Source organism: Rhinoderma darwinii, chromosome 1 (assembly GCF_050947455.1).
Source record: "Rhinoderma darwinii isolate aRhiDar2 chromosome 1, aRhiDar2.hap1, whole genome shotgun sequence".
Lineage (NCBI taxonomy): Eukaryota > Metazoa > Chordata > Amphibia > Anura > Rhinodermatidae > Rhinoderma > Rhinoderma darwinii.
The window spans coordinates 533,354,950-533,499,128 of NC_134687.1; the positions used below are offsets into that span (position 1 = coordinate 533,354,950).

At 42.5% G+C, this 144,179-nt stretch overlaps 1 protein-coding gene across 1 annotated transcript; it reads left to right on the forward strand.

Moving 5' to 3' along the window:
* Nucleotides 1-27,577: 27,577 nt before the first annotated feature.
* Nucleotides 27,578-96,717, forward strand: ELL2 (elongation factor for RNA polymerase II 2). The gene is made up of 12 exons (XM_075837124.1): nucleotides 27,578-27,824; nucleotides 69,105-69,152; nucleotides 76,179-76,300; nucleotides 77,000-77,163; nucleotides 77,937-78,196; nucleotides 81,331-81,455; nucleotides 82,970-83,054; nucleotides 84,229-84,787; nucleotides 86,793-86,856; nucleotides 89,018-89,189; nucleotides 89,336-89,380; nucleotides 92,173-96,717. The coding sequence occupies exons 1-12, from the start codon at nucleotides 27,693-27,695 to the stop codon at nucleotides 92,287-92,289; spliced, it is 1,893 nt and encodes a 630-aa protein (XP_075693239.1). The 5' UTR covers nucleotides 27,578-27,692; the 3' UTR covers nucleotides 92,290-96,717.
* The last annotated feature ends 47,462 nt before the right edge of the window (nucleotides 96,718-144,179 follow it).

Consider the following 144,179-nt stretch of genomic DNA (forward strand, 5'->3'; position numbering starts at 1 on the left):
TGGGGTCAAAATGCTCACTATACCCCTAGATAATTTCCTCAAGGGGTATAGTTTCCAAAATGGGGTCACTTGTTGGGGGTTTCCACTGTTTTGTCACCTCAGGGGCTTTGCAAATGTGACATGGCCTCCGCAAACCATTCCTGCTAAATGTGAGCTCCAAGAGCCAAATGGCGCTCTTTCCATTCTAAGCCCCGCCGTGTGTCCAAACAACTGTTTATTACCACATGTGGGGTATTGTTTTACTCAGGAGAAATTGCTCTACAAATGTTGTGGTGCTTTTTCTACTTTAGTTCTTTTGGAAATGAAAAAAAATTAGCTAAACCTACATTTTATTTGAAAGAAATGTAGATTTTCATTTTCATGGCCTAGTTCCAAAAATTTTTGCAAAAAAACTGGCCGGTCAAAATGCTTGCTACACCCCTAGATAAATTCCTCGAGGGGTGTAGTTTCCCAAATGGGGTCACTTTTGGGGGGTTTCCACTGTTTTAGTTCCACTAGACCTGTTCAAAATCCACCAGGTGCACCTTTGCTTCTGAGGCCGGTGCTTCAGTCCAGTAGCGCACTAAAGCCACATGTGGGATATTTCCTAAAACTGCAGAACCTGGGCAATAAATATTGAGTTGCATTTCTTTGGTAAAACATTCTGTGGTACAAAAAAAATGGATTCAAAATGAATTTCTGGAAAAAAATAATGAACTTTGTAAATTTCACCTCTACTTTGCCTTAATTCCTGCGCAATGTCTAAAGGGTTAAGAAACTTTCTAAATGCTGTCTTGAATACTTTGAGGGGTGCAGTTTTTAAAATGGGGTGACTTATTGGGGGTTTCTAATATGTAAGGACCTCAAAGCCACTTCACAACTGAACTGGCCCCTGTAAAAATAGCATTTTGAAATTTTCTTGAAAATGTGAGAAATTGCTGCTAAAGTTCTAAGCCTTGTAACGCCCTAGAAAAATAAAATGATGTTCAAAAAACGATGCCAATCTAAAGTAGACATATGGGGGATGTTAGTTAGCAACATTTTTGTGTGGTATAACTGCCTGTCTTACAAGCAGATACATTTAAATTGAGAAAAATGCTCATTTTTGCAATTTTTCGCTACATTTTGGTGTTTTTCACAATTAAATACTAAATGTATCGGGCAAATTTTGCCAGTAACATAAAGTCCAATGTGTCACGAGAAAACAATCTCAGAATCGCTTGGATAGGTAAAAGTATTCCGGAGTTATTACCACATAAAGTGAAACATGTCAGATTTGAAAAATGAGGCTCTGTCAGGAAGGTCAAAAGTGGCCAAAGAGGGAAGGGGTTAAAATAACCTAAAACATAGTTTTATTTATAAAAAAAAAAGTGAGTTCAAAGGTTTACATATAGACTTGTTCATAGATAGGCAAACTGGTATAATGCAATATTTATGTCTGCATAGAACTCAGGAAATTGAATGAGTCCGTGCTGAAGAAATACAAAGGACGAAGTGATTCGCCATACCTTAATGATAAGTAGCTTTGAAGTAAAAGGCGGCATTTTCCATTATAAATATTAATTGAGCAGTCTTTCAAACTCCCTAAGGCATCATTTACACGAGCGTAATATACGCGCGTGCGACGCGCGTGCTTTTCACGAGTGTCGTACGCACCTATATTAGTCTATGGGGCAGTGCAGACAGTGCGTGAATTTTGCGCAGCGCGAATGTGTTGCGTAAAACTCACGACATGTCCTTTCTTTGTGCGCTGTTCGCGCATCACGCACCCATTGAAGTCAATGGGTGCGTGAAAACCATGCATGCCGCACGGAAGCACTTCCGTGCGAACTGCGTGATTCGCGCAACAGCTGTCAAACTCTGAATGTAAACAGAAAAGCACCACGTGCTTTTCTGTTTACAAACATCCAAACGGAGTGTCATAATGATGGCGGCTGAGCGAAAATCATGCAGCCGCGCATCATATGGTGATGACACACGGAGCTGTTAAGTGCCTTTTGCGCACGCAAAACGCCGTGTTTTTTGCGTGCGCAAAACGCACACGCTCGTGTTAATCAAGCCTCAGAGCCAGTTCACACAGAGTTTTTTTTTACACATTTTGCTGCGTGCTCCCCCCTTCACATGGGATACTTTTTCTCTGTCTTGATGTTGGTTGTGCTGCTGAGTATCCATTTTCTGATTAAGCGTTTTAATGATGTGTCACTAAAGCAGGACATAAACTGGAGATTTTGGATGACTACTCGGTTTGTGAAGGTTGTTGTTCTGTCCAACAATGCCATAAGTTAAAATGGTAAGTCGCCGACAATGGGCAGATCGATCACTTCCTTGCTCTGGGACCTGGTTGGGCTGCTCATGGGGCAGTCGATATAAGCAAGCCCGTGGGAGTAGGAGGATTAGCAGGGGACTACTAGTCTCTCAGTTAAAGCTTTAAAGAATAGCCAAATGTATGAAAAATAAAATAAAATATGGAAACAGGACTCTACTATATATGTATTTGTCGAAATATATATGGATTTTGATATTTTAAATAGTACTATTTTATTTTGCAGTCTTGCAAGTACATTTCTTTCAGAGTACAGTAGTATGCTCCCACGTGTCTGAAATTACCAGATGTACAAGGGATTTAAAAAAAAAAAAAAATGCAAGGTGTAAATTGGACTTTACACATGGGCCAGTTTGACAATTGTACAATTTGACAAGTCCACTCCTATAGAGCTGTGTGGGATAATCTACTCAACAATTTTCGGTGAGACCGGTTTCACTGAGGCCTGGTTTACACGAGCGTGTGCGTTTTGCGCACGCAAAAAACACAGCGTTTTGAGTGCGTAAAAGGCACTTAACAGCTCGGTGTGTCATCACCATATGATGCGCGGCTGCGTGATTTTCACGCAGCCGCCATCATTATGACACTCCGTTTGGAAATTTGTTTACATTCAGAGTTTGACAGCTGTTGCGCGAATCACGCTCGTCCCACGGAAGCGCTTCCGTGAGGCATGCGTGATTTTCACGCACCCATTGACTTCAATGGGTGCGTGATGCGCGAACAACGCACAAATATAGGACATGTCGTGAGTTTTTCGCAGCGGACTCACGCTGCGCAAAAATCACGGACTGTCTGCACTGCCCCATAGACTAACATAGGTCCGTACAACGCGCGTAAAAATCACGCGCGTTGCACGGACGTATATGACGCTCGTGTAAACAAGCTGTAAAAGAGACTCTGTTACCACATTATGAGTGCCCTATCTCCTACATAAGGGGATGGGTGCTGTAATGTAGGTGACAGCAGTGTTTTTTACTTAGAAACACGATCTATTTTTACCACGTTCATAATTATCATAATTTTCATATGTAGGTTGAAACACTATCATTAACTGGAACATAAACAGCTGTGTAGGAGGCTTAAAACTGGGTGAGAGACAGCCAGACTCTGTTTCAAAGGTGAGGTTGTGGAAGACAGTTTCATGTCACAGGTCCACCATAGCAAGACTGATCACAGCAACAAGACACAAGGTAGTTATACTGCATCAGCAAGGTCTCTCCCAGGAAAACATTTCAAAGCAGACTGGGGTTTCAAGATGTGCTGGTCAAGCTGTTTTGAAGAAGAACAAAGAAACGGGCAACATTGAGGACTGTAGATGCAGTGGTCTGCCAAGGAAAATTAGTGCAGCAGATCAAAGACACATCATGCTTACTTCTCTTCAAAATCTGAAGAAGTCCAGCAGTGCCATCAGCTCCGAACTGGCAGAAACCAATAGGACCCAGGTACACCCATCTACCGTTTGGAGAAGACTGGCCAGAAGTGTTCTTCATGGAAGAATTGCGGCCAGAAAACCATACCTTTGACGTGGAAACAAGGCCAATGTACTCAACTATGCACGGATAAAAGAGGAACTGGGGTGCAAAAAAAAATAAAATGCAGCAGGTGCTATGGACTTACGAGTCAAAATTTGAAATATTTAGCTGTAACAGAAGGCAGTCGGTTCACTGAAGGGCTGGAGAGCGGTACAACAGTGAATGTCTGTAGGCAACAGTGAAGCATGGTGGAGGTTCCTTGCTAGTTTGGGGCTTCATTTCAACAAATGGAGTTGGGGATTTGGACAGGATTAATGGTGTCCGCAACGCTGAGAAATATAGGTAGATACTTATCCATCACGCAATACCATCAGGGAGGCTTCTGATTGGCTTAAAGCTAAGGGTCAGTTCACAGAGCATTTTTGGCTCTGATTTTGACATGGAAACCGCATTTGAAGTAGCGCAAAAAAAACGTCCGAAATCACCCCCATTGAAATGGGAGCCAGAGGCGTTTTTTCTTTTTCCTGTGTGGTTTTTGGCCGCTCACAGGAAGGAAAAGCGGCATGTTCTTTCGATTTGTGGAAAAATATGTGGAGGCATTTCAAAATCTGCCTCAAACTTCCTGAAAGAATTCTAAAAGGCATATATTTTCTGCCTGCAAAAAAAAACTCTGTGTGAACAGAGCCTAATTCTGCAGCAGGACAACAATCTTAAACATACAGTCAATGTCATTAAAGGGAAGGGGTCACAAAAATTTTTTTTTTTATATATATATAATATTGCTTTTAGTATGGTATTAAAATACATTTTATTTATTTGTGTTTTTGTGTTGTACTTTTTTCTTACTTTTACTTCTCTATGGGGGCTGACATATTTTTTTTCATCTCTGTATGTGTCGATTAACGACACATACAGAGATGGAATACAGAACATACATCCCCATAGAGAATGCGAACGGGAGACGTTCCATTCACTATAGCGTACGCCGTCTGTGTGGGAACGGCGCATGCGCCACTCCCACACAGACCAAAAGGAAGGTCTTTGGTAGAGCAACATCCGGCGCCATTTTCATGTGGACCGGAAGCCGCGCCCGAACAGTAAGATGACGACTTCCAGTCGTGGGTTCAGGCCATATGTTCAATGCAGAAAAGACGCAAGGTGTAGGAGCGGAGGCGGCAAGAGCAGGTAAGTTATGTTTGTGTATGTGCTGTGTGTATTATGTTTGTGTTATACTGTCTGATTACCACTGTATCTAATCCTCCTACACTGTGCATTCGCTCAGAAAATGGCGACACAGTGTAGGAGGTTTGAAGATTCAACCCCCTCCTTCTCCTGGCACTAGCCAGGATAAGGGAGGGGGATTGTGTGAGGACACTAGAGCGAGTGTGTCTACCCCAAATTTGCAGCATTGCTCCCTCTAGTGATCAGCACATGGAAATGTTATAAATTATAATCTAATTTATAATATTTCCTGACTTGTGAAAAAATTAAAACAATGTGTAATCACTTATATACTAACTGTTTAACAGAAAAAAAATAATTTAGCGACACATTCCCTTTAAAGAGGCTCTGTCACCAGATTATAAGTGCCCTATCTCCTACATAATGTGATTGCCGCTGTAATGTAGACAACAGTGGTTTTTATTTTGAAAAACAATTTTGACCAATCAGCGTCATACACTTCTCATTCTTCCAGCCCAGCTTTTTTCACTGCACAATCAAGCTGTGCAGTGAAAGAAGCTGGGCTGGAACAATGAGAAGTGTATGACACTGATTGGTCAGCGTCATACACTTCTCTGTGCAACGCCCAGTTGGCAAAAAGTAAAAACATGCCCAGTTGTCTATTAAGAAACTAATTAGAATAAATCTAAAATTGCTCATAACTTGCTCAAAAATGATAATTTTTCAAATTAAAAACCACTGTTGTTATCTACATTACAGCACCGATCACATTATGTATGAGATAGGGCACTTATAATCTGGTGACAGAGCCTCTTTAAGTACTATCTTCAGAGTAAAGAAGAACAAGGAGCCCTGGATGTGATGATATGGATATGGACCCCACAGAGCCCTGATCTCAACATCATTCAGTCGGTCTTGGATTACATGAAGACAGAAGGATTTGAGGAAGCCTAGTTGTCCAAGATGTTTGGAACAACCTCCCTGCCGTGTTCCTTCTAAAACTGTGTGCAAATGTTGATGCTGTTTTGAAGGCAAAGGGTGGTCACACCAAATATTGATTTTATTTAGATTTCTCTTCTGTTCATTCACTTTGTATTTTGTTAATTGCTAGATAGATAGATAGATATGAGGTAGATAGATTCTCAAGCAGAGAAAGCAGCAGCACTCAATCTCGGTAAGAGAAAGCTTACGTATGTGAACGGGTGCCAGAAAGCAGTCCAGATCCAAGGGCTGTATCGATATTCAAAATAAATAAATCTTGCAGCACTCCAACAGGATGAATGAAAAAACTGTGATTTATTCAAGCCAACATATAGTGGTGCAACATTTCAGTCCAACATTAGGACTTTTTTCAAGCATAATGGTGTGTACAACAATCATGGTTTATATAGTGTGCATCAAATACAAGCAATCAAGCTCATTAGAATAGTATAAAAAAATTCAAACAACTTTTAGCTACGTGTAATACAAGACTTACGGTATCAAAATAAAGCATTGATACAAAAAGTGACAAGTGACATATTAACTCCTTAATGACCGGGCATGTTTGTACCTTAATGACCAAGCCAGATTTGTCAAATCTGGTATGTCTGACTTTATCAGAGAATAACTCTGTGAAAGTTTTGAATATCCAAGTAATTCTGACATTGTTTTTTCGTCACATGTTGTACTTTATTTTAGTGGTAAAAGTAGACTGATACGATTTGCGGAAATTAATTAAAAAATAGAAAAATGGAAGACATTTTGTAAAAATTACCATTTTCTCCTATTTTTAACTGCAATACGTCACATATGTACATACATACTGTACCATTTTTTTAATTAAATATATATTTCTATCTCTTTACTCTATTTTGGCAGCACTTTTGAAAAAATAAAATACATTTTCAGCAATTTAGAGGACTTACAAATTGAATAATCATTTTATACATTTTGAAGTACATTTTGTTTTCCTGCACCAAGCCAGGTTTTCAGAGGCTCATAGGTCTCAGAGTGATGGAAACCCCCACAAATGACCCCATTTAGAAAACTAGACCCCTTAAGGTATTTATTTAGGGGTATAGTAAGTATTTTGACCCCACAGTTTTTTGCTAAATTGAATACATAGCAGGTGGAAAAAATAATAATTTCACTTTTTTTCATAAAAGTATCAGTTTGAAGACCAATTTCTTTGTAAAGCGACCATGAAAATGAAGAAACACACCCCAAAATCTATCACCCTGTTTCTCTTGTTTTCAAAAATACCCACATTGTGGCCCTAATGCGCTGCCTGGACACACGGCAGGGCCCAAAAGGAAGGGAGCAACCGGAGGCTTTCAGGACTCATATTTTGCTTGAAAATGTTTTAGGCCCCACTGTACATTTGGAGAGGCTTTGAGCTGCCAGAACGATAGAAACTCCCCATAAACTACCCCATTTCGAAAACTAGACCCCAGAACGTAAGTATTTAGGTGTGTAGTAATTATTTTGACCCGACAGTTCTTTGCTAAATTTAATGCATATCAGGTGAAAAAAAAATAATTTCACTTTTTTCATAAAAGTATTTGTTTGAAGACCGATTTCTTTGTAAAGCGAACATGAAAATGAAGAAACACACCCCAAAATCTATCACCCTCTTTCTCCTGTTTTCAAAAATACCCACATTGTGGCCCTAATGTGTTGTTTGGACACACGGCAGGGCACCAAAGGAAGGGAGCACCCGGAGGCTTTCAGGACTCATATTTTGCTTGAAAATGTTTTAGGCCCCACTGTACATTTGGAGAAGCTTTGAGCTGCCAGAACGATAGAAACTGCCCATAAACGACCCCATTTCGAAAACTAGACCCCTTAAGGTATTTATCTAGGGGTATAGTTAGCATTTTGACCACACAGGTTTTTCGCTAAATATATTGGAATTAGTCTGTAAAAATTAAAATGTACTTTTTTTCTGAAACAACATAGAAATTTTTATTATTTACAAGGAATAACGAAGAAAATGCACCCCAACATTTGTAAAGCAATGTCTCCCGATTACGACAATACCCCATATGTGGTAATAAACTGCTGTTTGGACCCACAGCAGGGCTCAGAAGGGAAGGAGCGCCATTTGGATTTTTGATTTTGCTGGAATGGTTTTCGGTGCCATGTCGCATTTGCACTGGAGGGACCAAAACAGTGGAAAACCCCCAAAAGTGACCCCATTTTGGAAAAACCTTCAAGGAATTTTCTAGGGGTATAGTGAGCATTTACACCCCACGGGTCTTTTGCAGAGTTTATTAGAATTAGGGCGCGAAAATTAATATCAAAATTTTTTCCACTAAAATGTTTAATTTTCTCATTTTCACAAGGGATAAAGAAGGAAAAAAACAACCATTTTTTATAAAGCAATTTCTCCCGAGTACGGAAATACCCCACATGGGGTCATACGTTTTTTCATTAGAAATGAATTAACCCTTTCAGGACTGATCCATGTTTTGCTTTCTTATTTTAGATTTTCACTCCCCGCCTTCCAAGAGCCATAACTTTTTTATTTTTCCATGACTAGAGTGGTCTGAGGGCTTATTTCTTGCGGGAGGAGCTGCAGTTTTTATAGGTATCATTTTTTAGTACATAAAAAGTGATTAAAAAGTTGTATTAAATTTTTTTTTTAGAACGAAGGTGACAAAAAAAAAAAACCTGCGATTTTGGAGGTTTCAATTATTAATTTTTTTTAAGGTGTGCACTGTGCAAATTAAATAATGGTATATTGTAATAGTTCGGACTTTTACGGACGTAGCGATACCAATTTTGTTAATTTTTTTACATTACTTTAGAAGAAAAATGCGAAAAGGTGTTTTGTTTTTTTAACTTTAAAAAAAAAATTCTCACTACTAATAACTATAATTCTTCTACACATTTTATTAATCAATCCCCTTAGGGGACTTGATCCAGCGATCATTGGATCACTGGTACAATATACTGCAATACTAATGTATTGCAGTATATTGTTATTCTTACAGGCTTCTGTAACAGAGCGATCGCTGTACCTGTCCGTTAGTACCGAGGGGGCCTGCTGTAATACACAGCCGACACCAGCAGCTTATGGAGCGGGCTCAGCACGTGAGACAGCTCCATACATCAACCGCCGCACCATGACGGGCAATTAAGTCATAGTGCGCAAAGGGGTTAATGCGCAGCGGATGGTTCAAAGTGAAAATTGCAATTTTCCACCGATATGCCATTTTAGTGCATAATATGTTGTGCCCAGTTTGTGCCACAGAAGACAAATACCTCATAAAACGTTAAGCGGGTTCTCTCGGGTATGGCGACGCCATATGTGTGGGCGCAAACTGCTGCTTGGGCACGCTGCAGGGCTCAGAAGGGAGGGAACGCCATTTCGCTTTTGGAGCGCAGATTTTGCTTGGTAGTTTTTCTGTTTTGGGTTTCGCTGGTATTTCAGTTTATAATGTGGGGGGCATGTGTAATCTGTGGGGAGAACATCAGGGCATAGAGGGTATAATAATTGGGTAAATAAATAATAATTCATAGATGTGTGGCCGGTGTCGCACTGATAAATGGCGCCCGATCTTATCCACTTTTGGACACTCTGCACATTTTGCATCGCCATATTCTGAGAGCCAGAACTTTTTCTATTTTTTCACCACCGGAGCCCTGTGAGGGCTTATTTGTTGCGGGACAATCTGTAGTTTTCATTGGTACCATTTTGGGGTACGTGCGATTTTTTTTTTATCACTTTTTGTTCCATTTTTTTGCAATCCTGAGCAAAAAACAGGAATTCTGACACCGTTTTTTAGGTTTTCTTTTTGCGGCGCTCACCGTACGCTATAAATTACATTTTTACTTTATTCTGCGGGTCGGTACGATTACGGCGATACCATATGTATATAGGTTTGGTCCTTTTCTTTAGCGTTTGCACAATAAAATGACTTATTTATAAAAAAATAAAATTTCTGTCACCATATTCTGAGAGCCATCATTTTTTTATTTTTTATTCAAAAAAGCGGTGTAAGGACTTGTTTTTTGCGGGACGGATAGAAGTTTTTATTGGTACTATTTTTGGGAACATGCGACTTTTTGATCACTTTTTATTCTTTATTTAGGGAGCGGTGGTGACCAAAACAATTGTGATTCTGTCGTCGTTTTTTATTGATTTTTTTTGGGGTGTTCATCGTGCGGGGAAAATAACATTACAGTTTTATAGTTGGGGTCGTTACGAACGCGGTGATACAAAATATGTGTACTTTTTTAACGTGTTCATTTTTTTCTATAATAAAAGTCTTATTATAGGAAAAAAAGCATTTTGTGTTTATAGAACTTATAACTTTTATTTTTACACTTTTTTTAAAACATTTTTATTACTTTTTTTTACTTTTTTTACTTGTCCCACTAGGGGACACTTAGACTTGCAGCTTTGATCGCTGCTAGAGTACATTACACTACACACGTAGTGTGATGTACTCCTAACTGTCACTGTGACGTGACTGTCACACTGACAGGAAGCAGAGGAGGAATGGCCGGAGGCTATTCCTCCGAGGCTTCCGTACATGGCAACCCGGAGGTCATTATATGACCTCCGATTGCCGTGACAAGCATCGGTAGCCCCCACGATCACTTCGTGGGGGCTGCCGATGTGCTTCAAACCACTTAAATGCGGCGACGGCAATCCGTCGCCGCACTTAAGGGGTTAACTGCCGAAAGCAGCGGCGATGGTCCGCTGTCCGGCGAGACTGATGTCTCAGCTGTCTAGGACAGCTGTCAGCGCGCGTCTGTCACTCTGTGTTTACACAGAGTGACAGTTTGAAATGCGGACGAAAATGCACGTTCTGGAGCGGGAACTAGCAGCCGACCAGGACGTGCATTTTCGTCCTTGGTCGTGAAAGGGTTAAAAACAACTAAAATCGTCTACATAACAGAACGACATAATATAGACCTAATTATGATTTAATCAAATATTCAAAAAGATGTGTCCCAAATTAAGGCCGTCAGACCACTCACCAATCAGAAGACTGATGTTTAATTCATGTAAAGTGCTATAACGTGTTTGACTCACGTCCTCCATATCCGGCATTCATTGTCAACAAGTGCGCATGCGTCAAATTGACAGCAACCGGAAGTCACGTATGTAGTAGGCTGCCAAGTTACAGGCAATCAACAAACTCCTGTAGCCAATGCGCACGCATTAGACTAGCGAGAACCAAAAAAGAAGCTCCGGAGCCCGTTGCCAAGTGACAGGTAACAATCAATGTTATTGTAAATATTTTATCAAACTAAATGTCATGAATACATATAGACACAAAATACATAGAACGATGGAATAACAGAATTTATAAATATTCAAGACATGTATATGTCCGAAGATGTCCAGGATCAGTATCAAGAGAAAGGTAAAAAAAAAACTGTATATACAAATGTATATGTGTGAGAGGGAAGCAGCAATAGAAACACGATGTACAGCAGATAGCTTAAAGCATATATATCGGTCCTCCCGTGTGACAAGTAGAACCACTATAACCAGCAATCCTGTATCGAACCCATGGGCACAACTCCACAGTAATTTATTAGACCAAAGTCAGTACCATACACTAATAATTAACTTATTACTGCGCCCCTGTCACATACATTAAAGAAATATTTTTCAAAACGGTAATACATGAAAACTAGTCACAGGACATCAAGGTTTGAATATCCAATTTCCATCTTCCATTTAATCCTGGACAATTTTGTATCATGTAGTCTGGAGTGGTCTACATTCACCTTATGATTTAAAATAGAAAAATAAAGTGTCAGAGATCTAAGCATATGTATATATATATCTCAAATAAATAAATAAATAAATAAGAGAAGAACATTGCTAGAGGATGAATACAGATGTTGGAGAACAAACTCAGAGAGTAGCCCTAGCGTCATTAAATTCAACATTGAGACCTTTGGGTCTCAATGTTTCCAAGAGGAAAATCCACTTTAATTCACATTTATGTAATAATAAATTTCTATCACCCCCACTCTGGGGTAGTGGGATATGTTCCAAAATCATAAATTTCAAATCTGTTTCGGTATGTCCTAGTTAAAAAAAATGTTTCACTACAGGCAAATCACGTTTACGTTTCCTAATGGAATACCGATGATTAAGCTCAACAATGTGTTCATAACTGTTACTAATAATTCTCCAATGTTTATTCAGAACTTTCTAAATATCCCGGCTCAAGTCATTATAGGTGGAAATAAATGGTATCTGATGTTTGTCTACTCTTTTAGTAGTTTTTAGCAATTTATCCCTAGGGATACTATCAACCCTTGTTTTATGAGCATATAGTAACGGTTTAGGATATCCTCTTTTTAAAAAATTATATATCAGACGATCTAAGGATGAATCTAATTCAGTAGGGTCATCCACAATGCATTTAAGTCTAACCATCTAGCTATATGGTAATGATCGTATCATATTTTTAAGATGGCTACTCTCAAATCTTAGGAGTGTGTTTCGATCCGTATACTTGGTATATAACCCAGTGACTAACGAATTACCAACAAATTTTACACAAACATCCAAAAATTGTATTTTCTCAACTGAACGAGTCATTGTGAACTGTATATTGTCATCAATCTGATTAAGGAATTGATGAAAGGACTGAAGAGAAGCTTCACCATCTGTCCAGATGAGGAAGATGTCATCTATGTATCTATACCGCCCCAAAACATGCAATTTAGCTTGATAAAATATTTACAATAACATTGATTGTTACCTGTCACTTGGCAACGGGCTCCGGAGCTTCTTTTCGGCTCTCGCTAGTCTAATGCGTGCGCATTGGCTACAGGAGTTTGTTGATTGCCTGTAACTTGGCAACCTACTACATACGTGACTTCCGGTTGCTGTCAATTTGACGCATGCGCACTTGTTGACAATGAATGCCGGATATGGAGGACGTGAGTCAAACACGTTATAGCACTTTACATGAATTAAACATCAGTCTTCTGATTGGTGAGTGGTCTGACAGCCTTAATTTGGGACACATCTTTTTGAATATTTGATTAAATCATAATTAGGTCTATATTATGTCGTTCTGTTATGTAGACAATTTTAGCTGTTTTTAATATGTCACTTGTCACTTTTTGTATCAATGCTTTATTTTTTTATACCGTAACTCAATGCTGTTTGTATTTTTTTATACTATTCTAATGAGCTTGATTGCTTGTATTTGATGCATACTATATAAACCATGATTGTTGTACACACCATTATGCTTGAAAAATGTCCTAATGTTGGACTGAAACGTTGCACCGCTATATGTTGGCTTGAATAAATCACCGTTTTTTCATTCATCCTGTTGGAGTGCTGCAATATTTATTTCTTTTGAAGATAGATAGATAGATAGATAGATAGATAGATAGATAGATAGATAGATAGATAGATAGATAGATAGATAGATAGATAGATAGATAGATAGATAGAACCAACAAACTGGCTTTGGGTGGTAGAGGCTCCATAGGATCCCAAGATGGTGGAGTTCTAGCGCACATGTCTCTGATTGGAACTAGCTGTAATAAGAAATTTCCTTATAGTAAAAAGTATAGCTCCAAAGGCAAATTCATTGCTTGAAAAGAAACTCCCTTAAATATATGTATATGAGAATTGATATCCTTTTATTAGTGTAAACAATATGATAATATGTTGGGACACCAGTAAAATATCTCCAATTCCCTGTCAGTGCCATAGCATCTACAGGCTGCAATACACAACCTGTATTTGCTTATGAGCGTCAGTTAATTCCTTTAGGCTCAATGCACACGACCATAAAATTTGTCCGTAATCGAGGACTTTAATTACGGTCCGCGATTACGGACCCATACACTTCTATTTTCCATGGACACCTTCCCGTTTATTTATGGTAATGTACCCGGGCCATAGAAATGTACCGCAAAAGATGGGACATGTCCGTTCTTTTGTTTTTTACAGACCGTGCTCCCATACTTTGTAAGGGAGCATGGGCCAAAAATGCGAGTGGCTCTCCGCGGCCGCCAGTGGCTGTGATTACAGGCACGGCCATGTGCATGAGGCCTAAGTTTGTGAAAGTTTCACATACATTTTACTGAATGATATTAGTAGCAGTTTTATATGAGGTATATAGTATTTTATTCGACCTTAACAGAGCAAGCTACCAGATAATAATGGGTCATGGAGCCAGTGGTGTCATGCAGATTCATGGGTATTATCTGTCTTTGAACTCTAGCATGATCCTGTGATGTTAATCAGAATAAGAGGTCACTGCGGGAGGAAGTCTCTGAGCAACTGGGTGTTCACATGTCATGGAGCACGAGGTCACAGAGGGAGCAATGAGTTACTGCACAAATTCACTGGCTCAAGCAAAGAGGTTTTACAAAAAAAGGCTAGAGAGACAAAAAGAGTAGTCAATGGCAGACAATGTGAAGCTGACTATGTGTGGATCTGGGTGCCTCTTTTATGGCCACATGTATATGTATTATTTTAGATGCAACATATGTTGGTAAGATGGAGAACAAATCCCTAACTACACTGAGCTTTATCTGAGAATGAAGAGTGGTGTGACTCACTGCTACACTTATATGTATTTCTACAAGCAAACACATATTTATTACCCAACTGATAATAATAATAATAAGGCAGCAACAGATACATTTACTGATCTGACCGCTATTTAATGGTCAGAGAGGTAATCTTTGCATTGATAATGATGATCTAGATCCAGATCTAAAAAAAATTATTGGACCTGCGCAAAAATAATCTCTGTTGCTAATCTTTAGTATGTGGGGGCATTGCAAAAGGTAATTGTAAGGCCTTGTTCACATCTGCGTCGTAGGCTTCGTAGGGGCCTCTGTCGTAGATACGGCTGAAAATACAGCTGTGCTATTTTTTACGGTAAAACCATGGACACCCTGACGGGACCCATAAAAGTCAATTGATGGAGCAGAACATCTGAAAGCCGAACGCTGGTGTGAACCCAGCCTTACAGTACTTGGTACAACTGATGTGATTTTTCTTTGCAAAAAATCCTTCTGTTTGTAGCAAAATATCTTTGTATGCATGGGGTTATTACATAAACAATGCAATACTGTATAACTGGTCCATACTTCATCTGGCTGTAGAAAATTCTTAGACCTAAAAAGACCAGTAACATTTGCAAAAGTTTATGTTATAATTAAAAAAATAAAAATATTCTGGGTATATAGTGCGTGAGATTTTAACTGAAATGTACTTACAACAGTACTAATAAGTCTGCCTAATTTTTTTGGACTCCCGGTCAGATGAAGAGCACAGGCAAAGTCTTGCCTGCCTAAATGGGCTGCCTACAAGGACAAAAGGTTGCATTCAACTGCACAGCACGACAATAAAATAGACTTGTCTATTATAGTTATCCAGTAAAATGTATTTACATAGATTACATGGTAAGTAGTGATGTCACTAGTGTTCATATCTGGAACATTTCATTACAGTCTTTATTTGGAGACTGGTGATCTCACACATCACTTTTTATGTAGTAAACAAACTAATCCTGTGCATGTATTCCATTTGAATGAGACACCGTGGTCAATAGATTTCTCCTTGCTAGCTCTGTCTGGTTTTGTAGACAGGATTGTCCAGACCTCGATATAAATTAGCATGGTTCTTGTAAACGTATGGTAAAAGGTTTAAACTAAACTAAACTATGAATGACAAACACTATTTCTTATGTATAAAATACATACAACTTTAAATGCCCTATTCTCAGATTTAAGGCTTGTTTAGACTTACCATTATGAATGTGTTCATTTCCAAATGATCATAAAGAAATTTACGCAATGTAAATGCTCAAAAAAATTGTTTTTGTTGATCTTTGTTTAGAGTGCAAACAATTAAATCACAGCTATTGGTGGATCTGTAAATGTCGCTCATAGCCAAAACCCCTTAGTCGGCCAACACATGTCATTTTAATAGAGATGGGAAGATAAAAGGAAATTCTTCCAGTGTCACTTATGTCTGCCAGAACCAAATCGATAATACATTTTGAAGGGATCTATCTACAAAAATTTAATTTCTATGGGCAACATTAGAGTTTATCAAAAGTCGCCCAAGAATTTCTTATGGGAGCGTCCAACAAAATGGTATAAGTTTTATTATGATCAGAATGATTGTCCATGATTGTTCCAATTGTACCAAAATATCTTGTATGTATGAGGTTATTGGATCAACATTTCAACATCAAATAATCATGAGACTGTGGCCTTTTTTACACTACACAATTGGTGGGTTGAAAAATCTGTGGCGAGGATCTAATGGATATTTCCATTGAGATGATTCTTGCAAATGACCCAGAGGAGTTTCCTCCCAACCAGGTGAGAAGCGTTATTGTTATCTAGCAACAACTCTCACCAGAGGTGTGAGCTGTAAAGTAAAGGGGGGTTTACACTGGACGATTATCGGCCAGACGAGTGTTCATAGTAGCCGATAATTGCCCTGAGCAAAAGCTCGATCATCTGCTGGTCGTATCGTTTTAAAAAAGTGAAATATTATCATTGTCGGCAGCGCATCTCTCTGTGTAAACAGGGAAACGCGCTGCCGACATGATAATAATGTATGGGGACGAGCGATCGGAGTAACGACCGCTCGTCTGCATCCATAGCTACGTGTGACCGGAGCAAACGAGCGCCGATCAACGATGTCTCGTTGATCGGCGCTCACAGCACCGGCCGCTTATCGGCCGGTGTAAAGGGACCTTTTATCCCTATTGTAAATGTAAGTGCTGCTACAAGCAGCATTTATGTTTACAGATTGTGACGCCAATAACAATAACTTTTGTAGCGGCACAATAGATCTTTTGCGCTATCCACGCTGGAAAATTATTGTAAAAATCGCTTGGAAACTGTGATGACTATTGGCCAGTGCATTGGAATCATGGTAGTGAAGAATGTTACAGGTTATATCCAAGAAAAGATGGTGTTATTTATTTATTTATTTTAAAAAGCAATATTTATATTATGGAATTTTATTGGTAACAAACAGTGCCACCAAGACCTAAAAATCCCAGACGTAAGTAGGCCTCCGTTGATTGTCGTACAGCCGCTATTGACGGATCCGTGAAACACGGACCACACAAGGATGGCTTCCGTGTGCAGTCCGTTGTTTCAACGGACGCAATGAATGAGAAAATGAAATTGCAGAGCCTATGCCGTCAAAAACGGATAGGAGTAGAACCTGTCCTATTTTTGTCGGAACGGCCACACGGTTACGTTAAAACAACGGAAGTGTGCATGGCCCCATAGAAATGAATGTCTCAGTGTGCTATCAGTTAAAAAAATGGATGGCACACCGAAGAAAATAAATGAAGTGGGCATGAGGCCTTAATCCACACGACTGTGCAGTATTTACGGTCAGTAAATACTGCATGGACGGACCATGGAGTGTCATCCGTATTTGCGGACCGCGCTCACAGTTTTAAGTATAGGAGCATGGTCCGTAAATGCGAAAATAGGACATGTTCTATTTTTTTTGTGGCTCATTTCTATGGCTGACACACAAACCCGTAAATATACGGAAAGATGTCCGTGGCCGATATAAATAAATGTGTCAGTATTTTATCCGCATTTATGCATCCGTAATTTCGAATAAAAACTACGGTCGTGTGCATGAGTCCTTAAGGAGTTAAGTGAGAGGAAGCACATACAAGCACTAGGACTTCCCATATGGTGATTTACATTCCGTAGAAACAGAGAGGCCTCCATTGAGCAGTGAGCAGCGCACAATGCCAGCACAGTGATCTCCCAGCCACTGCACACATTCCTGGGCTTTTTCTGGCCAGCAGAAGCTCTGTATATAGAATCTTCTGGGAAGGTTTGTACCACAGGCTGTATACACAGTTGCTGCAGGAGTGACCCTTCATTAGCATACATGTTTCTTTCTACACTGTTATTTTCCTTTATAGTAAGAGTGGCCAACAAAACACTGCAACCAAGTGCCGATCACTCACTGTTATTACCGGACGGAGAATAAGGTAAAGCTGAACATACGATAACTGCCAGTTATTACCCCTGATCTGCAAATTGGCATGCACATTAGGTCCAATAAACTTTCAAGATAACTTGCAGGAGGAGGGAGGGGCCGAGACTGCAAGATACCACAGCCAAAACGATCCACGGAGGCTGACTCTTTTACCCCCTTAGGGTATGTGCACACAAAAACGTCTGAAAATACATAGCTGTTTTCAAGGGAAAACAGCTTCTGATTTTCAGACGTCTTTTAAGCAACTCGCGATTTTCGCTGTGTTTTTTATGGCCGTTTTTGGAGCTGTTTTTCTATAGAGTCAATGAAAAACGGCTCCAAAAATGTCCCAAGAAGTGACATGCACTAACTTTAGATTATTTACATCGCATAGATTACTTCCATAGATATATAGATAATTGCATAAACATTAATTATCAGTCTAGTTGGTTAAATCATCTTAACATAGCCATATACTCAAGATAACTGTGCGCCAATGCCCTTTTTGGAAAACAACTCTACTGCCCTATTTTTCCATGGGCTAAGCAAGCATGTTTATTTCAGTAGGAAGAAGGGAATAGGTAGTTACCAGACACCTGGTGCCGATTATCTCCTGAGAATAAAATCTCAAATCTATGTCCAGTTTTAGGCATGTTTCAATATGGACATGTGTAGTATAAATAAACACTTGGTCATAATCAGTGTGACATCTCAAAGGCGTTGTCCGGTCATTTTTATTGATGGCTTATCCTTGAGATAGTCCATCAATATCAGATCGGTGGGGGTCTGACTCCCAGCATCCCCGCTGATAAGCTGACTGAAGGTCTGCCGCGTTCGTCAAAGCAGCCTTTTCAGTGTTTACCAGGCACATCGCCATACCCATCCATGGTGGCTGTACCTGGAATAGCAGATCAGTCCCATTTACTTGAATGGGACCAGAACTGCAATCCCAGGCACAGCCGCTACGGAACTGTATGGTGCTGTGTCTGTAAACTGGGAAAAGGCCGCTTTGACGAACGCGGCAGCCCTTCAGTCAGCTTATCAGCGGGGATGCCGGGAGTCGGACCCCCACTGATCTGATATTGATGGCCTTCCCTAAAGATAGTCCATCAATATAAAATGCCTGGAGAACCCCTTTAATTCTCGTATGTATTTTCTCCACAGTATTACGGATGCAATTATTTTGGCACTAAATTGACTCCCGGCCGTAAATCAACATTCAATGATGAATATGTGTATTTTTATTTTTTTTACGGTATCTGACTTTGCGTGTGTCTCTGTGCAGAAAACTGTTCACGTAAATGTAACCATCCACTATCATAGGGTCAGTGTGCAGACAGTATTGCACTTGCTGTAGACTAGAATATCACACGGACATAAAAAACGGTTTTGTGAATTAGCCGTAAGAGGGTTGCAACATCGAATCTGAAGCCTTCAAAAATGGTTTCTTTCTACTTTAACCCCTTCAGGACCCAGCCTGTTTTGGCCTTCAGGACACAGTAGATTTTTTCAAATCTGACATGTGTCACTTTATGTGGTAATAACTTTGGAATCCTTTTACCTATCCAAGCGATTCTAAGATAGTTTTCTAATGACATATTGTACTTGATGTTAGTGAAAAAATTTGGACGATAAATTCAGTATTTATTTCTGAAAAACACAAAATTTAGAGAAAATTTGCAAAAATTTGCATTTTTCTAAATTTAAGCGAATCCACACAAAATAGTTATTATTTCACATATCCCATATGTCTACTTTATGTTTGCATTGTTTTTTGAACGTCCTTTTATTTTTCTAGGACGTTACAAGGCTTAGAACTTTAGCAGCAATTTCTCATATTTTCAAGAAAATGTCAAAAGGCTATTTTTTCAGGGACCAGTTCAGTTCTGAAGTGGCTTTGAGTGCCTTATATATAAGAAAGTCCCCATAAATGACCCCATTTTGAAAACTGCACCCCTCAAAGTATTTGAATCAGCATTCATAAAGTGTTTTAACCTTTTAGGCGTTTCACAGGAATTAAAGCAATGTAGCAGTGAAATTTAGCAAATTTTATTTTTTTTGCCGAAATTCATTTGTAATAAAAAAAAAATTGTACCACAGAAGGTTTTACCAGAGAAACGCAACTCAATATTTATTGCCCAGATTCTGCAGTTTTTTTTAAATATCCAACATGTGGCCCTAGTGTGCTAATGGACTGAAACACAGGCCTCAGAAGTAACGGAGCACCTAGAGGATTTTGGGCTTCCTTTTTTTTAGAATATATTTTAGCCACCATGTCAGGTTTAAAGAGGTCTTGTGGTGCCAAAGCAGTGGAAACACCTCCAAATGTTACCCCATTTTGGAAACTAACCTCTCAAGGAATTTATCTATGGGTTTAGTTAGCATTTTGACCACACAGGTTTTTTGCTAAATATTCTAACATCCAAATGGAGTGTCATAATGATGGCGGATGCGCGAAAAGGACGCAGCCGCGCATCATATGCTGCTGCCCCACGGTGCTGTTAAGTGGCTTTTGCGCACGCAAAACGCCACGCTCGTGTGAATGAGGCCTCAGACTGTATCACTATTCAGGAGAACTAAATCTTGCAGCACTCCAACAGGATGAATGAAAAAAACTGTGATTTATTCAAGCCAACATACAGCGGTGCGACGTTTCAGTCCAACATTAGGACTTTTTTCAATATATATAGTTAATTTTGAATATTTCTGAACATCAGATGAACTTTAGATGTTCACCTACACACACCAGGCTTCAAATTGTGCTGAAATAAGTAGGTATGGCCCGCATTAAACTATAAGGGTAGGTGCACACACAAAATCAAAAACATCTGAAAATACTGCGCTGTTTTAAAGGGAAAACGGCTCCTGAATTTCAGTCGTTTTTTAAGCAACTAGCGTTTTTTGCTGCGTTCTTTTACGGACGTTTTTGGAATTGTATTTCTAAAGAGTCAATGAAAATTGGCTCCAAAAGGCGTCCCAAGAAGTGACATGCACTTCTTTTTCGTGGGCGTCTTTTTATGCGACCGTTTTGAAAAACGGCCATGTAAAAAACGCCTCGGCGGAACAGAACGCCATATTTTCCATTGAAATCAGTGGGCAAATGTTTGTAGGCAATCTGCTTCCGATTTTTCTGGCGTTTTTCGAGGCGAAATACGCCTGAAAACACTCCGTGTGAACATACCCTAACTCTTAACTTTAAAGAGGCTCTGTCACCAGATTTTGCAACCCCTATCTGCTATTGCAGCAGATCGGCGCTGCAATGTAGATTACAGTAACGTTTTTATTTTAAAAAAACGAGCATTTTTGGCCAAGTTATGACCATTTTTGTATTTATGCAAATGAGGCTTGCAAAAGTACAACTGGGCGTGTTGAAAAGTAAAAGTACAACTGGGCGTGTTGAAAAGTAAAAGTACAAGTGGGCGTGTATTATGTGCGTACATCGGGGCGTGTTTACTACTTTTACTAGCTGTGCGTTCTGACGAGAAGTATCATCCACTTCTCTTCAGAACGCCCAGCTTCTGGCAGATCACGCTGTGACGTCACTTCCCCAGGTCCTGCATCGTGTCAGACGAGCGTGGACACATCGGCACCAGAGGCTACAGTTGATTCTGCAGCAGCATCGGCGTTTGCAGGTAAGTAGCTACATCGACTTACCTGCAAACACCGATGCTGCTGCAGAATCAACTGTAGCCTCTGGTGCCGATGTGTCCTCGCTCGTCCGACACGATGCAGGACCTGTGAGTGATGTCACAGCGTGATCTCTCGAGAACACGCTGTCTGCACTGCCAGAAGCTGGGCATTGTGTAGAGAAGTGGATGATACTTCTCATCAGAACGCCCAGCTAGTAAAAGAAGTAAAAACGCCCCGATGTACGCACATAATACACGCCCAGTTGTACTTTTACTTTTAAACACACCCACTTGGACTTTTGCAAGCCTCATTTGCATAAATACAAAAATGGTCATAACTTGGCCAAAAATGCTCGTTTTTAAAAAATAAAAACATTACTGTAATCTACATTGCAGCGCCGATCTGCTGCAATAGCAGATAGGGGTTGCAAAATCTGGTGACAGAGCCTCTTTAAATGTGCCTACATGGTAAGTTAGGAAAATTGGATATGAAGAGCTGAAGATATATTTCACAAAGATCCATGGTATAGGGCTGTTGTGACTAGATGGGGGATGGGAGCGAAGACTCAGGTTGTCCAGGAGTCAGGAAAGGGAAGAACTTCCTGACTTTACATGAAGAAAGATGTGATCAGTACCTGTAGCTCACACCTTCACAAGCAACAGTGCTTTGTTCAATAAAGGCTTAGCTAGTTTCAAAGCCACACAGCCAAGAAATGGGTAACACAAGATAGGGGTTTATGGGTAGCAATGATCTGGCTTTTCCTGTGTCTTATTAGCATCCAAATAGAGGTCTGCAAGCATTGTGGTTACTGTGCTCAGACAGCCAGGCACTGGAACAATCATCTCAATTTTGGAAAAGTACAGTGCTCCCTAAATAGATCAAACCTTGAAAACATAGGCTGTACTGATTATCGCTGGATGCCTTAAAACAATATACAAATTCTGCAGCTTAGGCTTCGTTCACACCTGCGTCGGTGTGTACTGTTGTTCTGCTCAGAGGAGCAGAACAAGGGAATAACGGAGACAACGGTTCCGTTGCATGACGGATACCGCCGGCGGCCAACAGAAGCCATTGTCTTTAATGGGTTTTGTTAGCTATACATCGTTTTACCAGAGACAACAGGGTAATGAACGGGAACGAGCATTCTGTGAACGCTCGTTTGCCCAATAATCGGCCCGTGTAATAATTGGCCCTTAGTATGTAAAAACACAAAACTGGTATGGACCTACTTTCTTAATTGTAATTGGAGTATTTTACTAATTGAATAAAGATAATTGTAATTAAATTTTCTGTCCAGAGTAAAGGCGCGTCTTATAAATGTGAATACAAAGGCAGCATGCATGACAAACAACAGCTTTACTTGTGGATTTGTTTTGATCAAAGGAAACATATGATAAGATACAAGATACGTTGTTGGGTCGCAGGTTACTAATGTCTGATGGCACTTATCTTATTTACAGAATGAAAGATTTGTGGTTGAATTCTTTAGCGAAGAGCCACTATTGCTTTTTCTTCAAAAACAAATGCAACCAGTTAAAACAATACAACCCTGGTGTGAATAGCAATGGAATGATTTTAGGGAAACAAAGAGAAAATATTGTTAACGCAATTAGGGTCCTTTTACACCAGCCAATATGGGCCATAAAAACCAGTTCCGATCAACGAGACAGTTCGATGATCGGCGCTCGTTTGCTCCTTTAACAAGGAGCTATATATGGGGACGAGCGCTCGTTATTATGATCGCTCATCCCCATATATTTCCAACATGTCGGCAGCCTGTTTACACAGGGAGATGTGCTGCTGACAATGATAATATTTACTGCTCCATAAACGATACAATCAGCCGATGAATGAGCGTTTGCGTGTTCATTGGCTGATCGTTGTTGTTTACACAAGGCAATGACCGAGAACGAGCTTTCATATGAACGCTCGTTTGCCCGATCATTGGCTTGTGTAAAACAGCCTTTATTCTGTAAGCCACCTCTAAAGCCTGGTTTACACAAGATTTCTTCACATAACCAGCGCCGATCGACGATACAACGAGTCAATCGCCGCTCGTTAGCAGGCAATTGATCATTAACCCATTCATGCACCATGACGTAAGTGCACGTCATGGTGTGGGGTGCGGATGTATGTATTACATTTGAATCCTTGGCACTATTCGCGCTGTTCCTGGCTGTTTAACCCCCTAAATGTTGCGGTCAATCACAATGCTGCGGTCAATCGTTATAAAGAGGGGGCGGCCCCCTCCGACAGCCCATCGGCGCCACCACAACGCGATCGTGGGGCGTCGATGGTGGTCATGGCAGCCCAGGGGCCTAATGAAGGCCCCCAGGACTGCCTTCACTCTGCCTCTGTTAAAGAGGCTCTGTCACCAGATTTTGCAGCCCCTATCTGCTATTGCAGCAGATAGGCGCTGCAATGTAGATTGCAGTAACCTTTTTATTTTTAAAAAACGAGCATTTTTGGCCAAGTTATGACCATTTTCGTATTTATGCAAATGAGGCTTGCAAAAGTACAACTGGGCGTGTTGAAAAGTAAAAGTACAACTGGGCGTGTATTATGTGCGTACATCGGGGCGTGTTTACTACTTTTACTAGCTGGGCGTTGTGTATAGAAGTATCATCCACTTCTCTTCACAACGCCCAGCTTCTGGCAGTGCAGACACACAGCCGTGTTCTCCAGAGATCACGCTGTGTCGTCACTCACAGGTCCTGCTTCGTGTCAGACGAGCGAGGACACATCGGCACCAGAGGCTACAGATGATTCTGCGGCAGCATCGGCGTTTGCAGGTAAATCGATGTAGCTACTTACCTGCAAATGCTGATGCTGCTGCAGAATCAACTGTAGCCTCTGGTGCCGACACGATGCAGGACCTGTGAGTGACGTCACAGTGCTGCACTGCCAGAAGCTGGGCGTTGTGAAGAGAAGTGGATGATACTTCTATACACAACGCCCAGCTAGTAAAAGTAGTAAACACGCCCCGATGTACGCACATAATACACGCCCAGTTGGACTTTTACTTTTCAACACGCCCAGTTGTACTTTTGCAAGCCTCATTTGCATAAATACGAAAATGGTCATAACTTGGCCAAAAATGCTCGTTTTTTAAAAATAAAAACGTTACTGTAATCTACATTGCAGCGCCTATCTGCTGCAATAGCAGATAGGGGCTGCAAAATCTGGTGACAGAGCCTCTTTAAGTAATGCCTGCATCAGGGACTGTAAAAATGACTTTACACTAGACCCTAGGGGGACTAATAGAAAATTTTTAGCAGTGACATTTTTTTTTTACAAAAAATTTGAAGTTCAAAACCCTCATTTTCCCTTTTTTTTCTCTGAAGTAATGTAAAAAATAAAAAAGATAAACAAAATTGGTCCCGATACGTCCGTAATACTCCGATCTATTAAAATATAGCAATATTTAATGCGCACAGTGAACGCCTGTTTTTTTCTAACAACGTTTTTTCTTTGTAAAAGGAGTAAAACATTAAAAAAACTATAGAAATTTAGTATTGATGTAATCGTATTGACCAGCAGAATTAAGTAAATTTGTCATTTTTACCGCACGGCAAAAGACGTAAAAACAAAACTCAAAAGAAAATGGAGGAATCACAGTTTTTTCCAATTCCCCCCCCCCCACATATATTTTTTTTCGATTTCATTACATGGCACTTTAAATGGTGCCAATAGAAACTACAACTCCTCCCGTAAAAAAACAAGCGCTCACACCACTTCAGTGACTGAAAAAGAAAAAAAAGTTATGGCTCATAGGGGCCACAAAACGAAGCGAAAAAAATAAATAAATAATGGCCTGGACTCCAGACTTTAAGGGGTTAATACAATTGCTCGGTCGCCATCATTTTGCATCATTGCCAGCAGCACATCCCCCGTTTACACATGGACATGCGCTGCCGGCAACAAGGATTTTCAGGGGAGCATAAAAGAGGTGATCGGCCAACGAATGAACGTTTGTCGGCTGATTGCTGCCATGTTTACATGGTCTGTAATCTTGTGGGAACGCTCGGTCAGCCGATTATTGGCCCGTGTAAATGGGCCTTAAGCCCAGTGGTTTATTTCCAGTTTTTTAGCCATACACAGCAAGATGTCTAATGCTGATCGAGCCATTTTCTACCAAACTTGCCCTGCCTGGTCTACATATATACTACCATTAGTAAAAGCCCTTTTACATGGGCTAATGATCGGGTGAACGGGTGTTCACACAAACACTCGTTCCCGTAATCGTTGTCATGTGTAAACAGGGCAAAGATCAGCTGATGAACGAGCAAACACTGATCGCAGCTTTTATGCGGCCCAAAAAATGGTCTCTATAGTCAGCAGCACATCCCTTTGTGTAAACAGGGAGATGTGCTGCAGACACGATGCGATGCATGGGGATGAGCGATTGTAGGAACAATCGTTTGTCCCTATAGTAACATTTTCCATTTTAGAGCGTGTTCACACCACATTCGGCGTGTAGGCAGTCCATTATATCTCTGACGGCTGACAGTCATTTCTCCGATCCCCGACCGAACGTGCATGTATTCTAAGGGTATGTTCACATGGCAGCCTCCGTTACGGCTGAAATTACGGAGCTGTTTTCAGGAGAAAACAGCTCCGAAATTTCAGACGTAATGGCATGCTGCCGGCGTCTTTCGCTGCGTCCATTACGGAGGTAATTGGAGCTGTTTTTCCATTGTGTCAATGGAAAACGGCTCCAATTACGTCTCAAGAAGTGACAGGCACTTCTTTGACGCGGGCGTCTTTTTTGCGCGCCGTCTTTTGACAGCGGCGCGTAAAAAAATGACCGTCGGCACAGAACATCGTAAAGCCCATTCAGATGAATTGGCAGATGTTTGCCGACGCATTGGAGCCGTATTTTCGGACGTAATTCGAGGTTATAACGGCCGAATTACGTCCGTAAATAGGGTGTGTGAACCCAGCCAAAGGCATCATTTACACGAGCGTAATATAAGCGCACGCGACGCGGGTGCTTTTCACGCGTGTCGTACGCACCTATATTAGTCTATGGGGCAATGCAGTGCGTGAATTTTGCGCAGCGCGAGTGCGTTGCGTAAAACCCACGACATTTCCTATCTTTGTGCGCTGTTCGCGCATCACGCACCCATTGAAGTCAATGGGTGCGTGAAAACCACGCATGCCGCACGGAAGCACTTCCGTGCGAACAGCGTGATTCGCGCAACAGCTGTCAAACTCTGAATGTAAACAGAAAAGCACCACGTGCTTTTCTGTTTACAAACATCCAAACGGAGTGTCATAATGATGGCGGCTGCACGAAAATCACGCAGCCGCGCATCATACACTGATGACACGCGCAGCTGTTAAGTGCATTTTGCACACGCAAAACGGCGCGTTCTTTGCGTGCACAAAACGCACACGCTTGTGTAAATCAGGCCTAAATGTGGAGAGGGAGAAGAGGTCGCCGCCGGACACGTTATCTAGCGGCTTATCTGATCGGACATATTGAAATCCAACTGCCTGATCCTGCTCTACCCAGACCTTTGCCCCCATACACATTAGATGGTCGGCCGACCCTGCTGAAATCTTCAGGTTCGTCTGATATTAATCTAATGTCTATGGCAAATTTTAGATGCATTGGAACAATGAAAAAAAATAAATGGTTATGGACTTTCCCTTTAAGCGTTTTATCCTGATGAACAACGACAAAGAATCAAAAGTTCAAATCTTCTCTGAGGGAGAAGCAGATGAAGTTGCCTGCGGTCAAGAACTACTCGCGCAATACAATAGACATTAACATTTGTGGCACCTGCGCACTCGCGGCAGACACACTGGAGCCCCCTGCTCAACAGGGAGTAAACGTCATCAGCTATGTCAAACTGTACTCGCTTCAATCTCCCATACGTCACGTATAGCCCCGCCTACCTCTGAACGTAATCACGTCTCGAATGAGCCAAGACGAAAAAAAAAAAAACATCCCTCGCTATAAAGAGCTTGTGAGATGTGCACCGCAAGCCTATACGTGCTGGGCGTGACTCAGCCGATAGCCAATCAGCGTCGCATATTTCGTTTCGTACGCAAGTGAGCAAGTTAGGTTGTGAGCTACAAAACCCTCTTCTCGACTACCACTCGGGAGGGGAAGAGGGAGTGAGTGAGGAAGATGGCGGCTCTTAGTGAGGAGGGGAGGTACGGTCTGTCCTGCGAGAGGGGGACACAGGACCAGACCACCGTGCTTCATGTAAAACTCACTGAGACCGCCTTCAGAGCCTTGGAGAACTACCAGAACACTAAGGTAAGTGACGGAGAGGACACATTAGAAGTGGGGTGCTCTGTATACTGACCCCCTAAAATGCTTTTACCGTGTGAGAAGTTGGTGAGGGTGCCTTGGAACGTTGGGGTGACATAAGGAAAACCTCAGGTGTCCAGATCGGGTCCTGAGACAGGTGTTCAGCGGACGTGACTGCTATGTGAACCAGCTGGTCCCTTGTCTCCCAGGTACACAGGGCATTGCTAGCAATGAGCCGTATAGTTACGTCTCCTTATGTCAGTCAGGGGCATTACATTTTATTTCCAGCCATCTCCTCGTTCAGCTACACCGCTCCTGAAATGTCTGTCCTGAATCTGTACGTTTTACTGCTCATCCTCTAAATGGACTGGACTCCATATTGTATTCTCCCCAGAGATGACATAGCCTTACTTTCTAACTACCCTGGAACTTCCCATTCCTGTAATGACTCTGGTAGGTGACTGGTTTCTGGAAACTTTTCAATTATTCCATTCACGTGTACTGGATCTAAACTTTTTCAATTCATAGATTACTGTGAAACTGCTTTGATTGGTACAGGAAAGTGTTAAATGGACAATATGGATGACTACGTGGTAGCCAATTATCTGTCCCTGCTTAATATACATCGCAATATAAGAAGTCCTGTCAATATTTTATTGGATCGTTTTGTTAACGTTGGCACTGGGTGTTATGTGGTGGTCTTGATGTATGTGGATGTAGATTTGTTACGCCTATGGCTGCCTTGATCCTACGAGGGATCGTTCGGTTCTACCCAAAGCCATAACTGGGGTGGGATGTGTATCTAGCTGCTGTACGTACATCTGCTGAGTAGGGTTTGGGCTGCAGGCGTTGTAGGGTAATATCATGGGCGTTATACTTGTGCTTTGCCTTGTACCTGTATACAAGAGCTGAGTAAGCTTCAGTAAAAGCTGGAGGGTGGCTCATAATGCTGTGTTGTCAGTCCTATTCACACCATCCCCCCCTGTCTAGGATTGGGGGGGGGGGGGGGGGGGGCTGGCTAAATGGTTTTTAATCATCTGCCCACCTCCTATTGCTACATTTCACTGGCCCGGCCAGAGCAAATTCTTTCTTGTTCTGGAACTTCTTTTAAAGTGAGTGTATCTGATGTAAAAAAATTAACAAAACTGGATTGTTTCTAAAATGCCTTTATAATCAAATAAATCCAAATCTAAAATATTAATTTTTCCTTTCTGGTAACTAAAGTGTTGTTGGGATTGGGGCGGTTGTGTATGTGGCGAGTATGGATGGGGCTGACTGGGCATGGGTGACTATAGTTTGGATAATATTGCTTTATTTGGAGCGTTGTTTCCCAGGGATAGCTTTTAAATAGCAGTGCGGCTTCTAGTACATGTACAGCACTGCTGCGTGGTGCCAGCTGGTCTCACATTCATTCAGTTTATGGCGTTCCAGCTGAAAACGGGGCAGTTCTGCTGAGCTGTCACTTTTCAGATCACTAGCCTTGGGCCTGTGAAGCTTTTTTGCAGCTTTTTAGAATCCATAAACTAACCAGACAATGTCCGCTTACTGTATTTTACCTTTAGCATTATTATATTGTAAAAGAATGTTTGTTTGTTTTTATGTTGAGATTTCATTAAAATACTAATGTATACTCGTCGCCTACTGAAAGATCAATATGGAAGTTCTCATTTAATCGTGCCCCATTATTCTGGGGAAATGCTTAAATGGCCTCTCCTAAATATAGTCATTTTGGAATAGATCCCTTTACCTGTGGGTGGTGTCAATTGATTCTATGTTGCTCGCTGTTGGATTACAGGGCAACCGTGTGTAATTTGGGGTTCCCCACAACCCTGTGTTTTTGTAACCTTACCACAGCTACAGGTAACAATTCCAGTAATACTATGTTAAGGAATTATCTAACCATTTTTATGGTTGCTGCTAGGCTCACCAATGGTGACTTTGCGCTTTAAATGCACATTTAAAAAGAAATTGAACTAAAATGATGGGGTAAAACACTTATCTATGAGCTAGTAATGGTATAGTCCAGAGCTTCTCTACCTTTTTTTTTTTTTTCCTCTTACAACTGGGTTCTCACTAGTCAGATGGTGACTCCTGGGCCCAACCATTGGTTCAATGTGCAAATTTAAAATTTATCTGTTTCTCTTGTGACCCCCAACAGTAAATATCACAAGTAGTCAGTTATGTTGATAGATCAGATAAATTATTGGTGCAGCCAGCAATGGCTTGTGATAAACTGTGCCTCGCCAACGGTAGACACACTACCAGAAAGGCTTGCCTTAAAGAGGCGCTGTCACACTGATAATGCTAGCAAAAATTGTGTCCCAAAACGTTTATTTTAAGTTATGGGCTTCTTTCTAAATATGCAAATGAGGCTATACTAGACAAGTGGAAGGTAACGCCAGTGATTCTCCTGAGGTGGAGCTACCTCACAACCTCTGACGCTGTCCTATCAGCATGAAGCTGCTTCACACAGTGTGAGAGACTGAGGCTATACTAGACAAGTGGAAGGTAACACCAGTGATTCTCCTGAGGTGGAGCCTCCTCACAGCCTCTGACGCTGTCCTACCAGCATGAAGCTGCTTCACACAGTGTGAGAGAATGAGGCTATACTAGACAAGTGGAAGGTAACACCAGTGATTCTCCTGAGGTGGAGCCTCCTCACAATCTCTGACGCTGTCCTACCAGCATGAAGCTGCTTCACACAGTGTGAGAGACTGAGGCTGGAGGGTATGGGGATCACTTCAAATAGCCATATCTCTGGCTAGAACAGCGGTACTGATGGCATATGAAAGAGGAGATTCTAATCTTTCATATGACACCGGGATCGCAGTTCTGTGACACAATTGGAGAGATCGCCTGTTGAATACACAGTCGGGAATGGAAGCTGTGTACTATATGATCACACTGTGTTGCTGGGCAGGGGAGGGGGAGAAGCTGTATGCTGACTGGAGAGCGACATGCAGAAAACATTACACACGCCCGGAGTGAAAAGTCACCACCTCTTTGGCTATTATAGTCAAATTAGCATATGTAGAAAAATGCTCTTAAGTTTGCAAATAATAAACGGTTTTGAGAAATAATTATTAGCATCATAGCGCCTATTCGATTAGTTAGGGCATTAATAAACTAATGACCGTTCCTCTTAAAGACTCTGTCACTACATTATAAGTGCCCTATCTCCTACATGAGATTGGCGCTATAATGTAGGTGACAGCAGTGCTTTTTATTTAAAAAAACCCCGATATATTTTCACCACTTTATTAGCGATTTTAGATTTATGCGAATGAGTGTCTTGATGCCCAAGTGGGCGTGTTTTTTCTTCAGACCAAGTGGGCGTTGTACAGAGGAGTGTATGACGCTGACCAATCAGCGTCATGCACTCCTCCCCATTCATTTAGGCAGCGCATAGGGATCCTTTTAGATCACTATGTGCTGTCTTATACTAACACATTAACGATACTGAAGTGTTTAGACAGTGAATAGACATTCCACGGGATGTCTATTCACAATCCCTGCACTTCGTTAATGTGTCTATGGTAGTTACAGCAGAGCACAGCGTAATCTCGCGAGATTACGCTGTAGATGACAGGTTACAACAAGTAAGCCTAGTTCAGTTTTTTTGGCATGGTTTTTGACAACCGCTACAAAAACTGTCTGACAACGCCTCCAATTGATTTTAAAAAAAAAACTTTCGTGGAGAAAAAAAAAAATTTGAGTTATGTCATCTTCAGGCGTTTCCGGATCTGACCTCCCTTTGACAGCAATGGCTCTCATTGGCCGAGAAATGCAGCAAAGCAGGTCAAAATGTGCCTCAAAATTCCTGAAGGAATTTTGAGGCAGATTTTTCCGCCTGCAAAAAACTCTGAACTAGGCCTAAAAGTCCAGATAAAGTCTGCCAACGTGACTTATTACAATTATGTGGTCTGCAGACTTTAGGGTATGGGCACACAGGCTATTTTAAGCCGTTTTTCGGTCTGTAAACGTCCCTAAAAACGGCTGAAAAATCTGAAGCAGAACACCTACAAATATCTGCCTTGATTTCAATGGAAAATACGGCGTTCTTTTTCGACATGGCGTTTTTTTATGCCTCATTTAAAAAAAAAAAAAAGGCGTGCAAATCGACTCCTTCAAAAAAGTGCATGTCCCTTTTTGGAGCAGTTTTTCATTGACTATAGAAAAACCGCTCCAAAAAAGGCCGTGAAAAACGCGATCTCTTGAAAAACGCTCCGTATTTTCAGACGTTTTTGATTGTGTATGCACGTACCCTAACACTTATTCAGTTAATGCATGGTGACTACACATGAACAAGTTTGCGTCTTTGTACCAAACTGTGGAGCCATACTTCTGCAATATGACCCATGGGAGGTGACTATACAGATCTGTTTTTAAAGAGGCTCGGTCACCAGATTATGAGCGCCCTATCTCCTACATAATGTGATCGGCACTGTCATGTAGATAACAGTGGTTTTTATTTTGAAAATCAATTTTGAGCAATTTTAGATTTATGCTCCATCCAGGAGGCGAGGTCTATTCACACACCCAACACTTCAGTAAAGTTTTTTTACTCGCACAGCATGAAACTTAATCGACGTGTCGGGAGAGTGAATAGACATCGCGTCTTGACACGAGGCAATGTCTTCACTCTCAAGACACTTCGGTAAAGTTAATGTGGAAGTATGTGACTGCACAGCGTGATCTCGCGAGATCACACTGTGCTGCGAGCACTGCTAAAAATGAATGGAGAGAAGTGTATGACGCTGATTGGTCAGCGTCATACTTCTCTTTCCAACGCCCAGTTAGTAAAAAAAATAAACACGCCCAGTTGTCTATTAAGAAACAAACTAATTAGCATAAATCTAAAATTGCTCATAACTTGCTCAAAATTTATCGTTGTTCAAAATAAAAACCACTGCTGTTATCTACATTACTGCGCTGATCAGATTATATAGGAGATAGGGCACTTATAATCTGGTGACAGAGCCTCTTTAAGCCTCCATTGTCTAAAATGGGGGAAATTGGTGGATATCCTATGACAGAGCCATCCCCGCAGACCAGCACACTTTCTCTACTGGTAGCTGTAAGGCCTAAGTATCCTGATGTTTATGGAGAGCACTTAATTGAAAGCCTTTGCGTATCTTTAGAAATAAATGCTTAAATCTTGCACAGATCTCTAGCCGTTTCATTATCTGCCATAATTCTTCCCTGTAGTGGCAGAGGCGTTGGCTAAGCGATGCCTCCACTTTTATCTGCCGACATTATCTACATAATTAATTTTAGCAAGATCTTGGTAGTTATACTAGCTAATGATTTACTTGTACCATGACTTCAGAATTTACCATATGTTACAGTTCAGTTTAAGATATTTATAAATGTATTGCTAGAAAAATAAATGTCCCTTGTATTAAACACTCAAGGCAAGACTGGCTTCAGAGGACGACCATTGCTCGAACATTCCTTCAACGCTGGGATCACGTGTACAGGGTTTATAGTATATCTCTGCTGCGCAGAGATGTAAAACTTGCAGTAGAATTGATTGGAATTTGTGAAAATCCTAAACTGCGTTTTTAAAGGGGTTTTTAATCCGTTCAAACGTTGTCCATATGGGCCATTGGGCTGAATTCACACAGCATTTTGTGGCGTTTTGTGCATTTCTTAATGGCATTTTTTAGTGCAGCCAGACGTAACATTAAAGTCTGTAGTCAAATGCACATCACACAACTGGAATTTTTGTGGTCCTTTGTTTTTTTTTTGTTTTTTTCCCTCAAACGTAGCATGCTGTTTTCTTGGCTTTATTTATTTTTTCTAGGTGTTTTTGCCATAGGCTTCCCCATAGGTCTTAAAGGGGTTGTCCAGTCCCTAAAAATGTATGGCCTATCCTCGTAATAAGACATCTATATCTGATCGTTCGGGGTCAGACTGCAGGGACCCCTGACTATCATCTGTTTTCAAGGGTCTGCAGTGCTCGTCCAAGCGCTTCTTCCCCATCATTTTGGTCACTGCTCACACTGTGGATCGTTGACACAGCAGTAGTAGTGGGGGTTCACAGTATTACAACCTTCTCCCATTGAAGTGAATGGGAGATGGCTATAATACTATGAACCGCTTCTACTGATGTGTCGGTGATTCACAGTTTGAGCAGTGAGGGAAACTAAGGGGAAGCAGCGCTCGTACGAGCCCTGCGGCCCTTCAAAACGGCTAAATGATGGGGGTCCCGGTAGTTGGACCCCAACCGATCAAGTATTGAGGATAGGCCATCAATTTTTAGGGACTGGATAACTGAAAAGTAAACAGAAAAAATGCATGTACATAACACCAAATATGAAAAAAAACTATAAAGGTGTATATTACATTTTAATAACTCTAACCTTTTTAGAAGTGTTTCTTGATTCAGTTAATGTTGCCAGAAACATTCTTTGTGAAGGAGGGCTTAGGGCACATGGTTTGTCATGGTGGTGTCTCCCGTTCAGTACACTCCCTCATCCTCTGTCCAACTCTTTCTCTGTGGCTGGGCACAACCATGTATTACTTGGGGTCAATGAGCGGTGTGCAGTGCTACGTTTCCTGTAGCTATGTGTAGGCCCGGACCGCTTTCCACCAAGGTTTCAGCATCTGATACTTGCTAAACAGTTCGGCATGCACTCAGAAAAAATGTATATGTATTAGGGATGCATCGAAACTTCGATACTATTTCGACGCCGTGCACCCTCAAACGGACAGATACCGTTTCATGTATTTCTATACTAAGCTGTGCCGCCGCACAGCTTAGCATTGTAACACATGAATGTAGTGAGCGGGGCTGCTGTTTTGTGATACAGCCAGCCATTGCCCCGCTCCTGAGTCCTGACAAGTCCACGTAGTCAGCATAAGGTGATGCGACCAGCGCTGTGCTCTTTAGTGCAGCGCCAGCTGCATCACCTAATGCTGACCGCGCGTGCACTTGTTGTCAGGAGTGGGGCAATGGCTGTATTACACAGCTGCAGCACCGCTCTAACAGTGGAGATCAGAGAAACCTCTGACTGCCGCCGCTATTCCCCTGTATGCTGTGATCAAAGCTGACGGCAGCGTTCAAGGGGAAAATGAGAAGGGGGGGGGGGGGCGGTTTCACATCACAGGGAATACCTGTGACGCTTCCCTGCGATGCGATTGAGGGACATACCATGTATGGGCAGACAGCCCTGGGGTCTTTCAATGGACCCTGAGCTGTCTTACCATGCTTCCTGTTAGGGCTTACTTAGGTATGTTCTAACAACTGCCTGTGTACTATCTGTATATAAATGTATGCCAGTACATTAAAGTAAAAAAAAAAAAAAGTAAAAACAAAGTAATGTTAAATAACAAAAATACACATACACATTTTTTACAATAAATGTTAAAATTAGTCTTAATACATAAAATATACACATCTTCAGTACTCACGTGGCCGTAATAACCTGCACAACAAATTTTGTCACTTATGATTTGTACGCGATAAAAAAACCAAAATTAACTTTTCTCTGGCTTATTAATGTAAGGTACGAGGTGTGATGCATTTAACCTCCATGTTCCTCACATTAAAGGGGTTTTCCGGAACCAATTAACTAATTTCTTTTTCACTGCACAAATAGAAATAATGTAATTTGTAATATACTTACGTTTTGATTTAATCTTCTAACACCCGATTCCAGCACTGGTTACGTGATGTGTCTCCTGTAGCAAAATCCTTACTTCCGGTGTTAGCCTGTCCATGATCTGAGTACCATTTTCCAGCTGGCTCAATGTGCGGGTACGTCATTCCTGACGTCACTACACTGAGCGAAGTGGTGGACTGGATACTCCCTTTCTTCTGGTCTGCTGCTAGGGGAGAGAAACACTGCTAGTCTCTGAGCATGCTTGGTTTCTACACTAGCAGTGTTTATTACGCATGCCCACTCCTGTGCTATCTCAGCGCCTGCGCATCATTTACTCCCCTCTAGCAGAGGACCCGAAACTATCAGAAGAGATCAGATGTCAGGAGCCAGTTGCTAGTAGCACTCTCAAAAGGACTCCGACGTTGGTATTGGGGGATTCCAGAGTCCCGGAGCAGAGCCTATACTAGCGCTCTGCCTGGGACTCAAAGTCTGAGAAGCCCCTGACAACACTGTCCATATATGGACAGTGATGTCAGGGGATTCCACAAAGTCACGGAGCAGAGCCTATACTAGCACTCTGGCCGGGACTCTGCTCTGGGATCAAATGAGTGTTTTGTTTTTTTTTTGTTGTTTTTACCATTGTTTGGTACAGCACTGATATATTGCAGGTTTATCGTTTGCTGTCACTGATCTAATGAGCAGTAAAATGGCAACGGAGATTGTCTATAGCTGGGTGTAGTAGGCATGATGAGTCCCTGCTGCCGGCGCTTTGCATGCTGGAATACAAGTGGTGCATGCTGGGAGCTGTATGACCGGAAGAGCAAGACAAGGAACACAGAGGTAAACAAACCTCCCAATGTAAACCGGAGAATAATTGTAAATTAACCCCTTCCCGCCGCAGCCCTTTTTCAGATTTTCATTTTCGTTTTTTTCCTACCCAGCTTCGAAAAGCCATAACTTCTTTATTTTTCCGTCGATATAGTACTATGAGGCCTTGATTTTTGCGGGACGAGTTGTAGTTTTTCGTAGCACCATTTATTTTTCCATATAATGTACTAGGAACCGGGGAAAAAAATTATTTGTGGGGTAGAAAATGAAAAAAACTTTCCTCCATGGCTTTTTGCACGCTTTTTTACGGAATTTACTGTGCAATTAAAACAACTTGTTAACTTTATTCTGTGGGTCAATACAATTACGGCGATACCAAATACATAGTTCGGTTTTTACTTTTAAAAGTAGTAAAATATAGAAGTATAAAGTATTTTGCGTCGCCAAATTCCGAGAGCCATAACTTTTTTATTCTGTCGATTAAAGAGTCTCTGTCACCACATAAGTGCCCTGTCTCCTATATAAGATCGGCGCTGTAATGTAGGTGTCAGTAATGCTTTTTATTTAAAAAAAAACGATCTTTTTTCACAACGTTAGGAGCGATTTTGGTTTATGCTAATGAGCTTTCTTAATGCCCAAGTGGGCGTACTTTTACTTTCGACCAAGTGGGTGTTGTACAGAGGAGTGCATGACGCTGACCAATCAGCATCATGCACTCCTCTCCATTCATTTACACTGCACTAGCGATATAGATATATCACTATGTGCAGCTACATACACAAGCCCTAACATTACTACAGTGTCCTGATAATGAATACACATGACCATCCAGCCTGGACGTCATGTGTACTCACAATCCTGACACTTCTGACTCGCGAGATTTCGTATCCGTTGCTGGAATCTCACAGAAAAGAGTCAGAAGTGTCAGGATTGTGAGTACACATGACGTCCAGGCTGGATGGTCATGTGTATTCATTATCAGGACACTGTAGTAATGTTAGGGCTTGTGTATGAGGCTGCACATAGTGATATAACTATATCGCTAGTGCAGTGTAAATAAATGCAGAGGAGTGCATGATGCCGATTGGTCAGCGTCATGCACTCCTCTGTACAACGCCCACTTGGTCGAAAGTAAAAGTACGCCCACTTGGACATTAAGAAAGCTCATTAGCATAAACCAAAATCGCTCCTAACGTTGTGAAAAAAGATCGTTTTTTTAAATAAAAAGCATTACTGTCACCTACATTACAGCGCCCATCTCCTTATGTAGGAGATAGGGCACTTATAATGTGGTGACAGTCTCTAAGTGGTATGAGGGCTTATTTTTTGAGGAATAAGCTGTAGTTTTTAATAATACCATTTTGGTGTACATGGGATGGGTTATCACTTTTTACTTCATTTTTTGTGGGAGATTAGGTGACCAAAAAATAGAGATTCTGGCGCTTACAATTTCTTTTTTTCCAGCGTTCACCGTGCGGGTTAAATGAGATATTGTAATAGTTCAGACTTTTACGGACGCGGCGATACCAATTATGTTTATTTTTTTTACTCTGCTCTAGGGGGAAAATGGGAAAAGGGGTTTTTTTGAACTTTTAATTTTTAATTTTTTTTTACACAAAAAACAATTTTTCTTTTTTTTTTAATTAGTCCCCCTAGGGGACTTCAACCAGCGATCGTTAGATCGCTTGCACGATACTGCAATACTAATGTATTGCAGTATATCGTGATTCTGACAGGCATCTATTAAGCCCTGTCGGAGGCAGCGCTTAATACTTGCACAAAGATGGCAGACCTGGGGGCCTTCATTAAGCCCCCAGGCAGCCATATCAACCATCGCCCGCCGCGATTGCATTCCGGCGGGTGTGATGAGCTGTTAAAGGGGGTCGCCCCCCTCTTTCTAACTATTTAAATGCTGCGGTCGCTCTTGACCGCAGCATTTAACGAGTTAAACGAGCTGCTATGACGTAACTGTATGCCATATGTCGGGAAGGGGTTAAAAAATAAAAATTTAGATAACTGTTGAGGGGGCATTAATAGATAGAGAAGTGTTGCAGTGATTAAAAAAAACAAGTATTGGCAAACCCTTTTAAAAGTAATTAACCCTATCATGTACCTGACACATTAACCCAATGTTGTCCATTGTGAGAAAGATGATGGGGGTTAATTAATTTTGAACGCGCTTCGCATTAATAGTAATCTCACCATGTGCCTCACATCAGAAAATGGAAGAACTTTTTTTTTTTTTTTTGTATTACTGTTGGCAAAGTATCGTTTTGGCATCGAAAATCGCAATACTACACAAAGTATCGGTACCGAAGTCCAAATTCTGGTATTGTGACAACCCTAGTATGTATATAGATAGATGGATATATGTAGACAGCAATTCATTAACCCCTTAAGGACACAGCCTGTTTGGCCTTAATGGGAACCTGTCTCCAGCATTTCATCTATTAAACCAGCAATACCTGGTCGTAGTGGGTGAATAATCATTTTTATATAACCTATAATTGTCGTCTTCGTTAACACCCAGCTTCTGGCAGTGCACAGACACACAGCGTGTTCTCCAGAGATCACGCTGTGACGTCACTTCCTGCCCCAGGTCCTGCATCGTGTCGGACGAGCGAGGACACATCGGCACCAGGTGACAGAGGCTACATCGACTTACCTGCAAACGCCGATGCTGCTGCAGAATCAACTGTAGCCTCTGTCGCCTGGTGCCGATGTGTCCTCGCTCGTCCGATACGATGCAGGAAGTGACGTCACAGCGTGATCTGGAGAACACGTTGTGTGTCCGTGCACTGCCAGAAGCTGGGTGTTAACGAAGAGAAGTGGATGATGCTGATTCGTCAGCATCATACACTTCCATTCACAACGCCCAGCTAGTAAAACAAGTAAAAACGCCCAGATGTTACACACACAATACACACCCACTTGTGCATAACTTTAAACACGCCCAGTTGAACTGCTCATTTGCATAAATATAAAAATGGTCATAACTTGGCCAAAAATTTTTGTTTTTGAAAAAAAAAAAAGTTACGGTAACCTACATTGCAGCGCTGATCTGCTGCAATAGGAGATAGGGGTTTGAAAATCTGGTGACAGAGCCTCTTTAAGGTCCACAGGGCGGGCCTTCCTCTGGCGGGGAGCGGATCCCCGGGGCTCGTTCGGCTTGGAAGGGGCCGGACCAGACCCAGCGTTGGCGGCTTTCCGGCGCTCAATGGCATGTCCGGTCGCCGCGACGCGTCACTTCCGGGCGCGTCCAACACTCCAGGGGGCGGTGTTCCGGTGGCCCACGTGGGGAGGGGAGGAGGTGCTCCAGCGTCCGTAGTGAGGGCCTCTCAGCCGATCCTTGGCCTATTTTAGGCCAGAAAAAACACGAGCTCGTTCTCCAGTCTTCTTCTGCCATTATGGAGTCGCCAGGAGAAGCACCAGGATGCACTGAACGCTCGGATGCCAAGTCCTCCAGTCCGGTACTTGAGGACGCCAGGAGTGGGGTAAGAGAAAAACCTCTCCCTTACTTAATACTTTTCCCCTTTCTCTTGTGCATATGTTTAGGCCAGGGATTGTCCTAGGAAAAAGCAGGATAAGGCCCATAACAAGGAATGTGCGATATGTAAAAAGAAACTCGCATCTTCCTATAACAAGACTCTTGTCAGAAGAGTCCACAAATTTAGCCACAAACATTAAGGATATTGTAAGGGCTGAAGTGAGGAGCTCACTAAGGTCCCTTAGAAAGAGAAGAGATTCTCTGGTCGCCTCTTCTAGCAGGATGGATTCAGATTCCTCAGCCGAAGGGGACCCCCAGCTAGGCGAAGAAGGGGAGTACAGCTCCTACGACTCCTCAGGTGAGGAGGAGCGAGAGAGAAATCTGTTCCCAACGGATGACGTTGACCTCCTAAAAACAGTCAGGGCGACTATGAATATAGACGACCCCAAAGAACCACGGTCCATCTAGGACGCTATGTTTCAAGGGCTAGGACCTAAAAAGAATAGGACCTTCCCCATCCATAGGAACATATCTAACTTTATTAAAAAGGAATGGAAAGCTCCTGATAAAAAGACAAGCATTCCCAAATTTCTCAAAAGGAAGTATCCCTTTGAGGAGGACGCATGCAGGGACTGGGATAACATCCCCAGGCTCGACGCTCCAGTAGCCAAGATCTCAAGGAAACACTCCCTTCCCTTTGAAGATCTAGGCTCCTTGTCTGATCCTATGGATAGAAAGGCCGAATTCTACCTTAAGAGAGCCTGGGAAGCCTCTACGGGGGGTTTCAAACCAGCCATTGCAGCCACCTGCGTGGCCAGATCCCTGAAAGTGTGGCTCGCACAACTGGAGGTACATCTGAAAGACAAGACCCCTCGGGATCAAATCTTAGCCTCCCTCCCAACACTTTCTAAAGAATGACGCCAAGGGGGCAGTGGGGGGTCGCCTTTCCCTGTCTCTCAAAGATTGGCGGAAGATTTCCGCAAATCCTTGGATTCTGGGAATCATAAAAACAGGGTACATACTAGAGTTCACAACCCTCCCCCCCCCCCCTCCGAAAGATTCCTTCCCACGAGGGACCTAAGGAACCCAGTCCAACAAAAGATCCTAGAAATAGAAGTTCTGTCACTTATAAAAAAAGAGGTCCTAATCCAGGTTCCAGACACAGAGATAGATCGGGGCTTTTATTCCCCCCTCTTCCTAGTGAACAAACCAGGAAGAAAACACAGGGTCATTATAAACCTAAAATAACTGAACTGCTAGCTGACCTACAAAAAATTCTGCATGGAGAGTATCACGTCAACTATAAACCTCCTCTCCAGAGACTGCGTGATGGCCTCAATAGGCCTAGAGGATGCCTATTATCACGTACCAATATGTAATCGTCATCAAAAGTATCTAAGGGTAGCAGTAACACTCAACAGGTCTGTATGCCCCCTACAATACAGAGCCCTCCCCTTCGGCATCTCTCAAGCCCCAAGGGTGTTTTCCAAGCTGATAGCAGAAATGACCTCATACATCAGGATGAACGACGTTCTCCTGATTCCATATCTAGACGACTTCCTGGTGGTAGCAGAAATAGTTCCAACTCTGACCCTACAAATACAGATAGTCCGGGACATACTGACAAAATTAGGATGGAACATAAATTTTAAAAAATCGAATCTAAATCCATCGAAAAGGATGGAAGCGAAGCCTAACAGGCCTGCTCTCGGTGAATAAGAATAGCGATCAGGGCTTCATGCCTGTCCCCTAGTGTGACAAAAAAAAAAAGTTAAAACAAGCCAATAAAAGTTAGCTTTGACAAGTTTTAGCCAGGATGCACCGGTACTTCCCGGTGCCTTAAAGAGGCTCTGTCACCAGATTTTGCAACCCCTATCTGCTATTGCAGCAGATAGGCGCTGCAATGTAGATTACAGTAACGTTTTTATTTTTAAGAAACGAGCATTTTTGGCCAAGTTATGACCATTTTTATAGTTATGCAAATGAGGCTTGCAAAAGTCCAAGTGGGTGTGTTTAAAAGTAAAAGTCCAAGTGGGCGTGTATTATGTGCGTACATCGGGGCGTTTTTAATACTTTCACTAGCTGGGCGCTCTGAAGAGAAGTAACATCCTCTTCTCTTCAGAACGCCCAGCTTCTGACAGTGCAGATCTGTGACGTCACTCACAGGTCCTGCATCCTGACGGCCACATCGGCACCAGAGGCTACAGTTGATTCTGCAGCAGCATCAGCGTTTGCAGGTAAGTCGATCTTACCTGCAAACGCTGATGCTGCTGCAGAATCAACTGTAGCCTCTGGTGCCGATGTGGCCGTCACGATGCAGGACCTGTGAGTGACGTCACAGATCTGCACTGTCAGAAGCTGGGCGTTCTGAAGAGAAGAGGATGTTACTTCTCTTCAGAGCACCCAGCTAGTGAAAGTATTAAAAACGCCCCGATGTACGCACATAATACACGCCCACTTGGACTTTTACTTTTAAACACACCCACTTGGACTTTTGCAAGCCTCATTTGCATAACTATAAAAATGGTCATAACTTGGCCAAAAATGCTCGTTTTTTAAAAATAAAAACGTTACTGTAATCTACATTGCAGCGCCTATCTGCTGCAATAGCAGATAGGGGTTGCAAAATCTGGTGACAGAGCCTCTTTAAAGCACTGTAATACAGGACGTACTGGTGCGTCCTTGTGCGGTAAGGGGTTAATACTACCCTGTTGGAAACTTTCAAGCTAGTTTCAATCCAGCAATAGGACAGTGAAAATGTAAAGAACATTACTAGGTGTCTACTCATACTTTAGGCCTTATTCACACGAGCGTGTCCATTTTACATGCGTAAAAACGCTGCGTTTTTTCTGCGTTGCAGTGCTGTGTTCGAGATCAGTGTGCGGTGCTTGTCTGTGTTTCTTACGTGTGTATGTCATCCGTAAGTCACGCGTATTTGTGTCCGTAAAATAAACTGAAGGAGGTGGTTTTCTTTCTTTAGCAACTGTCGCGTGAATCAAGGACACGTCTGTGTGCTGTCCGTAATTTATAGGACATGGCCCCATTGAATTGCATTGGGACGTGTGTTTTTCTGCCTGGAAAAATCAGCTCCGTTTTTTTTAAGTGGTTTTGCACCACACGTTTTTAGACGCTTTTTTTTTTTTTTTTTGCTCCGCTTTTAGACGTGTTTTTATGCCACGTTTTTTGGAGGCTTTTTTTTTTTAGCTAGCTCTTCAATAGAGAGGAGTAACCATGAGGTTTGCTTCAAAATGTCTCCCATTGATTTCAATGTTATTGATACGGACAAAGCATCAAGGTAAGGCATGTCGCCGCTTTTTACCGCGAGACGGTTTTTCCACTCGCAGGGAAAAAACGCCTCCGCCTCCCATTGAAATCAATGGGAGGCATTTTTGGCGCCTTTTTCCGAAGCAGTTTCCGCGTCAAACGTGTCAAGACTCCGTGTGAACTGGCCCTAAGGCCTTAGTTGTGTGATTGTGATGAATTAGCTGTATACATTAAAATCTCTTGGTTTTTTATTCATTTCACTATCTACTATTCATTATTTATTGCAGGTGTTGTGGTTTGTTATTGCTTTCTATGAAGACTGTTTACAGTTTTGATTCTCATAGATGGTACTTGTGGTGGTCACATTCAGCTAGTTATGTAGAACTCTTTGTAACCTGTACAAGGTACACTAGCTGCAGGAAATTGGCTTTTCTTTTTTTGCCGGTAACATTGTCCTCCTGTCACTTGCACCAATTCAAATATTTTTTTTCCCTTCCCTTTTAAATGTGATCACATGACCGTCCTATGAAAGCCAAGTACGTACGTGCTCAGGCCCTCGCTTGACAGGATTAATCAGCACTGCTGCCTTGATTAGGGAGGGTTTAATGAATAGAAAGGAGACCTTAGAGACCTAATGCCCCAAAAATCCCACACAGGAAACCGCTTACTGCGCAATTCTTGTTTTCTATAAAAGGGATCTACTGTTCCTGCTATGAGTGTCAATCTGAACAGTCGGCTGAAACGCCTGCAGGTCTTTATTAACCAGCAGTTTCAAATACTCAACTAGAAAAATCTTGTTAATTTTTTTCGTTGGGATTTTTGCCCCATAGTCTTCTGGAAATGTTACATATTCAGATTTGAAATGCTGCCAGTATTTTTTATTTTTTTCTATCTTGCAGTCTGGGTGACACTTCCTATAGAAACTCCTAAAAACTTAGGGGAGATTGATGTTTATTTTAGCAGACCATAATGAGAGAAGGAAATCTCTGTATGGGATGCAAGCCATTGTGTACTTAACACAGCACATAGCGTCAGACTCTCTGCTTGGCCTGGTGACCCCTTGTGCTGCTGCTCACTTTTGTTCTTCTTGGCTCTTGTTTACACACGGTCAGCTGGGACTTGAGGAAGAATTTGTGAAGAGTGATTCACGTCACATAACTGGAATGAACTCTAGCAGTTTTAAAGGCTCCTCTTCTGTCCGTATTGTCCTATGCGGCCTGAAAGAAAAGGGATATAACGCACATTTTCCCACTTAATTCCTGCGGATTAAATTACATTTACAGAATGAACAAATTGTCCTGGTCTCTAGCAGACAGATCACTTCATACAAATACTGAGCCTGCAGTCTTGTCAGAATAATCCCAACAATATCTGCTCCTTACAGACGACGATCGTTTTCTTATAAGCGGGCTAGGATATGGGTAATTTAAAGCAGATTTTTCTGGCCCTTCAAAGAAGGCCCGGGCACACATGACCTCCAGATTGTTTTCTTAGGCCTTATTCACATGAGCGAATTGTCTGGGTGCTGTCCGTTTTAATAGACAGCACACTGACCCATGCAATTCAACGTGGCTAATCACACATCCGCCTTTATTTTTTTCACCGACAGTGTCCATTGCAAGAAAGAGCGCGTCTTATTCTGGTTTGTTCATGCAGACGGACAACGTCCCTGTGCAGTCTGTTTTTCATAGATCAGTTGCTAATGTAATGCAGGAATAAAAGTGAAACCAGAGTGCTTGCAGAGGGGAAAAACGGACGACACGGAAATCACGTGGACTAAATACGGACAGTCAAATGCATGAAAAATGTTCTGTTTTTTTTTTGTGGATGCAAATTGGGCACGCTAGCCTGAATAAGGCCTTGTTGGGATCAGAAAAGTTGTTTTTTTGGCTGTTAACATCAGCGTTGCTTTCTGTTGAGGGGTTCTGTCTGAGCTTTCAGTTAAAGGAACCCCTCAGCGGAAAGGCAAACCGAAGCCTTTGCTTCCGTTTGCATCACCATTGATTTGAATGGTGGGGGATACTTTGCTAATGGTTTCTGTTTGTTGTGAAAAGGTTCCGTTTTTTTTTTTTTGACCGAATCAATAGTGCATTTGGTGATGCAAACGGAAGGTTTCAGTTTCCTTTCCGCTGAAGGGACTCACCCCAACCGACAGAAAGCACTGACGGAACCATTCAAAGGAAAGTAACGCTAATTTGACCCCAGCCTAAACCACAAATTTAACTCCAGAAATTGTTAGAAGCAGGTGGCACGTTTCCTGTGGATATGCGATAAATGTCTGATAGATGGGGGTCCCTGCTCTGGGACCCGCATCTATATAGAGATTGGGGGGGGGTCAGGTGGTTTGGCGGTTGCAAACTGCAGATTCCAGTAAGGATGTGGCCTCGCATGAGTCTCCTTCTCCATTCAGTTGTATAGGATTTCCAAAAATACCTGCTACATTGATACAGGTGTGGGACCCATGCTGGGAGCCCCATCTATTTCCATATGAATCTGCGGAAACTTCGATTTTGTTTCGATACCGTGCATCCCCAAACGGTTCGATACCGTTCATGTATTTCGATACTTAGCTGTGCGGCCGCACAGCTTAGTATAGTGACACGTGAATGTTGTGAGAGCGGGACTGTGGCTGTATAATACATGTGTAATACAGCCATTGCCCCGCTCCGGAGTACTGACATGTGCGCGCATTCAGCATGAGGTGATGCGGCCAGCACTGCACTAATGAGCGGCGGCATGGAAAACAGAACATGGGCGCACTGCAAAACACCCCCATGTTCTGTCTTCCGTGCCTGCGCCGCCGCTCATTAGTGCAGCGGCGGCTGCATCACCTCGTGCTGACCGCGTGCACTTGTTGGCAGGAGCGGGGCTGAGTATTACACAGCCACAGTCCCGCTCTATAACGGCGGAGATGAGAGAAAGCTCTGATCTCTGCTGTTATTCCCCTGAATGCTGCAATCAAAACTGACCAACCGCAGCATTCAGGGGAAAATGAGAAGGGGGATGTCCCTTGGTTCGCATCACAGGAATCCCTGACACGTGATTGAGACATACCATATGGGCAGACAGCCCAGGGTCCATTAAAGGACCCCAGGGCTGTCTTACCATATTTCCTGTTAGTACACAGGCAGTTGTTAGGACATGCCTAAGTATGCCCTATCAGTACAAAGGCTAACGTACTGGCATATAGATATATGCCAGTACATTAAAGTTTAAAAATAAAGTAATATTAAATTTAAAAAAAATACACTTTTTTTTTTTTCCAATAAACATTAAAAGTCTCAATACATAAAATATACACATTCGGTTTTGGCGCGGCTGTAATAACCTTTACTACAATTTTTTTTGCATCATTTGTGTACGCTGTAAAAAAATAAAATAAACTACTTTCACTTATTGTGGGGCACGTGGTGTGATTAATTTAACCTACGTGTGCCTCTCATTAACAGTAATTAACCCCATCATGTACCTTACACATTATGACTGAGAAACATGATGGGGTTAATTACTATTGTGAGGCACATTCAAAATTCATCACACCAGAAAATGGAAGAACTTTTTTTTTTTTAATTACTGTTGGCAAAGTATCGTTTTGGTATCGAAATCGCAATACTTCACGAAGTATCGGTATCTAAGTCCAAATTCTGGTATCATGGCATCCCTAGTTCCACAATTGCATGCTGTATTACAGGGGTAAATATGATGGCACCCAGTGCCTATGTCTAATACATAATTTCATCTATAGTATGTACAATATTACATGCTTAAGTCTTATTTGTGCTGCAGTTAAGTAGGAAAAATCAGATGACACCAGTTTACATTTAACAATTTGACAGGACTATCTTGTGAATGACCAATTTTTTTCAATGATAAACAGTACTTATTGTTTTTAATGCATGGACAATGGGCAATTGTTTCTATCACTCTAGTTTCTTCCAGTACAGCACGCTTGTTTGATTGTGGCCTTGGGCAGTCTGGCCTGTACAATGGCACACGGTCTCATACCGCTACGTACTACAGAGTTCCTTGAGACTGTGCCATCGTACAAGGCTCAGTTGGGGCAGCCTATGTACAGAGCTATTCCCCATTAGAAGCAATGCTGTAATATGGCCACGTGGTGTGGTTTTTTTTAATCTGGAATTCCCCGCAGGTTCTAAGATGGATAAATTACATTGACACAGCACATACACCCTCTGTGAACATACCCTTAGGCTGAGTTCAAATGGGGCGGGTACGCTGCGTAAAAGCAGGCAGCCTATCTGCCCTGTGTGCTGCATTGAATTTCCAGGCGAAAAAATGCACCAAACAATGGTGCGGTTTCACCCTGATTGTCCGCTGCGAAAAACTGCAGCACTTAGCCGATCTGCTAGCAGGCCGGCCTCCTGGGATAACTTTTCATCCCAGGAGACTGCTACAGCCTGTGATTCGCTACAGTAGCAGTCACATGGGATAAAACCTCATACTAGGAAGCCGGCCCTCTGATGTCATGCAGGCAGGCCTCCTGGGATGAATTTTATCCCATGTGACCGCCTGTGATTGACTGCAGCGGTCACATGGGCTGAAACGTCAGCCCAGGAGGCCACGCTGGAGGGAGGAACACAGACTTCTGGGTAAGTATACAATTAGAATTTTTTTTTTTTATGAGTTGCGTTTTTTTACGGCGGGTTTGCAGCGACTCCGCCGCAAAAACTACAACTGCTTTGTTTGTGGGTTTTCTCCATTGATTTCAGTGGGGAGGTAAACCCTGAACAAGTAAGCAGCGTTTACGCAAATACAATTGACATGTTGCGAAATAAAACTCTGCTTCGTAGGTCAATTTCTGAGCGTTTTTCCACTTATATACGCAGCGTGTGGATGAGATTTGTTTGATGTCATCCGCTTTGCTACTGCTCTATTTGCTGCGGATTTTCTGCAACAAATTCCGTTGCGGAAAAGCAGCAATATTTATGCAACGTGTGAACTGACCCATAAAGCTTATTCAGATGAACGTTTGATAGGTCCGTGCAACGCGTGATTTTCACGCGCCTCGCACTGACCTATGTTAGTCTATGGGGCCGTGCAGACTGTCCGTGAGTTTCACGCAGCGTGTGTCCGCTGCGTAATACTCACGACCTGTCCTATATTTGTGCGTTCGCACATCATGCTCCCATTGAAGTCAATGGGTGCGTGAAATTAACGCGCAGCACACGGAAGCACTGATTCGCGCAGCAGTAAAAACTATGATGAAAACAGAAAAGCACCGTGTTTCGTATGTGGCTGACACACGGAGCTGTTAAGTACTTTTTGCGCGTGCAAAACGCACACGCTTGTGTAAATCCTTAGTCTGGCACTTGTGCGTCTGGTTAACACACTAATCCTCCAATTTGCGCATGTCAGATCAGTTCTGCCTGTGTAGTAGTAGCCTGTTGTACCTGTTCACCTTCATCCACATATTTCATGTCATTAGGGATCCTATTTCATGGTAAGGGGTAATTTTGGGCCACACTGCATCTAGTTGTCCTGTATTTAATTGATTTCCAATTGTGTCTAGCTCTACAAATATTTGATCCTGGGGGCAGACACTTGGGTGACACTACAGGCGTTTACCAATCCGGTTTCCCCCAGTACATCTACTTGGGGGTGCAAGCATTGTTTTTTTTTTTTTTTTTGTTTTTTAATTTTGCCCACGGCACAGGCTGCACGCTCTACTGTCCTTCTGGAACATTTTCTTTGACTCCATAGCATCTGCTTGAAATAGTAGAGTCTGTAAAACAATGCAGTTTAGATCCCTTAGTGTTTTAATCTCCAATATTTTGTTTTAGTTTTGCGTCACTGGTTGTTGCTGTACCTGTTGGATATCATTCTGTCCTTATGCATATTTGTAATTCGGCTTATGTACTCTCTTATCAAAGCACTGCAGACTTTACCCACCCAGGAAAGGTCAGATCACCCAAACATTCTCCAGCGCACAAACTAGTTTTCGTTGTCAGGCCAATGAACTCACCAGCTACATCTCTGCCAGCGTGACGTCTTTAATGTGCCCTGTGCTTGTTCTCACAATAGTTTGAAACTTTTGCTCAGTCTTATTTTGTAAGTCTTGCACAGTGTGACTTCCCGTTTACAAGGAGTCAATCCGTTCTCTCCTGCAAGTTGTGAGTTCAGTTCACACATTTTGATTTGTAGGAAAGCTGTGTGAGAACCAATTCTGTGGAATCACAATTCCTGATGTCCCAAATGAGAAATGCACCTAGATATACAGCAAGTGGTTAGGCTTGGCTTGAAGGAATTTAGAAACTTTTGACAACTTGGTAAACTCTAGTGGGGCTATGTCAGCCATAATAGTGGGCACACAGATTTCCCAGAGAAAGTTATTAAATTTCTAAATTTAACAAAAGGACATCTAAGGGTCCATTCACATGTTGAGGTGCGGTTAGAACCACACTGAAAAAAACCACTGCCAAAAACCGAATGCGTTTTTTTTTGATGCGGTCATGGTAAAAACGGCATGAACTTTCCAAATCGTGGTAAAAACGCATGCGGATTTCAGATGCGGTTTTTATTCTATTCTAATCGCACCTCAACCCGCATTGTCTGAATAGACCCTTAGGCTATATTCTCCTCATGTCTGAGCCTTCCATCAGGCGTGTTGCCTTATGTCTTTTTGCATGAAGCATCTGCATACAAAGTGTAGTAGACTATCCTTTTACATACAGCAATGGCATACTGACTTATACCACTATGACATAGGCCAAAAGGACACTCTGGATACATTTTGGTGTATATGCTGGGTGCTTTTCCCTGCATTTACACCAAACCTAGTGCAAACAAAGCCTTAAAGGGAATGTGTCGCTAGAATTATTTTTTTTTGTTAAACAATTATTATTTACGTGATTACTTATTGGTTTCATTTTTTTTATTTTTTTCACAAGTCAGGAAATCTTTTAAATTAGATTTTAATTTATAACATTTCCATGTGCTGGTCACTAGAGGGAGCAGTTCCCAAAATTGCAGCATGGTCAATGTGGTAAAGCAACCTCATTGCTTTATGCTGCAAATTTGGGGTAGACACACTCGCTCTAGTGTCCTCACACAATCCCCCCTCCATTATTCTGGCTAGTGCCAGGCGAAAGGAGGAGGTTGAATGTTCAAACCTCCTACACTGTGCCACCATTTTCTGAGCGACTGCACAGTGTAGGAGGATTAGATACAGTATAACAAGAACATACACAAACGTAAAACACACATCACATACACAAACATAACTTACCTGCTCCTGCCGCCGCCTCCGCTCCTATTCCTTGCGCCTTCGCTTCCTTGAACATATGGCCGGAAGTAGTCACCTGACTGTCCGGCAGCAGCTTCCGGTCCACATGAAAATGGTGCTGTATTTCGCTCTGCTAACTAGTTTAGTTTTGGTCTGTGTGGGAGCGGCGCTTGCGCCGTTCCCACACAGACGGCGTACGCTGCAGTGAATGGAATGGCTCCTGTTCGCATTCTCTGAAGTTGTATGTGCCGTATTCCGTCTCTGTATGTTAATCGACACCTACAGAGATGTAAAAAAAAAAATGGCAGTTCCCATAGAGAAGTAAAAGAACAAAGTAAAAAGTACAACACAAGAGCACAAATAAATAAAATTTATTTTAATATCATACTAAAAGCAATATTATAAAAAAAAAAAAATATTTCATGACACCTTCCCTTTAAGAACTAGTATCTGGGGATGACTTCATGGCTTTAGCAGGCGGAAGCTCAAAAAGATAGTTATATGTTCTCCATTCGGCACAGTGTTGTGGTTTTAATGTCCCCTAGAGATCCTGCTCCTAGGGGGAAGCTCTGTAATAAAACATCCAATGGAACATGCCACATTATGGTTTTTCTGTCTAATTCGCACAGAATCCGACAAAGGCCACTGTATGAACTGGCATGTGGACAGAAGTAATTTCATGCCTCATAGAAGTGTGGGGGCTGTACAAGGTGGTAATGTGGCCATGTGCATGAGACCTCATGCGCACGGCTGTGATTTTCGGGTCGGCCGGCCGTGGAGTCATCCGCGAGCCGCCTGCAAATCGTGGGCCGTGCACATAGCCGCGTCCATTATTTTCTATGAGTCCATTATTTTCTGCGGTCCAGGCTCCTGGGCCATGCATGGACCGTGGAAACCACGGTCGTGTGCATTAGCCCATAGAAATGAATGGGGCTGCAATTCTCCCGTGGATTTTCGGGGGAATTGCGGCCGCTAAAGCACGTTCGTGTGCATGGTGCCTAAGAGTGGAGGAGGTGTGAGATAAGCAGGGTAAAGGTTACATGTGTTGTGGGTTTAATGAAAGGCATAAATGTAGCGATTATGTGCAGAGCTCGCATTTCATGTGACTAGTAATTTTCAGGTCACTTAATTATACAGTGCTCAGGTTTTCACTGTAAACCTGTACTCTGTACACTATAGTCAGTGATGGAAGAAATTTACTGTGTGCCTCGTATTACACCAGCGTGCTCAGATTTATTTACCATTTTTCCATGGAAGTACTCCTGAGTTGTCCATTTAGTAAAAGTAAGTGTACGTAACTTTTCAGGTGACTCTACAGAATAAGCCGTCCTGTGTGTACACATGAGGAATAACTGTATTTCTAACCATTATGGGATTGTTCTGCATTATTTAACAGCTTTCCCCTCGGCTGGCTCTCTCTAATTCTCAGATTTCTCTGAGCTATCGGGCAGAGGCTAACTGCTATCACGTCTTCTATACACACCACAGAGGAGAATCCTGCTTATATATATATATATATATATATATATATATATTACTCTGCAGAACCATGAAGGACATTATACAGCCGTGTAGCTGAGAATCCAGCACTGGGGAGAGAGAATTCTTACAGAAGCTGCTGTACGTCTCTCTCCCTGCTCCATGGGCAGTGCCTTTTTTTTTTTTCCTCCTTTCTTCTCTTCCCTCTCTGGCTTACTATTCCTATTCCCCTCTCCATAGAATTCTATGGACAGGCAGTGAAGAGACACCCACATATTCTGGAGTCTGTCTCCTCTGCTCTGCAACTAGGGACAGACAATGCTGGACAACAGGGGGTGGACAGCGGAGTACAGGAAGGGAGACACCTAGTTGCAGTAACTTCACACGGAATTTGCATGGGTAAAACAAAGCTGAAAAATTTCAACAAAATAAATCTGGGCATGTTTTTACTTTTTACCAAATGGGTATTGTACAGAGGAGTGTATGACGCTGACCAATCAGTGACTAATCAGCGTCATACACTTCTCATTGTTCCAGCCCAGCTTCTTTCACTGCACAATCACACTGGGCTGGAACAATGAGACTTGTATGATGCGGATTCAAAAATGATAATTTTTCAAAATAAAAAACGATTATCTACATTACAGAGCTGATCACGTTATGTAGAGCCTCCCAAGCTTTAAAGAGGCTCTGTCACCAGATTTTGCAACCCCTATCTGCTATTGCAGCAGATCGGCGCTGCAATGTAGATTACAGTAACGTTTTTATTTTAAAAAATCGAGCATTTTTGGCCAAGTTATGACCATTTTTGTATTTATGCAAATGAGGCTTGCAAAAGTACAACTGGGTGTGTATTATGTGCGTACATCGGGGCGTTTTTACTACTTTTACTAGCTGGGCGTTCTGACGAGAAGTATCATCCACTTCTCTTCAGAACGCCCAGCTTCTGGCAGTGCAGACACAGCCGTGTTCTCCAGAGATCACGCTGTGACGTCACTCACTTCCTGCCCCAGGTCCTGCATCGTGTCGGCACCAGAGGCTACAGTTGATTCTGCAGCAGCATCAGCGTTTGCAGGTAAGTAGCTACATCGACTTACCTGCTAACGCCGATGCTGCTGCAAAATCATCTGTAGCCTCTGGTGCCGACACGATGCAGGACCTGTGAGTGACGACACAGCGTGATCTCTGGAGAACACGCTGTGTCTGCACTGCCAGAAGCTGGGCGTTGTGAAGAGAAGTGGATGATACTTCTATACACAACGCCCAGCTAGTAAAAGAAGTAAACACGCCCCGATGTACGCACATAATACACGCCCAGTTGGACTTTAGAAAGCCTCATTTGCATAAATACAAAAATGGTCATAACTTGGCCAAAAATGCTCGTTTTTTAAAAATAAAAACGTTACTGTAATCTACATTGCAGCGCCGATCTGCTGCAATAGCAGATAGGGGTTGCAAAATCTGGTGACAGAGCCTCTTTAAGTGCCCTGCCACCAGATTATAACTGTAACTAGTTAGAATACCTGATACCAACTATCAGATTAGCATAAGTGGTTTAAAAGGTTAGTGTCCATTTTAGTTTGCAATCCCAAAAAAATGCAGCGTTTTGCATTTTTGACCACACTTCAGCTGCACATAAACGTGTCTTTACCTAATGCTTTAAATCTGAAAGTTTGATCCAGAAATAAAAATAAATTTAGACTCTTAAAGGGATTTTCCTGTTTTACACATTAATGCCATGTCTACGCAATATGCCACATGTCTGATAGATGCGGGGCCCACCTCTGGAGCCTGTACCTATATTGAGAATGGGGGTCTCCTGACCCCCGTTCTGCCTGGTGCGGCGGCTGGCTGCAGAATCCAGGAGGGAACTAGTGGAGAGAGGGTTCTCTACATTCTGTTCAATAGGAGTTCCGGAAACAGACGAGTAAGTGCTCTTCTTTTCTTTTTCTTCTTTTCTTTTCTTTTCTTTTCTTTCTTTTTTTGCTCCATGTGAATAGACCATAATTATCATTACAGGGGTTTCCCATGAGAGACATTTATGACATCCCCAGGATATTGAAGAATAAATATTAGGATGCACTCCTCGATTTGTTAGTGTGGTGCTAGTAGGGTATGGACGAGATCCCACAATATGAAGAAAGATAATCCCAGCACACACAAGTACAAAAGGAATCAAGATGCAAAAAATATTTAGGTTTTATTGAAACAAAATAGTAGTATTGTAGTAGTGAGCGACTTGATAGGACGTTTTGGCCGTTCCACGGCCTTTGTCACTGTCGCTTATTGTGAGTATCACTGATATGGGATGTCCTCCGGATCTGCATTGTATGTCCTATCAAGTCGCTTTGTATCTTGATCCCCAGGATATGTCATAAATGTCAGATGTGGGACTCCCCTCTGGGACCCGCACCTATCTCTAGAACGGGGCCACCTGAACCCCGTTCTAGCTTTTTGTGCTCACTCTGACTACCGGCCACACTCTGATTACATGGTCGAGAGTTGTGGAAACAGCGTAACTCCCATAGGGAATGGCAGTAACAGAAGCAACGTAGCATGCAAGCTACGCTGTTTCCGTAGTTACTATTCAGTTCTATGGAAGTTACGGATATGCTGCCCCCTCAGAGTATAATGCCCCATAACTGTCCACCACACTTTATAATGCCCCCATAAATGGCCTTCTCTTAGTATAATGCCCCCATAGCTGCCTCTACATAGTATCTTTACATAACTGACTTCCACGCTGTATAATGTCCCCCATAGCTGCTGCAATGTTGTATAAAGGCCCCAATAGTGCCTGATAAAAAAATATTAATATACATACTCCCCTTACCCCATTCCAACGATGAGTGGAGGAGATCCCTCTGGTCTGTGAAGCTTGACGCAGACAGGCGGGATGACGTCACTGCCTCGCCTCCAGTGATACATAGTGAATGGAAGAGCAGGGACCTTATGGCTCCCTGTTCTACCATTGGATTCAACTATCTGTGTCCTGAAGATGCAGATAGTTTAAATCGGGAGAAAAAATTTGCTAAAACTGATCCGTAAAATTTAATTCTGTTTTTCGACTAATTGCTCCTCCCTAATTCTTATATTTCTCATATATATTTTGTATATTACCTCATGGTTTATTATGCAGCTAGATTCCATGTATACAGCTTGTTACTAGCAGGGAATCCGCTTTGGAGCAGTTTCCTCTGGGGGATGAAAGACAACGTGACACCAATAAGTTGTTCCTTATTCGCTCTTTAGTTGGATGCATTGCCATGTTCTACTACACAGATCAGTTCTCAAAGTGGGCGGCTATTGCCTTGTAAGTGCTAAACATCAGCCTTACATGTAGACCCAGCGTTTATTTATCTTCTCGTCAGCAATCTTGCGTCACTGGCTCTCGGCAATGCTGCTTTTGTTCATACCCTCCAACCCCCACCTCACTGATGGATCTGTTTCGGAAATCCAGCTGGTCTTTGCTCCAGTGAGTCTCTATATAAATATTAAGCAATGCAAAAGGTCAGTGGCTGGCTAGATAAACCCCAGCAATCATATGTATGTGTTTTCTGCTGCTGCGAATTCATGTTACATAGCTATGTATGAGGACTACCTTGTACTAGTCTCCATTGTTAGGACAGGAAAGGCATTGCTTCATTAATAAATTAGAGCGTGCATCCTGCATGGCATTGTTCTTTATATGTGGCGGGCTCGAGAAATAAAGTTACATGGATCGGGCTGCATCGTCCAGCTAAGGCCTCATGCACACGGCCGTGCCCATAATCGCGGCCTGGGATTGTGAGCACGGATGGCCGCGGGCTGCATTTTCATGCCGTGCTCCCATACAAAGTAAAAAGTAGGACATGCTCCATAATTCCGGACACTGTTCTACGGCTTGGACACCTATACATAGTTGTACACAGCCAATAGAACCGGGCGGGTCTGTAATCGTGGACCCTATTGCGCTCCGCAATTACTGAGTTTTTTTTTTTACTGTTGTGTGCATGGGGCCTTACAAAACAGTCATTTGAATTTTAGATCTGCTTGCCATATATTTCAATGCTCACTACAATTTTTCTACAGTATTAGTCTACTTTAAGGCCTCATGCGCATGAGTGTGTATTGAGTCTGCAATTCACATTTTTGTGGATAATTTACAGACCTATTCATTACTATGGCCCCGTGCACGTACGAGCGCTGCTTCCTCTTCATTTCTTCTTTCTCACTGAGTCGACACGCGTTTAGCAGAGATTCACAGGTGTTTCAGCCTCTTCTCCTATTCACTTCAATGGGAGAAAAGGTTGCAATACCTGTGAATCGCTGCTGATAGGTGATTTCGAGTCCCAAAAGTCAGAGCTTGACCCATCAGCTATTGGGTCCTGAGGATAAGCCATCAATTTTTGGTGGCTGAAAAACCCCTTTAACTACTGTCTGTGAAAAATGGACAGCACACGGCTGTCGTCCATGTGCTATCCGTTATTTTCACGCACCCATTGACTTCAATGGTCTGCAAAAATCACACATGTAGTGAGTTTCTCGCAAGAGGCACGCCCTGTGAAAAATCACGAATGTCTGAAGGGCCTGTTTGGATTGCATGGGTCGGTGTGCAGTTGCTTTCCGATCCGTAAAGTTTCCTTTTTTTTTTTTTTTTCTTAAAGGACATGTGTTGCCAGCAAAACATGTTTGTTTTTTTTTAGTTAAACAATTAGTGTGTAGGTGATTAAACATTGTTCTAATTTTTTATTTTTTTTTCACAAGTCAGGAAATATTATAAATTGGATTCAATTTATAATATTTCCCAGCACTGGTCACTAGATGGAGCCATTCCCAAAATTGCAGCATTGCATGTGGTAAAGCAACCACATTGCTTTATGCTGCAAAATTGGGTAAAAATCCCTCGCTCTAGTGAGCTCTCAGAATCCCCCCCTCCTTTATCCTGGCTAGTGCCGGGAGAAAGGAAGGGTTTGAACGGTCTAACCTCCTACACTGTGTCGCCATTTTTTGAGCTAACACACAGTGTAGAAGGTTAACATACAGTAGTAAACACACTGAAACACGAACATACATAGAAATCACTTACCTGCTCCAGTCGCCGCCGCTCCCTCCAGTCCATCCGCTCCGTCTGCTGCCGCTGCTCCATGTGCACAAGTCCGGAAGCCGCGACCGGAAGTAGTAATCTTACTGTCGGGCTGCGACTTCCGGTCCACAGGAAAATGGCGCCGGACGGCGCGCATTTCAAATTGAACTGTGTGGGAGCGGCACATGCGCCGTTCCCACACAGCGGCGTACACGATAGTGGATGGAACGAGCCCCGTTCGTAGTCCCTATGGGACTGGAGCTGCCGTATTCCATGTCTGTATGTGTCGTTAATCGACACATACAGAAATGGGAAAAAAAATGGCAGCCCCCATAGGGAAGAAAAAGTGTAAAAATAAAAAAAAGTAACACACAAACACGCAAATTAATCCAAACGTTTTTAATAAAGCACTAACATCTTTAACATATGAATTTTTTTTTGGGGTGACTGTTCCTTTAAGGGAAACTATAGCGTAGTCTACTACGCTACGGTTTCTGGTAAAAAAACTGATCCTTTATGGACTGGAAACGAATGTAAACTAACTGCAACGGAAGCATTACTATTAAAATCAATTGTAATGTGAACTGAAGCTGTGGTTTCCGTTTGGCTTTCTGTTCATCGGTTCCTCGAACGGGAACCCCAAACGGAACCAGACGCTAATGTGAACAGGCCCTTAAAGACCGCACACGGGTACGGAAAATGCTTGTGCGACTGAGCCCTAAGTATTAATGGTTACAAAATAGGGACTCAAACTTTTGGCTGTCCTTGCTTCAAGTGGAATTGTAAGGAAATTTGTCACTTGTTCAATAACATGGAAGCTTCTAATGGTGCAGTCCTGACTTGGTAATAGAAGTGGCTTTCCCCAGGTCTGTCTGGAAGCAGATTGATCATTTCTTCATGGTAGAAAGATGTGGTTGAATATTGCCCTGTAGTGTGGAAAAGGTCACACAGGAGGCAGCACAGTGATCCGGTTACAAGTTGCTAGATTGTTTTCTGCAGCGTGTGAAGTCCACAATTATCTTGTACTTGTATGGGATAACTGTTAACTCTGCATATGCTGAATTATCAATTACTCTTTTCAGATCAGTCGGTGCTTGGTATTGGATAGTTCATATCATGTGTACATCTTCAGTAAAGGGAATGTCAGCAGACACAAGTGTAAACATTGTCACATGTATGTGTCCCCTGAATGGCAGCATGTCCTTACACCCCTGTGTTGTTGTAACAGCTGAACTTTTACTTTTTTAGGAGGTCTTGTTTTCTTTGTGGGAATTTGGGTGGTTTCTGGGTGTCAGTCATCTGGATTAATCAGCATAGATGTGGTGGAGGGAGTACTGACCTTTTCAATCTTATCTTCTGATGCTGAGAAAAGTACTTCTACAAAGTGCTCAAGTTAAAAGTACAGGTGACCATAGTGACATGCATCTTGTGTTGTCCAGTCAGAAGAAATTGCTGGCCTTTCAAGATTAGCCATTAATCTCCTCGGTCACGGCTACAACTCCTGGCACCCCTGCCACCAGCTCTTTTGAAGGGACCGCGGCGCCTTCTCCCATTGAAGTGAATGGGAGAAGGCCGTAATACCGTAAACCGCTACTACAAGTGTTGGAAATTCACAGTGGGAGCAATAAAGGAAATTAAGGGGCAGCATTGCTCTTACAAGCGTCACAGCTCCTTTAAAACAGCTGATTGGCAGGGGTGCAGGTAGTCGGACCTCAATGGATGAGACATTGACAGCCTATCCTGAGGATGGGCTATCAATTTCTTAGGACTGAACATTCTAAGGCTTGTAAATTCTAAGTTTCTATTAATGACTAATAACTAGGCATTTTCTGACTAGTGGAACAGGTTTCCATTGCTCTGTCAGTGACTTGTTTTACCATAAATGCAGTAACTCGGTATGTTTAAACGTAATAGGTCAAGTTGGCCAACTTATCAGTGCTTCTATGATATATATTAATGTATGACTTCTGCATAAGAATTTTTTTCCTTATGTTGTGTGTGTATATATGGAATAAATATGCATACATGCACCAATCAGCGTCATGCACTTCTCTCCATTCATTTAGGCAGCGCATAGGGATCCTTTTAGATCACTATTTGCTGTCTTATACTAACACATTAACGATACTGAAGTGTTTAGACAGTGAATAGACATTCCACGGGATGTCTATTCACAATCTCTGCACTTCGTTACTGTTTCTGTGGTAGTTACATAGTTACATAGTTACATAGTTACATAGTTACATAGTTACATAGTTACATAGTTAGTACGGCTGAAAAAAGACACACGTCCATCAAGTTCAACCAAGGGAAGGGAAAAGGGAAGGAAAAATTTCTACACATAGGAGCTAATATTTTTTTTGTTCTAGGAAATTATCTAACCCTTTTTTAAAGCCATCTACTGTCCCTGCTGTGACCAGCTCCTGCGGTAGGCTATTCCATAAATTCACCGTTCTTACTGTAAAGAAGCCTTGTCGCCTCTGCAGCTTGAACCTTTTTTTCTCCAGACGGAGGGAGTGCCCCCTTGTTTTTTGAGGGGGTTTTACAAGGAACAGGATATCACCATATTTTTTGTATGTGCCATTAATATATTTATATAAGTTAATCATGTCCCCCCTTAGTCGTCTTTTTTCAAGGCTAAATAGGTTTAATTCTTTTAATCTTTCCTCATAACTTAGATTCTCCATGCCCCTTATTAGCTTCGTTGCTCTTCTTTGTATTTTTTCCAACTCCAGGGCATCCTTTCTATGAACTGGAGCCCAGAACTGAACTGCATATTCTAGATGGGGCCTCACTAATGCTTTGTAAAGTGGCAATATTACATCTCTGTCCCGCGAGTCCATGCCTCTTTTAATACACGACAATATCTTGCTGGCCTTTGAAGCAGCTGATTGACACTGCATGCTGTTATTGAGTTTATGATTTACAAGAACACCCAGATCCTTCTCAACAAGTGAATCCGCCAGTGTAGCGCCCCCTAGGACATATGATGCATGCAGGTTGTTGGTACCCAGATGCATAACTTTACATTTATCTACATTAAACTTCATTTGCCAAGTGGACGCCCAAACATTTAGTTTGTTTAAATCTGCCTGCAATTCACAAACATCTTCCATAGTCTGAACTATATTACATAGCTTGGTGTCATCTGCAAAAATAGAAATAGTGCTATTAATCCCATCCTCTATATCATTAATAAATAAGTTGAATAATAGGGGTCCCAGCACTGAACCCTGGGGTACACCACTTATAACCGGTGACCATTCAGAGAAGGAATCATTGACCACAACTCTCTGGATACGGTCCTTGAGCCAATTCTCAATCCAATTACAAACTATATTTTCTAAACCTATAGTCCTTAATTTACCCATTAGGCGTCTATGGGGGACAGTGTCAAATGCCTTTGCAAAGTCCAAAAACACTAAATCCACAGCGGCCCCTCTGTCTAGACTTCTGCTCACCTCTTCATAAAAACAGATTAGGTTAGTTTGACAACTTCTGTCCTTAGTAAAACCGTGCTGGCTGTCACTTATAATGCTATTTATTGTCACATAATCCTGTATATAGTCCCTCAATAGCCCCTCAAACATTTTCCCCACGATGGATGTTAAGCTTACTGGTCTATAATTACCCGGGGAAGACCTAGAGCCCTTTTTGAAAATAGGCACCACATTTGCCCTGCGCCAGTCCCTTGGCACTATACCAGTCACTAGAGATTCTCTGAATATTATGAAAAGGGGGACAGAAATAACTGAACTAAGCTCTTTAAGAATTCTAGGGTGTAACCCATCTGGTCCCGGAGCCTTGTGCACATTTATTTTATTTAATTTAGCTTGGACCATCTCTACATTCATCCAATTCAGTATATCAACTGATATATTAACAGCACTGGCACCAGCTACATCAGCTGCTCTTTCTTCAGTTGTATATACAGAGCTAAAGAACCCATTTAGTAACTCTGCCTTCTCTTGATCCCCTGTGATCAACTCCCCATTACCATTATCTAGGGGTCCTACATGTTCAGACCTTGGCTTTTTTGCATTTATATGCTTGAAGAATTTTTTAGGATTTGTTTTACTATCCTTGGCCACCTGCCTTTCATTTTGTATTTTTGCTAATTTTATTACATTTTTACAGATTTTATTAAGCTCTTTATATTTTACAAAGGCTACAGCTGTACCCTCAGATTTGTATTTTTTAAATGCCCTTTTTTTGTCATGTATTGCCCCTTTCACAGAAGGTGTAAGCCATGTGGGGTTTAATTTGAGTCGTTTATACTTATTACCTGTAGGAATAAATTTTGCACTATAATAACTCAAAGTAGATTTGAAAATCTCCCATTTATCATTTGTTCCATTATTTGACATTCGTTCTTCCCAGTCCATATCCTGAATTGCAGCCCTCATCCTGGGGAAATTGGCTTTCTTAAAATTAAATGTTTTTGCCCTCCCAGCCTGCGTTTGTTTTTTACAGTATAGGTAAAATGTAACTATATTGTGATCACTGTTACCGAGGTTTTCACGAACATTGACATTCCCAACAAGATCTGCATTATTAGAAATGACCAGATCCAACAGAGCTTCACCTCTAGTCGGGTCTTCCACAAACTGGCCCATAAAATTTTCCTGCAACAGGTTGAGGAAATGTCTCCCCTGCAGAGGAAGCGTAATCTCGTTGTAACCTGTCAACTACAGCGCAATCTCGCTGTAAACAGTAATGAAGTGCAGAGATTGTGAATAGACATCCCGTGGAATGTCTATTAACTGTCTAAACACTTCAGTATTGTTAACCCCTTCCCGCTCCTTGACGTACTATTACGTCATGGCAGCTGTATCGTTCGCGCTCCATGACGTAATAGTACGTCACGGGAGTAACGGCCGTTTCGGCCGTCCTCCCGACACATACAGGAGCTGTGACGCTGCTGTCTTGTTCAGCAGCTGTCACAGCTCCTACAGCGGGGACCGATCGCTGTGTCCCCGCTGATTAACCCCTTAAAAGCCGCGTTCTATAGAGATCGCGGCTTTTTAGGGGTTAAGCTGCCATCGCCAGCCTGCTACGCGATAGCGGCCGGCGATGGTGACTATGGCAACCGGACACCAAACAATGGCGTCCGGCTATGCCATAGACGGAAGCCTAGTGGGTCCTGACAACGTCAGGACCCACTATGCTTGCTGTCAGTGAGTAGCTGACAGTTCTAATACACTGCACTACGCATGTAGTGCAGTGTATTAGAATAGCGATCAGGGCCTCCTGCCCTCAAGTCCCCTAGTGGGACAAAGTAATAAAGTAAAAAAAAAGTTAAAAAAAGATGTGTAAAAATAAGAAAATAAAAGTTTTAAAAGTAATAAAAGTAAAAGTCCCACTTTTTCCCTTATCAGTCCTTTATTATTAATAAAAATATATAAACAAACAAATAAACTATACATAATTGGTATCGCCGCGTCTAACGGCCTGAACTACAAAATTATTTTGTTATTTATCCCGCATGGTGAACGCCGTAAAAAAAAATATTAATAAACCGTACCACAATCACAATTGTTTGGTCACTTCACCTCCCAAAAAATGGAATAAAAAGAGATCAAAAAGTCGCATGTACCTAAAAATGGTCCTGATGGAAAATACAGTTCGTTATGCAAAAAATAAGTCCTCGCACGGCTTTATTGATTGAAAAATAAAAACGTTCTGGCTCTTAGAATAAGGTAACACAAAAAGTGAATGATTGTTTACAAAACGTATTTTATTGTGCAAACGCCATAAGACATAAAAAAAAACTATAAACATCTGGTATCGCCGTGATCGTATTGCCCCGCAGAATAAAGTTAATATATCATTTATAGCGCACGGTGAACGCTGTAAAAAAAAAAGTATACAAAAACAATAGTAGAATTGCTGTTTATTAGTCACCACGCCACCTAAAAATGGAATAAAAACTGATCAAAAAGCCGCATGCACCCCATGAAAACTACAATGGATTCCTCAAGGGGTCTAGTTTCCAAATTGGGGTCACTTTTGGGGGGTTTCCAATGTTTTGGCACCACAAGACCTCTTCAAACCGGACATGGTGCCTAATAAAAAAGAGGGCTCAAAATCCGCTAGGTGCTCCTTTGCTTCGGAGGCCGGTGCTTCAGTCCATTACCGCACTATGGCCACATGTGGGATATTTCTCAAAACTGCAGAATCTGGGTAATAAGTATTGAGTTGCGTTTCTCTGATAAATCCTTTTGTGTTATAAAAAAAATGGTATAAAAAGAGTAAATTTCACCTCTACTTTGCTCTAAATTTCTGTGAAACACCTAAAGGGTTCATAAACTTTCTAAATGCTGTTGTGAATACTTTGAGGGGTCTAGTTTCTAAAATGGGGTGTTTGATAGGGGTTTCTAATATATGGGCCCCTCAAAGCAACTTCAGAAATGAACTGGAACCTAAAAAAATAAATAAATGAGGCAATACTTTGCTTCTTACATTATACTGATAATGAGCCGTGCCCACTCCGAGATGACCCCAGTTTTGACCGTTTGTATAAACGGAGACCCCTATTAGACCGTTCCAGTGCCCGGTTTTCTCAAGCATACACCCCCGAGAAGTGTTTTTCTATTGATGAGTCCCTGGTACATTTTAAAGGGAGGGTTCAATTCCGCCAGTACCTGCCAGGTAAGAGGGCAAGGTATGGCGTGAAGATGTATAAGCTGTGCGAGAGTGCATCAGGGTATACCTACAGGTTTAGGATATATGAAGGAAAGGCCACCCCCAAACCAGACTGCATCCTGGACTACAATAGGTACATGGGAGGGATGGACTTGTCAAATCAAGTCCTGAAGCCCTACAGCGCCATGCGGTGAGGTATAAGAAGCTGGCCGGGCACATCATACAGATGGCATTGTACAATGTGTATGTGCTACGTCGATGTGCAGGCCAGAGGGGAACTTTCCTGGAATTTCAAGATCTAATCTTTAGGGACCAGGAAGGGGGGGCACCCAGTACTTCTGGAAGCGAGGCCACACGCATCGTACCAGGGCAACACTTTCCAGGAGAAGGTCCCCAAACCGGTGGAAAGGGAAAGAGTCAAAAGAGGTGCAGAGTCTGCTATAAGAGGGGGATAAGGAAGAACACAATATACCAATGTGACACGTGTCCCGAAAAACCAGGGCTCTGTATAAAAGATTGTTTTAAAATGTATCATACATCCCTTGATTTTTAATTTACCCTGATGCACTCCGCACAGCTTACCCCCCTCATCTTTCCCTTCTGAGCCCTGCCGTATGCCCAGGCAGCTGATAACAGCCACATGTAGGGTATTGTCGTACCCAGGAGAACCCACATTACAATTTAAGGGGTGTATATCTCCGGTGGCGCATGCTGGGCACACTATATTGGACACTGAAATGGCATATACATATATAAAATTGCAAATCTCACACTGCACCATCTGCTGCGCATTATCTTTTACACAGTACCTGTGGGGTCAAAATGCTCACTACACCTCTAGATGAATGTCTTAAGGGGTGTAGTTTTTAAAATGGGGTCACTTCTCGGGGGTTTCAACTGTACTGGTACCTCAGGGGCTTCTGCACACATGACTTAGCACCAGAAAAGCTCCAGTAGGCCAAATGGTGGTCCTTTCCTTCTGAGCCCTCCCATGGGCCCAAAGGGCAGTTTATCACCACAAATGGGGTATTGCCGCACTAAGGACAAATTGGGCAACAAAATGGGGTATGTTGTTCCTTGTGAAAATAAGAAATTTTGATCAAAAATGACATCTTATTGGAAAAAATATAATTTTTTTCATTTCACAGCCCAATTCAAATAGGTGCTGTGAAAAACCTGTGCGGTCAAAATGATAACAAAAACCATAAATGAATTCCTTGAGGGGTGTAGTTTCCAAAATGGGGTCACTTCTGGTGGGTTTCCATAGCTTTGATACCTCTGGGGCTCTGCAAATGCGACATGGCACCCGAAAAACAATCCAGCAAAATCTGGACTCCAACAAACACATAGCGCTCCTTCCCTTCTGAGCCCTCCCATGGGCCCAAACGGCAGTTTATCACCACAAATGGGGTATTGCCGCACTAAGGACAAATTGGGCAACAAAATGGGGTATGTTCCCTGTGAAAATAAGAAATTTTGATCAAAAATGACATCTTATTGGAAAAAATATAATTTTTTTCATTTCACAGCCCAATTCAAATAGGTGCTGTGAAAAAACTGTGCGGTCAAAATGATAACAAAAACCATAAATGAATTCCTTGAGGGGTGTAATTTCCAAAATGGGGTCACTTCTGGTGGGTTTCCATTGTTTTGATACCTCAACGCCTCTTCAAACCTGGCATGCTGCCTAAAATATATTCTAATAAAAAAGAGGCCTCAAAATGCACTAGGTGCTTCTTTGCTTCTAGGGCTTGTGTTTTAGTCCACGAGCGCAGTAGGGCCACATGTGGGACATTTCTAAAAACTGCAGAATCTGGACAATACATATTTAGTAGTGTTTCTCTGGTAAAACCTTCTCTGTTACTAAAAAAAAATTGAATAAAATTGAAATTCAGCAGAAAAAATGAAATTTGCAAATTTCATTTCCACTTTGCTTTAATTCCTGTGAAATGCCTGAAGGGTTAAAAAACTTTCTATATGCTGTTTTGAATACTTTGAGGAGTCTAGTTTTTAAAATGGGGTGTTTTATGGGGGTTTCTAATACATAGGCCCCTCAAATCCACTTCAGAACTGAACTGGCACCTTCAAAAAAAGGCTTTTGCAATTTTCTTAAGAATATGAGAAATTGCTGTTTATGTTCTAAGCCTTGTAACGTCCAAGAAAAATAAAATAATGTTCAAAAAACGATGCCAATCTAAAGTAGACATATGGGAAATGTGAACTAGTAACTATTTTGGGTGGTATAACCGTCTGTTTTACAAGCAGATGCATTTAAATTCTGAAAAATGCTATTTTTTGTAAATTTTCTCTAAATTTTGCAATTTTTCACAAATAAAGACTGAATATATCGACCAAATTTTACCACGAATATGAAGCCCAAAGTGTCACGAGAAAACAATCTCAGAATCGCTTGGATAGGTTTAAGCATTCCGACGTTATTACCACATAAAGTGAAATATGTCAGATTTGAAAAATGGGCTCTGAGCCTTAAGGCCCAAACTAGGCTGCGTCCTTAAGGGGTTAATGTGTTAGTATAAGACAGCACATAGCGATCTAAAAGGATCGCTATGCGCTGACTAAATGAATGGAGAGGAGATCATGATGCTGATTCGTCAGCGTCATACACTCTGAACAACGCCCACTTGGTCTAAAGTAAAAATACGCCCACTTGGGCATTAAGCAACTCCTTAACATAACTCTAAAATCGCTAATAGTGGTGAAAACAGATCGTATTTTTAAATAAAAAGCACTGTTGCCACCTACATTATAGCGCCCATCTCCTTATGTAGGAAATAGGGCACTTATAATGTGGTGACAGTCTCTTTAAGATGTTCAGGCTTATATACGTTTTGCGCGCAAAAAACGTGGCATTGCAAGGACCTATTATACGTTTGTCGGAATAAGCCCTGATCGTCGGTATGTGTCCTGGTTGTTTGAGATTCGCATAGTGACCACAAAGAGCATAGAGAGCCCGTTTAGGCTAAGTTCACATCTCGTGTTTACTGTACGTCGGACGTCCACGTTTTGACATGAAAAAGGTGTCCGTGTGTACCACAGAGGGTACATTTTTTCTATGGTCAGGGCGGATGCCCTAGTGGTGTAGTTTGTGCATACGTTTTGTTTGTTTAACTTCTATCCTTGTGTTGTTTTTCCCCTCATGTCCTGAAAAGCAGTCTACTATGCTCTTCATTACTTTTGCAAAACGTATACCACACACATCCATTTTTATTTTTATTGCAGTCAATGGCGACGTATGGACGACATGTGCAATCTTAGACCCTACGTTTGCATACGTAAAATGTATGTTTTTAACCTCCTATGGGAAATCCTGACTTTACAATGTTTGCTTTAGCTCAATAACAAAAAAAGTATACGTTTTTAAAAGTAAGAATGGACACAAATGTATAAAGACGTATACTGCAAAAAACGGAAGTGTTACAAATTCATAAGTTTTTATAACTTATACGTCGTCGTATACCACAAATGTGTGCACAAAACGAGATGTGAACTTCGCCTTAGCTGCCCAATGGCTGCAGTCCCTGTTGAGCGTTATTGGAGAATGCAGTTTAGACTGGCGTTCCCATGTAGCATGGATCGCAGAATACTTTTTTTTGTGATGTGGCTTTGTTACGTGTAAATCCCATCTATACTCTTTATCAGTGGGGTGTGTTCAGCGCTTCACATAATTTAAAGCTTGCTGTTACATGTTCATCTAGTGCCTACTGACACCTGAAATGATGTATAGACTAGAAATTGATGTTTAGTAAATGCTTGGATGTGGAGTCGGCGCGGCTTGTTCCTCTGCAGTTAGATTTTCTCATTAGACCTTCTCCGGATCTGAGGGAACCCGATTAGTAAAGTGTAGAGCTGTAAATGAGCCCCATGGTGGTAATGAGTGCTGGTCAATTGCTTGCTGTGCATCATGAGGTGTAAATGACGTGTTTCCTTACCCATCCATTAGACATTCGACATTCTAATCATCTTGAGGAAGAACCATTTCTACTTTGTCTGAATTCTTTCCACTGTGACTCTCTTATTCAATCTTGTTAATCTGCCCCTACAAGCTATCAAAATGGGACAATCGAGATAAGGGAAAATTGGAGGGGTCCTGTCCTTCTGGATTTCACAAGGTTTTAGTTGTCTTGACATTGTTTGCTTACCATGTTGTGTCCATACCCAGAAACCGTGGCAGTGAAATTTGTGTTCATTCCTGTACATGCGCCTTGTGGTGATTGCGGACTGTCTGCAAACGTATTTTTTGTACTATTTGATAGCATCCATGAGCAGCGGTTTCTGGTTTTGGCCGTTCATTGGTTTTCAGTTGGAATTATAGCTTTCAATTTAATTTACGTATTTATGATGCGATTTGTACATAAAAAAAATGGCTGCCCATTACTTGGTAGGTTAGTTTCTGCTTTTCCCTGAAAGAAAAATGTAAAATCAATACCAACGTTCACATGCAGTTTAGGTTTTTGTGTGCTATATTTCCAGCATACCACTACTGTATGTACCATATTCTGAACTCCTGGGGCTTGTAGTGATGAGCGATCAACCAGTGATCACACACCCTCTTCCTACTCTTGATATTAGCTGAAGGATGATTTTGTGGCTGGTGTCTAAAGCTGGCCACACACTTTTTGTTACAGGTTTTTGTTTTCTGAATTGCTTGTTTGTCTGTAAGGGTTGTGATTTTGGATGAGCATGCCAGAAGTCAAAATGTTACATTGTCAAGTATGGGCTGGGCCTTATTGATGGGGAGCATATTTTTATAGCACTAAAGACTTTCCAAGTAATGCCAACAAATGCACCAGACAACGAACTAAACTAACAAAATATAGTGTATGAGCAGCTTAGGGCCTGTTCACATCACCGTTCATTTCCGTTCCGGGGTTCCGTCCGAGGTTTCCGTCGGGTGAACCCCGCAACGGAAAGTGAAACCACAGCTTCCGTTTTAATGACTGAATCAATAGCGGAGTCGACTCCGCTATTGATTCTGTTGGAAAACCGAAAACCTGCCGGAATGGTGACGAACGGAAACCATTAGCGATGTTTCCGTCACCATTGCTATCAATGGTGACTAAAGCGGAAGCTGTGGTTTCACTTTCCGTTGCGGGGTTCACCCGATGGAAACCTCAGACGAACCCTGGAACGGAAAGCGAACGGTGTTGTGAATAGGCCCTTAGAGAGGACCTGTCACTAGGTCATATAAGTTGAACTAGTTATCTGACCTGAATAGCATTGTAGCATTGTTTCCCTGATTCCTGCACTGCTCATTCCTGAGAGATAGCACACTGTTGGCTCCCTATATGCAAATTTTCTGTAGTTAGCTAACAGGATGTGATCTACCCTCAAGCTGCCTCGTGCTCATTGGTCAGCATCAGAAGCAGGGAAGCTAGCTCCACCCCGTTGGCTATCTACAGCAAATTAGCATATAGGGCGTCAACACAACAGTGGGCTAGATTTCTGGAACGGGGGGAAAAAATGGTGCTGAAATCAGGGAGACGTGGTATTCAGGTCTGTTAACCAGTTAAAGTTTTATGACCTAGTGACAGGTACTCTGGTCCACTGTTTAAAAAAATAAAAATAAAAAAAAGGCGGATTATGTGAGACATTGCATTATAAATAAAGCCAGTTGTGTTCTAATTTTATTTTATTTTTTTCCTTTTAGAATTCAATAGCTACACGACCATCCATTCAATTTCAGGGACTCCAAGGAGTAAGTATATTCATGCCTCATTAGAATTTTATTTAGATAATCATAGTTCTTGCCATGTCGGATTGTTTTTTAGGTCTAGATAGACGTTTATGGTGGTGGTTGTGCGGCTCGGTTCATTGTGTATTGATTTTAAGCACTTCTCGTAACATGTTACTCTTAGGGTTTTGTATTCCTGCTTTACGCTAGTTATGGGTTGATTTCTGCTATCATACGTTTCCTAGGTTTTCTTTTTGGCCATTTCGCAATGATCAAAGTTCCTTTTCAACACTGATATGCTGTGTATGCAAGTCTGATCCGTGTTCGTCATATGTACACATACACACCTGGTTAGTGTCATGGTTCGATCATGCATGCTTATAGCCTTTTAAAGCTACAGTGTAAAGGTCCTATTACACCGGCACGTTTTGACCGGTACAATGAGCGGCGTTCAATGAGACCGCTTTGTATAGGGGCGAGCATTCGCTACTCTGATCGGTCGGTCCCTGTAAATTTCAATCATGTCGGCAGCACGTCTCCCTGTTTACACAGGGAGATGTGCTGCCGACAATGATAATAATTTGGGCATTTAAACTGATACAATCGGCTCACCCTTGCCCTATTTACACAGGGCAATTATCTGAAATGAGCGTTCTGTGAGTGCTCATTTGCCCTATAATTGGCTGGTGTAAAAAGGCCCCTAGTTCTAAATTTCCTGCCAGATTTCCTTTATCATAAAGCTTCCTACAGTAATAGAGTAAAAGCGCAAAGTGCGGCTTTGTTGAGCACCAATCCCCCTATGTACCCATGGCATTGATGGTTTTCTTCTCCTCCTGCGTTATTCACATGTAATAAGTGTTTAGCTGAACTGTTTTAATGCTTGAAATGGTTAAATTTTTTTTTTACCAAATACTTTTTTACTGTTTATTAAAGGGATTCTGGGTTTTCAAATTTGATGGCCAATCCTTAAGATAAGCCATCAAAATTAGATCGGTGAGGGTCTGACTCTCGGCACCCTTGCCGATCAGCTGTTTGGCAGGGCCATTGCTCTCATACGGGATGCTGAGTCGGACCGCCTGGTATCGAATATTGATGGCCTCTCCAAAGGGTAGCCCATCAATTTTGAATTCCCAGATAACACCTTTAAAGGGAACCTGTCACCAGCATTTCACCTATTGAACTCCTACAAACCTCATTTTTCACCCAATTCCACCAGGTATTGCTGGTTTAATAGGTGAAATGCTGGTGACCGGTTCCCTTTAAAGCAAACCAATTCCCCACGTTGTTCCATGTTTGTGACGGTGTGCTGTCAAAATCAGATGTGTTGTGTGGTGACAAGTTGGTGTACAAGTTGATGCACTGTTGCTTTTTGCAATATCTGGGGAACGAAGTTACCCATGTTCATTAGCTTTGAAGGTGTTGTATGAGCATAAGAAAAACATTGCTGCTTTACTCTAGAAACCACTCTTGTCTCTGAGTTTGTTGCAGCTCAGCCCTATTTACTTAAATGGTCTTTGTTGCATTACCAGACACCGCCTATGTGCAGGAGTGGCACTATTTCTGGAAGAAAGCAGGCGTGTTTTTTTTTTTTTTTTTTTTGTTCTACAACCCATTAAAGTCAGACATTGCTGTCACTGAAGTACTTTTTTTTTTTTATGGCATTGACGAAATGGGTGTGCTTTAGGATATGGACACGTAGAAGCCGCTGTCCAGCCCAAGGTGTTGGTGAAAACCGTGCCCGACAAGAGTTTTTCCGCATGTTGACGTGGCTTACAACTAATTGTAATGTTTGGTTTTTGCAGGTTAACAGCGGTTTTACCTGCAAAAACCTTAGTCATTAACAATCATTTGAAAACCACTTAGTTTAGTGGTAAAACCATATATCGGCGCGGTTATTGGCCGAACCTCGACCACGCGGGCTGCTACGCGTGTACATTCCCTAAGGCTACATGCGCACGTTGTGTACTTTGCTGTGGAAAATGCGCAGTGAAATGCGCAAGAAATTTGCAGGAAAAACGCACCTAAAAATTTTATTGTGCAGTTTTTACGTTTTGCTGCGTAATTCTGTAGAACTAGGGAGAGAATTTGCAAGCGGGATAAATTGACCTGCTGCGATTCCGAAAATGCGCACCGTGGGTCAATTTACGTGCGGGGAAAATACTGCAGCGTGGACATGAGATTCCCTAGAAAAACGCGGCAAAACCGCAAGCAATCAGCATTGTGTGCATTGACCCTTAAAGCTACCGTTATGTAGCTATATATGTGCTTTGTCAATAACGATTCAGCAGACTCGATATATGCATAGGAAACCTTTCAAACAACTAATCGCTGCTCACTATTCATGACCTATGCTGCATGATCCCCCTCCCCCTCCATCTTCACTAAAAGTACATACGGTACTATTAAATAACTGATCTCCTCTACCAAATAGGAAATGTAAAGCGTTCCTCGAAGCTAGATCTCTAGTAAAGGTTGGACTTGTGTGCCACTAGTTATTAGCAGGAAGAGTTTGAGTTGTTTGGATTACAGCTCTATACTGCGTGCGGCAGCTGGTTGCATTGTGAACACATTGTATAATGGCACTCATTGACCACATTACCAGCGTTTCCTTCATGCTGTACTGATATGCGTAGATCATCATGTCTTACATACTTCGAATAGAAAAATAAAATAGATAATTTTTTTCTTCCCTGTGACGTCTTCCTTTACTTGGAAAGGCTTGGTGTGGTTGCCAGACTGATAATGCTTCTTGCATGTTTACCTTGGAAGGCAGCCACAGCAGGTTTTACCTGCCCCCAATACTGTGAAACGTGGCTTTATTTAATCTAGAATAGAGATTGTGCCTCATTTTATTCTTTTTAGTTTTTTTGTTTTTTTTTCTAGATGCAGCACCTGTTATGGCTATCTCTCCCTTCGCCCCCCCCCCCCCTCCCTTGCATATGGGTTGAGGTTTTTCGGGTGGGGATTACTGGGAATGTTGCTACAGCCAAATTCCCAGCAGGGGGGCAAATCAGTTGTTCTGGCTAAAAATCTTATTAGCAGAAGTAATTAGAGCAAATAATTTGAGCTATTTAAATACAAATGCGCGTACAATTATTTTCTTAACCAATTGCTTCCATTATTTGACAATAAAAAAAGTAATTCATTTTTATCTAGGATTGCATTTTAAGGTGGTCTCAAAGTTGAGACGTTCCATTCTCTGTACTTCTGTAATGTCCTGCTATGTTCAAGTGGAGAGCGGCTGCAAAAAAAGTCTCTTGCTCTGAAGGACCCACCTTATATAATTGGATTGCAATACACTGTAATGCTTAATTTAACCTGCAGTGGCGCTGTAGGTAAATTTAAGGCTTACTGCCAGATTCATCCCTGAAGCTTGCAGAATAGTAAATGTAGTTGTGGACTATGAGGATCGGTTCACACTTCGTATTTGTTTCAAACTTAAGGTGTTCTCCAGGCATTTTATTTTGGTATCCTAGCCTTTGGATAGCTCCTCAATTTCTGATTGGTGGGGTCAGACTCCCGGCACCCCCCACTGATCAGCAGATGGGGCTGTGGCGTGCGTCGCTGCAGCCTCTTCAATTTTTGGCGTACACATTGCCAGCAGCTGTGCCTGGGATTGCTGTTCCGGTCCCATTCCAAGTAGATAAAACTGCATTTTAGCGGTTTACCAAAACATAATAAACGGCTTTTGGTGCCGTGGCCCCTTTGGGCAGTTGAGCGGCGTTGCTGAGTCAAACCCTTACCGATCTGATATTTATGACTTCTTTCAGATAGGCCATTAATAGAAGGTCCCTGCAGATACCCTTAAAATACAGATGTTGAGTTTGCACCACAATTCCGCTACATAGTACGGTGCAATTGAATGGGGTTTTAACAAACCTCATTCACCTATTGCATAAAAAATCTGCACCATATACTAGGCATGCTACAGATTATTTCATTTGGCGCGATTCAATGGGTGAAATCCACGGCTAAAGGTGCCCATACATCTTAAATGAGTCGGCCAAACACTGCAATTTCAACTATCTAATGTGTATGAGGTTGTCAAGACTTTACCAATATCAGAGAGTAGAAGGATCGGGGCATGTAGGATTTTTACATGCCTGATCTTTTGTTCCCACGGGAGATAAGCTACTTCCGGAGGAGTCTGCCAGCTGCTTATACCCCTCTCTATGGAAAACACATTCACGCTTGGACAAGCATTCATGTAAATTGGGTGTGGGGTCAGGAGGATTAGCTGCCGGCTGAATTAGTGCTTTGCCGACTGCTATCTAAAGTGTAAGGTCAACTTAAATCCACATGTAACAAATGCTGTTTTTTTTTGGTTTTTTTTAAGGTTAATTAATGTTTTTATGCTGTTTTACTAAGCTGCTCAACTTTTTATTCTGATTCTACTTTTGTTGGTGGAAATCCACTTGAAATAGATTTCCATAGACTCTGTAGGGCAGGCAACAGTACAAATTTATTTAGCAGTAGCCTTGTTGCCCTGACTCTCCAGCTGTTTCAGCTACTTTGATATGTCTATAAGTTAATGTTTGCCTGGGTACTAATGACCAATGATAGAACTAGTGTAAGAATGTCAACTGATCATTTACCTCAATTGCATCACTTGGCTACTTAGCTCTTGTCTGGTTTTGTTATTTGTAGGTTCACTATCAGTATGTTATGTCTTTTTATTATTATCTTAAATTATGACTGCTCTGATTTTATTTTTCAGGGACTCAAACTGCAGCCAGAGGGCATCAGTCGTCATCTCCTATAAGGAGATCATTTGACTGAATGCAGACTGAGGCACATGGAGTCCTTCCGGCTCCATCTTGAATTACGCAGATCCCATAGAGCATGCCTTGCTTGGTTTTTTTTTCCTGTTGGATTTATGTGCTATCCGTCAGATTTCATACACCGGTTTCTTCTGAGGCATACAGTGGTTGGTTCAGTATGGACTCACACTTCAATGGGTGCCATATTACAGCTACATACACTTCCCATGTTGTATGGCTCTCTAATACAGTAGTGTGCATGAGCTCCTACAAGGTTTCGTATTAGAAGACTAGATAGAGTAAAGTCTGTAATGTTGTGTAACATCGCAGGTTAATGTTTATGGATGTTGTGCAATGAGCTGTTGCATGTTGAAATATTGGTCCTTTTTTAATCCTAAACTGCATTAAAAGCTCAGATTTTCTAAAATGGAGAAAACCTTTATTCCTCATGCACAGAGCGTATTATGACCAAATAAAACCCATGGTACCTCGTAATAATTCCACAAGCTGACTTACAGTGCTCTTAGTCCGGGTTCACATATGTCTGGCGATCCGGCGTACTTCCTTCTGGAGTGGTACAGAAACGCTGGAAAGAAACGGATCCCATGCTTTTCTATGGGAGCAGTCCTGGCATCAGGTGCATCGGTTTTACGCCGGATGTCTGCCTTTGCAGGACAGAAATGTGCCATGCAGTGTCTTTCCGTCTGGCAGTGGACGACGGATCGGTGCTCAAAGTTTTCCTTAGTTGTGTCTGGCTCAGGCTAAAACTGCCTGGCTACAACTGATATGCAGTTAGTTCCAGAATTGTTTGGACAGTGACAAGTTTTGGCATTTTAGCGGTTTACCAAAACATAATGAATATACAGTTATATAATCTATATGGGCTTAGTGCTGACTCTCACCTTTAATTTGAGGGTATTCACATCCTAATTTGAGGAAGGGTTTAGGAATTACAGCTCTTTAGTATGTAGATCTTTTTCAAGGGACCAAAGGTAGTTGGACAATTATCTCAAAAGCTATTTAAAGAGGCTCGGTCACCAGAATATTCCACTTCTTTGCCTTAAAGAGACTCTGTCACCACATAAGTGGCCTATCTCCTACATAAGGAGATGGGCGCTATAATGTAGGTGACAGTGCTTTTTACCACGTTAGGAGCGATTTTTAGCTTTATGCTAAATAGTTTCTTAATGCCCAAGTGGGCGTGTTTTTACTATAGGCCAAGTGGGCGTTGTACAGAGGAGTGTATGATGCTGACCAATCAGCGTCATGCACTTCTCTCCATTCATTTACACTGCAGATAGCGATATAGTTATATCGCTGTGTGCAGCCACATACATACACACACACACACACACACACACACACACACACACACACACACACACACACACACACACACACACACACACACTAACGTTACTGCAGTGTCATGACAATGACTATACATTACCTCCAGCCAGGACGTGATGTTTGTTCAGAATCCTGACACCTCTGAATCTTTTCTGTGAGATTTCCAGCAAGGCAAATGTAGTAATGTGGTGACAGAGCCTGACTGAAGACCGCTGCAGTCAAGGCCTGGCAAAGCATCACAAAGGAGGAAACCCAGCGTTTGGTGATGTCCATGGGTTCCAGACTTCAGGCAGTCATTGCCTGCAAAGGATTCTCTACAAAGCATTAAAAAAATAAAAATAAAAAAAAAACATTTTATGGTAATGTTCATTTGTCCAATTACTTTTGAGCCCCTGAAATGAGGAGGCTGTGTAGAAAAATGGTTGCAATTCCTAAACCTTTCACAGGATATTTTTGTTCAACCCCTTGAACTAAAACTGAAAGTCTACACTTCATTTGTATCTCAGTTGTTTCATTTCAAATCCAATGTGGTGGTGTGCAGAGCCCAAATCATGCAGAATGTGTCACTGTCCAAATAATTCTGGACCTAACTGTGTGATTGCCACCTTCTTGATGATAAAATATATAGCTTTCACCCTTTCACTGTAAAGGGTGAAGTCCACAGTGTTATCTGCTGCAAAATCTGCATGCAACAGGGCAGATTTTGCAGTGAATTTGGCTAAATTGTACGTAGTGTAAAACAAAATGAAATTAAAAAAACAACAACTTTTTTCATACCAGTGATATTGAGATGTCTAGATGGACAACGAGGTGGTTAATGCAGTGAATGTTTGTAAGTGTTATTTAGAACGGTCAACGTATCACCTCTGGCGTAGTGTGGTTTTTTTATTCGTGATTTCTGGATATCACTTGAACCCTTCCTTTTTTTTTTTTTTTTTAGAGCATCAAGATTCCAAAATCAGACTGCCTCAATGAAATGCACAACTTTAACTTCTATCTATCAAATGTAGGAAAAGATAACCCCCAAGGCAGCTTTGATTGTATCCAGCAAACCGTATCAGGGTAAGCAAACCGTGGAACCAATTTTCATTTTTGCTATGGGACAAATTACAGGGAGATGAGACCCTTATGACCTGTGGCAACGAAGACCATTTTATTAGATGCATAAAGGACGTCTGAGCTGTAGCCCAACCCAAAATCAGTTTACTTAAAATTATATCCATTAACCTGAGCATGTTTTTTAATTAATCAAGTCAGGAAGCTCTCAGATTATGCCACAGAACGAGATGTACAGTTGTATTTGCCTCGTGTTACTTTTATTTTTGATTGCTGCTACAATCTGACGGGTTCGTTTTAAAAATTCTGTCTTATCAAATTTTATTAGCATTTATTTGCTTTACTACTTGCAGTATGTTGTGCAAGAGCGAGGCATGGCCAAGTGGATGCTGCTGTGGGCCTAAGTTAGTGATTTCTTAATATAGCAATAATTACCCTAAAATATCTGGTCGGGATAATTCATGAACTGTGATTTTTCTCATTTTGGAAGCTACTTTCTGCAGTCTCGTTTCGAGCGCAACCACGGCTCGAAACGAGTTTTGGAAGTGTCTGCCACTCAATGAAAACATTTTTTTAAATATCCAAATGCCTTCTAAGCTCTGATGTGCATGACTGTTGCTACCTGTGTAAATAGGTAAATTTTTGTTCAGAGCCTTAATTCTCTCAATAGATTTATTAATCCGATCATATTTTGTTTCTTTAAAGCACTGGTTTATCAAAACTGAACTGTCTGGGATTCATTCAAGATAAAATAACAGTATGTGCCACTAATGACTCCTACCAGCTTACCAGAGACCGCATGACCCAGGCGGAAGAAGAAACGCGAAGCCGTAGTACAAAGGTTATAAAACCTGGCGGCCCATTTGTAGGTATGCATTCTTTACAGGTTTTTGGTCTCGGCGAAACTTCTATTGGTTGCACTAGAAATCAAAGGCCACATTACTGTTAGCACGAATGTCCAGATTATCTATAGTGTAAGGTTAGGCAACCCTGTATGAGTGGTGATGTGTCAGGGGGACGGGATTTATCATCCGCTATTTCAGGAACACCAGTCTCCAATCTGGAATAGGCTGCTTAAAGGGAATAGCCAATTTCATTTAATTGTACAACAAAAGACTGACATTAATTTTAGGATTACGTGTTAGATCTGTACCCCCCCCCCCCCACCCCATGTTCTATGGGAGGCTTTATGCAATATTATCAATAGCTACCTTTTTATTTAATTTGTTCTTAAACGAATATTGCCTCTTTTTGGGCATCTCGTTTGTCTGTTTTTATTTGGGCATCTAGCAGGAGTTATAAGTGTATAGATGCAGTGTTTCCCAGATGATTTGCAGAAATAATAAGGAACTGAACGGGAATCTGGAAAGATGCCCATGACACTTAGTAACCTTAAGTTCTCCTGCCGTGCCCTTCTGTCAACATCCAAAAGCAAGGAATCCTTCAGATTTCTGACCATCTTACTTGTTCCGGTCTTGCACGGCTTCCGCACATTGCACGTGGAGTGACAGCGTGATCTTGCACACACCTAAAACCTTTCGCCATTCTCATTAAACCATTATGCTGGTAACCGGGTTTAGCAACTTCTGGACATTCTGTTTTGGCTCTTTTTTTAACTTTGTATTTTTCCGATCTCTTGTAGGGAAGAGGGTCCAGATTCGTAAACCAGCAAATAGTATTTTAGATACAGCACCAGAAAGGAAAAGGTCCACACCCATTAATCCAGCAAACACCATTCGAAAGACAAATATCAGCAACAGTATTGCACAGCGGCCGTATAGGGATAGGGTGATTCATCTGCTGGCACTGAAGCCATATAAAAAACCAGAGATACTTGCTCGTTTACATAAAGATGGTGTTAATCAAAAAGACAAGAACTCTCTTGGTGTTATCCTGCCACAGGTGAGAATAGATCAGACTGTAGAAGTAAAATTGTATTGTACCTTCACCATATGCTTTTAGGTATGTGCAAGGTGTGTTTTTTTTGGTTTTTTTTCCACTTTGCTTTGGGGTTTAGTTGAGGACTTTTCCAGAGGATATTTCCATGCGTACTGAAGCTTCATTCACGGCTTTAGTATTCCATTAACCTTCATCTTTTTCTGTTTTTTTGATTTGGTTAAGGGTTTCTGTTTTACAGTATGTGGTTGTGCTGCTTTCCACACTTGTCATAAATCTCTGTAAAACAAATCCTCATTGGACTGAGGGGGGGCACACGTTTTTACTGATGGACTATCAGCATTCTGTATAGTTTCAGGAGCTTAGTCGGTTATAATACAAGATTATACTATGTGAGGAAATGCTTCTAGATTAAGGATTAGTGTATATAGATCGGGTTGATGTAGGGGAGTCCGTGTACACACTAGCATCATGACGCTCGCTTCTAACGGAACCACGACTGCTGTGACGGATCCACGTTCTCAATCGCGTCCTTTTGACTTGAATGGGGTACATCAGTGTCCTGCACTTAATGACAAGAATACCACTGCACACTACTTGCCGAGACACCGATGGATAATGCAAATGTAAACAGACTTTTCCTTTTAAATAGTCACATTTTTCAGTAATGAAATTACATTTTACAATCCTGAAAAGGTCTTATAAGGAACGGGAGGTACTGTAAATCTCTAAGGGCTCTTCAGAAAGGGTTAAATACACAACCACTCACACAAGGGAAAAGTGAGTTCTTTGTTGCCTTGCATTTCAGATGTCATCGAGCATTGCTTCTGCTTTTGTACAGTGCTAGCTCATCATACGCAACTGGCATACTGTGGCCTATTTATAGCTGCAGCAAGCTGATGGTTTGTTACAGAATCCATGCACACCCTTATTGGGCAGTGCTACACCTTGAGTGGTGCGCTAGCTGTATGTTTGGAAATGTCTGGCTGACTAGATCATCACGTTGTTATTCACTTCTTCATTTTTCAGTACTTTTGCACTTTACTACTAATCGCCACATTTTTTGAGTTCAAGGAACGCTTTACCTTTTAATTTGTTTTCTCCTTGGATTCCAGATGTAAACCCCAGAGTCTTTGTATTTCCTTTTGACCTAAATGTAATCTCGGTAGTGGGTTAAAGGAGTTAAATGGCACAGTCTGAGTCTTTGTGCTCTGCAGCTTCTGATACAGTGCAACCCTGTACTCTTCCCTGCCACTGAGCCAAACACCCGCAGTACTAGGAAAGAGGGCAGTCTTATGTGGTTTTCAGAGCAAACCTCTGTAACCCTATGGTTTCTAAATGTAGTATGAAATTCTAGGATCTATTGCAGACACTTGTGTGTGTGGCCTCCACAAGGGGCTTCTAATATAAGCGAATTATATGAGCTCTTTACAAAACGTTCTTGCAACATCTATAGAGTGGAGCACTCTGTGTGGTGACCTGCCATGTAAGAGAATGGGACCACCTGTGACTTTGTGCAATAAACTCTATTCTTTGATTCCTTTGCGACAACAGTTAAATTCAATGGGTCCAAATCTTTCCCGAAGAACTGTTTTGCAGTTTACACTATGAGTACATATATAGATTATGTTGGGGTTATCCAATTACGTAGCGGTAAGAGGGTTAAAACATAGCTCTGCATGAAAACAAACACTATTGATGTGATTTAGTCAAATGTCCTACACACTGCTAGATCGTGTGTACATCACAGAATTGGTTTCATACCACTTTAGGCTACAATCACTTCTCTACTTTGGAAATGCTCCCAACGTATGTGCTAAATGTGTCTCTCTAGTATCGGTTGGCATGCCGTTTTTAGGTCATAAGGTGACGTATGCAGCTGAATGGCATACTATTACATATGTTGGGGCCATACATTTGACATGAGTCAGTACCAGTGTAGAACTGAGGATGAAATAAAACCTATCCTGCTTAACCACCTCCACATTCAAAAAAAGAGGAACTTGCCTGAAAAATTGACAAAGTAAAAGGGGTCTATAGATTCATTCCGGACAGAAGCCGTAGTGCGAGACATGCGATATCCAATTACCTTTTCTCTGTATAGCCAAACCATGCAGAGATCCTAATACATACACAATCTGTTGATATATATTTTTGTTTGACGTATTCTTGCCGGTAGAGCCTTACAATATTCTATTTTGCGTTTAATGTTAAATGATTATCAACTGCAATGTGTGTTCATATAGTGAAGTATACTCTGCTGAAGAGCTATACGGTTTCACTGTGGGCTTCGGTTTATTTAGCATAGCCTTTTAAAAGACTTGGACCTGCTGAAGACTATGGAAGGCCGTGTTGCAGAGTAATCCAATATGTGCTCGGAACTTTCATGCCCAGTTGTGGAGCTCTCTGGGCATTCTGGAGTAGTAGTAAATGATGGACTAAGTATAGTAGTGATGTGTATATTTATAGATCCTCATGAACGCATTTAGGGAAGCTAGGTGCATCTCTGATTTATTTTGACATGGTGCCCATTACTCTAATGTACAATAGGACTATTTCAAGGCTTGTTTTATGCACGGTCTAGATTTGTAACGCATTTTAGGAACGTTTTATGACCTTTTAAAAATATATATTTAGCTTTATTTGGGTTGGGATTTAGTTTACCAAATAAACACCCTTCCCAATGATTTTCCAGCTGCATGGTATTGAAGTTCTTTAGATCCACATATTTATTGCTCTTTATCTTCCCAGTGGCTTTCTGTGCTTTTCTTCTACAACATATGGGATTAAACCTTAATCTGTTTTCCCTATAAAAGGCTATTTTTATTTGGCCATATTTTGTGCATGGATATAAAGGTAATGGATGCGATCTTTCAAAACTGGTGCAAAACAAAAGTGAAGAAGTTGCTTCACCGGACTTTTTGGATAATGAAAGCAGCAACGTTGGTTGCCATGGGCAACTGCTCCACTTTTCTTTTTGTACCAGTTTCTAATATCTCCCCAATAGCTTTTGTTACGAGTTTGTCTCCTTTTGATTGGCCCTTGCTGGTCCAAACATTTTTGTTTTCAAAGGATATATATTTATATTATCTCTAGTTATTGTGCCTTTTAAAACTAATGTGTTCTCCTTTTCACTCTAGGTTGCCAATTTGAACCCCAAAGACAACTCTTATACGCTCAAAGACTTTGTTTACAAAGAAATACAGAGAGATTGGCCTGGATACTCTGAGTCTGACAAACAGTTATTAGACAAAGTTCTTTCCAGGTAAATGCCTGCTGTGAAATTGATAATGTGGGTGTTGACAAATGTGCAATTATACAATAATCCTCATCTAGCTAGTAAACTGGCATTCTTGATGCTTTCTAGTTCTAACATTGGTACCTCTGCTAAAATAAATATCGCTAGCTTCTATATCTTCAGAATCTATTGAAGGTAATGGTACAAAAGAGGGCAATCTCTCAATTATGCTGGCACTTGTCTAGCTGAAAGATCTCGCTTCTGCCATTGCCTTTCTATAGATTTGTTGTTTCTTAAAGAGGCTCTGTCACCACATTATAAGTGCCCTATCTCCTATATAAGGAGATGCGCGCTGTAATGTAGGTGACAGTAATGCTTTTTATTTAGAAAAACGATCTATTTTAAACCACTTTATGAGCGATTTTTAGCTTTATGCTAATGAGTTTCTTAATGCCCAAGAGGGTGTGTTTTTACTTTAGACCAAGTGGGCGTTGTACAGAGGAGTCCAGCAGAAAAAATGGGACATGGATAACTTCAAAACCACAAAAAAGGCCATACTTGCTAAGTGGTGGGTGAAAACCCGTTCCCAGCAGGACACAGCCAGGTCAAAAAAATGCTGCAGAAGGAGGGTGCGTTATATAGTGATAGCCACTCCCACTAGTCTTGAGGGGAGTGGCGAACTAAGTGCTCACAAGTGTGCGATAAATGTGTCAGTGTAGTGCTAGGGTGTGAATGTATGGTAAAAAAAGAAATGTGTATGTATGGAAGTGTCAGAACTATGTGATGTAATAATAATTAGGAAGTGATGTATATTCATTATCAGGACACTGCAGTAATTTGTGTGTTTGTGTATGTAGCTGCACATAATGATATAACTAGATCACTATCTGCTGTGTAAATGAATGGAGAGAAGTGTATGAAGCTGATTGGTCAGCGTCATACACTCCCCTTTACGTTAGACCAAGTGGGCGTTGTACAAACACGCCCACTTGGGCATTAAGAAACTCATTAGCATAAAGCTAAAAATCGCTCAGATCTAAAATAGATAGTTTTTCTAAATAAAAAGCATCACGGTCACCTACATTATACGTATGGCAAAAGTAAAAAAGTGTTAACACATCCCAATATCAATAGTGCTACGTTTCGACCCCGCAGGAGTCTTTATCAAGCATGCTTGATTAAAGACTTCTGCGGGGTCGAAACGTAGCACTATTGATATTGGGATGTCAATGAACACTTTTTTTTTTACTTTTGCCATACGGATGCTGTCAAGTTTTTTGCTACAATTGATTGTCCAGGAGGGATCACTGGACTTGGAATTTGCATCCAGCTGAAATGGAGTAGCTGTATTCCGATCACGTGAGTGCTGTGGATAACCAGTCTATCATTTGTCACCTACGTTATAGCGCCAATCTCCTTTATGTAGGAGATAGGCACTTATAATGTGGTGACAGAGCCTCTTTAAACCGTATTGAATTAAAGTTAGTTACTGAAATATTGCGTTGGCTCAGTAATCTAGCGTGTGGTTTCATTTTTAACAGAAAACTTAATCAGTCTCAGAATGCTACCAGCGCCAGTCAATCAGACTCTCCGCCTTTAAATGCTGCATCTACATCTCCTTCCCAGGTATTTTATTATGGCCATGGAAGTGTCTAGAAATTGATATTTGTTCCAAGAGACTGATGTGTATGAAAATGCTTTTCTTATGTGACCAGAACTGATGCTGGAATTTGTGTATACCCTCTAACCATTTATTTTTTTCCGCCAGCTAGTGGTATATTTTCTATGAATGCATTGGCTAAAAGTATTGCAACTAAGAAATGTATAGGGAATAAATTGCAGAGCAAAACCAGATGTGATTGCCTCAGAGCATGAAAGATAGAACTAGTAGCCAAATTGGCAGAATATTTTCACCCCCTTTTATAGACGTGCCATATTTGATCAAATCCGCAAAATTAGAATGAAAGAAGCAATTACTTTTTCCACATTATTAAAACAACTTGGAGCATGGTGGGAAAATGGATGGCTGGCGCCACCGTTGGGGTATCCTACAGTTGTTGAGGGACAAAAGTATTGAACAATTTGGTCACCCTTGCAGAATGTTTTTTTTTATCATGCAGGATGTTTTGAGACTCAAAGGGTTGTCTGTCTTTGTATGATGGGCAGATTGGGAACGTAAAATGGCCCTGGTAAAAATGGCCTTATGTTGTAGATTATTTTAAATTTGCAGTACGTGGGACCAACATTAGTAGGCAGGGTCAGCAAACAGTTTCGCCTAGCCGTTGGTGGTAGTCAAGGGTCATGCTGATGTACAGACTTCTAGTGGGCTGCAGGCCTAAAACGAGAGTAAGTTGTGGGACAAGGAGCCAATGACTCCCTGCTCCGCCAGAGTAAGCAGTGAGGTATGAGGGTGCGTCAGGCGAGCTATGGAAAGGGCCCACCAGGAATATGCCCAGTCGAGTAAAGTCTCAATCCGTCCCGGATTGATGTAGTGTATGTTGTGGTAATGCTGGTGTTTTTGCGATGTCCTTAATTTGCGCCACATAATGTGTCCTGCCAGGATTCCTGTTGGTCATCTTTGTTTACAGAGCACTTGTCAGACAGGTTCTTAAAATGTAGAATAGGTATTTCATGGCTTTATGTACCCTATCCTAACGTGAAGTACACTGCTCAATCATCCATGGAGCTTCAATGTATGCTTAATCAGCTTAAATATGAGGTATTCTGCTGTAAGACCATAGTGGCATCAGTACCATATTCTATCCAATTTTCTAATATGCATACATTTTTAATTCTCTAGAAACGTCTTCTGGATACTGAATTCATTGATCCGTTAATGAATAAAAAACCAAGGATATCTCATCTTACAAATAGGGTGCAGCCAACTTTAAATGGACATTTAGGTTTACCCAATGATAAACCAGCACCCCCACCTCCACCTCCTCCACCTGCTGCCGCCACCCCAGCACTTCCTGCACTTCCACCTGCACGCCTTCCAGTTTCAAATCCACAAAATATAAACTCTAACTCCAACTCTCCCAGTACTCCTGAGGGAAGGGGTACGCAGGATCTGCCCATGGACAGTTTCAGTCAAAAAAGCAGCACCTACGAGGACCAGCAAGATAAATATACCTCTAGGACTACTCTGGATAATTCTCTATCAATGCCCATTAAGTTGGGAAATTCAGATCCCATGGACGATAAAAATGGCACCGTGCACAAAAAGGCAAAGAAATCCAAAAAACACAAGGACAAGGACCGCAAAAAACTGGACACTGAACCCATGGAAGAAAAGCCAGTTCATCTGAAAAAAGAAATAGTTAAGGTGGAAAAGAGCCCCAAGCCAGATGAAAAGAAAGGTGCAGAGAATTGTTATTTTATCCAATTATTCCCCTCATGGGATCAAAGTAATATTTTCATGCAATGTACAGTTGAGTTTGCTGATGACCACTTCATGTTAGCAGTTGCTGACATTAAAGAGGACCTGTTGCCTCTTTTTGAAATGTATGCATTCCCTATAAAATAATTTTTGAGCGCCTAAGTTGACAGCACTCTTAACCGTTCTTCTGGTCCCTAAAGTAACACTTACCGATCATTGCTGACTATCAAACACTATTGACAAGGGGAATGGTAACTGCCAGTTGTCCATTTATTCATTTCCAGAAGGAATAACAGAGGGATGGCATAGCAGTTTATTTTCCCCAAGCAGAGTAATTTCATGGGGGATAAACTTTAACTAAAACAGACATGTCTGGAGAGTTGACAGGTCCTCTTCAAATATAGCCCAACCTTAAAGAGACTCTGTCACCACATTATAAGTGCCCTATCTTCTACATAAGGAGATCGTCGCTATAATGTAGGTGACCGTAATGCTTTATTTTATTTTTTTTAAATGATCTATTTTTACCACTTTTATTAGCGTTTTTAGATTTATGTTAGATTTGCTTAATGCCCAAGTGGGTGTATTTTTACTTTAGACCAAGTGGGCGTTGTACAGAGGAGTGCATGACGCTGACCAATCAGCAACATGCACTCCATTCATTTACACAGCGCATAGGGATCCTGTTAGGTCCTTATGTGCTGTCTTATACTAACACATTAACAATACTGAAGTGTTTAGACAGTGAATAGATATTCCACGGGATGTCTATTCACAATCTCTGCACTTCGTTACTCTGTCTGTGGTAGTTACAGCAGAGGACGCGTAATCTTGCGAGATTACGTGGTAAATGACAGGTTACAACGAGATTAAAGGTGGTAATTCCTCTCCCTGGCAACTATGCCTGTAATGTCTGTGCTGCTCTAAGTTTTAGATTACTTGTAAATTTAACATTGGTTACGATGTTATACTAATATATATATATATTTATTTATTTATTTATTTAATGGTAACATCTAGTGTTTGAATGAGCTGATGTATACTTATTCCTTTCTATCGGGAAAGAACAGCTTTCTTTTTTTTTTTTTCTTCTTGCGGGGTCTTACACCTGCCTAACATGGTACACTCTTAGCAAAAGACTTTTAAACCTAAAAACTAATGGTTTAGGGTATGTGCACACATACTAATTACGTCCGTAATTGACGGACGTATTTCGGCCGCAAGTACCGGACCGAACACCGTGCAGGGAGCCGGGCTCCTAGCATCATACTTATGTACGATGCTAAGAGTCCCTGCCTCGCTGCAGGACAACTGTCCCGTACTGTAATCATGTTTTCAGTACGGGACAGTAGTTCCGCGGAGAGGCAGGGACTCCTAGCATCGTACATAAGTATGATGCTAGGAGCCCAGCTCCCTGCACTGTGTTCGGTCCGGTACTTGCGGCCGAAATACGTCCGTCAATTTCGGACGTAATTAGTGTGTGTGCACATACCCTTAGAGCGAAGACTGAGTGATTTGTCAACCTGCATAGTCATGCAGAAGAAGTCCTTATCTTTCTGCGTCCTTTAAGGGTGTTGCATCTGATAGTAGTTGGGTACATTCTGCACTGTCATGTTTTGCATGTGGGCCGTGGTTTTTTTTTTTTTTTGGTCTACAATGTGTTGGTGTAAGTAGCTTGGATTACTTAGATTCATTAATTGTATATCCTATATTGTATGTTAAAGCCAAAAATGTTACACCCATAGATTTGTGTCCTGTATAGTCCGCTTTATACCCGTTTTATCCAGTGTGACCAGACAGAATTCACTCTTTGCTTTCTGAGGTATAAAAAAATGGTTCTTATACAGATTTATTATTGTAAGGTGTACAATAGTCAGACATTTTGGCAGTTACTAAAGTCCTTCAAAAGGATTGCTATGGCTTTTATAGTCCTTTTTATCCTTTTTAAGTGATCATTTTAATTGATATATCTTTTCTATAAACAGACGTTCAAGAAACCTGCACCGCATCAGATCCTTCATCTACGACCGAATTAACAGATTACATGATGTAAGTAGCATGAAAAAGCAATGCTGTGCAATGCTATTAAAAAACCCTATTCCACTGAAAACAGATGGCAGGCTGGTATTCTGCTACCAGCAAAGGAACAGGAATCTCACACAGTCCTGTAGATTTACACTCTTATAGGGAAGTAGTTATCTGTGTTTTTTGTTGTTTTTTTAGGTCTTGTTATAAATCTCTTCTGTTACCTGTGAAATATAGACAGACAATGGTTCTGAGCATAGAACATTAAAGGGGTTATCCAGCATTTTAAAATTGATGGCATAGCCTTAGGATAGGCCATCAATACTAGATTGGTTGGGGGGTCTGACTAGTCACCACCCACCGACCATCTATTGTGATTGTTTACATCGATTTCAACCTGGTTCGTACATGCATGGTTATGTTCATTGCTGCTTTACTTGGTATTGCAGCTTGTTCTGTTCACCACCGCCGATCTAATATTTATAGCCTATCCAAAGGATAGGCCATCCGTTTTAATATCCTGGATAAACTTTAACCAGTTTGTGACTACCAATACACCTTTTCATGGCGGTCACTAATGGGTGTTGGGCTAGACGACCGCCTTTTCACTGCAGCCTAGTCGAAGTCTGTGCAGGCGGGGGCTGGTGCTTGGATTACTGATGACAGCTGGACCCCTGCTCGAACGGTAGCGATGAAAGTTTTACACTGTAGATTCTGCGGTTTATAGTGACCGCGGCATTTAAGTGGTTTAAAGAGCCCTAATAGATTGCCTGTCCATTTTACATTGACCGCCAATAATGCTTTGGTATACTATGTATACCAAATCATTATATAAGCCATCAAAAGATCGGGTAGTGAAGTCCCCCAGTGGGACTAGGAAAATAATGAATTAATGTGAAATAAAAATTAATGCAATGTAAAAAAAACTTTTCCCAATTTAATTGTAATTTAAACCACAAAGTGAATGCCATAAAAAAAAAACTCTGGCAGACATGGCATTTTACACTGCCCCACAAAATAGTAGTAATAAAAGTTAATCAAGAAGTCACATTGGCTAATCTGTCGTTGCACAAAAAACAAGCCCTCATATCACTACATTGATGGAAAAATAAAGTTATGACTCTTGGAAAGCGACGATGCAAAAACAATTTTAGTTAACTTTTTTTTTCATTGTGTAAAGTAACATGTTTACACCGCACAGTGAACGGCATAAATTTAAAATCACTATGGCGGAGTTGCTGTGTTTTTCTTTTCTATTCCCCCCCCCCCCCAAAAAAAAAAGTTGTTAATCCAAATAAAAATGAACCCCATTAACACCATTAAAAAATAAAACTAACCCCTGTAAAAAACAATTTCTCATACAACTGTATAAACAAATAGAAAAGTTATAGCTCTTTGAATGCGACAATGGAAAAATAAATAAAAATTGCCGGGTCATGAAAGCCTAAAATAGGTGGGTCACTAAGGGGTTAATGTCTTTTTGACAACTGTATAAAATAAAAAGCTAAAGTTACCATTCTCCGTGGTTGCGCTTCAAAGGAAGTTCAAAAGTGTTTGTCCACCTTGGACAATCTTTTTGTGAGACTGGTTCTTCCACTATTCACAAATCGGTGTGTCCCACTTCTGGGAACCCCAGGAACCAGCTGTAATCAATCTATGGGGAACTTGGCAATAAGTGCTCATTTGCCCTGCAGAGCCATTATGGTGGGAATGAAGTATTACACAGTTCCACAATTCTTTGGGCTTACTATGCATGCGCGCTCTCCTCTCCAGCTCTTACACTGTTCGTAGCAGTGACGCGCCCTCTTGCCAGTTCGTCAGACAAAGTACAAGACTGAGCGCGCTCACACTCTCTCCTCTATCCTCGCTCTTGCTGGAACACGGTCTGTATCTGATTGGACAGTGTCACAGCCATAGTAACACGCCCCATTGGCAGTTCAGGGGGTTATTTTAAATATTGGGTGCCAAATATAACGGCACCGATATCTAAATAACGGAGAAGGGTAGAATTTTTTTTTAAAGTACCCCAGGGTTTGTGCAGCTCTGCCCATTACATGCTGCACATGCATGGGGAGGTGAAAGGTTCTCTTTAACATAAACCCAGAGATACACCGGAAGTGTTGTCTTTCTTAAAATTGCTCTTTTCATGGGCTCCTCACTGTAGCATTCAATTGTTTCTTTGTAGAAACTACACTGTTATTGTGTCCAATGAGCAGAGGCAAAGCTACAAAGATGACTTCAACTCTGAATACGATGAATATCGCAGCTTACATGCCCGAGTAGAAAGTATCACTAGAAAATTTATGCAGCTGGATGTGCAGAGGAAGCGCCTTTCCCCCGGTTCTAAGGAATACCAGGTATGTTCAATGCAGCGAAATGTTTTTTTTGTTTTAGTTTTGTAGTAATACGTTTCAAAAGCTTTGCTTTGGCAATATTCATGGCACCCTCTTCAATACAATATTGACTGACTTGTATTTTTATCAAGCTTTTATTTCTTTTGTAGGTTGTACATGAAGAGGTTATCAAGGAGTACAGGAAATTTAAAGAGGTATGGATTTCAAGCGCAATGTAGAATCCTGTGTCACAAATAGGGCATTATGGAAAAGGGTTGTCGTGAGACACCTTTTTAATCCTAAACTCGCCTGGTTCATTTTGTTCGATCAGCATTTTAAAATATCTTCTGCAACGTGTGCATGTAAGAGTCCTCACTATACTTGACATCTTGCCTATTAAGCAACTTGGTATTCAACTGGCTAAAAAAAGTCAACTCATTCAAATGCAGGATTCCTGCCTGATAAATTGAATGGTGATTGAACGTTATTCCAATTAAAGAGAGCAATGAAATAAATGGGTAAACCTAGCATTGAATTAAAAGGGTTGTCATCCTGGTGATCAGTTGAGTGCCATGGATCCAGCTCTTAGCAACCCCCGGCAAACAGTTGATTTTGCTGGGGTAGTTTTACATGATGGCCATTTAGATGAAAGGCTACACATGTCCCCCAATTAAGCTTTTACTACCTCTTGCCGCCTCCACCTCAAACATTTCCTTAATCAGCTCTACTCAAACTCAAGTCAACAAAATTGCTTGTCTAGACTCATGCAACATCCTTATGTTGCATCTCATCAAATAGTCTTGCATCCTCCACTCTGCTGCCAGATTGATCTACCTTTCCGTCTCTTCCCTCTGCTAACAATGACGTACAAGACGGTCTACAACCTGTCCCCTCCATTCATCTCTGCCCTAATCTCCAAATACCTCTCCACACATCTCTGGACTTCAAGACATAGATTTCGCCCATGCAATACTGATGAACTCTCTACTCCAACACAACAGACTCTCTTCTTACCATCCAAACCTTCAAAAGTAACCTGAAAACCCACCTATTCAGAAAAGCTAAGCACCTTGCTGCTACTAGACCAGATGAACAACTTCTACCCTAACCTATGGTGTCCCTTCCCTTGTAGACTGTAAGTCCTCGCGGGCAGTGTCCCCTCTCCTTCTGTTGTCAGTCATTCATTAAGCTCCTGTTCATTGTACTTGTTTTACGGTCTCCTGTCATGTACTTAGAGGCTCTGTCACCAGATTTTGCAACCCCTATCTCCTATTGCAGCAGATCGGCGCTGCAATGTAGATTACAGTAACGTTTTTATTTTTAAAAAACGAGCATTTTTGGCCAAGTTATGACCATTTTTGTAGTTATGCAAATGAGGCTTGCAAAAGTCCAAGTGGGTGTGTTTAAAAGTAAAAGTCCAAGTGGGCGTGTATTATGTGCGTACATCGGGGCGTTTTTAATACTTTTACTAGCTGGGCGTTCTGACGAGAAGTATCATCCACTTCTCTTCAGAACGCCCAGCTTCTGGCAGATCACGCTGTGACGTCACTTCCCCAGGTCCTGCATCGTGTCAGACGAGCGAGGACACCGGCACCAGAGGCTACAGTTGATTCTGCAGCAGCATCAGCGTTTGCAGGTAAGTAGCTACATCGACTTACCTGCTAACGCCGATGCTGCTGCAGAATCAACTGAAGCCTCTGGTGTCGGTGTCTTTGCTCGTCTGACACGATGCAGGACCTGTGAGTGACGTCACAGCGTGATCTCTCGAACACGCTGTGTCTGCACTGCCAGAAGCTGGGCGTTCTGAAGAGAAGTGGATGATACTTCTCATCAGAGCGAACAGCTAGTAAAAGTATTAAAAACGCCCCGATGTACGCACCTAATACACGCCCACTTGGACTTTTGCAAGCCTCATTTGCATAACTACAAAAATGGTCATAACTTGGCCAAAAATGCTCGTTTTTTAAAAATAAAAACGTTACTGTAATCTACATTGCAGCGCCTATCTGCTGCAATAGCAGATGGGGGCTGCAAAATCTGGTGACAGAGCCTCTTTAAACCCTTTTTCATATCTGCAGCGCACTGGAACTAATGTCGTTTTAAAATAAATAATGGATGACTATGTAAAACATTGACAGTTCGCATCCGCCGGAACAGGAGCTGCTATTAGAGCAGATCTCTGTTCTGCCTCAGCGAGGGTGTGGAGCAAGGGACCCCGCTCTAACGTCCATATGCTCTAATAGGGCATGTGGACAGGTGTGGTCTTCGTGAGACAACCCGCTTTTTAATGTTTTTGGTGTTTTGTTTTTTTTAACCTTTTTACCCTTTGTTTCATTGAATAAGGAATTGTAACAGCCCATTCCTGTTCACCCTGTTTTCCTATCAAGCCACCACAGCCTTACTTTTCTTGGTGATCAGTCATGTGACACAGCTGCTGGGTCTATGGTCACTATACAGGGCTTTGTAGGGAAAAATTAAGATTAAGGAAAATATAGAAGTAAAATGTTTCTCCATAAGGTGGCAACCAACATAGCCCATCTGATCTTCTGGGGTCACAATTTTAATAAACTAGAAAAAAAAAGGTTCCTATCAAAGAGCTTGCTCTGATGTATTTTACCAAACTAGGCCACACTAAAAGCACAATAAAAAAAAAATAAAGCTTAATATTTCTCTTACTCTAGTTTCTGGTCATTAAGACCTAAAATTTCTTTGACATTAAAAGGTTAACTGAAAGGTAATCCACACATTTGACAGAAGTTGTTTTTTTTTTTTTTTTGTTTAGTGGTTACCTGGAGTTTCACTTAGTTTCAGGCTGCAATCTCCATTCCTTCATTCATTTTCAGACCCCCTGATACTCTGCATCTTGCTCCGAATTTCAGACTGGTGTGGCTGTGTCCCTCCCAATCATAAATGCTGGATGTGGGGGCTGTGAATCCGGGATGCTGCTGCCTTCACTAGCTCATGTATCAGCACAGCGTTGACACCCCCTTTCCGTCTCTGTTTACAGGCGAGCCCGAACTATTATGAAGAAAAGTACAGATGTGAATACCTGCACAACAAGCTTGCCCACATCAAAAGACTAATAGGAGAATTTGACCAACGACGGGCAGAGTCATGGCACTAAAGCTCTGCTTAGACAAGATGTGAAAACTTAGTTATTTATTTAAAATTCCAGATGTGTTACGCTAGGATAAAGCAAAGAAACTTTTTTCAGGAGTTTCAGTATTAGTTTTTTTTTTTTTTGTTTTTTTCCTCTCTCCTCCTGGTGCCCAACTTACCTTTTATCCTGCTTATTTAAAAGCTGCTTTCTCCTCTTCCTTTGGACTCATTTATCTGTGGAAATCAGTATAGGTACTGGAATTCCAGTGACTATACTTGGTGAACTGCGCATTCGAAGTTTTATGTAGCATAATGATGTGCTTTTTGGATAAATGTCTGTCTTCTGACCTTTCTTAAATGCAAACCCTTTGCCTTAAACGGTAAAAGGTTAAAAAAAAATTTGCACAAAAATGTATTTAAAAAAAAAAAGCCTAAAAAATATGGAGGGTTAAGGGACAGGAAAATTATCTGAAAATCTGTCCTTAACTTCAACTTTCAAATCATACCCCCCACTTCAATGGATGCCTTAAGGTGTTTGCCTGTTTCTATTTAGTGTAGTTAAGTATTCGCTACACTGCTTCCCCTCTTACTCAAGCAACGGGAAGCACACTGTGGCCTATCAGCGTCTGAGTGTGCTTGTACGCGTGCAAGGATTGCGTGGGTGTGAGCATGCATGATGAAATCACAAAGCTGCTATGTAATAGGCCAAACGCTCAGGTTAAACAACTACGAGTGTTATTGTAGGGTTTTTCCTATAACTTTGCTACTTGTATTGTGGAAGAAGTTAACATTTCCATTTCAAGAATTTGTCAGCGTTATTGACACCAAGGAGTGAAGGGAGGGGGTTAATGAGGGAGCTGGTATGAAACCAAGCGAAGCCCTTTCAGTAAAGAGGGGGGTTCTACTTCTTGTGAAGAGGTTTAACAGATTTTTTTTTTTGGGTGACAAATTAAGAAATGTAACCATGTAGGTAACTTATTTATATATGGATATAAAGTATTTTTGAAAAGATTATGCAAAGAAGCTATTTACCTACATGTATATTTAAATAATTTTTTTTTTTTTTCCTCCTGCGAACCAGGAGCTTAACTAAAGTACAGATATATTTAACTCTTAAGATATACTGTGATCATCAGATAGCACAAAGTTGCATTCAATGCAATGTACCAGTTTACTTAAATTAAAACTAATTATTTTTCTTTTCATGCGGGAACAGAATTTATTATTTTTTTAATTTGGATTTTCTTTGCATTTTTGGTAAACTGAATCCATTTTTTTCCCTCTTGTCATAAGTTCTGCCAATGAAAAAGGGACGCATAATGTTTACAGATGTGATTATTGGAATGTTTGCCAAAAAAGCTTGTCGGTATCTGTAATAAATCTTGCCTCCAGCATCAAACAGGTTTTCTCTTGTCTCTCTGTAAACCAGAATGTTTGTGCAGTTGTCTTAAATTAAGGCCGTGTGATGGTTACAAGTTGTCACGCTGTTCCGTGTCTTACGTGCCATCCGTCATCAATGTGGTTCTGCAGGTGGGCCGCGTTGTGCAGCTCTTCAGAGGTCAGGAACTAGTTTTATGGGGGAAAGTATAAAATTTCATGCAACGCTAATCCATATTTAAAACTTTACAAATCCTTCCTACCTTTCCGAAATGATGCTGCATTTTGAGAGGAGATGAAGGGGTGAGAAATTTCTCTTCAGCCATTGTTTTGTGTGGCCTTAGGACTCTGGTATGTCCCATATAAAGTCTTATTCGGTCTTCGGCAAACAAATGAGTCCGCCCACCCAACTCTTCTATAGCTTAAGTTGGCCGTACACAAGATGGCTGTCGGCCAAAAGTTGATCGTAAGATCTCCCCATAAATGTACATGCTCTTCTCTCCGTGCACTGCAAACAATCGGGCTTGTTAAAATGTAAGATGCCTAATCCTAGTCTCCCGCCATGTCAGATTTAATTTTAGGGTGATATAACCTTGTTATCTACCTCAAGGCAAGGTATTCTCTGCTGACATCCTCGTTTTCAGTAGTATCTTACACATTACACATGATTTTGTTTGCCCCCCCCCCCCCCCCCACTTCCCAAGTTCAGTATGAAAAAGTACCTAGGCTTTCCATGAATGTTGTCCTGAACTGGGTTGGCACACAATTTGTCTCACAAATAGCAACTTTAAGTATTGACTTTATTTTTTGGGCACAGACTTTCTGGTTTACAGGACAGATGTATCAATGCTGGAGAACACATTTCTGAACCAAAATCCTTTTATTTACTTTAAGGAAAATACAGGGATTCGGCTTAATCCACATATATGTATATATGCCTTCCTTATATTAAGACAGTCACTTTGTGGTTGGAAACAATATTAGGAATGCATTCCAAACTTTATTAAGTCAATGTTTTTTCTAGTTGTAGGTGATATTCTGCATTCTTGTGATTATATATTGTTCTAATCCACAAACTGAATGGGGCTCATGTATGAAAACCATTGCAGATTAAAAGGGCCCAGCTGTCTATAGCAAAACAAAAGGTGAAAACCAATGCCCTTTTAGTGCAGTACTGACTGGTTGCTATGTGCAACTGCTCTATACTTTGCACTAGATTCTATACATTAGGCCTAATGTGTTATGTCTGCAATGTGTAAAGCTTAAGACTAGCACTACATCGAGCCTGCAGCAGATGAATGGAGCAATGTGACAACTGGTCCCTATTTCAGGTTGTCCTTGGTGCCACCATCTATTGAAGATTACCACAGTGCACTGGTGGGTGAGGATACAGCTTGAAAAGGCTATGGCTTCACACCAAAATAGCAAGTTGCCGTAAAATTGCAGCATTACCGTGACTTGGAGCACACATTTAGGTTTCCCTATGGGAAATGTTGCGACTGACCGAGACCATCGGAACCTGCAACATTCTGCAGTTTATTTTTTGTGATTGGAGGTGGCGCTTTGTACCATAGAAACACTTTGGAGGTGCTGCACCAGTGGTAATGCTGCAGTAGAGTACTTGCGTCATACCGAAGTGTTGCTCTGTTGCTGTCCTCTATGTAGCCCTGGTCTTGAGCCAAAAAAACCATTTGCTGCTTTGGGTATTCTATAGTAATATACTTTGCATCTCACATTCCTGTTTTAAACAATCCTGTTAAATTACAACCTTTGCAGTATTGATATCACAAGTGACTTATAATCATAACCAAACTGAAAGGGTCTCATGCCGGTCGCAAATTCTTTATCCATGGTCTTCAGGTGGATGATAGACTGTTGTTTCTTAATGCATTAGTTAATTCATCCGTGTTATGTTTGAGGCCCAACTAGATTGGAGTTTTGTGGATAAGGTGAATGTACATACATATCCTATAACCCTTTGCCACTGACTTATGGAAAAAAAATGTGAAGAATTAACTGAAAATGGGGAGATTACATTCTTATCCAGTCTTCAATTGTTGTAGTTGAACTTTCTACTGTTAGATCTGACTTGTCTCTGTACCACTTTGTCATAAAGGGTACTTGCCTTTTTGTTTGTGAATTTATTGTCCCTTCCAGGTTTTTTGTTTTCTTATGTTGTATGAGGGAAAAAATTAAATTGTGGAAGGATTTAAATCTGATTGTTTACTTCTATTCATTTTGGTGAATATGAAGAGCCTTCAAAGATGCAACTGATTTTAAAAGTATGGTCTCGTGTTTTGAGTATTTGTCCACTGGCCCTATTTGAGATTCTTGGCAACAAATTGGACACCGCAACTTTTTAGTTTGCTTTAAAAGCCTGTGTAGCAACAATGTGGAAAGAATACAGTTGCCTCACAAAGGTCCTCAAAATAGGAAACCATTATCCCGTTCACTGACAAATGTATCACGTGTATGTTCAGTGTATCATTCCGTTCTGAAGGGCTTCCTTGCCAAAGCAGAGCTAGAACCAGATGATTGCATTTACAGAAGTCCAATTCTCAGTACTCCTGTCCCATTTTAAACAGCCTGAGAGAAGTATTGAGAACCATTTCCATTGTATGAAGGATTCCTCTACTACAGAGTCAGCACTCCAGCTGATGGGAAACTACATCTCCCAGCATGCCTTGACCGCTAAAGGCTTTATTCCAGCCAAAGGCTGTCAGGTCATGCTGGGAATTGTAGTTTCACAACAGCTGGAGTGCCGAAGGTTGCGGACCCTGCTCTTTTTTGGACACCTAGTATTTCCTCATACGTACAACCTTACGTTTGTGTCTTGAGCATACGGGGCTACTCTGACAGCGTGCGTTAAACAATACGGAAGAGTAACTGACGTTTACAGTGGCTGTTGACCCTGCACAAAAATAACTTTCTCAAATGTTCCGGACACGCTGTATTTAAAATCTCAATGGTAAAATGGATTTGGGGTATTTTTAGCTAATTTTTGAGCCAATGTTGCCCCATTGTGTTTAAAGAAAATCGGTTGTTTAATAAAATGTTAACTTTGAGCATCATACAACTGGTCTTAAGTTTATTTTTATCATAAGTTGCACATTTTGGTTCACGCCATAGTTGCACTAAAATCTGACACTTTTTTTTACTTGCCACTTTCTGAAAGTGGCAAGAAAAAGGGGTGAGGCCTCCACTGGGACAACAGATTTATCATAACTCACACCACAAACCGCAGATCTACACCTGCTCGCATGTCTGTCGCACAGCCAAAGATGCGCCAAATATATGAAGGTCTGTACCTCTTAAACTAATGTACATCAGTGGAAAATGCGCAAAATACATTAAGGCTGGTGTTTGACATTCCAGTATTAAAGTATTTCCCCCATTTTCACATGGAAACAAGTGTATATGTAAATCGCACAAAAATTAACTGCAGTGCCAGACACGTACAAGCCACTGTAGCTTTGTAAAGAATGATGGTGATGGGGCACTCACGGGAGTGATACGGCCTCTTGTGCTGATAGGTACATGCCTCAAGATCAGACCCAAACCGATTTAAATATAGACCTTTCATGTTAGTTTAGGGGGAACACCTTTATTGGTAGAATAGGCGCTGCACCAGTTTCCTATATTGACATGGAGTCTACAGAAGAGAACCCTGCTGGCCATCAAGAGGTGTAAGTATGCAGAAAGGAAACCAGTGCCTCAACAATATTGCTGGATTCCTTTCCTTTGGATTGACTTAAAATATGTAAAAATTAGACATATTTCCAAAACAGATGACATCTAGCACAAAGACCACGAAGTTTAAACCTATTATAGTTAAATAGAAGTGTTCACATACCAGAATCGTCACCATGTTCAATCCCTCCTTTGAAGTAGGCTATGAATAGAACCAGTCATCCACCTGTCAGTTGCCTTCTATTTATACTATGCATGAGTTGGGTCATTCATGGTTGGTGTCTGTTCAGACACCTATACTGTTTTAACAGATCTGCCAATTAATGTGAAAACTCCAAAGATAACCACCCAAACTCACTCTTAAATGGCCTCCACTCTTCTCCTTTTGGTCAATCTTCTAACCGAGCATAAACTTTGCACGATTGGTTGTTGCTTTAGAATTTGCATTTAACAGCTGATGATAAAACTTTTATGATAAGCTGTCACACTGTTGCCATGTCCAATCAGTTACAAATTGACAACCAATATGGCTGAACTTCCTGTTGCCACTTTGCTGCAACAAAACCGAAAAACTAACATTTCTAAGTAGAAAACCAAAAATAAAAACACTTCTCAAATACAATGGCTGTTTTGAGTGGAAATCTTCCTTAGGTTATGTAACTTATACTATACAAGCTTTTTTTTTCTTTCAGCTTTTATACAAGTCTATATGCATGAGACAGCTTGTATTCTGTGGCCCGTAAACAATGGATCTATTGTCTGGGGTTTTTGCGGTCCGTCTGTCACGAGTTCCATAGGTTTGACATTAATGAAAAAAAAAAAAAAGAATGGGTCAATGTGCTATCTGTTGAACAGAGCACACAGAGATAAATCAGTCGGGGGCATGGCGCTTAAAAATGACCTTGGTGAAAGTCCTACAAACAGATTTTACACTGCAGTTTCCAATTGATGACTGCTTCAATCATGCGCAGTCTCAGAACTCCTTGGCATATAGTGTAGGCGCAATGCGCAGTTCGATTCTTTGGACCAATAGGCGTGAGCGTTTCTTAGTGACATGGATACTTGTTTACTGCTGGACCAAGAGAATCAGGTGTTTTTTTTTTTTAGTTTTTTTTTATAATAGATTGCACAAGAAAGGTATTAGATTCTCTGGTCGCAGAGTTCAGCGTCAGTGTCCGGTTTCCCCTGAAGATTCCAATGTGAAATTATTCAAGTTGCTTTGAAGTTAAAGAGGCTCTGTCACCAGATTTTGCAACCCCTATCTGCTATTGCAGCAGATCGGCGCTGCAATGTAGATTACAGTAACGTTTTTATTTTTTTAAAAACGAGCATTTTTGGCCAAGTTATGACCATTTTTGTAGTTATGCAAATGAGGCTTGCAAAAGTCCAAGTGGGCGTGTTTAAAGTAAAAGTACAACTGGGCGTGTATTATGTGCGTACATCGGGGCGTTTTTAATACTTTTACTAGCTGGGCGCTCTGACAAGAAGTATCATCCACTTCTCTTCAGAACGCCCAGCTTCTGGCAGATCATGCTGTGACGTCACTCACAGGTCCTGCATCGTGTCAGACGAGCGAGGACACATCGGCACCAGAGGCTACAGATGATTCTGCAGCAGCATCGGCGTTTGCAGGTAAGTAGCTACATCGACTTACCTGCTAACGCCGATGCTGCTGCAGAATCAACTGTAGCCTCTGGTGCCGATGTGTCCTCGCTCGTCTGACACGATGCAGGACCTGTGAGTGACGTCACAGCGTGATCTCTGGAGAACCCGGCTGTGTCTGCACTGCCAGAAGCTGGGCGTTCTGAAGAGAAGTGGATGATACTTCTATACACAACGCCCAGCTAGTAAAAGTAGTAAACACGCCCCGATGTACGCACATAATACACGCCCACTTGGACTTTTACTTTTAAACACACCCACTTGGACTTTTGCAAGCCTCATTTGCATAACTACAAAAATGGTCATAACTTGGCCAAAAATGCTCGTTTTTTTAAAAATAAAAATGTTACTGTAATCGACATTGCAGCGCCGATCTGCTGCAATAGCAGATAGGGGTTGCAAAATCTGGTGACAGAGCCTCTTTAACCGCAAGGATATTCCTCCTGATGTCACTTATTAGTCCGGGCAGCAAGTGTTAATCTAATATTCAGTGCACAGCGATCTTGTCTTAAACCAATACATATATTTTAATGTGGGTGTGAGGGGTCTTTCTGTGCCCTTCCAGACAATTATATCTATTGCCATATTAATAAACCAACCCTAAGAATAGGTTCTTCCCTTTAGGGTATGTTCACACGGCCAAATTTCAGACGTATACGAGGCGTATTATGCCTCGTTTTACGTCTGAAAATAGGGCTACAATACGTCGGCAAACATCTGCCCATTCATTTGAATGGGTTTGCCGATGTACTGTGCAGACGACCTGTTATTTACGCATCGTCGTTTGACAGCTGTCAAACGACGACGCGTAAAAATACAGCCTCGTCAAAAGAAGTGCAGGACACTTCTTTGTACGTTTTTGGAGCTGTTTTCTCATAGACTCCAATGAAAACAGCTCCAAAAACGGACGTAAAAAACGCCGCGAAAACGGCGTGAAAACGCCGCGAAAAATGCGAGTTGGTAAAAAAACGTCTGAAAAGCAGGGTCTGTTTTCCCTTGAAAAAAGCTCTGGATTTTCAGATGTTTTTGTTGACTACGTGTGAACATACCCTTACAGATTGAGAAACAGACAAAACATTTTCCTTCTTTGGAGCAGGAGCGTGAATGCTGTCGGTCATAGGGAGTGGACCGCATGAGCCACCCAGGAAATTAGAAATAATCCCAGGCTGTAATTATTTGTGCATTACATTACGATGACTTACACTTGAGAAAATACCAGGTGTGGATGGAAATCTAGTCCCATGCTAAAGTTGTGTAAGCCTTTAAACCTACATCCCTAGGAATGAGACAAACTGGTTACCTGACATTCTGAATGTAACGTGATTCTCGTGCCTGGCACATGAAGACTGGAAAGGACTAGGACTTTTTTTTCTTCATTTATAAATTTATGTGCCTCCTATAGCAAGCAGATGCGTTCTTGGAGAATCATGAAAAGTGGAGCAGCTGCCCAAACCAAGCCATGATTCTAGCGCTTTTTATTATTACTACTACAAAAGCCCTTTGTGAAGTGAAATCTGATTGGTGTCTATGAGCAGCTCTGCTTTTCCTGTACACTACCTGTAAAAAAAAATTTAAAAAATCTCCCCCTATGAATGCCCATTCACACTATGTAGCAAATCAGTATGTGGTGTATTAAAATAAATGTGCCACAGTGGTAGAACAACATGCACCAAGAAATTAAACAAATGATCAGCGCCAACTTTATGAACGCGTTCTGGTTTTAAGACCATTCTGTGATGGCTTCAACCGGTTTCAAAACTGGTGAATAAAATAGACAGCCAGTAGGCGCACCAATTTTTGGAGCTAAATATTGGCATACATGTTACAACAATCATGAAGTGGGGTGAGGAATAAAGGGTCTGTTCACACGGCACTGTCAAATCGCCGGTTATAACCGTGATTTGACCAAACCGTGTAAATAAACCCTTAGGCCATGGTCACCGCATATATTCAAACTGAAAAATAAAAGGCTGATGTCAAGAGAAAACCGCCTCTAAATCCAGATGAGTTTCAAAGTGTTTCAGACGTTTGCAAGTGTTTTTGAGGTGTATTTTTGAAGCCATTTTAAGGTGTCTGGGAAAAATCCGCCTTTAAAACGCTTCAAGAAGTGACATGTCATTTATTTTTTACGAGGTGTTTTTTTTTTATAAATACAGCAGGGTAAAGCTACCCCTCATATGAATTACACTGTGTATTAACCATTTAAATCAATAAGATGATGTTTGCAGGTATATTTAAAGAGTATTTCAGTGCGTAGTGCGAGATCAGAAATCCACATGCTGAAGACTTGCATTTGTGGATTTGGATTTTGGTTCTGGCCCGATGCATTGCAAGAGGTGAAATCCAAATAATTAACGTTCTGCTGATTTGAAAACCCGCAGCATGATCTGAATTCCGCATGGGTTTATTCTGCTACATGTGAATGGGGTTTTGAAAACCCTCATCCACATGTATGGTTCAGTACTATGGCGTGGTCTTGTAGTGCGGAATCAGCAAATCCACTACGTCTGAACTTGACCTAAAAGTGTGTCTGACTGTGCCAAATTGGTCATGCCAAGTCTGCAATTTTAAGCCATTTCTGCTAACTTGTTAAGCCACAAGTTACTGCAATTTTGAGCTCGCAACTGTTAGTTGTCTCTGCATTCTGAACACTATGTAGAAGTAGGGAAACCACTTTCTCTGCTAGAGTAACACATTGGATCTACTGCGTCTGTTGTGCAGATGTGAGAGCTACACGTCCGACAAGAAATAACAGAGGCGTATGTGACTGGGGGGGGGGGTCACTGTGGCTGGCATAAAGGCATTGTGTCTGGTGGGACCTACAGGGCACTTCCTCTTCCTATGTATCCCTTGCACTAATTATGGATACGATTTATTTGGCTGTATTTATTATTACTAAAAATAACATCAATAAAAATAAAAAAATCATATATACATACAGTATATGATATATAGGAATTCTGCAGAGCATTTCTCTGTTCGTACATGATACTCTGCGAGACAATGGAGTTGACGTGATGCATGTAATGCTTTTTGCTATAAAAGAGTGTCTGTGATTGTTCGAGACACGTGTGACTCAATAGTTTACTCCCTATTTAATGGGTAATAGTAAGAAGTGTCATTATAATAGAATGGAGCTGCAGACGAATTTATCAGACGATGACTCAGTTACCCACAGCGGCTCCATTAGGTGCAGGAATTCCGGTTTCTGTGACCCTCGAATATTAGTGAGATAATCCCCTGCCCTCTAGAGTCCTGATCATCATTTTGTCCTGCCAGCAGATCAAGGTTTTACAAATAGTATGCTAGGACAATTCCTAAACTCAGCAGTGCTTGAGGTGTATATTGAGGGGATAGATTAAATAGTGTATTGTGATGTCATACCCCATATCCCTTCTTGCAGCACTTCTGCAGGGTAAAGTATAGCACTTAAAGAAAATAAACAAAAATATCCTTCTCGCCCTTTGATTTTCTTTGAGCCTGTCTCATATTGCAATCAAAACTGATAAAAAATATCAAGAATAGTTCTATATGTGTCCCAAGAGATCAGCCATTTCCCAAAGCTTCTAATAAATTGTCACTAACTTATCTTAATATGTCTTATGTTCGAAAGCTGCTTCCAAGAAGAAACCACAGGGACCACTATATGTGGCATAATTTTGTTTGTCTATATACACATTAGAAATGCTCGTCCATGCAGAGAAGCCGCCTAGCTGAGATATGTACATTTAAAGGGGTTTTCGGGGCAAATATCCTTTGGGGCGCCTTGAATATGTATGTCCGTGCTAAATTCATATTTATGGACGGTCCGTCAGGCAGATGCGCTATTCCGCCCCTTTCCACCATTTTCTCTAGACCACCAAGTGCCGGTTTTCTAGACTGAAATGGGCGAGCCATGAAACCTAAACCCTTCCTCTCCTCCTCCAAAGTGACGCCAAAATGCCTCCCTCTACTCCTCTGCATGATGCCGTCCTGTATAGACAAACAGCAGCACATGTGCTGATAACAGGCAGACAGAAAGGAGGAGTCACAAGCAAAAAGATTTGGTCACATGGTGTTATGACACGCCAACCACTGGGGGCGTGTCTGAGGGAGCTGTGGAGGACAGGTGGTCCTAGAATTCCTCCACCAAACTCGTCACACCATACTGTCATGGATCTTGCTTTGTGCACTGGGGCACCGTCATGTTCGAATAGGAAAAGGCCTTACCTAAACGGTTTCCACAAAGTTGGAGGCATACAATTGTCCAAAATGTATTTGTATGCTGAAGCATTAACATTTCACTGTAAATAAGGAGCCAAACCAATCCCTGAATAATAGCCCCAGGCCATTATCCCACCTCCCCCCCCCCCCATTTTACAGTAGACACTATACATTTCGGTAAGTAGCACTGTCCTGACTTTCAGAGAGTGCTACTTACGTGTATCAGACTGCCAGATAGAGAAGCGTGATTTTGCTGCTCCGGAGTCCCATGGCGGCGTGCTTTACACCTGGGGCAGACACAGACCGCAGACAGCCACTGTGCAAGAACAATATATGGGCCCCTTGTTCTCTACCAGCTTATTATAGAGCACCTCCTTATGTTTTTATAACAATCCACCAGTAATTGTGAGCAATAAAAATGTAAGAAGCTGCACATTGCTTATAAGGTGACAATGGACCCCCTTAACTATGGGTCCCCTGAGTGTCTGCACAGGTTGCACCAATGGTATGTCCGTCAAAGCTTTACACCACTCCAGAAGATAACTAGTCTAAACTCTGATTTACTAATATATGACCAGTTTATAATTTTGGTCTGGAAATATTTTTTAACCCCTTCCCCCTTCCTGTACGTCATAGCAGGAAGGGGAGGGTATGGAGCGGGCACATTGGCTGTGCCTGATTCTCTATATGCTGCAGGTAACATGTTAACACGCTAAAAGCAAAACTAAAAAATGGGGGAATTGCAGTTTTTTTTCCCATTCCACCCCACAAATGAATTTTTAAAAGATGTCAATTATATGGTACATTAAATGGTGCCATTGAAAACTACAACTCGTCCAGCAAAACAAAAGACATGCCCTCGAACGGCTATGTCGACAAAAAATGAAAAAAGTTATGGCTATTTGAAGGCGCGGAAAAAGAAATGAAAACAAAAACTAAAAATGGTCAGGACCTTTATGGGTTAAATTCAACTCCAATCCCTTCTATATTTTTTTTTTTTTAAAGGATTAATAAACTTTTAAAAAACTTCTGTCGTGTCATAGTGACACGTGAGAAGTTTTGATCAGTGGGGGTCCAAGCACTGAGACCTTCACCGATGGCTAAAACGAAGCACCAGAACCACTTGGGTGGGCGCTGAGCCGCTTCGTTTCTGATCGACTTTTCTTGGAAAGCCGAGTAGTTGGTCTACGGGGTCATAGACTTTCTATTGAACCCGTACAACAATTGCTTGGCTCGGATCAGAAACTAAGAGACTCAGTACTCACCCAAGCACTTGTGGCACTTTGTTTTAGTGCTCGGTGGGGGTCTCATAGCTTGGACTATGACATGGCAGAAGTTTTTGAAAGTTTAGTTACTATTTAAATAAAATCTGTCACCTGACAGACGTTTCTTTTAGATAGTGGATGCACAACTCAAAAAGCGGGGGTCTGTTTGGGTCATTTGCACACACTATTTCTTCTTTAGCAGGCCATCTTTTAGCTTTGTCAGATGTTAGTCAATATAAGCTCAATGACTGATTTGAATGACGGCCCGACAAGCTCGTTGATTGGTGCTTGTTTTCTCCTTTCACACAGAGCTATGGATGGGGATAAGTGGTCGTTACTACGATCGCTCGTTCCCATACATTTCTATCATGTCGGCAGCACGTCTCCGTGTCTACACAGGGAGATGTGCTGCCGACAACGATAAGAATTTCTGCTGTATAAACTATGAAATCAGCCAGCCCGATAACTGGCCCATTTTAAGTCTAGCTGTATCATTATTATTATTTAATCTTAAAGCGTGTGGTGTTTGACAGCCATGACAATGAGAATCTGGGCCTTTTGTTCAAGAAGTCTTAGATCTTATTGATTGCCAAGGAGAATGTTTTGAAGTATATACTTTAAACTTTTTTTAGAAATAATTTTCAATAAAACATTAGGGGTCAGTTCACATGGAGTTTCCTGGCTCTGATTTTTATGCGGAACCCGTGTCGGAATCAGCGCCAAAGAACGTCCCAAATCGCGCCCCATTAAGCAGAGGCATTATATTTTCTAGGCGACTTTCGGCTGGGTGGCAGGAAAAATTTGCAGTGCTCGCTTCTGAGCTTTTTTCACAGCGGTTTTTGCCCACACTGCTTGCATTAGATTAAATGGCCGTGGGCAAAAAAACACCACCAAAAAGCGTTAAATCAATGCTGGCAGTTCAAAATCTGGAATTTTAAGGCAGATTTTTTTTTCTGGCTGCAAAAAAACTCCATGTGAACAAGGCTTATATTTTTTATTTAGGCTTTGTAAAATGAGAAATGCTCCTTTCACACTGGCATCATGGTTAACATTTTTAAGCACTCCATCAAATGAATGATGGATGCAGGGCCGGCGTCATCACCCAGCGAACCCAGGCAAGTGCCGAGGCCCACTACTCTTGGGGGGCCCACTTGGCTGCCGGGTGCTGACGCTCTTGCCAGGGATACCGCTCCTAGAGGGAGCCGCTGTCTAGGAGTGGCATCCCCCCTTCCTGGTAGTGCCACACGGCCCCCCTTCCTGGAGGTAACACCTTTGGGCTCCCTCTAGGAGTGGAATCCCCAGCCGGGAGCCCCAAAGGCGCTACTTACAGGGAGGGGGGCTGTGTGGCACTACCAGAGAGAGTGGGCTATGTGGCACAACCTGGGGCTGTGTGGCACAATCTACAGGGAGCACTGAGGCACTAGCTACAGATGGCACTAAATTTATGGGCCTAACTTCTATATGGGGATATAAACAGGGCCTAACCTCTATATGGGGGCACAAAGTGACGTTATCTGCCTTTTTACTGCCGCCGTGTGTTCCCCCGCAGAGGAGCCTACTAAGTCTGTGTCGCCCAAGGGCCCACATAAACCTGGACCGGCCCTGGATGGATGTGTTTTGTAAAGAATGCCATTGACTTAATAATAGATCTGGCAGGTTATACAGAGAAAAAAAAGTGCAGCAGACTAGGTTATTCTGTCTATCCGGGACAATAAAACCTCATAGATGGGAACCATGATGTCCGTGTGTACAGGGCCTTACAAAGTCACAGTATGTGGGCGTCCAATAAAACAAGCAGCACCAGGTCTACAATGTGACAGTTGGGACTTACAGTATTATTTATGTACTGTAAGCTATGTAATAACACAAGCCACTAGACTAGGGAAGAATGAAAACATGTTGTGTTCCAATGTATTAATATTCCTTTGCTTGTACACCAGACCTGTTACAGGATATTGTCATCAGAACGTTCTGTTCTCAAGATCATTTCGGGTCCTAAGTTGCTGTTCCATGATTGCATGGATCCACATTCAGGTCGTCGCTGCTATAGTTTATTTGTTCTAGTATATCAGGATAACAGCGCCATCTAATGGAAACTGTGTAAGTCAGCAACATTAAAGGGAATGTGTCGCTAAAAATGTTTTTTTTTTTTTTTTTTTAGTTAAACTGTTAGTATATACGTGATTAGACATTGTTCTAATTTTTTCACAAGTCAGGAAATATTATAAATTAGATTCTAATTTATAATATTTCCATGTGCTGGTCACTAGAGGGAGCAATTCCCAAAATTGCAGCATTGGCATGTGGAAAAGCAACCTCATTGCTTTATGCTGCAAAGTTGGAGGAGACACACTCGCTCTAGTGTGCTCAATTAATCCCCCTCCTTTATCCTGGCTAGTGCCAGGAGAAAGGAGGGGGTTGAATGTTCAAACCTCCTACACTGTGTGCCGCCATTTTTTGAGCGAATGCACAGTGTAGTAGGCTTACATACAGTGGTAATCACACAGTAAAACACGAACATACACAAACATAACTTACCTGCTTCTCCCACCGCTCTGTCCACTCCTAGTCCTTGCTTCTGAACACATGTCCGGAAGCCGCGACCGGAAGTAGTCATCTTACTGTCCGGCCGCAGCTTCCGGTCCACAAGAAAATGGCGCCGGATGTCGGCTGAAGACTTTCCTTTTGGACTGTGTGGGAGCGGCGCATGCGCCGTTCCCACACGGACGGCATACACCATAAAAAAGCATGATTTATCAGACCAGACCACCTTCTTCCGTCGCTTCATGATATTACCTGAACTAGAACACATGAAAGAAGGGCGACCAAGGTAATTAAGGGAATGGGTGGATTGCAGTACCAAGAAATGTCATCAAACTTGGGGTTATTCAGTTTAGAAAAAGACGGCTGAGGTATTTTTCCCCTTATGATGAAATTGGTATCTGCTTCATGGGGGTTTTGCCTACCTCTGAATTAACATGGTTGGGTTATAAATTGGACTTGATGGACCTGTGTCTTTTTTCAATCTTATCAACTATGTAACTATGGTCCAGTTCTAATGTTCATGTGCCCTTTGTAGGTGCTTTTGGTGGTGGACAGGGGTCAGCATGGGCAATCTGACCAGTCTGCGGGGTACGCAGCTGCAATGCACTGTGTTCTGACAACTTTCTATCATAATTCACAGAAAAAGAGACCACTAGTCATCAAGATGACCAACAAATAACCTCCACCTAGAAAATCCCTAATGTGTGCCTTAATCCAATCCAATAATGATAATGGTACTGACAATAGAAAACATATTACGAGTATGGAATCTCACTTAGCGGTGGTAGGGGAAATGGCAAAAGCATGGGCCAAAGATACCAAGAACAACAAAAACATAGGTACAAGCAAATAGTGCCAACGTAGAAAGTAGTTACATATGTCTATCAAATCCATATACCGGATCTTCCTAAAGTACAAATGGTTCCAACATGTTTCCCATGCCTGTATGGAGATTCATCAGGGAATTAGAAATACGTGACAAAGTTGAAAGATGTCACATGCATAGATAAACAATTTTTGAGGATAGCAAACAATATTGTGATGTGCCCAATGGACACATTAACCTGTTAGTGACTGCTAATACTCCTTTTCACAGCGGCCACTAATGGGCTTTATTCTGATGCATAAGCCTTTTTACGGCGCTGCATCAGAATAAATAAACAGAGCAGGGAGCTGTCAAATCTCCCTGCTCTCAGCTGCCAGAGGTAGCTGAGGGCTGGGGGCGTCCCTGCTCGAACGTGTGAGATCAATATAAGTATCGATCTCACCCGTTTAACCCCTCAGATGCGACGCTCAATAGCGTGCGCTGCATCTGAGTTGTTTTGGAGAGCGGGAGGGAGCTCCCTCTCTCTCCCACCGACACCCGGCGATACGATCGCTGAGTGTCTGTGTCTCCGATGGCAGCCGGGTCTGCCTGTAGTGAATGCCTGCTAGGTCATGCCAGAGGCACAAAATATTGTGCACTAAAATGGCACATATCTGTGGAAATTTGCAATTTTCACTTTGCACCATCCACTGAGCATTCATTTCTAATAGAAAAAAAAAACCTGTGTGGTCAAAATGCCTTGAGGGGTGCAGTTTCCAAAATGGGGGTCACTACTTGGGGGCTAGTTTTACTATTTGACCCCAGAGCCCTGCCATTGTGGGCTAATGCTGCGAAAATCACTAAAATAGGTCTCACATGCGCCTTTCACTCCTAAGCCATGTCATATGTCCAGGCAAATGATAAATGCCTTGAGGGGTGTAGCTTACAAAATGTGGTCACTTCTCAGGGTTTTACACTCTACTCTGGTACCTAAGGGAGCTCTGCAAATGCGACATGGCGCCCATACACCAGTCCAGCAAAATCAGTGCTCTAAAAGCCACATGGCACTCCTTCCATTTTGAGCTCTGCCATGTGCCCAAACAGCAGTTTAGGGCCATACATGGGGTATTGCCGTACTCGGGAGAAATTGGGTAACAAATTATGTGTTGTTTTTTCTCGTATTGACCCTTGTGGGTAAAAAAATTGGGTGCAAAACTACATATTTTGGGGAAAAAAATAATTTTTCATTTTCACTGCCTCATTCTAATACAATCTATGAAACACCTGTGGGATCAAAATGCTCAGTACACCCCTAGATGATTACCCTGAGGGGTAAAGTTTCCAAAATGGAGTCACTTCTCAGGGGTTTCTACTGTACGGCTACCTCAGGGGCTCTGCAAATGCGACATGGCGCCAAAAAAACAATCAACCAAAATCTACATGCCAAGGGGGAACTGATTCATCCCCGGGTGACGAGCACATTGCCTGATTTTTTGCTATTGTGGAGTGCTGTGTTCATCTGTTTGCTGGACTATATATATATATATATATATATATATATATATATATATATATATATATATATATATATATATAATATATAAATAATGCGAAAAAGAATAAAGCAACACAGCGACAGCAGTGGGTGCAAGCCTCCTAGGTTGAGGCTAGGAACCCTTGTTAATGAAATCCCCAAAAAATTAAGAGGCAGCACTCCAAGGAAATTGGTGAAAAAAAGTGGTGTGTATATTCACCCCAGGCAGGCAACGCTTCGCCAATTGGCTACTTCACGCTTTTTTCAGCACCTAAATGTACCTTTATTACGCTATTTTTTTTTATTCTTCAAAGATTGATTGTTATTGCTTTGTTCTATTTTCAAAACATCGATGTACAGTATTACATATATTTAATATCTTTTCTGCCAAATAGCTACGATTTTAAACATTGACCCGCAGGATGACGTCACCGGGGTACTTTGACCGTTTTTTTAACAATGGGATATATTTAAGTATTGCTGTCTGTACGGATGTTTTATATGGCCTGATGAAGATGCCGGTGCGGAATTGAAACGCGTAGCCTGGATTACAACAACTAGTTATCTATCATCTGCATTGCTTATCATTAAGTAGCAGCGCAGTTTATGATCCACTTTTTTTCGCATTCATATTTTACTCTGAGTAATTGACTGTAGGGGAGTGAGCGCACCATGCCTCGTGGTTGACTACTATCGAACCTCAAAAGGTTGTTCACATCTGTGGGTTTAACAAATAAGTCAGTAGATAAATGATTGTCAGATATGGAAACCAAGGTGTCAAGGAAGGAAATTGAAGAGGATGATTGTACTAATGTAAATTTTACACTTGGGTCTATGGTGTTAAGGAACATGTGAAAGGTAGATAACTCATTAGTGGAGCCTGTCCAAATCAGGAAAATATCATCAATATAGCGCCACCATTGTAATACTTGAGAGAAGTGTGAAGAGGGGTAAATGAATGATTTTTCTAGCATAGCCATGTAAATGTTAGCGTATATAGGTGCGATATTAGAGCCCATGGCTGTTCCCTGTTGCTGTATATAGAATACATCTTTATATGTGAATTAATTGTATCGCAAAATGATGGCCAGGAGAGAGAGAAAAAGCCTCTACATTTTTCTGAGAAGCTAATATTCTGCAAACATTGGTGAATAGCATTGAGGCCCCTCTGGTGTTCAATAGATGTATATAGACTGACTACGCCGAATGAAGCTAAGATAGCTCCTGGGGGGACAGTCACCTGTTTAATTTTGAGTAACAAGTCACTAGTGTCTCTGATATAAGAAGAGGTGTCATTTGCAAAGGTCCTGAGATTCCTATCCAGAAAGATGGCCAAATTAGAGAAAATAGACCCTATACCCGACACTATTGGACGTCCTGGTGGATGTACAAGTGTTTTGTGTATTTTGGGTAAAGAATAAAGAGTGGGAATCACTGGATGGTCTATAGTTAGACATTTTTTAGTTGGTTCATCAATTATGCCTTCAGAGATAGCATTATCAATAACTGTCTCAAGTTTCTTGGTGATCTCGAATTTAGGATCTTGATCAACCGTCTGGTAGATTGTATTATCCTGTAACTGCCTCCTGATTTCCATCACATAATCATTGGTGTCCTGGACAACTATGGCTCCCCCTTTGTCAGCTGGCTTAATAATAATATCCTTGTTTTGGGTCAGTTTGGATAATGCCGCTAGCTCACTACTAGTCATATTCGGATGTTGTAAACGGAGCCTCTTGCACTCATCTCTCAAACTCCCTATATCTAGCTTAACTGCTGCGATAAATGTATCTATCGCTGGTGGACAGGGAAAGGGGACAAAATCACTTTTCAAGAACAGGTCACATTTTTTTCAGAGTTATTTGAGTAGGTTTACTCACAATATTACAATCATCTCTATATTGTCCCTCTGCAAAAAAGGTTTTAAAGGGAATGTGTTGCCAGCAAAACATGTTTTTTTTTTTTAAATTAAACATTTAGTGTGTAGGTGATTAAACATTGTTCAAATTTTTTTTATTTTTTTCACGAGTCAGGAAATATTATAAATTAGATTCTAATTTATAATATTTCCCATTGCTGGTCACTAGATGGAGCTATTCCCAAAATTGCAGCATTGCATGTGGTAAAGCAACCACATTGCTTTTTGCTGCAAAATTGGGAAAAAAGCACTCGCTCTAGTGAGCTCTGAGAATCCCCCCCTCCTTTATCCTGGCTAGTGCCGGGATAAACGAGGGGTTTGAACGGTCTAACCTCCTACACTGTGTGTTGCCATTTTTTGAGCTAACACACAGTGTAGAAGGTTTACATACAGTAGTAAACACACACAAACACGAACATACATAGAAATCTCTTACCTGCTCCTGCCACCGCGGCTCCCTCCGGCCCGTCCGCTCCGTCTGCTGCCGCTGGTCCAAGTGCACAAGTCCGGAAGCCGCGACCGGAAGTAGTAATCTTACTGTCCGGCCGTGACTTCCGGTCCACAGGAAAATGGCGCCGGACGGCGCGCATTTCAAATTGGACTGTGTGGGAGCGGCGCATGCGCAGTTCCCACACAGACGGCGTACACAGAAGTGGATGGGACGGGACCCGTTCGCAGTCCCTGTGGGACTGTGGCTGCCGTATTCCATGTCTGTATGTGTCGTTAATCGACACATACAGAAATGGACAAAAAAATGGCAGCCCCCATAGGGAAGAAAAAGTGTAAAAATAAGAAAAAGTAAAACACAAACACACAAATAAATATAAGCGTTTTTAATAAAGCACTAACATCTTTAACATATTAAAAAAAAAATTGTGATGACACTGTTCCTTTAAGTTTAATAGACCGAAAGAATTTGTGTAGATCAACCTCAAGGTCAAACCAATTGGCCTTGGTACTTGGGCAAAAAGAGAGGCCTTTATTTAAAAGTCTCTCCTGTTCAACTGCAATGCTTGTATTTGCCACTAGACTGGAGGTGGGTTGAGATCCTTGGTCCTCAGTGTCGCCTGTCGTGGGGATGGTACTCATTGTGACTTTGGTGGTTTGGATTTCACCCTCATTATGGTGTCTTCTGCCTCCTCTTCTGGTGCGTGATTTAAACGTGTACCTAGAAAAAGAATTAAAGGACGGGTGTCGCGAATTTTTTTTTATATAATATTGCTTTTAGTATGTTATTAAAATACATTTTATTTATTTGCGTGTTTGTGTTTTACTTTTTTATTTTTTCTAACTTTTACTTCACTATGGGGGCTGCCATTTTGTTTTTCATCTCTGTATGTGTCGATTAACGACACATACAGAGATGGAATACGGCAGCTACAGTGCATAGGAGTCAATGAACGGGAGCCGTTCCATTGACTTTGCTCTCTGGCTCTGTACTGCGCAGACGCAGGTCAGAGTCACACAGAGCAGAGCAGCTGTTTGCAGGGAGAGAGCAGGCGCCATCTTGAAGACCAGCTGCACTGCAGGTAAGGTCTGTGTCTCTGCATGTCCCACTCTCTATCTCACAGACCGCCGCTCTCGTGACCCCCGATGGGTGACCACCATTTCCCCGCCTACTGGAGTGTGTTTGGGGATATGACTAATGAACCTCTCACACTCCAGTAGGAGGGGCAATGGTGGTCACCCAGCTTTCCCAGACCCCTGAACGGTAAATCTCTGTAGTTGTGCTGAGACTGAGAGGTTCCTTAGTCACATTCCCAAACTGTCTCAGCACAACTAGAGAGATTTACCGTTCAGGGGTCTTGGAAAGCTGGGTGACCACCATTACCCCTCCCACTGGAGTGTGAGAGGTTCATTAGTCACATCCCTAAACACTCCAGTAGGAAGGGTAATGGTGGTCACCCAGCTTTCCCAGACGCAGATATAACCAGGAAAGGGCTGGATAGACGGGCTGAGGGTGCACAGGGTTTTTGGTGATCCCCCTCTGTCATGTGATTGGACCTAGGTTACCGATTCATCAGACGGGGTTCATGTGACTATAAATCTGTCCATAACAAGAGACAGTGCACTCAGGACAAGCCCTGCCCTCATGCCGTAGTTGTGTGGTTCTGTCTGCAGTGATGGCGGTGGGTGGCTCTGACACCCGCCTCCCCCGTCGGGTCATCTCTGGACAGAAGGGGTGTCCGGATTGGAAACACAGCGCCGCACCTGTCCTCAGGTTGTGTCTGGTATTGCAGTTCACCTCCATTGAAGTGAATAGGACAGAGCTGTAATACCACACACGACCTGAGGACAGGTGCGGCGCCATGTTTTCCTGGACGACCCCTTTAAGACTTTTCCCGTGTGTGTGTGTGTGGCAGAGCGGAGTGTGCACGGGCGCCGCTGATACTTCATAGCCGCTTATTAGCTGTTTTGAAGAATCAGCGGCGAGCACCCCTCCCCCCCCCACACACACACACAAATCCCCCAAACACGCAAAATCAAGTGTAATCAAGCGTTTTTTTTATGTGTTTTTTTGCACGTAAAATGTGAAAAAAAAAAACATGTCAAATACACAGCGTGTGAACCGGTCAACTGAAAAGTCATTCACTTCACTTTCATCATTCTAAGGCTGAGTTCACACGACCTATTTTCAGGCGTAAACGAGGCGTTTTACGCCTCGATTTACGCCTGAAAAGACGGCTCCAATACGTCGGCAAACATCTGCCCATTCATTTGAATGGGTTTGCCGACGTACTGTGCCGACGACCTGTAATTTTACGCGTCGCTGTCAAAAGACGGCGCGTAAAATAACAGCCTCGGCAAAGAAGTGCAGGACACTTTTTGGGACGTAATTTGAGCCGTTTTTCATTGAATTCAATGAAGAACAGCTCCAAATTACGGCCGTAATTGACGCCTCGCAAAACGCGAGTACGAGCAATTACGTCTGAAATGACAGAGCTGTTTTCTCCTGAAAACAGCTTCGTCATTTCAGACGTAAATGCAGTTAGCGTGTGCACATACCCTAAGGGTATGTTCACACACAATGTTTTCAGCTGAAAAATCGGAAGCAGAACGCCTACAAGCATCTGCCCATTGGTTTCAATGGGAAATACGGCGTTCTGTTCCGACAGGGCGTTTTTTACGTGGTAGTTTTCCAAAAACGGCACGTAAAAAGACGCCCGACCAAAATGAAGTGCACATCACTTCTTGGGACGTTTTTGGAGCCGTTTTGCATTGACTTTATAGAAAAACAGCTCCAAAAACGACCGTTAAAAAACGCGAGTTTGATTAAAAAATGGCTGAAAATCAGGACCTGTTTTCCCTTTGTTTAGTAAGCGTGTGAACATACACTTAGCCTTTTGGTGTGTCCTATAACTTCTTCCAGCTGCAGAATCACACCCAATATGGCTGCCGGACACTGCTTAGCAATTTGAAGACACCTTTTCCTGGCTTGTGAGAGGGGGGGGGTGAGGTTCCCTCCCACATTTACAGCAGCTGTGAGTCAGGTTGCTTTGCCTTATTCACCTTGCTGTAATTCTGGGAAGTGCTCCCCCTGGTGGCCAACATTGGAAAACATGTCAAATTATTATTTTATTTTTAATACTTTCCACCATACGGAAAAAAAAAATAATACAGCAAAAAACGTAGAAAATATAATAGAAATAAGTAACGACACTAAAAAAAAAAAGGTTTAATTTGCGACACATTCCCTTTAATAAAGGAAAGTTTTGAGCTGTGCTATGCAGAACCAGCAGAAAGGGCACCAAGTTGGTTAGTACTTGGCTTTGTCTTTCGTTTGGTCCCGTCGTCGCGTTGATCCAGCCTCCTAGTATCAGCTTGCCAGTTGTAGACGTAACCTTTTTCATAGTCTTCAGCATCCCTTTGCCACTTGTGTCTTTTGGTGTTTCTAGCTCGATTCTGGGTTTACTTAGATGTGGTATCAGGGAGTTGATGTACAAATCAAAATCTTGTGTGGACAGTGCAATCTTTAGTTTAGACTCTGTTTCTAGGATCATAGGGATAAGCATATTCAGTTCATTTGTATGAAACTCGATGTTCAGCAGGATAACATCCAGGGCGTACTTATTAGCAATTTGTCTAAAACGGACCTTGAAATCGGTATCATTTGAAAAAAGGTTAGGTCTCAGCTGGGACCTCATACCTCTAGGGATTCTACAGAGTTTGGGGTATTCCCCAAGGTTAGCCAAGTGCAGTTCAAGATGGACCCGTCTTTTAGAATCTTGCTCAAACCTTTTCTTGAGATCAATGGTGGACGGTGTAAGTAGGAAGGTGACATCTCCCTGTAGCCCACACAATATGCGCTCCTCCTCCGCTCTGCTATAGGAAAAGACATCTGTGGGAGAAGCATCTTGATGAATGTCTTGTGGACGAGACATGTTTAACAGGAAAGCTGCGTGCAAGCTTGAGGCTGGGTTCACACGACCTATTTTCAGGCGTAAACGAGGCGTATTATGCCTCGATTTACGCCTGAAAATACGGCTCCAATACGTCGGCAAACATCTGCCCATTCATTTGAATGGGTTTGCCGACGTACTGTGCCGACGACCTGTAATTTACGCGTCGTCGTTTGACAGCTGTCAAAAGACGATGTGTAAAATTACAGCCTCGTCAAAAGAAGTGCAGGACACTTCTTGGGACGTTTTTGGAGCCGTTTTCCCATAGACTCTATTGAAAACAGCTCCAAAAACGCCCGAAAAAACGGCGCAAAAACGGCCCGAAAAACGCTGCGAAAAATGTGAGTTGCTCAAAAAACGTCTGAAAATCAGGTGCTGTTTTCCCTTGAAAACAGCTCTGTATTTTCAGACGTTTTTGGTCACTACGTGTGCACATACCCTAAAGGCCAAAACTGTAATGAGAAAAAGAATAAAGCAGCACAGCGACAGCAGTGGGTGCTAGGTTGACGCTAGGAACCCTTGTTAATGAAATCCAAAAAAAATTAAGAGGCAGCACTCCAAGGAAATTGGTGAAAAAAAGTGGTGTGTTTATTCACCCCAGGCAGGCAACGTTTCGATCCGTCTCTATGGGATCTTTGTCAAGCAATGACCAACAATCTTACAGGGTATATATAAACCAGTGTGGTAATACAATCAGTGATTCAACCTGAGTTAACAAGTAGGAACAGGAGATACATTAGTGGTTACTACAGAACAGCCTAAGTGAGCGTGAGGCATCTGCGCAGAGTCCTCTGTTATAACAGTGAGTATAGCGGTACAGTGTATACAGTGTTTAGTAAACATTGGTGAAGTGGCAGATTTACAATAAAACGTACAGTACAGGAAAGACAATACTCAACGTTGGACGACAATCAATGAAGAGAAACTCACTACATCAGCGTCCCCGGTTCAAGTATGTGCATGCGCGCACGTGATGCATAAGGGGAGGAGACGGGCGATGACAGTACGAACGTACTGCACATGCGCACCGCTATATATATATATATATATATATATATATATATATATATATATACTAGTCTAGAAAACCCGTTACACGGTTTGAAAGCAAAAGTAATGATGATAAGTATTTGTAAAATATTTAAAACCTAATTACCAAAATTTGAAACCTAAGGAAAATGCGGAATCATTTGCTGAATAATAGATTATTCACATAGGGTAAAGGACATGGACCTCCTTCTCTTTGTTACTCTATAATGTAGTAGACATTACCTGCAATCCTATGTAACACCACAGATAACACAGTGATAACTCTCTGAGTACAGATAATGTAGATGTTACCTGCAGTCCTATGTAACACCACAGATAACACAGTGATGACTCTCTAAGTACAGATAATATAGATGTTACCTGCAGTCCTATGTAACATCACAGATAGCACACAGTGATAACTCTCAGTACAGATAATGTAGTAGATGCACACACAGAAATATATACACATACAGATACATATATAGGCACTCAGACACACAAATACACAAACACAAAAACACACATACACACGTACTGTAACTTATAGACACACAAACACAAAGACACACAGACAAATAGAGGCACAAACAATAGACAGACTGAGCACTTACATCTCCTTCCTCACAGGCTTCTCGCAGGTCGGGCTGTTGGCAGAGCTAACTGTGCCTCAGACACCATGTCATTGCCAAATATATATATATATATATATATATATATATATATATATATATATATATATATATATTAGTCCTTCTCCGAAATGTTGGCCTACTGAAAAGTATGTCCAGTATATGCCCTCAATACTTGGTCAGGGCTCCTTTTGTATGAATTACTGCATCAATGTGGCGTGGCATGGAGGCGATTAGCCTGTGGCACTGCTGAGGTGTTATGGAAGCCCAGGTTGCTTTGATAGCGGGCTTCAGAAAACAGGACTTTGGTCCACTGAGCAACAGTGTTTAGTCATGGTGTGAGGAACATGAAAGCGTTCAAATAATGAAAACGACCAGGAAGGGGGAGAACTCAATATAATATTTTTGCTCCTGCTCAGCATCAGGCAATAGAGACTTGCTTTTGGACAGTTCTGGAGCTCTATTCTGCAGATATGGCTCTTCTGAGATCTGGTAATCATTGTGACTGTGAGCGTGGCTTCTTTCTGATGTGTGGTCATGTACATAGATATGGAAATGGTTGCAGTGATGAAAAATAAAAGTAAACAAATAAAGCAACATTTTGTGTGCATGTGAACCTTCATTTCTATTCCACACTGTCAGCTAACACCATTAAACCGATTCACCGCAATGAACCCTCATACCTCCCAACTTTTGAATTTGGAAAAGAGGGACATTTTAAGCCACGCCCCCTAATCACACCCAATATCCGACATAAACACATCAAATCACGGCCAGATCCTTCTTCAAATAACAAGCGCACATTCTCACTGCGGATCTCTAGACTGGCTGGATATCACAGATATTATGGATCTGGTTATAACGTCTTAATGTTACTTTTCCTATCTTGGGTATAACATTTTCTTATCACAGCAGCAGCTGCATGACAAACCAAAAGGCTGAGAACAATGAAAGTCAAGAGGGAGACCCTGTGGTTGATGACTTTTCAATTGACAGGTAGCAGAGTTACATGATGGGGATTTTTTTTTCCAGTTGTGTAACTCTGCTACCGGTCAATGGAAAAATCATCCACATGAGCCCCCTTGTAGATCGCTCCACACACAGCCCCCTGTAGATAGCTCCACACACAGCCCCGCTGTAGATAGCTCCACACACAGCCCCCCTGTAGATAGCTCCACACCCAGCCCCCCTGTAGATAGCTCCACACACAGCCCCCCTGTAGATAGCTCCACACACAGCCCCCTGTAGATAGCGCCACACACAGCCCCCTGTAGATAGCGCCACACACAGCCCCTCTGTAGATAGCGCCACACACAGCCCCCCTGTAAATAGCACCACGCACAGCCCCCCTGTAGATAGTGCCACACACAGCCCCCTGTAGATAGCACCAGATACATTCCCCTGTAGATAGTGCCACACACAGCCCCCTGTAGATAGCACCAGATACATTCCCCTGTAGATAGCGCCACACACAGCCTCCCTGTAGATAGCTCCACACACAGCCCCACTGTACATAGCATCAGATACAGCACCCCTGTAGATAGCTCCACACACAGCTCCCTGTAGATAGCTCTACACACAGCCCCTTGTAGATAGCTCCACACACAGCCCCCTGTAGATAGCGCCACACACAGCCCCCCTGTAGATAGCGCCACACACACAGCCCCCCTGTAGATAGCGCCACACACAGCCCCCCTTTTGTACATAGCGCCACACAACCCCCTCCCCCTTGTACATAGTGGCGCACAACCCCCTTCCCCCTTGTACATAGTGCCACACAACCTATTTCCCCCTTATACATAGTGCCACACAACCCCCCTCCCCCTTATACATAGTGCCACACGACCCCCTTATTCTTTGTGCCACAATGTCGCCAGAGCGGTAGAGGTAGCCGTCCCTACTGCTGCCACTCTCCGCTCTGCTTTGATGTCACTCACCGTCAGAAGAAGGCAGGAGTCTTGCAGCGTCGTTCTCACTGGTGTCGATGCCGGCCCGGGAGTGGACAGTCCAATCACCTGACCTGTCACCTGACCAGTGATGACAGGTCAGGTAACTAGACTGGTCCACTCCCGGGTAGGCATCGATCCCAGTCAAAACACCGCCGCAAGACTCCTGTCTTCTTCTGACGGTGATCGCTGCTGCAGGGCACCTGTCAGCAGTGATCAGCTGTTTTAATACAGCTGCAGCGCCCAGCGGGACATATTGCGGACCGCACGGGACGGCGGGACAGCGATGAGAAACCGGGACTGTCCTGCCGGAACCAGGACGGTTGGGAGGTATGGAACCCTGACTCTGTAAACCTGAACCCCAGATCTCAATCAGATTGAGCATCTGTGGAATATGCTGGAAAAACAAGTTCAATCCATGGAGACCCCACCTCACAACAGGATCTGCTTCTAATATCTTGGTACCAAATACCATAGGACACCTTCAGAGGTCTTGTGGAGTCCATCCCTCTATGGGTCAGAGCTATCGCGCAATGGGGACCTGCACAATATTAGGCAGGTTGTTTTAATGTAATGGCTGAATGGTATAATATGTGGTGTGTATGTGCTATGTATATGTATATATATATATATATATATATATATATATATATATATATATATGTATGTATGTAGGTAGAGATAAGCAGCACTCTGCGACAGATTCCAACACGGTAATGTTTGCAAGCAGGTAATCCAGATCCGTGGATTATAAGACATAAACGAAAGAAATCCCACAGCACTCCGATGGTTCCAAAAAGTATGTGATTTATTCAGTCAACAGCTGCAACGTTTCCGTCCTGCTATAGGACCTTTTTCAATCATGCTTGAAAAAGGTCCTATAGCAGGACGGAAACGTTGCAGCTGTTGACTGAATAAATCACATACTTTTTGGAACCATCGGAGTGCTGTGGGATTTCTTTTGTATATATATATATATATATATATATATATATATTCCAAGAAACAGGCAGCACTCCAGAGATGTAGCAAAAAGAGAAAAATGTGCTTTATTCCATCAGTCAAAACAGCAACGTTTCAGCTCTACCATAGAGCCTTTGTGCATACGGATATAGATCTATGCCGGTACATTAGTTTCAAAATAAAAATCTAAATTATAAAACCCTTTATGGGATTAAAAAAAAAAAGTCAAAAGTTAAATGAATCTAAAAAAAATGAATGATAAATAAATAAATAAAAAGTAAAAAAAATACACAGAAACACATTTTTTTAAATAATTAATAAACTTTTTAAAATATAAGTCCCAAAACATGAAATAATATAGACATATTTGGTATCGCCACGACTGTGACAACCTGTACAAGACATGTATAACATTATTTATGATGGTCGGTGTATGGTGTAAAAAAAAAAATATTAAAACTGCTGCGGAACTGCTTTTTTCCTGCATTTTCGCCAAAATAAAAATTTATGGAAATTAAACGATAATGTATTTGTAACAAAAATGGTACCTACATAAAGTACAACTAGTCCCGCAAAAAACAAAGTCTCATACAACTCAACGTACAAAAAATAAAAAAAGTTATGAGCGTCGGGATGCAAAGAGGGAAATGTAAAAAAATTGTTCTGTCCTCAAGGCCAAAATTGGACTTGTCCTTAAGAGGCTCTGTCACCAGATTATCAAATCCCTATCTCCTATTGCATGTGATCGGCGCTGCAATGTAGATAACAGTAACGTTTTTTTTTTTTTAAAAACGATTATTTGTGGCTAAGTTATGAGCAATTTTATATTTATGCAAATGAGCCTTTCTAATGGACAACTGGGCGTGTTTTCTCTTATTTACAACTGGGCGTGTATTGTGTTTGTAACATCTGGGCGTGTTTACTTCTTTCACTGCACAATCACACTGTGCTGTGGATCATGCTGGGCTGGAACAATGAGAAGTGTAGGATACTGATTAGTCACGGATTGGTCAGCCTCATACACTCCTCTGTACAACACCCAGTTGGTAAAAAGTAAAAACACGCCCAGTTGTCCATTGAGAGTCATTAGCATAAATCTAAACTAGCTCATAACTTGCTCAAAAATGATTGTTTTTCAAAATAAAAACCACTACTGTTATCTACATTACAGCGCCAATCAGATTATGTAGGAGATAGGGCACTTATAATCTGGTGACAGAGCCTCTTTAAGGGGTTAATAATAATATCCTTGTTTTGGGTCAGTTCAGATAATGCTGCTAGCTCACTGCTAGTCATATTCGGATGTTGTAAACGGAGCCTCTTGCTCTCATCTCTCAAACTCCCTATATCTAGCTTAACTGCTGTGATAAATGTATCTATTGCTGGTGGACAGGGAAAGGGGACAAAATCACTTTTCAAGAACAGGTCACATTTTTTCAGAGTTATTTGAGTAGGTTTACTCACAATATTACAATCATCTCTATATTGTCCTTCTGCAAAAAAGATTTTAAGTTTAATAGACCGAAAGAATTTGTGTAGATCAACCTCAAGGTCAAACCAATTGGCCTTGGTACTTGGGCAAAAAGAGAGGCCTTTATTCAAAAGTTTCTCCTGTTCAACTGTCCACCAGCAATAGATACATTTATCACAGCAGTTAAGCTAGATATAGGGAGTTTGAGAAATGAGAGCAAGAGGCTCCGTTTACAACATCCGAATATGACTAGTAGTGAGCTAGGCATTATCCGAACTGACCCAAAACAAGGATATTATTATTAAGCCAGCTGACAAAGGGGGAGCCATAGTTGTCCATGACACCAATGATTATGTGATGGAAATCAGGAGGCAGTTACAGGATAATACAATCTACCAGAATTTTGATCAAGATCCTAAATTCGAGATCACCAAGAAACTTGAGACAGTTATTGATAATGCTATCTCTGAAGGCATAATTGATGAACCAACTAAAACATTTCTAACTATAGACCATCCAGTGACTCCCACTCTTTATACTTAACCCAAAATACACAAAACACTTGTACATCCACCAGGACGTCCAATAGTGTCGGGTATAGGGTCTATTTTCTCTAATGTGGCCATCTTTCTGGATAGGAATCTCAGGACCTTTGCAACGGACACCTCTTCTTATATCAGAGACACTAGAGACTTCTTACTCAAAATTAAACAGGTGACTGTCCCCCCTGGAGCTATCTTAGCTTCATTCGACGTAGTCAGTCTATATACATCTATTGAACACCAGAGGAGCCTCAATGCCATTGACCAATGTTTGCAGAACATTAGCTTCTCAGAAAAATTTAGAGATTTTTTTCTCTCTCTCCTGGCCATCATTTTGTGATACAATTACTTAACATTTCAAGACGTATTCTATATACAGAAACAGGGAACAGCCATGGGCTCTAATACAGCACCGACATATGCTAATATTTACATGGCTATGCTAGAAAAATCATTCATTTACCCCTCTCCACACTTCTCTCAAGTTTTGCAATGGTGGCGCTATATTGATGATATTTTCCTGATTTGGACAGGCTCCACTGATGAGTTATCTACCTTTCACATGTTCCTTAACACCATAGACCCAAGTGTAAAATTTACACTAGTACACTCATCCTCTTCAACTTCCTTCCTTGACACCTTGGTTTTCATATCTGACAATCATTTATCTACGGACTTATTTGTTAAACCCACAGATGTGAACAACCTTTTGAGGTTCGATAGTAGTCAACCACGAGGCATGGTGCGCTCACTCCCCTACAGCCAATTACTCAGAGTGAAAAGGATAGTCACTGATGATTCAACTGCCACTCTCAGACTCAGGGAGATGGCAATAAGTTTAGGCAGAGGGGTTACCCGAAATCCACTGTAGAAGCCAACATGGATAGAACCACTACCATCTCTAGAGACACACTCCTCCCTGACAACACAACTACTGCAGTGACCAAATAATTAACTAGAGTCCTATTTATATCCACTTACACTGAACAAAGCAACAAGATTGCTAACATCATAAGGAGACATTGGCCGACTCTTCACAGCAGCCATAGACATGTACCTGAATTTGAGATCCCACCATTTTCTCTTACAGACATTCTAAGAATTTCAAAAACAGACTGGTTAGGGCATCCTTTGAGCCCAAGGTCAAAAAAACAGGACAACATTTCTTGACAGCAAGTAACACAGGGTGCTATCCCTTATCCTGTGTGAATTGCCATTACATAATTAAGGGACGCTCCTTTTCACCAATCATTACAGACAAGACGACCCAAATCAAGCATTATCTCACCTGTAACTCCTCATTTCTGATTTACTTACTGGAATGTCCATGTGGACTGTGGTACATTGGGATGACCACCCTAGAACTAAAGGTACGACTCAACAACCATCGTTTCACCATTAGAAATAAAAGGTTAGGGGCGTGGCCTAGCAGCAGATGTAAGAGGACGTGTGTGGCTGGAGCTCCTGCTGTATTCATCCTGAAAGTACTGTTTATCCCTGAATTACCCGGTAATATTCACCGATCTGGAGGCTGGGAGGCTGGAGGAGTCGGTACCGCTTAATACAGCTGCAATGACCCGTTCTAAGAAGCAAAAAACGCCGCCTGCGAGTCCGGGGCCGAGAAGGCAAGATGGCGCCGAGGAGACTGAATGCAGGAGCAGGCACATGCGGTCTGAAGCGGCAGACAGGCTGGAGAAATTTGCAAGAACCCCTCGTGCGAGCGGATCTGCAGCAGGCAAGACGCCGGCGGCTGGCAGTGGGAAGGCAGACAGCATGGCCTCAGGTTCCAGATACTCCGTGCTGGGAGAGGACTCGGTGAGTGAGGAGGAGGAAGAGCTGGGGAGTCAGCGGCGGGACAAGCGTGTGGAGGAGGATGGAGGCAGAACGCATAGCAGGAGAGACCAGGTGAAGGAGCCTTCCCTTGCAGATATATTCGCTGCGGTAAAGCAGAACTCCTCAATTTTATCTGTGCTGACCGGGCAGGTGGGAAGCCTGAAGGAAGATATACTGCTGTTACGTAATGACTTACAGAAAGTGGCAGAAAGAACCACAGTTATTGAGGGGAGAGTGTCTGAAGTGGAAGATGTTCTGCCGGAGCTCAGGCGGGATGTGCAGTCTCAGTCCTTGGCGGTGGTGGCCCTGCAGACTAAGGCGGATGATTTAGAGAATCGGTTATGCAGAAACAACGTGCGTCTGGTCGGAGTGCCGGAAGAAACAGAGGGCAATAACTCGGATGAGTTTTTTGAAAAATGGCTGCTGGAGCAGTTTGGCCGGGAAGAGCTGTCTCCTTTATATGCTGTTGAAAGGGCGCACAGAGTACCTACCAGACCGGGACCACCGGGGAGGCCCCCGAGAACGGTCTTAGTGAAGCTGTTGCACTACAAGGACAGAGATAAGATACTGAGGAAGGCAAGGGAACGGCAGGATATCTCCATCAATGGCACCAAAATATCCTTTTATCCGGATTTCTCCACGGATGTACAGAAGAAGCGGCTGCAATACTGGGATGTAAAGAAACGTCTGAGGAACTTGTCCATACCATACTCCATGATGTATCCGGCCAAATTGCGGGTGGTTGCTTTTGGGACTGCTTCATTCTTTGAGAACCCCAGAGAGGCTGCAAGATGGCTGGATAGCAATGAGGCACGGTTGCGGAGACCGGCTGGAGAAGAAAATGCGTGAAAGCCCGCCTGGGCGGTGAAGTCTGGAGCCATGTTGGCGTTTGCGGGACTGTAGCATATTATATGTTATTATGCAGTTCTCCGAAGTGGGTGAACACCCTTGTCTGAAACACAGCAGGGTGGTATCCTTTTAACAAGAATGGCCGCACCTGACGGCAATGTTATTGTGGGACTGTTACTGGGTACCTAATGTATCTGTAAAATCTGCTGATTGTATGGCATTGTTTATTACATGCGAATAGCAGTGGGAGCCAGCGCTCACTGGAAGTGGTGAGAAAGTTAAACGGTTCAAAGAGAGATGCCAATAGGGTATGTCGAAAGTTCGCACTATGGTGCGTTTCTGCTGGATAGGAGAGACAGTACATGTCGCTCTGACCCTTTTCGGAGGGAAGGTTTTGTTGGGGGGGGGAGGGGAGTAGGGAGGGAACGCACGGCCTAATATCTTGACTGGAGCAGGCTGGAGGAGTAACAGATTTCTTAAAGATATGACGCCTGATGGGATCGGTTAAGTGTCTATCCTGGAACGTCCGGGGAATACGGGAAGCTAGGAAAAGGCAGGCAATCTTTAACTGGGTTAAACAGCAAAATGCCCTGATAGTGGGGCTGCAAGAAACGCATCTGACTAGAGAATCTGTATCCTTATTGCAGAGAGTGTGGATCGCACATGGGTTTCACTCATTTCATACGACTTATTCCAGGGGGGTGAGTTTGCTGATACACAGGAGTCTTCCCTTTGTCTGTCATTTGTCCTTTTCTGATGAGGAGGGGAGGTATGTGGGAGTGCATTGTACTATATATCACTGGGAGTGTATTCTGGTAGTGTTGTATATCCCTCCGCCTTATTCTAGCACTGTACTGAAACGAGTTACGGAGAAACTCTCCAGGTGGCCTGAGGTACCGTTAATCGTGATGGGGGATTTTAATGCAGTGATGGCTGAAGGGTTGGATAGGTTTCATAGAGGAGGAGGAGGGCAAAGAGGAGATCTGACCGCCTTTGGAAGATTAATGGGGGAATTGGGTCTGCGGGATATTTGGAGAGATAAACATCCAGGGGTGAGGCAGTACTCGTGTGCATCATCCACATTTCAGTCACTTTCGCGAATAGACTTGGTAGCATGCTCAGCTTCAGCGGTGCCGTACATAGCGCAAATAGAATATCTACAGAGGGCGTTGTCAGACCACTCTCCGATGGCGGTGACGCTGGAAGTGGGTGTAAGGCATACCAGGAACCCCGGGAATTGGAAGCTGAATGCGTTTTGGTTAAGATTGATGGATGGCGGGGAAATACGGAACCTGATAAAAGAATATTTTAATTTTAATACTGAGTCAGTGCCGCGAGGAGTGTTATGGGATGCCATGAAAGCCTGGTTGAGAGGAGTATTCATTCAACATATTAAACGAATTAAAACTAAATCTAGGCAGTTGGGAGAAAGTTTAGAGGATCGGGTGACAGAAACAGAAGGGAGACATGTAGAAGAGGGCTCCGAGGAGACACTTAGACATTGGGTGGAGGCACAGACGTTGTTAAAAAATCACCAACTAACAATGGCGGATAATAAAAGACTATTCCTTAAACAGCAATATTATGAAGAAGGGGAAACGGCGGGGAGACTACTCGCTAGGATGGCAAAGCCGCATGGGAGTAATAATTACATTCATGGCCTTAGGGGGGAGGGGGGGCGGGTGGAGACAGACACGGGGCAAATCCTGCACATATTTCAGCGGTTTTACACTGACCTATATACATCCAAAGTGCATTACGACACACAGCAATTGGACGAGTACCTGGGAAACATTAATTTGCCTACCTTGGGCCGGGAGGACCGTGAAAGCTTGGAGGCCCCTATTTCACTGGAGGAGTTGGAACAGGCGATAAGGGATATGGCAAATGAGAAAGCTCCGGGTCCAGATGGGTTACCGGGGGAAATCTATAAGGAATATGGGACGGAACTAGCGCCAGAATATTTGAGTACTTTGCAGGATAGTTTTGACAGAGGTAAACTACCAGACTCCCTATATGAGGCTACGATAGTGGTTCTCCCAAAAGAGGGGAAAGACAGTCAATTACCGGAGTCTTACAGACCAATATCCTTGTTGACATCGGATGTCAAGATTTTGGCAAAGATATTGGCGCTGCGGCTGAACAGGGTGGTACAGCATGTTGTACATGAAGACCAATCAGGGTTCATGCCCTCCAAATCGACGGCGGTCAACCTCAGGCGGCTGTTTTTAAATCTTCAGGCGACACCGGATGAGCAAGGAGGAAGGGCGGTGCTAACGTTAGATGCCGCAAAAGCGTTCGACTGCGTGGAGTGGGGGTACTTATGGCGGGTAATAGAAAAGATGGGATTCGGCCCTAACTTCGTGAAGTGGGTACAGCTGTTGTATGTGGCCCCTACAGCCCGCATACGGGTGAATGGTGCAATGTCTGAGAAATTTTCACTGGCCCGGGGTACGCAACAGGGGTGCCCACTGTCACCATTATTATTCGCCTTGGCGGTAGAGCCACTGGCGTGCCTCATAAGACAGGAGGAGCGCATAAGAGGCTTGCAATATGGGGAAATGGAGGAAAAAATTTCATTATATGCAGACGATATTTTAATATATATGACGGACACTGAGAATACACTGCAGGTAGTAATGGATACGATCACAAGGTTTGGGGAGTTCTCGGGATTAAATATTAACTGGACCAAGTCTGCTCTGATGCCACTTGACATGGTGAATATTGTAGATACTGGAGGGGGACTCCGGATTCCGATAGTCTCTGAATTTACGTACCTAGGGGTTAAGGTGACGGCTAGGGTCCAAGACTACATGTCTTTGAATGTCTCACCACTTCTGCTGAAGGTGAAACATAAGGTGGATGCCTGGAACAGGCTCCCGCTCTCTGCTCTGGGGAGGACTAATCTAATCAAGATGATCCTTATGCCTCAAGTTTTATACATTCTTCATAACTCCCCAGTATGGATACCTAAACACTGGTTCAGACGATTGCACAATCTCTTTCGGGATCTGGTATGGAAAAAAGGGGTTCCAAGGATTAAATTGGAGAAATTGCAATTGCCCAAAGACGAAGGGGGGGGGGGGGGTAGCGCTGCCAAATGCCTGGATATACTACCTGGCTGCCCAGAGCCAACAATTTAAGGGATGGGAGGACACAGAGACTTGGGGCTCCAGTGCACGTTTATTGTCATATTTGGGGGGAGGACTCAACCCACTAGAGGGGCTGGAAGCGCATACCTTTAAGAGATTGGCGAGTGCTAAACCAACGTTACTCCTGATACATAAAATATGGTGGCAATGCAAACAGATCCTGGGAGTGGGAATGTGCACCAAATATACTCCCCTATGGCATAATCCGGTCCTGTGGGAATTATACCAATTAGAGGGCATGCAAAAATGGGAATTGGCAGGGGTTCGACGAATACAACACTTGTATGATGATAACGGGTTGAGATCATTTCAACAGTTGAAAGACCTATTTCCACTAGAGCACAATATGTTTTATCAATATTTGCAGATCCGTCATGCCTTACAGGCACAGGCGCATGTGGTGGACCTGACGGTCGGTGCTCTTGGGGTCCTGGAGTATGTGGGAAGGGCTGACACGACCAAAGGCCTGATCTCAGTGGCGTACAGGAGCTTACTGTCCAAACACCTGGGAAACCCAATGGTGCTGGTAAAAGCGAAATGGGAACAGGATGTTGGTCCATTGACTGAGGAGGAGTGGGAGGAGATATTAGCGTCCACATGTCACTTATCGCTCAGTCTGGCGCAGAGGAGATCACAACTCTTCCTGATACATAGAGTGTACCGCACCCCGTGGGTATTAAAACAGATGGGTATTAGAGCGGATGCTAAATGTCCTAGGTGCACGGAAGAGAAGGCGGACATACTGCATATGTTTTGGTCATGTGAGGCTCTGAGGACCCTATGGGGGGAAATATTGGATCTGATAAAGCAGGTGTATGGTCGGGAATTGGCGGCAGACCCTAAAGTTATGTTGTTGGGAGCGGTGGGAGAATTGGAGAGTGACAGAAGGGCAAGCCTGGCAATTGCCAAGATATTATATCAAACAAGGAAATGCATTGCTAAACACTGGCTGGATGCGGAGCCACCAGGGATGAGGGAAATTGTAGGAATGTTGAACTATAATATCCTGATGGAGCATAAGATATTTTCTAAAAGGGGCACGGAAAAAAAAATTGAGAAACAATGGAGCAGATGGTTGGCCTGTCCCGAGGTGCTGTCACCTGAACTAAGCAGAATAAGGGCGAGAGTCGTCTGAGGAACTGGAGGTGACAGAGTCTGGAGCAAAAAGGGGTGGTGGGGAAATTGGATAAGAGAAATGTGCTCTGACCAGGAATGGTACTAGAAACAAAGGGCGGAGATATAGTGGGGGGCAGTGCGGGGAGGGGGCAAAGGGGGGAAGTTGGGGATTTCCTGATATGTTGTCACTATTGTATACGATGTTGGAAAATTGAAATGTGAATGTGACTGTGTTATTTCATTTCTGTGTTCGTATCAATAAAATTGGTTTGATTTAAAAAAAGAAATAAAAGGTTAGACTTGCCTGTTTCCAAGCACTTCGCTGAAATGAACCATACGGAGAAACAGTTAAAATTCAGGATAATCGACCACATCCCATCCCTACGTCGAGGTGGTGACAGAGTGGCTTTTTTTAAAAAAAACGGGAACTCGAATGTATATTTAGGCTGAATACCCTTAGACCCTATGGCCTTAATGTTGATTTCAAGGTGGTCGCTGCTGGTTTAGGTTGAGGACTCCTTTGGATCCCACTCTTACCTTTGCTCTCTAATGGTTTAGACATGCACTGACATTCTTTATATTGCTTTTATCAAATTGTATTTTGTTATTCAATAATTTTTCTCTATTATTATTTTCTAGGGATTCGTTTTCACTGCTTGCTTCCGGGAGTTTGACCCTCACCCCCGTTGGACACACAAACAAATTATGTTTCCCCCCCCTCTTTTTTCAGTCTAGCAATTGTATTCATTTTTTTCTTACCATATATGCCGTACCGGGACCAAATAGTTTGCATTATAATCATTATAATACTGTTTACAGTTACTCAATAATTAAAGCATACTTATTACACTTGATGTCTCTGTGTTTTTGCATTCTTGAATTGGAAGTGTCTCCACAATATCTACGCCACCACTCTATACAGACACTGAAAGTTGGGATACTCACTTGTGTGTACGCGAATGAGTCACCTCCTTTTCCTTTGTATCCCTAGGAGTGGACCCCATCACGTGGGGACCCTGCGATGGGTTGTGTTCTGTGCAATTGGGTCTTGGTTTTTAATAAGTAATAGGCCTTCCTGGGGTGTCCCCCCTTTTTGCTATTTTCATAGGACATAAGTGTTATAGTTTTTATTGAGTTGAGACTAGTATTTACTTGCATCATTTTACCAGTAGATGTCGCTATTATCCCTTTATGTATATGTATAATTTCACTAACTTTCCATTTCATTACAAGTACAATAAGTCAAGTGAGACCCACTGCAGGTGTATGACTAGTAGCGCTGAGGTTCACAGGACTACGGCTTATCAATGTTGTAATTATTTGTTCCACCCGTGTCATGCCGTCATTAAAGGGGAATGTCACCCAGCTTTCCCAGACTCCTGAATGGCAAATCTGCCGAAGCATGCAGGAATACCACAGCAGATAGTAGCATTGTCTTGAAAATTGGTTACACACTAGTTCCGATTACTTACCTGCCGTTCTTGGTACTCTTCTTTCTTCTTTTCTTTCCTCTTTTACCCTGCCGCACTGAAAACTTAATATTTGCAGTGCGCATGTGCAGTACGTTCGTACTGTCATCGCCCGTCTCCTCCCCTTACGCATCACGCTGATGTAGTGAGTATCTTTTCATTGATTGTCGTCCAACGTTGAGTATCGTATTTCCTGTACTGTACGTTTTATTGTAAATCTGACACTTCACCAATGTTTACTAAACACTGTATACACTGTACCGCTATACACACTGTTATAACAGAGGACTCTGCGCAGATGCCTCACGCTCACTTAGGTTGTTATGTAGTAACCACAGCAACCACTAATGTATCACCTGTTTTTACTTGTTAACTCAGGTTGAATCACTGATTGTATTACCACACTGTGTTATATATACCCTGTAAGATTGTTGGTCATTGCTTGACAAAGATCCCAGAGAGACGGATCGAAACGTTGCCTGCCTGGTGTGAATAAACACACCACTTTTTTTCACCAATTTCCTTGGAGTGCTGCCTCTTAATTTTTAAAAATGATATATATATATATATATATATATATATATATATATATATATATATATATATATATATATATATATGCAAATAGAAAGGCAGCCGCACTCAAAATGTAATTCCCAGATGGTCTCGGGTGCAGGCAGGTAATCCCGATCCAGGGGATATAAGTGGATATTGAAGAAAATCCCACAGCACTCCTGCTATAGGGTTTTCGTTAACTGTTAGACATAATCATCAACATTAAAAGAAAAAAATGCTGGAAATAGATCACTCTGTGTGTAATGAAGGACTAGTGTAGTGTCCATAGCCACGGGCCGTTGGGTTTTCTCACCTCCCGACGCCCGCAGCCATGGTTTCGTGAGCGCTGGTCCCCATCTCCTTCCTAGGAGACGCCAGCACTCACTTCTGCTCCAGTCTGCTTTGTCCCGTAGGGTGCACGCGCACGCTCGTGCCCACTCTTAAAGGGCCAGCGTGCGCACCTGTAAAACAATCATCATTATCAACCACATGATTTCCTGGTCTATAAGAAGGCCTCAGCCCTTCTTATTCTTGCCTGAGCATTGTTAGTTATTCCCAAGTCTGTCTTGCAAATGGTCCCTTAGTGTTTCCCATTCCAGTTGTTACCCCTGCCCTGTTAACTGTTCCTGTATCCCGTGCTGTGTTCTTGTTCCGGTGCCTACTAGTTGGAGTCGTGTCTACTGCATCTGCTGTTGTTTTGCCAGGACCTGTGTCATCTGCCACGTCCTGAGGGATTCGCCCCGTCTGGCACAACCTGCGGCACCTGCTCTCATCCGCCACATCTGGCGTTACCTGCTGCACCCACCTCCATCCGTGCCAGAGCTGCGGCCACTGTCTGGACTATCCAGGTACCCTTGAGCGGGACTTTGTAATTCTGGGGTTCCTGTTGTTTGGCCAGCTGCCTCCCTGCTTCGGTGGTGCGGCCTAGTGGGCCTAGCATACCCACAAACCATGACAGTGCTCTCAGGCCATGGACCCCGCTGGTCAACCTGAGACCTTAATGACACAAGCCATGCTGGCCAAGATGGATGATCTTCAGTTACGGCAAGACCAACTCCTCCTGTCGGCGAACACCATTCCCCATCAGTTGCTTGCTCCAACCAAAGTCGTCACTGTACCCATTCCTGCTGTTCCTCCTGCTACACTTCCTGTCTGTACCAGTGCCGACCCCTGTGGTTCTTGCCACTACCCCCACGCTATGACGGAGACCCGAGGTCCTGTAGGGGATTTTTGAATCAGTGCCTAATCCACTTCAGACTTCATGCCAGGTCCTTCTCTTCGGATGACGTCAGGATCGCCTTTATCATCTCTCTCCTTACTGGCAAAGCCCTGGCATGGGCTAATCCTCTGTGGGAACATCAGGGACCAGAGACCCGTAACTTGCAGTGCTTCTTACGGACCTTCCGCTCGATTTTGCATCTCTGCTGATCCTATACCAGTGAGACGTCTCTATGGGCGAGTATGCCATTCAGTTCGGTATCCTGGCTGCTGAGTTAACCTGGAAAAACGAGGCTTTGGTGGCCACATTCTGGCAGGGACTGTCTTCGGGGATAGAGGACGAGCTGGCTGCTCGCGATCTGCTATCTACCCTAGACGATCTTATCCTACTCGCCACCCGAGTTGACATGAGGATCCGGGAGCGTTCCCAAGAGGTTCTCCGGGAGAGAGAACTTCATAGGCTGGATTCTACTTTCCAGCAATCCTCAGTCGTCCCACCAGAGGATCTTATGCAGAGTAACCATATCAAATTGTCTATCCAGGAGAAACAACGCAGACGCACTTCTGGACTTTGTCTATATTGCGACCTCGGAGGCCATATTGTGCGTCTGTGTCCCCAGAGGCCAGAGAGACCCCATTGCCTAGGATTGGTTGGAGAGACAACCCTAGGTGGAACGGTACCTAATAAAGTATTCTGTTCCAAGCTGACTATTCCTGTGACCCTAGTATCCGGCGAGAGGGCGCATCGGGTTTCTGCCTATCTTGACTCTGGGTCTGCGGCAAACTTTATTCAAAAGGAGCTGGTGGATCATCTTCAGTTGCCCACAGTTCCCCTAGAGACATCTTTGGCTGTTGCCTCAGTGAATGAACTGCCTCTGCCTGATCCCATCGTTTCTAAAACCAAGCCATTGAAGCTCCAGGTTGGAGTCCATCATTCTGAACTGATTTCTTTCCTTGTTTTGCCCAAGGCCATCAATCCTGTTCTGTTGGGCCTGCCTTGGCTTCGACTACATGCCCCAGTCCTGGATTGGAATTCTGGAGAGGTTCTCCAATGGGGCTCCAAGTGCCTTGAAGATGTTTTCAGCAAAAGGGAGGCTGAGACGCTGCCTCCACATCGGACTTATGACTGTCCCATTGAACTGGTTCCTAATGGCTCTCTCCCCCGTGGCCGAGTATATCCTCTCTCCTTGCCAGAGTCTCTATCTATGTCGGCCTATATCAAGGAGGGGTTTCATACGAAAGTCTTCCTCCCCGTCCGGGGCTGGATTCTTCTTCGTTAAAAAGAAAGACGGATCCCTTCAACAATGCATTGACTACCGTGGTCTCAACCAGATCACGGTCAAGAACAAATACCCGTTGCCACTTATATCCGAGCTGTTTGATCGCATACGAGGAGCCAAAATTTTTTCTAAGCTAGACCTGTGGGGGGCTTATAATCTAATCAGGATTCGCTGGGGTGACGAATGGAAGACGACATTTAACACCCGGGACGGGCACTACGAATACCTAGTGATGCCCTTCGGACTGTGTAACGCTCCCGCAGTGTTTCAGGAATTCATTAATGATATCTTTTGAGATCTCCTCTATGTCTGCGTTGTTGTTTATCTCGATTATATTTTGATTTTCTCCCCAGATCCGACGACTCATCGGATGCATGTCCGTCAAGTGACTACTACGATTAAGAGAGAATCGTTTATACGCCAAGCAGTGCGTCTTTGAGAGGAGTTCTTTGCCCTTCCTGGGCTACATCATCACGGATCAAGGTCTCAAGATGGATCCTGAGAAAGTGGGAGCTGTCCTGGAGTGGCCTCAAGGCCTAAGGGCCATACAGCGGTTCCTGGGATTCGCCAATTTCTACCGGGAGTTTATTCCAAACTTCTCATCTCTGACGTCTCCCATCTCTACCCTTACCAAGAAGGGTGCGAACGCCAAGGTGTGGACTCCAGAGGCAGAGTCCGCATTTATTAGTCTCAAGGAAGCCTTCACTTCAGCTTTGATCCTCCATCATCCTGATGTATCTCGGCAGTTCTCATTGGAGGTGGACGCTTCCTCTTTTGGTGCAGGCGCACTTCTGTTCCAGGGGAGCTCCAAAGGAAAGGCAGTAGTATGTGGCAACTACTCAAGACTTTTTTCTTCTGCTGAGCGCAATTACTCTATTGGAGATCGGGAGCTACTGGCTATCAAATTGGCTCTGGAGGAGTGGAGACATCTTCTAGAGGGCGCAGCTCACCCTATCCTGATCTACACCAACCACAAGAACCTTACCTACCTTCAGTCCACTCAACGACTAAATCCCCGTCTAGCCAGGTGGTCGCTGTTCTTCACCCGTTTCCAATGTGTGCTCCATTACCGTCCCACTGACAAAAATGTGAGGGCCGATGCCCTGTCCAGATCGTTTGAGACGGAAGACACGGTGGAGTCCCTTCAGACTATCATAGACCCGTCCTGCATTGTCACTGCAGCACATTGCGATGGACTTTGTCGCAGACCTTCCCCCCTCAGCAGGATGCAACACTGTCTAGGTGCTGGTGGACCGGTTCTCGAAGATGGCACATTTTATCCCGCTGACAGGCCTATCTTCTGCACCCCGACTGGCGAGTCTCTTCATTCAACACATCTTTCGCTTGCATGGCTTGCCTCTTCACATTGCCTCTTCACATTGTGTCTGACCGGGGGGGTTAAATTTACCTCAAAGTTCTGGAGAGCCCTCTGTAAACTCCTGGATGTGAGATTGGACTTTTCCTCGGCCTATCACCCCCAGTCCAATGGGCAAGTTGAGAGGATCAACCAGATCATGGAGAATTATCTCCGCCATTTCATCTCTTCACAGCACGATAACTGGGTTCAGCTTCTTCCATGGGCCGAGTTCTCGTACAACAGCCACACAAGTGAGTCCACCACTTCCAGTCCATTTCACATTGTGTACAGTCAACATCCTAGAGTCCCTCTTCCTGTGTCGACTACATCTCAGATACCCGCTGCTGACTCTGTATTTGGGGACTTTCTGCAAATCTGGCAACAGACCTGGTCCTCTATTTTGCTGGCAGTCGATCGCATGATGCGAAAAACAGATACAAAGAGAAAAGAGCCTCCTCAGTATCTTCCGGGTACCAAAGTCTGGCTATCCTCTCGGAACATTTGTTTGAAGATGCCTTCATACAAGTTTGCTCCCAGGTTCCTTGGTCCTTTCGAGATTCTGCAAAAAATAAATCCTGTCTCCTATAAGCTGTGGCTGCCTCCTACCCTCAGAATCCCCAACTCCTTTCATGTGTCCCTCCTGAAACCTGTGGTCCTGAACCGCTACAGCAAGACTTCTAGTTCCACAGTTGCTCCCAGCGGTTCTTCTGATGTGTTCGAGGTGAGGGAGATCCTGGACTTCAAGAGGGTAGGATGAAGGACTTTCTATTTGGTGGACTGGAGAGGGTTTGATCCTGAGGAGAGGTCCTGGGAGCCGGGAACCTCAGTGCTCCTGCTCTAATTAAGAAATTCCTCTCTCGCTCTGGCCCCAAGAAGAGGGGGCGTAAGAGGGGGGATACTGTAGCGTCAATGGCCACGGTCCGTCGGGTTTACTCACCTCCCGACGCCCGCAGCCATGGATCCGTGAGCGCTGGTCCCCATCTCCTTCACTATTGCTTCCAGAAAAACGACGGGTCCGGTGCACAACAGAGAAATGATTGCACTTGGGCCACCAATGTGTTAAAACGGCCCTAAATACCTCTCCCCATTTGTTATCTCCAGGGTGCCCGCAAGTTTTTAAATTCTAGCACAGCAAAACGAATGAATAAAGCTTACAACAGGTAACAGTAGATTGTACTGCACATCAAATGGAGATCATGTAAAGTGCAGCAAGTTATTTGTTAGTTAAACTAGCTGAGAGAGCAAATAGTATAAAAAAAATCCACATTAATAAAACATCCTTTTGCCTTCCCATATATAGAACTGTGCAGAAGTCAGGCTCGGTTAACTCCATGTATTTGATTTAGAGTTAAAAAATAATGTTCAGGTATATATTTTATTATTTTTGGTTTAAAGAAAACTCGACTCTAATCAGCAAACTTCAATAACTATGTTGTCTCTGTTTTTAAAGTGATATAATGAATGCAGCTGTCTCGTACAGCAGATGCCGCAGCTCCTATAGCGAGGACCGATCGCTGTATCCCTGCTGATTAACCCTTTAGAAGCCGCGTTCAATGGCATTCGCGGCTTCTTAGGGGTTAAACCACCATTGACGGCCCGCTACATGATAGCGGGCAGCGATGGTTGCTATGGAAACCGGACGTCTAACAATGGCGTCTGGCTATGCCATCTACGGAAGCCTAGTGGGTCGTGACAATGTCAGGACCCACTATGCTTGCTGTCAGTGAGTAGCTGACAGCTCTAATACACTGCATTACGCATGTAGTGCAGCGTATTAGAATGGCAATCAGGGCCTCCTGTCCTCAAGTCCCCTAGTGGGACAAGGTAAAAAAGTGTAAAAATGTGAAAAAATTGTGTAAAAATAAGAAAATAAAAGTTTTAAAAGTAAAAATCACCCTTTTTCCCTTATCAGTCCTTTATTATTAATAAAAATAAATAAATAAACAAACTATACATAATTTGTATAGCCGGGTCCGTAACGGCCTGAACTACAAAATTATTTTGTTATTTATCCCGTGCAGTGAATGCCATAAAAGAAAATAATAATAAACCATACCAGAGAATCACAATTGTTTGGTCACTTCACCTCCCAAATAAGGGATAAAAAGAGATCAAAAAGTCGCGTGTACTTCAAAATAGTATTGATCGAAACTACAGTTCGTTATGCAAAAAACAAGTCCTCACACGGCTTTCTTGATGGAAAAATAAAAAGTAATGGCTCTTAGAATAAGGTAACACAAAAAGTAAATGATTTTTTACAAAAAGTATTTTATTGTGAAAACGCCATAAGACATAAAAAACTATAAACATAAGGTATCACCGTAATCGTATCGCCCCGCAGAATAAAGTGAATATGTCATTTATAGCGCACGGTGAACGCTGTAAAAAAATAGAATAAAAAACAATAGTAGAATTGCTGTTTTTTTTAGTCACCACGCCTCTTAAAAATAGAATAAAAATGTATCAAAAAGTTGCATGCACCCCATGAAAACTACAATAAATTCCTCAAGGGGTCTAGTTTCCAACATAGGGTCACTTTTGGGAGGTTTCCACTGTTTTGGAATCACAAGACCTCTTAAAACCGGACATGGTGCATAATAAAAAGGAGGCTTCAAAATCCTCTAGGTGCTCCTTTCCTTCTGAGGCCGGTGCTTCAGTTCATTACCGCACTAGGGCCACATGTGGGATATTTCTCAAAACTGAAGAATCCGGGCAATAAGTATTGAGTTGCATTTCTCTGGTAAAACCCTCTGTTTTACAGAAAAAAATGGAATAAAAAGGATTTTCTGACAAAAAAAAGAAATATGTAAATTTCACCTCTACTTTGCTCTAAATTCCTGTGAAACACCTACAGGGTTAATAAACTTTCTAAATGCTGTTGTGAATACTTTGAGGGGTCTAGTTTCTAAAATGGGGTGTTTCATAGGGGTTTCTAATATATGGGCCCCTCAAAGCAACTTCAGAACTGAACTGGAATTATACTGATAATGAGTCGTGCCCACCCCGAGATGACCCCAGTTTTGACCGTTTGTATAAACGGAGACCCCTATTAGACCGTTTCAGTGCCCGATTTTCCCAATCATACACCCCCGAGAAGTGTACTTCTATTGATGAGTCCTTGGTAGATTTTAAAGAGAGGCTTCAATTCTGCCAGTACCTGCCGAGTAAGAGGGCAAGGTATGGCGTGAAGATGTATAAACTGTGCGAGAGTGCATCACGGTATACCTACAAATTTAGGATATATGAAGGGAAAGACACCAGTATTCAGCCCCCAGAATGCCCCCCCTTACTGGGAGTTAATGCAAAAAATGTGTGGGATTTGGTGCACCCACTGCTGGACCAGGGTTACCACCTCTACCTGGATAATTTTTATACCAGCGTCCCGTTCTTCAAGTGCCTCGCTTCCAGAAGTCCTGTGGCATGCGGCACTGCTAGAAGAAATCTGAGAGGCCTCCCTAAGACTCTGCTTGGGCAAACACTCAGAAGGCAGCAACATATTGTGTGTCAAGTACAAGGACAAGAGAGATGTCCTTGTATTGACAACAATACATGGCCAAACCAGTACCCATGTACCTGTACGAGGTACCAGTACAGGGACCCCCAAACCAGACTGTATCCTGGACTACAATAGGTACTTGGGAGGGGTGGACTTGTCAGATCAAGTCCTGAAGCACTACAGCGCCATGCGGTGTGGTATAAGAAACTGGCCGTGCACATCATACAGATTGCATAGTACCATGCGTACGTACATGCTACGTCGATGTGCAGGCCAGAGGGGAACTTTCCTGGAATTTCAAGAGGTGGTTATCAAGAACCTAATCTTTAGGGACCAAGAAGAGGGGGCACCCAGTACTTCTGGAAGCAAGGCCACACACATCGTACCAGGGCAACTTTTTCCAGGAGAAGTTCACCAAACTGGCAAGAAGGGAAAAATTTAAAAGAGGTGTCTATAAGAGGGGGATAAGAAAGGACACAATATATTAATCTGACATGTGTCCCGAAAAACGAGGACTCTGTATGAAAGAGTGTTTTAAAATTTATCATACATCCCTTGATTTTTAATCTACCCCAGTTTTACTTACCCTGATGCACTCCGCACAGCTTATCCCCCTCATCTTTCCATTCTGAGCCCTGCTGTGTGCAAAGGCAGCTGTTAACAGCCACATGAAGGGTATTGCCATACCCGGGAGAACCCACATTACAGTTTATGGGGTGTATGTCTCCGGTGGCACACGCTGGGCACAATATATCGGACACTGAATTGGCATATATGTATAGAAAATTGCAAATCTCACTCTACTGCGAATTATCTTTTACACAATACCTGTGGGGTTAAAATGCTCACTACGGGGGGGGCGTGGCTTGGACATGGCGCTGACCAGACGTGCTGCTTGAGAGCTCCGTTCCTGCACTTCCATAACCCACTCATAAGCATACTAAAACGACACACTTGAACCTACCTAATGGTCAGGAAATCTAAGGCAACCACGGGGACTCCATACTGTACGAGGCAGATGTCTTCAGCCGGCTCCATTCAAAGATTCCTCACCGACGCTGCTGCCGGGCCGTCTCCCAAGATGGCGCCGCTGGAGGGGAGACGAAGTGGAACTGGAACAGGATTCCCGCTTGCAGAGGAGTCTTCTTCGGGTGTTGCCGCTGCAGCATCAGGTACCGACAGTACCCCCTCTTCGGTCTCTGGCTCCCTGGGTCCGTTTCCTTCCCTGCAGGCGGGGGTGGAGATGGGTCCTTCTGGAACTGTCATGGCGCTTCCCGCTCCGTCCTGCTCGCCACGTGGTGTTAGTCATGGCACCCGGGTCTCTCCTTCCTCATCCTCTGGCATGCTGGGGTCCGCATCGATGCCTGCTTCTCCTCGGGATTTGGATCTACATTCCTCTCCCCACAGTGTCGGCTCTGCTAGCATGGGAGATGATTTACAGGGCCTGAGACAACAGCTCGCCACATTGCCCACTAAACAGGACATGGAGCGTTATCTGAATCGTCTTGAGATGACCTATAAATCTGAGATACAGGCTCTTACGACTAATGTCTCTCAATTGTCCGATCAAGTTCAGCGCATAGAAGGCGACGTTTCCACTGTTACACAGCAGAAAGTCTCTCATGCAGAACGGCTGGATCATCACTCCCAGCAGATTCATGCTCTATTTAACCTGGCTGAAGATCATGAGAATCGGAATCGCCGTAACAATATTCGGCTCCGGGGCATTCCTGAGGATATATCTTCGGGGGAACTCATTCTTACAGTCCTTGTTTAACTCCCTGCTGGAGCGTCCTGCTGATGATCCATGGGAGCTGGATAGGGCTCACAGGACTCTTGGCCCTTGTAACCCGGATCCTGATAGGCCTAGAGATGTGCTATGCCGTGTCCATTTTTTCTCTCTAAAGGAGCAGATCATGAGGAAGGCCCGAGATAAAGGAGAAGTCTTATTACAAGGGGTCAAGATCCAGTTGTTATCCGATTTGTCCAAGATGACCCTGGACAAACGCAGAGTACTTCGTCCTTTACTGGATGTGCTGAGAGAGCATGAGATCTCCTATTCCTGGGGTCACCCCTTCCAGCTACAGGTTCGCAGGGACGGAACATTGCTGAGTGTTCGAGACCCAGGAGATGTCCCGGACTTCTGTGCTGCCCTCCAGGTGCCGAGAGTTTCCTTGCCTGATTGGCCGTATGTCCCTCTACCACCACAGCGTCCAAGGCCACGCCGGCGTGGTCGTTCTCCCGCTTCTCCTATGGGTCGTCCTGGTGGGCGACGTGCTGATCCGCTGTGATTTCGTCTGGATGTTTTTTTTTTTGTAGGCCAGCAGTCGGCTTAGGCCTGTTAAGTTCAATTGTTACTGCTTATATCTTGGGAGGCGAAAGTCTGATGTGTTTCATGTAATACTCCGTTATACTGGTTCTTTCGCTCTGGGCAGGGGCTGCAGGTGATCAGATAGGCCATTTGCCCGTGATTAATTAATGTTCCTCAGCTGCCAGTCCTACTGCACTATGTATGTTATGTGATTATCTACGTTTTTACTAATTACATGCCTGTATACTCGTGCGGTAACTGTGTAAATTTCCAGGAATGTATTGTTATGCTGGCATCTCTGTTTGATCCTGACCTAATATCGGCCATTACTTCATTTTCTCGTGATATTGAGCTAATAGCCTTGATTCTCTTTCCATTCATGTTTTGGTTCTAAGATGTGTGATATTTGCACTGGGTTGGGGGGTGCAGGGCGCTGGCTAGACCTTGTCCTGACACTTCTCCTCTTAGGGACTCACTGGTTATATCCGGTGTATATTGGATTGTTTCTCCTTGAGTAGCTCAAGGAGTGGGTGATTATTTCACCTGTCTGTTTGTCTTTGTTGTCGTGTCTCCCTTCCTTGTTTGTCCTGTTGCTGTTCGTCTCGCCTCTGCTTAGTGCATTGCTCTACGAGTTCCTTCAGTGAGAGGTGGCGATGGCACAATTGAAGGTTTGTACCTTTAATGCTAGGGGTCTTAATGTCCCAGAAAAACGCTCACAAATTTTATATAACATGCATAAAGAGCGGGTACATATTTTGTTCCTACAAGAGACCCACTTTCAGGCGGGCCATACGCCATAGTTCACGAATCGATATTTTCCGGCCTGGTTCCACAGTACCAACCCGGAATCCAAGTCCAAGGGTGCCAGTGTATGTATTCATAAGTCACTCTCTCATAAAATTCTTGATGTTCTGGTTGACCCGGATAGTTGATATGTTTCTCTCAAGCTATCCATACGTAATAAGATCTTTACTCTGGCTAATATGTACCTCCCCAATAAGGACCAGGCACGAGTGGGCCGATTGTATTTAAGGAAATTGGAGGAGTTCATTGAGGGCGTTTTAATTGTTGGAGGTGATTTTAATCTGACTTTCGATTTCAGACTTGACACCTCCTCGGGCAGGTCTGTTGTCCCTAAGTCGCATTTGGGGGCACTGAAAACTGTGATGCATTCCATGCAGTTGATTGACGTGTCGAGGATTCTACACCCTCAGGTAAGAGAATACACTTATTTCTCCCCACTGCATAACATGTACAGTAGGATAGACGCTTTTTTGATTAGCCACCACTTGCTTACCTGGCATCCTACCTCTAACGTGGGCCCTATGGTTTGGTCGGATCATGCCCCTGTGTTTCTGAATCTCACATTTCCTAACTCGTTGCCTAATTTCCAATCCTGGAAACGTAATGACAATTTGTTACGGGATGCAGTATGCATGGCGGCCATTAAAGATTCACTTACCGTTTTTTTTGAGGTTCATAAACATGAAGCTACTCCCTTGCCACTCCAGTGGGAGGCACTGAAGTGTGTCATTCGAGGGGTACTAATACAAAATGGGGCACAATTGAAGCGCGAAAAGGGGTTTGCTATTGCACGTCTCTTGATTCAGATACGGGATCTGGAATCCTGTCATAAACAGGTCCCATCCTCACAGATTTTTGCGGAGCTCACTACAGCGAGAGAATCCTTGCGTTCTTTGATAGACCAGTCACACGCTCGGTTCAGGGATCGGATGCGTAAGCATTCCTACGAACATGCGGATAAATGCGGTAGGTCTCTGGCACGGATGCTGCATCCCCGCACACAAGCGTCAAAGTTTTGTCAAAGTGTTTGATCGTCGTTAAGTTTTATGAGCATCCAGACCTGCTAGTTTGTTTGTTTATCTCTGCATAGCTTTTCACCTCATGTGTCTAGTTGATTTGATTAATAGCTGAACGAGCTTAATTAGGCCTAGATCTGAGCATCTACTCCCCTATAAATTTAGATGTAGCATATGGGGAAGGCACTCGTGCAGGGGGGCACGACGGCAGAAGTCATCTCTGTCTGAGTGTCATACTGTCAAAGTGTCCTGGCAGTTATACATGGCAGTTGCACAGGGTCAGTGACAGGTAAGCTGCATTACCAAACCAGACAAACTAGCCCACGCTCTCAATATTAGATTTCTAACTATCTGTAAACAAACATGTTTGCCACCGCTCTCATCATTATAGCTGCTCTTGGTTTTCAATCCTATCGCCCATTTAAGACTTGCCCAAACACAGTCCGCATCAGTCCTTCTATCCTGGCCTCACCCATGTACAGCTCCCATTCACTATTCACTTTCCTCAGTCAACTTAACCCATCTCATCCCACTGCCCAACATAAAAAACGCTCTCATAAATCACAGAACCATCTGCTGTCACTCTCCATTCTCCTGCTATTAGCTGCAGGGGACATCTCTCCCAACCCTGGGCCTCCCTTTTCTTCTGCCAAGCTCAACCACTTACCTGCCACACATAGAAACCCTGCAAATCTTCTTACCATTCCTTGTACGTCTTCTCCTGTCTCTTTTAACTGTGCTCTCTGGAACTCTCGGTCCGTGTGCAACAAACTCACCTTTATTCATGACTTATTCCTTTCTAACTCTCTCAACCTTCTGGCTCTTACAGAAACATGGCTACACCTGTCTGACACTGCTTCCCCTGCTGCTCTATCTTATGGTGGTCTCCAGTTCTCTCATGCCCCCAGACCTGAGAACAGGCAGGGTGGAGGAGTAGGTATACTTCTTTCCCCACACTGCACTTTCCAGGTCATTCCCCCGGTCCCCTCACTCACATTTCCCTCTTTTGAAGTCCACACCCTCAGACTCTTTCACCCTTTTCCCCTCCGAGTGGCAGTTGTCTACCGCCCACCGGGCTCACCCCGCCAATTCCTGGACCATTTTGCTGCCTGGCTTCCACAATTTCTATCCTCTGAAACACCCACTCTCATCATGGGTGACTTCAACATCCCCATTGATAACCCAATCTCCTCATCTGCCTCCCAGTTTCTATCTTTAACCTCGTCCCTCGGTCTGTCACAACTTACTAACTCTCCTACACATGAAGACGGGCATTCACTTGACCTGGTCTTCTTCCGGCTCTGCTCAGTTTCTCACTTTATTAACTCTCCTCTCCCACTTTCTGACCACAATCTTCTCTGCTTTACTATCAAATATTCTCTGCCTCCTCAGGTCATCCCTACGTATCAGACATACAGAAATCTACATGCCATTAACACTGTGAAATTCATAGACAGTCTACAGTCCTCATTGTC

Excerpts from the sequence above, each read along its gene's own strand:
- ELL2 (XM_075837124.1), top strand. The coding sequence starts at position 27,693 with ATGGCGGCTCTTAGTGAGGAGGGGAGGTACGGTCTGTCCTGCGAGAGG. Across the intron at positions 78,197-81,330 it reads TTGGTGTTATCCTGCCACAG|GTTGCCAATTTGAACCCCAA; the intron begins GTGAGAATAGAT and ends TTTTCACTCTAG. Across the intron at positions 89,381-92,172 it reads AGTACAGGAAATTTAAAGAG|GCGAGCCCGAACTATTATGA; the intron begins GTATGGATTTCA and ends CTCTGTTTACAG.